This window comes from Vigna angularis, chromosome 7 (genome assembly GCF_016808095.1).
Source record: "Vigna angularis cultivar LongXiaoDou No.4 chromosome 7, ASM1680809v1, whole genome shotgun sequence".
NCBI classification, from domain to species: domain Eukaryota; kingdom Viridiplantae; phylum Streptophyta; class Magnoliopsida; order Fabales; family Fabaceae; genus Vigna; species Vigna angularis.
Genome location: NC_068976.1, coordinates 19,330,005 through 19,470,428, shown reverse-complemented (window position 1 = coordinate 19,470,428; position 140,424 = coordinate 19,330,005). Strand labels below are relative to the sequence as shown.

The 140,424-nt window shown below is 34.7% G+C and overlaps 17 protein-coding genes across 28 annotated transcripts; 6 read left to right on the top strand and 11 right to left on the bottom strand.

Moving 5' to 3' along the window:
* Nucleotides 1–193: 193 nt before the first annotated feature.
* Nucleotides 194–3,307, bottom strand: LOC108337505 (receptor-like protein 53). Of its 4 annotated transcripts, none has more exons than XM_052880395.1 (2): nt 2,608–3,307; nt 194–2,535 (listed from the first exon to the last, which is right to left on the bottom strand). In XM_052880395.1, exons 1-2 carry the CDS (start codon nt 3,206–3,208, stop codon nt 308–310), a joined length of 2,829 nt encoding a protein of 942 aa, XP_052736355.1. In that variant the 5' UTR covers nt 3,209–3,307; the 3' UTR covers nt 194–307. The 4 variants fall into 4 exon arrangements, with proteins under 4 accessions (XP_052736355.1, XP_052736356.1, XP_017429540.2 ...); XM_052880396.1 differs by having other exon boundaries at nt 194–2,680; nt 2,806–2,937; XM_017574051.2 differs by having other exon boundaries at nt 194–2,680; nt 2,755–2,886.
* Nucleotides 3,308–14,738: 11,431 nt separating this feature from the next.
* Nucleotides 14,739–18,469, bottom strand: LOC108336494 (receptor-like protein 6). The gene has a single exon (XM_017572976.2). The coding sequence runs from the start codon at nt 18,053–18,055 to the stop codon at nt 15,143–15,145; it is 2,913 nt and encodes a 970-aa protein (XP_017428465.2). The 5' UTR covers nt 18,056–18,469; the 3' UTR covers nt 14,739–15,142.
* A 3,014-nt stretch (nt 18,470–21,483) lies between these two features.
* On the bottom strand, nt 21,484–27,864 carry LOC108338181 (ABC transporter C family member 3). The gene is made up of 10 exons (XM_017574928.2): nt 25,046–27,864; nt 24,815–24,901; nt 24,084–24,734; nt 23,814–23,978; nt 23,335–23,629; nt 23,010–23,224; nt 22,488–22,793; nt 22,342–22,405; nt 22,019–22,258; nt 21,484–21,930 (listed from the first exon to the last, which is right to left on the bottom strand). Exons 1-10 carry the CDS (start codon nt 27,416–27,418, stop codon nt 21,806–21,808), a joined length of 4,521 nt encoding a protein of 1,506 aa, XP_017430417.1. The 5' UTR covers nt 27,419–27,864; the 3' UTR covers nt 21,484–21,805.
* A 9,840-nt stretch (nt 27,865–37,704) lies between these two features.
* Nucleotides 37,705–42,237, bottom strand: LOC108336493 (ABC transporter C family member 3). The gene is made up of 10 exons (XM_017572975.2): nt 41,383–42,237; nt 41,120–41,206; nt 40,389–41,036; nt 40,057–40,221; nt 39,574–39,868; nt 39,250–39,464; nt 38,738–39,043; nt 38,571–38,634; nt 38,248–38,487; nt 37,705–38,159 (listed from the first exon to the last, which is right to left on the bottom strand). The coding sequence occupies exons 1-10, from the start codon at nt 42,055–42,057 to the stop codon at nt 38,035–38,037; spliced, it is 2,820 nt and encodes a 939-aa protein (XP_017428464.1). The 5' UTR covers nt 42,058–42,237; the 3' UTR covers nt 37,705–38,034.
* A 4,854-nt stretch (nt 42,238–47,091) lies between these two features.
* On the top strand, nt 47,092–53,397 carry LOC108336447 (uncharacterized). The gene is made up of 8 exons (XM_017572902.2): nt 47,092–47,180; nt 47,260–48,302; nt 49,301–49,450; nt 50,853–50,925; nt 52,037–52,280; nt 52,368–52,580; nt 52,666–52,932; nt 53,014–53,397. The coding sequence occupies exons 2-8, from the start codon at nt 47,372–47,374 to the stop codon at nt 53,161–53,163; spliced, it is 2,028 nt and encodes a 675-aa protein (XP_017428391.1). The 5' UTR covers nt 47,092–47,180; nt 47,260–47,371; the 3' UTR covers nt 53,164–53,397.
* A 1,141-nt stretch (nt 53,398–54,538) lies between these two features.
* LOC108338714 (uncharacterized) lies at nt 54,539–60,951 on the top strand. Of its 3 annotated transcripts, none has more exons than XM_052880393.1 (8): nt 54,539–54,654; nt 54,745–55,753; nt 56,757–56,999; nt 58,412–58,484; nt 59,553–59,829; nt 59,917–60,129; nt 60,216–60,482; nt 60,564–60,951. In XM_052880393.1, the coding sequence occupies exons 2-8, from the start codon at nt 54,838–54,840 to the stop codon at nt 60,672–60,674; spliced, it is 2,100 nt and encodes a 699-aa protein (XP_052736353.1). In that variant the 5' UTR covers nt 54,539–54,654; nt 54,745–54,837; the 3' UTR covers nt 60,675–60,951. The 3 variants fall into 3 exon arrangements, with proteins under 3 accessions (XP_052736353.1, XP_052736354.1, XP_017431257.1); XM_052880394.1 differs by having other exon boundaries at nt 54,540–54,654; nt 54,749–55,753; XM_017575768.2 differs by having other exon boundaries at nt 54,540–54,654; nt 54,723–55,753.
* A 1,072-nt stretch (nt 60,952–62,023) lies between these two features.
* On the top strand, nt 62,024–68,433 carry LOC128193370 (uncharacterized). Of its 3 annotated transcripts, none has more exons than XM_052880392.1 (6): nt 62,024–62,148; nt 62,244–62,718; nt 63,724–63,957; nt 65,911–65,983; nt 67,058–67,172; nt 67,254–68,433. In XM_052880392.1, exons 2-6 carry the CDS (start codon nt 62,487–62,489, stop codon nt 68,301–68,303), a joined length of 1,704 nt encoding a protein of 567 aa, XP_052736352.1. In that variant the 5' UTR covers nt 62,024–62,148; nt 62,244–62,486; the 3' UTR covers nt 68,304–68,433. The 3 variants fall into 3 exon arrangements, with proteins under 3 accessions (XP_052736352.1, XP_052736351.1, XP_052736350.1); XM_052880391.1 differs by having other exon boundaries at nt 62,025–62,148; nt 62,218–62,718; XM_052880390.1 differs by having other exon boundaries at nt 62,033–62,148; nt 62,240–62,718.
* Nucleotides 68,434–69,676: 1,243 nt separating this feature from the next.
* On the top strand, nt 69,677–76,261 carry LOC108336475 (uncharacterized). Of its 3 annotated transcripts, none has more exons than XM_017572951.2 (7): nt 69,677–69,757; nt 69,849–70,876; nt 71,912–72,145; nt 74,151–74,425; nt 74,499–75,158; nt 75,241–75,816; nt 75,894–76,261. In XM_017572951.2, exons 2-7 carry the CDS (start codon nt 69,943–69,945, stop codon nt 76,071–76,073), a joined length of 2,859 nt encoding a protein of 952 aa, XP_017428440.1. In that variant the 5' UTR covers nt 69,677–69,757; nt 69,849–69,942; the 3' UTR covers nt 76,074–76,261. The 3 variants fall into 3 exon arrangements, with proteins under 3 accessions (XP_017428440.1, XP_017428443.1, XP_017428444.1); XM_017572954.2 differs by having other exon boundaries at nt 69,827–70,876; nt 75,241–75,810; XM_017572955.2 differs by having other exon boundaries at nt 69,827–70,876.
* Nucleotides 76,262–79,940: 3,679 nt separating this feature from the next.
* Nucleotides 79,941–84,503, top strand: LOC108337652 (uncharacterized). The gene is made up of 7 exons (XM_052880388.1): nt 79,941–80,048; nt 80,142–81,034; nt 81,984–82,220; nt 83,009–83,265; nt 83,341–83,544; nt 83,625–83,861; nt 83,952–84,503. The coding sequence occupies exons 2-7, from the start codon at nt 80,179–80,181 to the stop codon at nt 84,303–84,305; spliced, it is 2,145 nt and encodes a 714-aa protein (XP_052736348.1). The 5' UTR covers nt 79,941–80,048; nt 80,142–80,178; the 3' UTR covers nt 84,306–84,503.
* A 2,259-nt stretch (nt 84,504–86,762) lies between these two features.
* Nucleotides 86,763–89,677, bottom strand: LOC108337792 (nucleoporin alm1). Of its 2 annotated transcripts, XM_017574387.2 has the most exons (4): nt 88,569–89,677; nt 88,033–88,291; nt 87,903–87,929; nt 86,763–87,137 (listed from the first exon to the last, which is right to left on the bottom strand). In XM_017574387.2, exons 1-3 carry the CDS (start codon nt 89,500–89,502, stop codon nt 87,908–87,910), a joined length of 1,215 nt encoding a protein of 404 aa, XP_017429876.1. In that variant the 5' UTR covers nt 89,503–89,677; the 3' UTR covers nt 86,763–87,137; nt 87,903–87,907. The 2 variants fall into 2 exon arrangements, with proteins under 2 accessions (XP_017429876.1, XP_017429875.1); XM_017574386.2 differs by lacking the exon at nt 86,763–87,137 and having other exon boundaries at nt 87,722–87,929.
* Nucleotides 89,678–91,887: 2,210 nt separating this feature from the next.
* On the bottom strand, nt 91,888–93,972 carry LOC108337801 (salviol synthase). The gene is made up of 2 exons (XM_017574399.2): nt 92,835–93,972; nt 91,888–92,610 (listed from the first exon to the last, which is right to left on the bottom strand). Exons 1-2 carry the CDS (start codon nt 93,732–93,734, stop codon nt 91,987–91,989), a joined length of 1,524 nt encoding a protein of 507 aa, XP_017429888.1. The 5' UTR covers nt 93,735–93,972; the 3' UTR covers nt 91,888–91,986.
* Nucleotides 93,973–96,254: 2,282 nt separating this feature from the next.
* On the bottom strand, nt 96,255–100,397 carry LOC108336249 (pentatricopeptide repeat-containing protein At3g06920). Its single transcript, XM_017572633.2, has 3 exons — nt 100,211–100,397; nt 97,226–100,104; nt 96,255–96,693 (listed from the first exon to the last, which is right to left on the bottom strand). Exons 1-2 carry the CDS (start codon nt 100,233–100,235, stop codon nt 97,412–97,414), a joined length of 2,718 nt encoding a protein of 905 aa, XP_017428122.1. The 5' UTR covers nt 100,236–100,397; the 3' UTR covers nt 96,255–96,693; nt 97,226–97,411.
* Nucleotides 100,398–102,382: 1,985 nt separating this feature from the next.
* LOC108336311 (proteasome subunit beta type-7-B) lies at nt 102,383–105,884 on the bottom strand. 2 transcript variants are annotated; one of them, XM_017572724.2, is made up of 9 exons: nt 105,730–105,884; nt 105,414–105,574; nt 104,545–104,686; nt 104,306–104,402; nt 104,156–104,225; nt 103,952–104,056; nt 103,399–103,497; nt 103,218–103,305; nt 102,383–102,574 (listed from the first exon to the last, which is right to left on the bottom strand). In XM_017572724.2, the coding sequence occupies exons 2-9, from the start codon at nt 105,552–105,554 to the stop codon at nt 102,501–102,503; spliced, it is 816 nt and encodes a 271-aa protein (XP_017428213.1). In that variant the 5' UTR covers nt 105,555–105,574; nt 105,730–105,884; the 3' UTR covers nt 102,383–102,500. The 2 variants fall into 2 exon arrangements, with proteins under 2 accessions (XP_017428213.1, XP_017428214.1); XM_017572725.2 differs by having other exon boundaries at nt 105,414–105,606; nt 105,730–105,846.
* A 633-nt stretch (nt 105,885–106,517) lies between these two features.
* On the bottom strand, nt 106,518–108,023 carry LOC108337337 (serine acetyltransferase 1, chloroplastic). Its single transcript, XM_017573839.2, has one exon. It carries the CDS (start codon nt 107,826–107,828, stop codon nt 106,770–106,772), a length of 1,059 nt encoding a protein of 352 aa, XP_017429328.1. The 5' UTR covers nt 107,829–108,023; the 3' UTR covers nt 106,518–106,769.
* A 3,631-nt stretch (nt 108,024–111,654) lies between these two features.
* On the top strand, nt 111,655–113,969 carry LOC108337886 (pectinesterase QRT1). The gene is made up of 5 exons (XM_017574482.2): nt 111,655–112,010; nt 112,497–112,728; nt 112,982–113,179; nt 113,269–113,504; nt 113,750–113,969. Exons 1-5 carry the CDS (start codon nt 111,730–111,732, stop codon nt 113,895–113,897), a joined length of 1,095 nt encoding a protein of 364 aa, XP_017429971.1. The 5' UTR covers nt 111,655–111,729; the 3' UTR covers nt 113,898–113,969.
* Nucleotides 113,970–130,224: 16,255 nt separating this feature from the next.
* LOC108336492 (uncharacterized) lies at nt 130,225–132,051 on the bottom strand. The gene is made up of 2 exons (XM_052880668.1): nt 131,229–132,051; nt 130,225–131,159 (listed from the first exon to the last, which is right to left on the bottom strand). Exons 1-2 carry the CDS (start codon nt 132,049–132,051, stop codon nt 130,225–130,227), a joined length of 1,758 nt encoding a protein of 585 aa, XP_052736628.1.
* Nucleotides 132,052–132,692: 641 nt separating this feature from the next.
* LOC128197843 (uncharacterized) lies at nt 132,693–135,945 on the bottom strand. Its single transcript, XM_052880667.1, has 2 exons — nt 135,330–135,945; nt 132,693–132,784 (listed from the first exon to the last, which is right to left on the bottom strand). Exons 1-2 carry the CDS (start codon nt 135,943–135,945, stop codon nt 132,693–132,695), a joined length of 708 nt encoding a protein of 235 aa, XP_052736627.1.
* Between the last annotated feature and the right edge of the window lie 4,479 nt (nt 135,946–140,424).

Below are 140,424 nucleotides of genomic sequence, written 5' to 3'. Positions count from 1 at the left end.
GGTGGTTGACCATCCGGTCTAATGCATGGTCGTCCATAAAAAAATCACATTTCATGTAATCCTCCAGATTTTCATCATTATCTAGAAACTTTTCTGTTTCAATTTCGATCAGTGATCACCGGATTTCTCAAAACTGGACTTGGTAGATTTATAAACATTGAAATACTGGCACACATTAACCACACTTAAGACATGGAAAAGAAAACATCACATTTGCTTAAGACATGGAAAAGAAAACATCACATTTGCATGAGCTGATTCATTTTTTTGTCCTCAACACAGTGTTCAATTTCAGCTTCTAATCAAGTTAACCCCCAAACATTCTCACAAGCAATTTAGGCTTTCCAATGAAAAATACCAGACTTCCAATCCCCACTCCAAATACCGTTCCACACCCATATCCTATAGCCACTGGTTTCCAATCAAATCCAAATTTCTCTTCTTTCCACAAGCTTTGTGAGGGTGGAGGATGTTCATCATCGTTCTGGCTGCATTTCATCGACAATGGATCTCCACATAAGCCCAAGTTTCCCTTATAGGAATCATTCGAAAAAGAACCAAATTGCTTTCCCATGGGTATTTCTCCCACAAGATGATTATAGGAAAGATTCAGGACTTCAAGAAAGTTCATATTCAAGAATTCTGTAGGAATACTACCAGTGAGCATATTTGAAGAGAGATCCAAAGACTCCAATACTGTCAAATTTCCCATGGATTGGGGAATTGTACCACAGAGTTTGTTGTGGGAGAGGTTGAGTGCTCTGAGTACTTGAAGCTCTCCAATTACATTTGGAATCTCTCCTTCAAATTTGTTTCCTGATAAATCAATGCTCGCAAAGTTTATTGGAATTCTTTTGAATAGCAAAATCGTGCCTTTTGTTGTTACAGTGACAGGTGAAATTCTGTATAGCCATTGCATGTATAGTTGTCGATTGCCAAACACCTCATATTGAACAACATTTTTCATGGATTCAAAACTTTGTATGAAGTCTTCCGGAATTGTGCCGCTGAAGTTGTTGGATGAGATATCAAAAATATTTAAACTGGGAAATCCATACTTGGTCTTGAATTTGGAAATTAGACCGTGCAACTTGTTATCCCGCAAGACCAATACTTTCAAATTTGGTAGAGTTTGAAGCCAATGGGGAAATGTATCTTCCAGTTGATTGTTGCCAAGATTTATAACCGCCAGTTGCATGCAGTTGGACAAAGATTCTGGCAAAAGACCTTCCAATCGGTTGTCATTGAGTCGCAGACTAATGAGTCTGTTCTTTGCAAAGGTATTTGGTAAAGTTCCATTAAGTCTGTTACTTTCTAGACTCAAAACGGAAAGGAACGGTAAACTCCCAAGGCATTGTGGAATGCTGCCTGTCAACTTGTTGTTGGACAAATCGAGAACCCGAAGGTTACTTGCATTACAAATTGACAAAGAGATACCACCAGTGAGTAAATTGAAACTTACATCAAGATGGCTGAGTTGGTAGTTCCTAGAGAATTGGTTCACTCCTGTTGTCAAAAAGTTTCGGTCTAGGAGTACATAAAATAAAGAATCCATTTCATGCAACCAATTGGGCACTTTTCCGTTCAACTTGTTGTCGGACAATAGGAGAGTTTGCAAAACTGGGATTTTTCTGGATAATTTTGGAAATTCGGTTAAACCCATAGAAGACAAGTCCAACTCAAGTAAGCGGGGGAAACTATAATTGACGCTTGATTCAAAGTTTAATGATAATTGGCCTAAATTTGAAAGTTCAAGAATATACAGGTTTTGGAACTTCGAGAAGAGAGAAAAATTGACAGAACCACTGAAGTTGTTCGATGACAGCTGTAAGTGAGTAAGGTTGACAAGGTTAAAAACTGATTCTGAAATATTGCCTTGTAGCTTGTTGCCATCCAAAAACAGATCCCGCAAGGAATACGACGAAATTGCAGGTATACGCCCCGTGAACTGATTTCTCGATAGACGTAAATGCTCCAACGATGGCAAAGAGAAACACCAAGAAGGAATTGTACCATTTATCAAGTTGTCGTTCAATATTAACCATGTTAGATCTGAAAATCCAGTTATTTTGTTGGGCAGAGGTCCCTCTAATTTGTTATCTGCTATATCCAAGTAAATGAGGTGTTGAAGATTTGAAAATGTTGATGGCAGTTCACCTTGGATATTGTTACTATTCAAATCCAATTTCTGGAACCTGTTTGACTGATGAAACACATTTGGTATTTTACCACTGAGAAGATTGGAATGGAGAAGCAGAGAATTTAGACGTGGAAGGGTTAAGAGAGAGGGTGGAATTGAACCGTTGAAGTGGTTGCTTGAGAGGTCGAATAAAGTAAGATGTGTAAGGTTAGAGAAAGAATCAGGGATTGGCCCATCGAGTTCACAAAATGAGATTTCTAAGACATTCAAAGAAGCGGAAGCACAACTCAGATCCGGAAGTTGGCCATGAAGGTAAAAATTATCTGATAAATATAGGTGTTGCAGATTTGGCAAACAAAGAATGTCATCGGTCAACTTTCCCTTTAGCCCTGTTTCTGTAAGACTTAGAGTGATCAAGGAGGAAGACAAATTGAGTGACCTCATTGAAGTTGATGACAAATCAGTACCTTTCAAATATAGCACCCTTAAATCGGTTGCATTTTGGAGCATCCTCTTCCATGTGCCTTCTTCCCATCTTAACTGAAACGCATCATCAATAGAGAGATCAAGTGATTGTAATTTGGAAAGATGTGAGATTTCAGGAGGAATTTCACCTTCAAAGTTTGAACAAGACAAGTTGAGGTGTGTGAGGCTTCCAAACTCACCTATGGTGGATGGAATTTGAGATTTGGAGAAGTCATTGAAAGCAAGGTTGAGTGATTGCATATGAGAAAGGCTGAAAAGGGTACTGTTTGCATTGATTTTACCCTGAAGCCCACCACATGCGAGGTCTAAGGCTGTCACATAACCAAAAATGGGGTGACAGGTCACTCCATACCAAGAGCAGCAATCTGTTCCATTTTCCCATGTTGCAATTGTTGGATAAACCCGATGACAATAATAATCATTGTAATAATAATTATTATTATTAGTAACATCAATGGTTAAGGAGGCCTTGAAGTGAAGCAATGCAAGGTTGTCATGGGGGTGACACCAGGAATGGGAGAATGAAACATGAAAGAGCAGAAGCACAGGAAACAGCCACCCCATTCCCGTGGATGACTTCATTCTAGCTTTTGTGCAGTTTACTTTGGTCACACAGACTTAGTATAAGGAAATACACTTGGAAAGATAAGAAACTCAAGATGAATATTTATAGCCAAATTAAAAAGTTGAGACATGTTTTTTGTGGGTAAAATTAAGCTTTGATTGTGGTTCTAGACTCCTAGCTTGTAAACCTTTAGTGAAGGGATCAATGACAAGAAATTTTATTTTCTGCTACAGCTTTGACAGTGAACCACTTTGGACATATCTGCATATACGTCATTCATCCTATTAAATTCTTCAGGAACAATTCTAATGGAATGAATTTCTAACCCTTCTGTTCAGCTATTTAGAAGTCTTTATCATTAGAATTCTTCCACATATACATACAAAGATGGATGACTTGGGTTTCTATTTCGCTTCATGACATCCAAATTCATTTCCCATCATATTCGTTGTAACGGTCGTGATTTGCTAATCAACGAAGTAAATATAAGATGCTGATAAGCACGTGAATGGTCTGAGAAGTTTAGAGTTTCTTTATGTTTAATTATTATGTGAAACAAATAGTATGAAATTTCTGCCCTATCTATTACGCATCATTCCCAGTACTGCCACTCACATTGACTTGGAAGTCATTGTGCTTCACAGGTAAAGTAAGCAATGACTTTAGCATTGAGGTTCAGAAAAATCAATAACAATATGTCCCACAATCATTGCTTCAAAAAATAGATGCCACTTTCCAAATGATGTACATACAAATTTGGCAAACCAACGATTCTTGAAAAACAGTGTTAAAAAATATATGAAAAAAAAAAAGATACTGCCTTGTGCCAGATGATTCAACCAAATTAGAAACTAAAAACACAATTATGAATAAAATGATTTAATTTAAGCATTTGTTCCTTGCCATAACATTGAAGAAAAACCTTAACCTCAGAAAATGAACAGTTATGAAAGAGTATTGATGAAAATAAAAGAAGAATCATCCCTGAGATGAAGGAACTAAGATTTAGCATCTGATAAAAGTTAGATTTCACAAAGCATCCATAAAGAAGCAAAAGAAATATATAGAGTATGATAAAAGAAGATTAATCTTTGAATATTTTTTCAGCGTAGCTTCTTCCTTTTGGCCAAGCAATTTCAGCATCCCCATTGAAAGGTGATGAAGAATTCTTCCTACAGGATACAACACCAGGGATAAAGGCATTAGGATCAATATCAATGTTCGTTACAAAAAGAAATTGAAGAAGAATATCATGAAATTTGAATTACACGTGAAAAAAAAAAACAAATGACTAATGATCAGCATTGTTTATGCTATCATATTTTATAAATAATGAATGGGCATGGAATTTACAACTTAACATAAAACGAGCCACCTCTGTGGCATTATGAACATCTATTCTTTTTTGGAGTGATCTCAGAGAGAAGAAAAAATGGAAACCTTGTTTGATTACAGAGACAAAAGAAAAATCAGATATGAGAAAAAAAAACTATATGAATACAATAAACACACCATATGAATTTTTCCGTGATCAATTTGGTAGAATAGATCTGATTGAGAAGATAATTTATACTTCTATATTAAATCCTACAACAATAAAAATTAACACATTAAGATAAGGTATATCTTATATCCTACATCCTATAATGTTGTCTAAACTTCTGATATTTGATAGCCTTTTAAATGTATAAATTCAAATAATAGATCATATCACTCCCCTTTTCTGTCTTACTCAAAAGTTAGCTTAAGCACCTTTTTCACAAATTGGTGATAAAGATAGCAAGTTTTACATGACAAATTCTTGATGGTGTTGTTAAATTGATGACAAAATCACGAACACTATTTTCCGAGACTTGTAATTTCACTGTCAGTTCCCACTACATCAATTAAGGAGTTTGCAAGTGTAATGGGGCGGCATGTTGATATACTGAAAGGTTCAATGTTTCAAATGAATAATAATCAAGTGGCCTAGTGAAGACGAATTTTTTATGATCAAAACAATACATAAACCATTTAAGCATGTTTTGACGTACTCGGGTACATTTTTTTTAACATTTGAGCAATATAATCAAAACATATTGCTGCGCTAAAACCTGTTTCACCAAACATAGCAGTTGCAGCTTCAGTGTCAGTGCAGTTGCCCCGATATTGACCACCCGGCATACAGCAAATAGCATGAGATACATTATATACACCGTGGTTGAAAAATATTTGATATTTTCAATAATAAGCCAAAAGAAAAGACAATACGTTGTGCCAATAAGTGTTGTTGTAAGGAATTGAGTAACATCACTTCGGAGTAGTCTAAAAGACACTCCTTTTCAGCCAACTCACGAACTATAGACATTGTCATCAACAAATATTAGGATTTAAGGTTCAAGCTTTAATCAACTAAAATAATCATAGGGAATAGCAAATCTGATGTGCTAAATCTGGAAGCATACTAAAGGACCCAAAAACATATTTGAAAGGAAAAGGAAATATAGAGATTGATTCTTAAATCAGTAACACTTAATTTTCTTTGGTCAACTTGGCAATATAGTTATTTAGTAGGTCTAACTAAGCAATGTCATAATAGGAATACACTTAGGAGTTTGTAACAGTGCTAAGAATTTAGGGATTTAATTTATCACTCTTCAAACATTGCTTCAAACAACAAAAATGAGTTGTCAATAAAACCACTGCAAGTAATAAACGAAATAACTACAGACACACAACAGCTACTATAATATCAATATTGATTGGTAGGAATTCAGCAAGAGATCCATTCTTGAAATAGTAAGGAACAAATGGAATGTAAGGCAGGGTTTAGATTTCGAAAATGTCAGAGAGAAGACAGAGCAAATGGAATTCAGGGGTAGAGAAGATTCATCCCAGAAGCAGGTGCAGTTCAAGGGTTTGAAAGTCCTATAACAGACTAAAAAATAACGTCTTCTATTTAGATTATTTTTTCGAGCTTTTTCTAATGCAAAATTATCTATTAAATTATGATAATTAAAATAATTTAATACTTCTTTTTTAATGGATAATGGCTAATTCGTCTAATCTTTCTTGAGATATTGTTGCCACAATGAATTTTGGGAACCCATACAACTTGACAATGTTCTGAATGAATGCTTTTGCTACTGACTTGCTATTAAAACTAGATTTTAATGTAACAAAATGAGCAAACTTTTGTTGGGAAACAGCGGTATTTGTTCCCTCCTCTGTGAACCCCAAAATGGGCACTGTGCGGAAGCGTAAAAATTAAAAGCGTAGGAAAAGAGAAAATTAACACTGGAAATTTTAACGTGGAAAATCCTCTCGGAAAAAACCACGGGACCTAGTCCAGAAAAATATCTCCACTATGAAAGTAGGATTACAGTGTTTCTCTCACTCTCTGAGGATCTCTCAATTAATCTCACCATCTCGGATGGTATACAAAATTCTCACTTTTCACTCACACTCACAATAACAGACTCTCTCTGTATAAATCTCTCACACAGAAGAACTCTCTATTTCTTCACCGAATTTTTTCTTCACGGTGGATGATGAATTCTGCAGTGTGGCTTCTCCTTCTCTGTTTTTCTTGCATATGCATGTTGCTTGGCTTCCAATTTATGAAGGAAGAAAGATGCAAGAAAACAAAAATGGTTGGTGTAGTGGAGCACTTCATTTCCGTGAAACAAGGAGGAATGAGACTCATTTTCTCCCACTTTCGGTGGAGGAGAAAAACATTGACCCCTAAAGTATGGTGGATGGGTCCCAATCTTTGTTTTATTCCAACAAAACTCCCCCATAAAACAAACAAATGGGGCTTCCATCCCGTCTTCGTATCTTGACTTAGTTGGAAGGTACCACGACACCAGCACCTTGACAACAATCTTCAACCTTCTTGGTTGGTACTGACTTAGTCATCATGTCAGACCAATTCAAGTCTGTATGGATTTTCTCTATCTTCAATTTCTTCTCATCCAGCGCTTCTCGTATCCAATGATACCGCACGTCGATATGCTTCGAGCGTGAATGGAACATGGGGTTCTTGGTTAGATGGATGGTACTTTGATTATCACAGTTCACCACATAATCGTCTTGATTATGTCCTAATTCACTTAGGAAATTCTTCATCCATAGCATCTCTTTAGAGGCTTCAGTCACCGCTACATACTCTGCTTCAGCAGTAGACAATGTCACACATTTCTGTAGTTTTGACTGCCAAGAAACAGCTCCCCCTGCAAAAGTAATCAGATAACCTGATGTTGACTTCCTTGAATCGACATCTCCAGCCATGTCTGAGTCTGAATATCCGATTAGCTTTAGATTTCCATTGCCAAAACACAAGCTTCTTTTGGCAGATCCTCTTAGATACCTCAGTATCCACTTAACAGCTTCCCAATGCTCCTTTCCTGGATTTGACAGGAATCTGCTCACAACTCCTACAGCATAGCCAATATCTGGCCTTGTACAAACCATTGCATACATAAGGCTACCCACGGCAGAAGAGTAGGGTACCTTGTTCATTTCTTCCTTTTCTTCTTCATTCTTTGGACATTGCGACTTGCTAAGTTTGAAATGTCCAGCAATTGGAACACGAGCAGATTTGGCATTGTGCATGTTGAACCTTTTGAGAATCTTCTCAATATAATCTTCTTGAGATACCCATAACATTCTTCTAGAACGATCTCTAGAGATTTTCATTCCAAGTATCTTATTTACTGCACCCAGGTTTTTCATGGCAAAAGACTTGCTCAATGCCTTCTTGAGAGCAGCTATTTTAATTTTGTCCTTCCCTACAATCAACATATCATTAACATACAAGAGAAGTATGATGGACTCACCATTTTCATAATGCTTCACAAACACGCAATGGTCTGCGGAGGTCTTCTTGAAATTATGTTGGATCATGAAGGAATCAAATTTCTTGTACCATTGTCTTGGAGCTTGCTTCAGACCATAGAGGCTTTTCTTCAGACGACACACCAAGTGTTCTTTGCCTGGTTCTTCAAAACCCTCTGGTTGCTTCATGTAAATTTCTTCCTCTAGGTCTCCATGTAAGAATGCTGTCTTGACGTCCAGTTGTTCAATCTCCAGGTCTAGTGTTGCTGCCAGACCGAGAATTGCTCTAATGGATGTCATCTTCACTACTGGTGAAAATATTTCGTCAAAATCTATTCCTTTCTTCTGGTTGCACCCCTTCACGACAATTCGTGCTTTGTACCTTGGGCTTGGGTTGTTCTCTTCATTCTTGAGCTTGAACACCCATTTGTTCTGCAATGCTCTTCTTTCTTTTGGTAATTCTACCAAATCATAAGTTTGATTTTCCTTTAAGGATTGCATCTCCTCTTCCATGGCTTGCAACCATTTGCCTTTGTCTTCCGTCTCCATTGCTTCTACAAAGCTTTGAGGTTCACCTTCATCAGTAAAATTAACATATTCATCTGAAAAATACCTTCTTGACGGTTGCTTCTGCCTTGTTGATCGTCTCAATTGGGGTTCTTGCGGAGCATCCTCAATTGGTTGATCTTCTTCCGTCAGATTAGGTTGATCAGGTTCTTCAGCCATTTCATCAAGTTGTAACTCCTGAACTGTCTCAGCTTGTCGAGTCTCTCCCCCTAAGTTGTTCATGACAATAGGGCTTTGATCTCTTATCAGCTTAAGTGTTGGTTTCTCCACTTTCTTGATGTCTTGGATTGTCTGATCTTCAAAGAACACCACATCTCTGCTTCGAACAATCTTTCTGTTTGCAGGATCCCATAATCTGAAACCTAATTCATCTCTTGGAGAACCAAGGTATATGCACTCTTTCGCCTTAGCATCGAGCTTTGCTCTTTCATCTTTCGGAATGTGAACTGATGCCTTACATCCGAAGACTTTCAAGTTGCGATATGAGGCCTTTTTACCGGACCATACTTCTTCTGGTATCTTACCGTTTAATGGTCTTGAAGGTGATAAGTTGATCAAATCAGCTGCTGTCACCACTGCCTCCCCCCAGAATGACTTGGGAAGTTTTGCGTGAGACAACATGCTCCTGACCTTCTCGGCAATCGTTCTGTTGAATCTTTCAGCTACTCCATTCATCTGAGGTGTCTTGGGAGGTACTTTCTCATGTTTGATCCCATGAGTCTTGCAATAGTGCTCAAACGGACCTCTGTACTCTCCACCATTATCACTTCTCAAACATTTCAACTTTCTACCAGTTTCACGTTCAACTGAGGCGTGAAACTCCTTGAAGATTCGTAGAACTTCATCTTTTCTCTTCAATGGATAGACCCACAATTTTCTGGAGTGGTCATCAATGAAGGTAACAAAATATTGAGCACCACCAAGGGACTTTTCAGATGTTGAGCAAACATCTGAGTGTACAAGATCCAAAATATGCTCTTTCCTTCTTCCATTTTCAGATCTACGGAAGGACACTCTACGCTGCTTACCTGCTAGGCAGTCTTCACATAATTCAAGTGGTTGTCCTTTTATACTCTGGAGATGATCTTTCGCAAGGATCTCTAATCCCTTCTCGCTCATGTGGCCCAGTCTTTTGTGCCATAACTCCTTACTTTCTTCTTGAGCAACATTTGTCTCTTCTTTGCATATCTTTCCTTGCATGACATACAAAGAGCCTTCCTTTTTGCCACGAGCAACAATCATGCTTCCTCGGCTAAGTTTCCATTTTCCATATCCAAACTGGTTGTTCATTCCAGCATCATCTAGCTTACCGACTGAGATAAGGTTTAGACGCATCTCTGGTACATGTCTTACCTCCTTCAGCACAAGTTTGTTTCCATTTTCTATCGTCAAAGTAACTTCTCCTATGCCCACAATTTTGCTTGTGACATGATTTCCCATCTTCACTGTTCCAAAATCTCCTTTTTGATACGATGAGAAGAATCCCTCATGAGGAGTAACATGGAAAGATGCTTCGGTATCTACTATCCAAGTGCAGTCATCAAAAACAATATTTAGATAGTTTACCTCAGTGATAAGGAACACATTCTCATCATTTGATACCACCGCTGTTGTAGTCTTTTCCTCCAACTTCTTTTTGGGATCTACCACATCAGGGTGTACAGTTCCATTCTTCTGATCTCTCTTCAGGAATCTACATTCTGGCTTCTTGTGACCATCTTTTCCACAATAAAAGCATGTCAGACCTTTGGAACGAGACTTGAATCTTCCTCGTGACTTTTCACGTTTTCCTTTGCTTCTGTTTTCACTCCTTCCTCTATTCTCAACAACATTGGCTTCTGAGTGACTACTCGATCCCCTTTCTTTCCTTCTGGATTCTTCATTCAGTAAACTGTCTGTGATGTTATCCAGACTGAGCTTTCCATCTGGTGCTGAGTTACTGAGAGTGACCACCAACGTGTCCCAACTCTCCGGTAGAGAACTAAGGAGTAGAAGAGCTTGTAGCTCGTCATCAATCTTCATATCCGCCTTCATTAATTGATTCACAATACCTTTGAAGGTGTTGAGGTGCTCGATCATATTCTGGTCGTCAGTGTACTCCAACTTTACGAGTCGTCTGACTAGGTGAGCTTTGTTCCTGGGAGTCTTCTTTTGAATCATTGATTCAAGCTTTGTCCATAACTCATACGCATTGGTATAAGTCGATACATGCTCAAAGAGACTTCTGTCGATGTATTTCCGAATCATAGCCACTGTTTTACGATTCAGAATCTCCCAGTCTTTTTCGGTCTTCCCTTCCGGAATTTCCAGATTTGTGATCGGCTCATACAAATCCTTGCATTATAGATGATCTTCCATCATCGGCTTCCAGTAGGAATAATTATCTGCAGTTAGCTTGAACATGTCTCCTTCCATCTTGAGTTTTACAGGATTCTGACTTTTTCGAACCGGTAGCTCTGATACCACTGTTGGGAAACAGCGGTATTTGTTCCCTCCTCTGTGAACCCCAAAATGGGCACTGTGCGGAAGCGTAAAAATTAAAAGCGTAGGAAAAGAGAAAATTAACACTGGAAATTTTAACGTGGAAAATCCTCTCGGAAAAAACCACGGGACCTAGTCCAGAAAAATATCTCCACTATGAAAGTAGGATTACAGTGTTTCTCTCACTCTCTGAGGATCTCTCAATTAATCTCACCCTCTCGGATGGTATACAAAATTCTCACTTTTCACTCACACTCACAATAACAGACTCTCTCTGTATAAATCTCTCACACAGAAGAACTCTCTATTTCTTCACCGAATTTTTTCTTCACGGTGGATGATGAATTCTGCAGTGTGGCTTCTCCTTCTCTGTTTTTCTTGCATATGCATGTTGCTTGGCTTCCAATTTATGAAGGAAGAAAGATGCAAGAAAACAAAAATGGTTGGTGTAGTGGAGCACTTCATTTCCGTGAAACAAGGAGGAATGAGACTCATTTTCTCCCACTTTCGGTGGAGGAGAAAAACATTGACCCCTAAAGTATGGTGGATGGGTCCCAATCTTTGTTTTATTCCAACAACTTTGATAATCTGTTAATTACCATCATGATATTAGAGTATCCATGAGATAAGGATAGAGAAGTGATGAAATCCATTGCTATATTATTTGCTGCTAAGAAAAAAGCATATGTTAACGAATAATTAACAAGAATGCCAATCCTTCGAACAAAACAAATATTGCTTATAAAAAACAATCAATTTGTAATTGCATATGGTTTGATATGCATGCAATAAGAAAATAAATGAAATATTATTATAAAAGGCAATTTAACTTTAAATTTGAAGGTTAAACGTAGAGAGAACACAAACTTGCTAGATTTATAAACTTTGAAATATTATTAAGACAAGGAAAAGAAAACAACATATTATATTAAGTATCCCATTTGCATGAGCTGATTTATTCTTTGACGTGTATTCAACGCAGTGTTCCTTTTCAGCATGTAATCAAATTAACCCCCAAACATTCTCACAAGCGATTTTGGTTTTCCCATGAAAAACATAAAACTACTGTAAGAAATCGAGCTGGGAGGTATAATACCAATTATCTATTATCTGGGAAAATATACTTCATTATGTATATATATAAATTTTCTGGACAAACTATCCAGAACACACAAATACAAACACAACACTTTAATCTCTCACACTCACAACTCAAACAAACACATACACTTCTCTGTCTCTTTCACGGTACACATGCTCACACACTTTCTCTTGCATACAATACACAAACATGGAGACTCTCTCCTTTCTCACTGCCCATTCTCCCACGGTGCACACACTACAAGTGTGTCACACGACCACACCTTCCTCTGTATTTTCTTTCTTCTCGGTGGTGGGTATTTTACAACCACTTCTTCAATCACTTTTATAAGTGAGTTACACACAAAAATCCAAATAGTGGTTAGTGAAGTGGATGGCTACTTTCGGTGTAGTGTGATAGTTACAATCATCACAAACAAACAAATAAAACCGTGTGGACCCTTTTAAAGTTTACCCAACAAAACTCCCCCGTAAACTTTAAATTGGTCTTCTTGCACTGTATCCCATCATCTCGATTTTTTTTTTCTCCCAGATCTTCTGCTCTCTGTTCTCGACCTCTTCTCCCTGGATCGTCTAGGTCTTGAGTGTTCCGAATTCCTCCTCTTCAAATCAAACTTTTCCCGAAGCATTCGATCTAGTGGCTCAAATCTCCGCTGCCGGTGCGCCTCTAGAACTCGATCAACCTCTTTACCCAAGAGCTTTGATAGGTCCTTCCACTCCTCGATGACGCACACAAAACTTTCGAAATCATCCGTTCATGATTTCAAACTCTTCTCCACAACTCGGCTGGCAGGCAGCGACTCTCCATTTCTGCCGAGTTGATCTGCCACTTTGTCCTTCAAATTTTCAAACTTCGTCTTGCCTAACACAGTTGTCCCCTGCATGCGTCTATTGAAGATGCCTCCTTTGCTATCTTCTCACCGCTGGACTCCTTCTCACAGGCGTCCTTTTCACCTCAACAATATGGGTCACAGATTTGCTCTTCTTTCTCTGTGGGTTCTCGTTTCCCACAATCCACAACATCCCAAACACCGGGATCCAACAAAAGCTTTCATCTGCAGACTCCAATCACCATAGTTGACACACTCTGTCAACTGAACTAGGGACACTGTTAACAAGATTAGTCATCTCTTACTCTTTCTCTCTCTTTCTTTCGAATACTCAAACTCTCTCTCTTTTTCACTATCCTTTTTTCTCGGACACTCAAAGTTCTCCCAATTAAATCAGCTACATTTTTTAACAAAAAATTGAAGTCCCTGCACCTCTCGGCTCCTCCTTCCCGTGTGCACACCACTCTCCTCAAATGAAATCAGCGCCTCCACTTCTTCCGGCCTTCACAGTTCGCTTCACTTCTCCGTGAAGCAGCTCACACTCCTCAACATGCTTTTCCAACGTGTGTGGCCTCTACTTCCTCATTTAATCTCCTCTTCATTCTCAAGCAATTGGTTGCAGCAACGTGCTCACCCTTCAGCAATGGGACCCGTGCCTCATTCTTCTTGAAAGCAAATCATGTTCTTTCACCGTAATAATAAAAAATGTATAAGGTGGTCTTTTCAAATGCTAGACTTCACGTGACCACTCTTCATTCTTTAATGAAAGAATTCTCCAAACATCAATAGTGCTTTGCTTTCCATATCTGTTGTCCACCTCTTTGTCCTTTTCCTCCAAAGTGGGCCACTTTTTTTTTTATTACTTAAAGCACATATCTCCTCTAAAGTGAATTCTTTTTTTTTTATTTTTTATTTTTTTTTTCTTCCCCAAGGTCACGTCTGGACAAGGCACACCTCCATATTAATTTCCACTTGCTTCCAAAAACCATGGACCCACCTTTTTTGGACATGAGCAGTGTGCTCTCCTTCAATTTCCTCTGTTGCCCTCCAACGCTTCTCTTCAATCATCATTTGGCTCCGCCCATGCTTCCTGGATGCGTCACTTCCTCCTCAAGCTTTGCACATATATTCTCTCCAAGCTGCTCCTGCTTCCACTGTTGCTGGATATGCAACCTCTGGACCGTATCAACTGCCCCCTGCTTGACGCTGCTTCCTTCTTTTCCCTGCTGTCTGGTGGCTGCTGGAGCACGCTTTCTCTCTTCCTCCACACACTCACAATACCACTCTCTCCCTCTTGGTGGCTGCTCCAATACGTTCCAGCCCCCTCTCTTTGCACACCAACACACCAACTCTCTTGGCTGCTGGACTTCATGTGCGGAAGACGCCATCAACACGTTAGCCTCCAACGTCGCTGTCGCCCGCTCCAGCCCCGTAACCAGCTTGCTCGCCTTCTCCATCTTCGACACCAACTCCTGCGGAAACGCCTTCGCCACTTCCAGCGTCTCCTCCGGCTCCTGCGGGAGACACTCCAGCTCCCTCTCCTCTTCAGTGGCGGCTCTCCCTCATACTCCTTCCATCTCCACGGGTCTCTACCCCTTTCTTTGCTGGTAGCTGGACCAAGCTGAAGTTGGGCTGTCCGTGAGCTACTCAAGCTTCTGCTGGACCGCCCTTGCTGGACCTGCTGCTCTTCCATCCATAGCTCTGATACCAATTTGTAAGAAATCGAGCTGGGAGGTATAATACCAATTATCTATTATCTGGGAAAATATACTTCATTATGTATATATATAAATTTTCTGGACAAACTATCCAGAACACACAAATACAAACACAACACTTTAATCTCTCACACTCACAACTCAAACAAACACATACACTTCTCTGTCTCTTTCACGGTACACATGCTCACACACTTTCTCTTGCATACAATACACAAACATGGAGACTCTCTCCTTTCTCACTGCCCATTCTCCCACGGTGCACACACTACAAGTGTGTCACACGACCACACCTTCCTCTGTATTTTCTTTCTTCTCGGTGGTGGGTATTTTACAACCACTTCTTCAATCACTTTTATAAGTGAGTTACACACAAAAATCCAAATAGTGGTTAGTGAAGTGGATGGCTACTTTCGGTGTAGTGTGATAGTTACAATCATCACAAACAAACAAATAAAACCGTGTGGACCCTTTTAAAGTTTACCCAACAACTACCAATCCCCACTCCAAATAACGTTCCACACCCATATCCTATAGCCACTGGTTCCCAATCAAATCCAAATTTCTCTTCTCTCCACAAGCTTTGTGAGGGTGGAGGATGTTCATCATGCTTCTGGCTGCATTTCATCGACATTGGATATCCACATAAGCCCAAGTTTCCCTTATAGGAATCATTCGAAAAAGAACCAAACTGTTTTCCTATGGGTATTTCTCCCACAAGATGATTATAGGAAAGATTCAGTACTTCAAGAAAGTTCATATTCAGGAATTCTGTAGGAATACTACCAGTGAGCATATTTGAAGAGAGATCCAAAGACTCCAATATTGTCAAATTTCCCATGGATTTGGGAATAGTACCACAGAGTCTGTTGTGGGAGAGGTTGAGTCCTCTGAGTGCTTGAAGCTCTCCAATTACATTTGGAATCTGTCCTTCAAATTTGTTTCCTGATAAATCAATGTCAACAAAGTTTATTGGAATTCTTTCGAATAGCAAAATCGTGTCTTTTGTTGTTACAGTCGTAGGTGAATAAATTATTCCAATACTGTATTCCCATTGCATGTATAGCCCTCGATTGCCAAACACCTCATCTTGAACAACATTTTTCATGGATTCAAAACTTTGTATGAAGTCTTCCGGAATTGTGCCACTGAAGTTGTTGGATGAGATATCAAAAATATTTAAACTGGGAAATCCATACTTGGTCTTGAATTTGGAAATAGAACCGTGCAACTTGTTATCCCGCAAAACCAATACTTTCAAATTTGGTAGAGTTTGAAGCCAATGGGGAAATGTATCTTCCAGTTGATTGTTGCCAAGATTTAAAACCCCCAGTTCCATGCAGTTGGACAAAGATTCTGGCAAAAGACCTTCAAATCGGTTGTCATTGAGTTGCAGACTAATGAGCCTATTCTTTGCAAAGGTATTTGGTAAAGTTCCATTAAGTTTGTTCTTTTCTAGACTCAAAACGGAAAGGAACGGTGAACTCACAAGGCATTCTGGAATGGTGCCTGTTAACTTGTTTTTGGACAACACGAGAAGCTCAAGGGAACTTGCATTACAAATTGACGAAGAAATACCACCAGTGAGTAAATTAAAACTTAGATCAAGATATCTGAGTTGGTAGCTCCTAGAGAATTGGTCAACTGGTGTTGTCAAAAAGTTTCGGGCTAAGCTTACAGCAAGTAGAGAATCTATTTCATGCAACCAATTGGGCACTTTTCCAATCAACTTGTTGTTGGACAGATAGAGATATTTCAAAACTGGGACTTTTCTTGATAATTTTGGAAATTCGGTTAAACCCATAAAAGACAAGTCCAACTCCTGTAAGCGGGGGAAACTATAATTGACGCTTGATTCAAAGTTTAATGATAATTGGCCTAAATTTGAAAGGCCAAGAGCATACAGGTTTTGAAACTTCGAGAAGAGAGAAAAATTGACAGAACCACTGAAGTTGTTTGATGACAAAGATAAGTAAGTAAGGTTGACAAGGTTGAAAATGGATTCGGAAATATTGCCCTGTAGCTTGTTGCCATCCAAAATCAGAGCACGCAAGGAATACGACGAGATTGCAGGTATACGCCCCGTGAACTGATTTCCCGATAGATATAAATACTCCAACGATGGCAAAGAGAAACACCAATAAGGAATTGTGCCATTTAGAAAGTTGTCAACCAATACTAACCATATTAGATTTGAAAACCCAGTTATTTTGTTAGGCAGAGGTCCCTCTAATTTGTTGTGTGATATATCCAAGTAAATGAGGTGTTGAAGATTTGAAAATGTTGACGGCAGTTTACCTTGGATATTGTTACTACTCAAATCTAATTTTTGGAACCTGTTTGACTGATGAAACACATTTGGTATTCTACCACTGAGAAGATTGGAATAGAGAAGCAGAGAATTTAGACGTGGAAGGGTTAAGAGAGAGGGTGGAATTGAAGCGTTGAAGTAGTTGTATGAGAGGTCGAATAAAGTAAGATGTGTAAGGTTAGAGAAAGAATCAGGGATTGGCCCATCGAGTTCACAGCTTGAGATTTTTAAGACATTCAGAGACGCTGAAGCACAACTCAGATCCGGAAGTTGGCCATGAAGGTCAAAATTACCTGATAGAGATAGGTGTTGCAGATTTGGCAAACAAAGAATGTCATCTGACAACTCTCCCTTTAGCCCAGTTCCTCTAAGATTTAGAGTGATCAAAGAGGAAGACAAATTGAGTGAACTCATTGAAGTTGATGACAAATCAGTGTGATCCAAAACTAGTACCCTTAAATCGGTTGCATTTCGGAGCATCCTCTTCCATGTGATTTCTTCCCACTTTAACTGAGACCGATTATATAGTGGAAGAGAGAGATCAAGTGATTGCAAATTGGAAAGATGTGAGATTTGGGGAGGAATTTCACCTTCAAAGTTTGTGAAAGACAAGTTGAGGTGTGTAAGGCTCACAAGCTCGCCTATGGTAGATGGAATTTGAGAGTTGGAGAAGTCATTGAAAGCAAGATTGAGTGATTGCATTTGAGAAAGACTGAAAAGGGTACTGTTTGCATTGATTTTACCCTGAATCGCACCACACGCGAGTTCTAAGGCTGTCACATGACCAGAAATGGGGTGACAGGTCACTCCAGACCAAGAGCAGCAATCTGTTCCATTTTCCCATGTTGTTATGGTTGGATAAACCTGATGACAGTAATCAACATAATAATTATTATAGCTATACGTAAAATTAAGGGTTAAGGAGGCTTTGAAGTGAAGCAATGCAAGGTTGTCATGGGGGTGACACCAGGAATGGGAGAATGAAAAATGAAAGAGCAGAAACACAGGAAACAACCACCCCATTCCCATGGATGATTTCATTCTAACTTTTGTGCAGTTTACTGTGGTCACACAGACTTAGTATGAAGGAAATATACTTGGAAAGATAAGAAATTCAAGATGAATATTTATAGCCAAATTAAAAAGTTGAAACAAGTTTTTTTTTGTGGGTAAAATTAAGCTTTGATAATGTAAACCTTTAGTGAAGAATCAATCACAAAAAGTTTTATTTTCTGCTACAGCTATGATAGTGTACCACTTTGGACATATCTGCATATACGCCATTCTAATGGATTGAAATCTCTAACCCTTCTGTTCAGCCAATTAGAAATCACTGTCATTGAAAGTCTTCCACATATACAAACAAAGATGCATGACTTGCTTTCTATTTCGCTTCATGAAATCCTAATTCATTTCACATCATATTCGTTGTAATGGTAGAACAATTGGCTACGCCATCTTGTCATGATTTGCTAATCAACGGAATATATATAACATGCTGATATGCACATGAATGGCTTGAGAGTTTCGGAGTTTCTGTATCTTTAAGTATTATGTCAAACTAATAATATGAAATTTCTAACCCCATCCATTACGTATCATTCCCAGTCCTGCCACTCACATTGACTTGGAAGTCATTGTGGGTCAAAAGACGACACCGATAGCTATGCTCTGTTATTATTCATCAATGAAATTTAGACTTTTTATTTCTGCAATTTTTATCTTTTTTTTTTAATATATATATATATATATATATATATATATATATATATATATATATATGAGAACTAAAAAATACAATAATTTTTTTCTTATCTAGTAAAACAATTTAGAGATTTTTTATTTACCATTTTTACATATCACCAAATACACATACATGCACATAAATTAATTACAAAAAGAATAAAAATATTGATATAAGTGAAAAAATGTAAAAATGTTCAGCAGAATTTTAGAAATAATAGTTAAAGAAAAACAAAATATTTTAATTTTTAATATTTAGAGAGTAACAGAGCAGTATTAAAGCTGTTCCCACCGTGGAATTGACCTGAAAGTAAATGCTTTAAAAATTGGACTTTTTTTTTTTATTTTTCATTTTAAAACTTATGTTGTGTATTTATCTTAGGGTTAAGTATGTTTTTAGTCCTTAAACTATTGGTCGTTTCTGGTTTTAGTCCCTCTTTCAAAATAAGGTACAATTTGGTTCTCATTCTTTTCGAAACTTTGATTTTAGTCCTCAAAAACTAACGTTGTTAAAAATGTGCTGATTTTAGTCCTCGAAAACTAACTTTGATTTTTGCTTTGATAACGTGACATTATGCATTTAATTGAATTTAATTGAATGGTTGATGTGTTTTAAAATCATCATATCTTCGTGGCTACAATGCTTCTTCTTCCTCCAATCAATGATGCAGACTCCTCCCGTGGACGCACAAGGATTCCGCCGTTTATGCGCTTCACACTGCGTGCTTCACACTACGCTTTCTATCTAGAAAATCCAAGAAAGACAAAAAGTCTAAACCAAAGAATGATGTGCACAACCAGGTGACCCCTCTTCCTGAGCTAATTGCCGAGCCAACAAATGCAAGATCAATGTCCTTTGTTGGAACACACGAGTACTTGGCCCCAGAGATCATCAAGGGTGAAGGGCATGGAAGTGTTGTGGACTGGTGGACATTTGGGATATTCCTGTATGAGCTTCTGTTTGGTAGAACACCATTCAAAGGTCCTGCAAAGCGTGCAACTCTATTCAATGTAATTGGTGAGTCTCTAAGATTTCCAGAATCTCCAACTGTTAGCTTTGCTGCTAGAGATTTGATCAGAGGGTTGCTTGTGAAGGAGCCCTAGCATCGTCTCGCCTATAAACGTGGCGCCACAGATTAAAAAGAAAAACTTTGAGAGAAATTTCAGGGTTTTTTATCATAAAGAAATCTGAAGTTTTTCCCTTTGCCTGGCAAGTTGAGCTAAAATTGTGAAATTTCAGTCTTGATCTAACTGCCATTTTCGCGCCTATGTAGTTTCCAAATCCATTCAATTCCAATTTCAATTTTTCTCAAAAAGATAACAATGTTTTTTATGTGTCGTGAATTTTGGGTTTTGTTGTTTTGATATCAAAATGGTTTTTGTTGCAGTGTGGTGTCATTGCAGAATGGAAAACAATGGAAAAGGATTGGAAAAGTTGGAAGATGAAGTAGAAGAGGAAAAAACAAAGAAAGATTGCAGCTTTTGAGCATTGGAAGAGATGGGAGAGAGAGAAAGTGGTGAGACAGAAGAAGAAGTTGATTTGAGATGTGACGTGAACAATTTTAAAACACATCAGCCATTCAATTTTAATGAACAATGTCACGCCATCAAAATATAAAATACAGTTCAGCTAAACTTAACGCCGTCTGAAAGCATTTAACGGTTAGGGTAAAATTGGCTCATTTTTACAAAAAATATGACCCAATTGAGACCGAAAAAAAAAAACGATGACCCATTTGAGATTTCCATATAAATACGAGGACCAACCGAGGGTTTAAACCAAAAATCTATTATCTTCAATTGCCCTACTTACATGTGGAAAATCAATAAACAATCAACAAAAAGATCCATTTACTTTATTTCTATTAGATTAAATCAAGGTTATCAAAATTTAAAAATTTACGTAAACTCATTTAAATGAAAAAAAATTATATAAATAATATCTGAATTTAAATAAGTTTATAAAATTATATCTTAATTTAAATAAGTCTATAAAATTATATCTTAATTTAAATAAGTCTATAAAATTATATAATTTTAAATAAATAAAATTTATAGTTATATTATTCATAAAAATAAATATTATAAAATATAAATACATGAATTATTATCATTAATTTTGATGTATTTCATTAAATATATAACTTTTAAGTTTGTAAAATCGCTTCAAAGATCCTACCGATTAATTACTTAGAAATGCCCAATTTATCTTAATATTGATACGCATGTTCATCATAATATTATCTTCAATTTTGATGTTTAACAACATAAATCAGCTAAAGGTCAATATGTTCTACAAATGCCAAAACTTAGGAGGTTAAAAAGGAAGACATCTCTTCCGTTCTGTTGCTTCATGATGAATCAAAAGAACGAAAATTCTGTTCATGGAGTTATTAATCATACAGAGTCTTTCCTCTGTTTTAACTTTCAACCCATTCCTGTTGTCTACTGTTATTCCTTTTTTGTGGTGGAAAATGTATAAGTCTGGAATTAATTTTCCCATTATTCCTATATTACAATGGCATGATGTTGGCGCTATATCACACTTCCCAATTACAGAATGCCAAAAATAAGGAACAAAATAACATAATAATGGGTGTGGCACAAGTTTAAGGGTAGATTTAGTAGATATCAAGAAAACTAAAGAAAATGAAAAATGTAATAAATACATCCAATTCAATGTACAGTAATTACAGTGCACTTGCAGGGTTAGAATTGCATTGAAATTACTTGTCTAAAACCTTTCGTATATATGTATCAAAATTATTCTTGATCCAATGATCAAAATATATTATGGTTGTGTACACAGATTCCAGATATGATTTCAGGAAAATAATGTACCACAAAATCTTATTATACAATTACCAAATATCATGCTAACATCAATTTATATGATGCATTTAGAATCCGTTTGTAACTTAATATGCATCATTCTACTAGTTGCGTGCAAGTACCAGTCTGGTACATTTTCCACAAACAAACCACAAGTCATGTAATCCCCCAGACTTTCATCATTATCTGGAAACTTTTTCTGCGTTTCAATGTCAATCAGTGATCATCGGATTTCCCAAAACTGGACTTGGACCTCATGGTATACTCAGCAACAAGCTGAGCAAAAGATGATGACTTGTTCTCTAGCAACCTTGTGGGGGAGTCATACTCCTCAATAAGTCCTGCACCAATGTCTAGCCAGATCAGAAAATGAAACATAAAGGTGCAGAGAATATCAATGCTATATGAAGAACGAGAGCATTTCCTAACCTTGACTAAGAAGCAGAACCATATCACTGTCAAGAACTGAAGTTATTCGGTGTGCAATGGTAATAACTGTGGAGTCAGCGAAATGTTGCCTGAGAGTTTGCTGAATCAAATTATCCGTAGCTGTGTCGACTGATGCAGTGGCTTCATCAAGAACCAAAACCTTGCTTTTCTTAAGCAGCACCCTACCAAGGCAGACCAACTGTCTCTGACCCATACTCCAATTCTCACCATTCTCACTAACTACAACATCAACTTCAACGTTAGCAATAAGTTTAATATTAGATTTAGTATACATTTATTTTCAAGAACGTTTCCAGACTAACCTTTGGAGTCAAGCTTTCCTTCTTTCTTTCTAACTTCGTCTCCAAGTTGACATTTATCCAAGGCCTGTTTAAAAAGAATGTTAACGAGTGAGCACAATACAAATTGTGAAGAACGCTTACAAGTATAATCTTTTATATAAACCCACCTCCCAAATTTGATCATCAGTGTATTCTTCAAGGGGGTCCAGATTATTTCTTATTGTCCCTTCAAACATTGTAGGATCCTGAGGAATAATGCTTAGTCTAGACCTCAAATCATGAAGTCCAATTGAAGAGATGTTGATGTTGTCGATCATAATTTGCCCTGCAGCAGGGTCAACAACTCGGAAAAGCGTTTGTATGAGAGTGGATTTACCACTTCCTGTTCTCCCAACAATGCCAGTTTTCAGTCCTCCATGAAATTTGCACGTAAGGCCACACAACACAAGTGGAAGATGTGGAGCATAGCGAACCTTTTCAGAATGGGCAAAACATCACTTTAAACATAGCACAAAACACCGTGTACAATTTATGTTATGAAATATGTTGGCATAATTTTTTTTGTTTCAGAAGCTAACTTCTAACCATTTAATAAAAGAAAAATTTGGGAAGAATTTCATGAATCAAAGGACCACAAAATGAAAGTAAAAAAAAGTACAAAAGTATAAATATATAATAGCTCAATCTACCTTCAAATCTTGTATATCAACCTCGCCATTTGAGGGCCAGGAAGGATCTGGGCGATTTTCATCTATAACAAGGGGAGGCTCACTAGGAATACAAGTGTACTGAAGTATTCTTTCCACTGATATAATTTTATTCTCCATATTGCAGAGATTCCATATCATCCAAGCTTGTATCTCGTTCAAATTTAGTCCATACGTAACAGCTAAACCAGCAAGGCCTTCAAAATCACATAAATCGCATAAAAGGGAGAAAATTATTGTCAGTTCCATATTACATTAGCAGAGTAAATTTTGATTTGTAACGAGTTACCAGATTGGAATAACACACCTGGATCTATGAATCCCACTGGAATAGATATTAAGAATATTAAGGAAAAGACAAAAGTGATAAGAGACAACATGTCTAAGCGGAAGCACAACCATTCCATGGCACCAGCAATGTTGAACTTTGGCCGAGAATACCCATCACTCAGTTTCATATTTGTTTCCTGAAATCTCGACTGCTGATCAAAGCTTCTAATGGTTGAAGTACCAGAAATTGTTTCAGAAAAGTGTTGAATTATTGGTGCTTTGCAGACTCCAACTAAACGTGCTAGTTCTCGAGCTGATGGAATATAATATTGCTGCAGAATTTCAAATTTTAAGATCTTAGCAATCATCATAAAATATTGTATAATGGAGCAAATTCTGAAAAAAAAAACTTGGTACGTAATCTTTGCAGGTAAATAAACTATTATCAAAAACAACGAAACAGTGCAAGAAATATATGCCACCTTATTATCAAAGTCTACAGGCTCAGATTAATACCTGATACCAGATGCTGACTGTGATTACAGGAATAAAGACAAGGAAAACTTGCCATGCAGCCTGGGACATCACTGCTATAATTCCCAAAAGTTGGATCATAATGAAGGCAAATGATGCAATTTGATAAGGAATGTCTGTATCCAATGCACTCTGATCTGTAGAAGCCTGCAAGAAAAAAGTACGAAGGACAAGTGACACAGTATTATACACACAAAAATTCTTATCTTTAAAAATCATGAGAAAAATGGGGAAAAAATGAGGTATACTTACTCTATTAAGGATTCGTCCACTTGGAGTGGAATCGAAAAATGACATTGGAGCACGGAAAATACAATAGTGCATTTTGTTGAAGAGAATAGTAGCTGTCTTATAACCAGCTGTAACAAGAAGCATTGCCCTGGCAAGGATGCAGAAAGAACTTCCAATGGCCAAACTAACATAAACCGCAATAAGAGTTGTTCCATCAACAGGTGGCTCAACATCTGTTGAGATGGGAGTCGCCCAAGCCATCCAATAATTGCTTCCGATTTGAAGACCTTGAAAAAGAATCTGAGCCAACAATATGAATGGCACAAGAGCTCCTCCATATGCTGTCGTGATACATTTCCAGTATACTGAAAACTCAACTTTACCTTTCTCCCTTTCTTCTTCCTGAACAAGTTGGCCTTTAGGTTCATCACTTTTGTTGTCTGTTTCACCATTTTGTTCATTTTTGCTTGCCTCCTCTTTATAACCATGCATTTCAGAGACATCTAAATCTTGTTCCAAGGTGCTTATTTCATTAGATACTGTTGCTCCATCTAATGAATCTAGAGTAGACAAAGCTTTTTTGTGTGCACCAACAAGTTCCATAAAATCAGCTCCACTATCAAGCAGATCAGTATACTTTCCACATTGAGTAATTTTCCCGTTTTTCATGACCTAGCATGGATAACACGAAAGATTAAAAAAAACAAAGATATTTCTACACTAATAACAGTTAAATTATGAGGACTACTCACCAATATAAGATCAGCAGCAGGTAAGAACTCTACTTGATGTGTGACATAAATCACTGTCTTTGAACGTAAAAGGCCCAACAAGCACTCCTATCATAGAGAAAATAGAAAGGTTAAATATTGGCGGAACAAAAAAAGAGTTAAATATCAAGGATTATTTGTACTTTGCAGTGTGAAAATATAGTAGCTCAGGTTATATCACACATAATAAACAAAATGATGAAACCAGGTTACCTTAAAGAGGTGAGAGCCCGTGTGAGCATCCACTGCACTAAAAGGATCATCAAGTAGATATATATCAGCATCTTGGTAAAGTGCACGTGCAATTTGTATTCTTTGTTTTTGCCCACCACTCAAATTTATTCCACGCTCTCCAATGATTGTCTGATCACCAAATGACAAAATCTCCAGATCCTTCTTCAGGGAACACGCTTCAAGTACCATCTCGTACTTTTCCCTATCCATTTGTTTACCAAACAATATATTATCCTCAATCTTACCACTTTGTATCCATGGAGATTGAGCAACATAGGCCTTTGTTCCACAAACCTTAAGGATGCCTGATATCTTAGGTACTTCTCCCAATACACAAGAAAGTAAAGTAGATTTGCCTGATCCAACAGTACCACAAACTGCAACCCTCATCCCATGAAAAACTTTAAGGTTTATATCTTGCAATGTTGGGTTGGGGGAAGATAACTCCCAAGAAAAGTTTCCATCAACTACTTCAATTGCTGTATCAGAACTACCCGGGGGAAGCTTCTCTACAACATCAGAGGGTAAGTCATCCAGACGAAGGAATGATGCAATCCTATCAAGAGACACTTTAGTTTGTGCTATCATCGAAATGGTATCTGGAAGGTTATAAATGGGCTCTTGAAGAATCCGGAATGTCGCTAGTGCAGACAATATCTTCCCTGACTCGAGGGGAATCCCTACAATCATACAAGTACCAAAAGTAACCACGGCTACAAATGTGGGGGCACCCCAAAACACAAACGTGGTCATGGCTGCAGTATAGACAAACTTTTTTAACCAGCCCTGTTCAGTTTTCCTGAGCTCAGTTATTTTTGATAGAAACTTCATTTCCCATCCTTGTAGTTTGAGAATCTTCATATTCCTTAAAATCTCGGACGTGGCCTTCATTCTTGTATCTTTCAACTCCATCAACTTCTTCTGAAACTTCTCTTGCAATGATCCCAAGGGAACATTTGCAAGCATAATAACGATAGTTGCTGCAAAAGCAGCAAGTGAAGCCAGCCCAAGATTTTTATACAAAATCAACAAGGCCAATGTAACTTGCAAAGCCACCATCCACAAATCATGCATATACCAACTGAAGACACCAACTCTTTCAGCATCAACGGTCATGATATTGATTATTTCTCCAGATGTCTGACCCTGCTTTGACTGACAAGAAAGGGTCAGAGCCTTGTTATAGATCATTGTCACAAGCAGTGCACGAATTCGAAGTCCAATTTGCTGCAACCTAAAGAACCAATGCCTTTGGGACAGAGACTCTACAATCTTAGCAAGGAAAAAGGAACAAACCAAAACATAGCCCTGGTTTTCATATAGCCGTCGTCCATCAAGATACTGAACAAAACTGTCAATAAGATAAGGACCAACATAAGAAGCCAAAGTGTTTGTTGTTACAAGAAAACCTGTGAAAAGAATCTCCTTCCACGCTGACATCACTAACGCCTTCACCAACTTAAGTGTGGTGACATTATTTATTGTGCCACAATTAGCCTCAAGATTATCTCTGAAACTTGGAAAAGCACCAACAATACTGTCTGTGCTGTCTAGTTGAGGAACATCCTCAAGGTCCAGGGCCTTCTTATTGCCAACAGCTATAAGAGGACCCACCCAAGAGAATGTAAGAAGGCTCAAAATGCCAGCATATGAGAAAGGGGTAACGGTGTCTCCACCCTTGGTCTCATTCGATCTCAAGACATCAGCGTCATTTGTGCCACCATTCAAAAGAGGTTCCTGAATACCGTTATTTTCTTTTTCTCGAACCAGGCCTTTGTTTTTCACAAAATACCCGACGTAACAGAATAACAGACCAAAACAAGTGGAAACCACATCAGAAACCAAGTACTGAGCTGGAAAAGCAACGCGTCTCTCTGATATAACAACAATGTCCACCACAGAGCAATAGCAAGAAACAAAGAGGTACAAGACGCACCAAGCTCTGAAGAGGAATGAGAACATTCTTTCGCCAGAACTGAAGAACCCATTGTGCAAGCAAACACAAACAACACCCCACGCAACTGTTTTAAGCACCAAATCCAAAAGGGTCACGAGCTCTTCTTCAGACCAGCCGCTAGAGTACCAGTAGAAGTAATTAAACAAACAGAGGAGAAAATTGAAAACAGAAACACCGAGAGCACAAAACACAGTCGTTTTGAAGAGGGTGTTCTCGTGCTTCTCCTTAGACTCATCCCTGACACGTGTCGTGAATTTCTTCCAAACAAATGACAATGGAACCGCGACGAGCAACAGAAGGTGGAGGAAGCCGGACAAGCCGTGAAGGAAAACGGGTTGGAGGAGAACATCGTTGGAAAAGTGTATGTGGGAAAGGGGCAATGAAAGTGACAACATGGCTGTTAGAACGAGCAATGAAAAACAAAATTTGCTGGTTTTTTGCAGAACTCGAAAATGGGGTGTTTGCTTGGTAGAAATGAGACAGTGTAAGATGGTGCAGAAGATGGAGTCTTTGAGGTTTATAAAGAGTAGAAAATCATGTGCATAAAAGTGATGTCAGAAAGGAGAGAGAAAGAGTCAAAAGAAAACTGAGTTCCTTGGAAAACTGGTAACTTGGTGGCCAAGACTCGTGTTTGGTAGACTGAGGAATTTGAGAAATTGTATAAGAGACAAAAGGGTGGAGTTTTCCAGGAAAAAGGACGGAGCTTTGAAAAGAAATTGGAGTTGAACGAGACACTACTGTGTGGATAGAGAGAGAGAGTGTTAGGGTTGTTTAAGCTGAAATTGTGAATGGCAGAGAATGGTCTTAGCATGTGTGTGATACAGTAATTATATGAATCAAAGTGCTGGATTGAAGTGCAGATCCGCAGATAGAGTTCAAGAATATCTCTTGGAATCAATGGAATTGATTGCTTTCTCTTATGTGTCACATACTTTCTTTTTTTTATCTTTTAAGTATTTGAATTTAATTAATATATGTCAGGTCTAAATATTTTATTGTGACATTTAATGATAAACTGTGTCATTATTTATTTTATTAATTTATAAGTTAGCTTGAGTAATATAAAAATGCTTGGGAAATATTTTTTAGTAGTTATTTTATTTATTTAATTTTCTTTCTAACCATTCCTTGTATTTTATTATTGCTTTTAATTTTTTATTTGTCGTTACTTATTTCAATTTTATAAATATAATAAATTATGATACTACTTTTAAATTTGTTTTTTATGCACTCTATATTAAGAAAGAGTTAACATTCCAATTAAAATAATAATTTTTTATTAGATGATGATGTGTGAAAATTATAAATGATTAAAGTGTTGAAACAAATTTAATGTAACTATAATTTTAATTGAAAAATTAAAGAATTTAAATTTTTAAAAATGAAATAAAACTTAAATTTTTTTAATATTTATCAAATTTAATTAATTTAAATAAAATAGTTTGTCTAAATAAAATATATATAAATTTAAAAGTAAATAAAAATACTAGAAAAGTTAAGTTAGTAAAATTTTATTTATTCAAAAGAATCTAAAATTTTATATAATATGTTTTCTTTTTTAAAAACAGAAATTTCATCTATATAATAAAATTTTTGTGATTTAGTTTTCTGTTATTTTGTTACGGGTGTATAAAATGTTGAACTGAATTGTTAAAACCGTAAGAAATCAAAAGAGTAGTGTTTTTTTTAGCTGAAGTGAACTCAAAATTAGTTCAAACAAACTTAAGGTTTTGTTTTTTGTTTTTAAGAAAGTAATTTGTTTTGAATTAAACCGAATTGAAAATTAGTTTACAAAATGAATTGAAAATTAGTTTATAAATTCAACTAAATTATTTTTTATCTTGTTAAATTATTTTGAATTAAATTATATCGAATTAATATTTAATAGTCAAATTCGAGTGATTTAATTAAATTTAGTCATATTTTAGTTAAGATTAACTAAGTCAAATTTAAACGAATTTTGACAAGACTAATTAGGTCAAACTCAATCAAAATTTAACTGTAGTTGACTAGTGAAATTTGTTTGGGACTCACTTTGTCGAATTTAACCAAATTTTTGTCAAGACTGAATCAATCAAATTTTAGTTGTGACTAACTTTCCTGAATTTGTCCAAATTTCTTTTATGACTAACTTAGCCAAATTCAATCAAATATTAGACGAGGCTGAATTAGGCCAACTCAATCGAATTCGACCAAATTTTGGTTGTGACTAACTCAATCAAAATCAATAAGTTTTGATTAGGACTAAATTGATTTAATTAGGTTGAAACCAATTAAGTCAAACTCAAACAAATTTTAATTAAAATTGATTTAGTCAAATTCGATCGAATTTTAACGAGGTATGATTCGACTAAATACAATCAAATTTGATTATGACAAACACAATTAAATTTAACCAGATTTTAATTATAATTGAATTGAACCAAATTTCAATCGTAATCTAGTTTGATCTATATCGACTATCCATCTTCAATTGGAACTTACCGTCTCTACTTTCATTAAGATATATTTCAACAAAGTAGTTTTAAATTAATAAATAATTATCTGAACTCCATCTTTAAAAATTAAGTTTCTTAAATATAAATTAAAATATATAAGTTCAATTTAGATAATTAGATATTTTTGGTATAATACCGTAAAGTTATTTAACTGTACATTTCAATTTTGTCAATTTTGTCCATCTACATTTTATATCCGTCCCCTAGTTTATTACTTAGTCAATACCTACAAGAATTGTATCATCTATAAATTATTTTATTAATTATTTTTGTCCTACAAACTTTCACTTTTTTTAACGGAGCGATATAACTTGAGATATAATTATAATTTATGTGTTTCTATGTCGCTCTTATCACTCATTATCTTTAAGAGAACGTTTAACTATTATAAAAATTAGTTTTTAATTCTAACAGATTAGTACATGTTTATTATTAAGAGCCAAATAAGTAAGTTATTATTTTTTAACTAATCTATAAAAATTAACCAATTTATTTACCAATTGTTTAAGTTCTTTATTGAGTTAACAATGTGTTATAGACGAGGAAGTACTATGTACCACGAAAAATAAACATTCATTTTTTTTATACAATAAAACTATAAATTAACAAAGAGTTTTAAATATATAAATATGTTATAATTAAAATCTGTAATGTTTTTATATAATTTTACGGTAGATTTATGATAAAAAAATTATATCACATGTTATTTATTTTAAATTGATGATTAGTACTCTCGTATATTAATACTTATACTTAACTTTTTTTAATTTCTTGAAAGTTGTTTTACGAAGAAGTTTTCTCAGGGATCTTAATTAAATAACAGAGTTGTCTCGTACATATGAAAATTGGAAATGTTTATATTTTTATAGAAATATATTTTTTAAACAATTATATTTTTATCAGTATTGATTTCCACTTCCAATTTGCTTTATATATATATATATATATATATGGGGTTTGCTAACGCACGTACGCCTGTTTTTCAGTTGGTATGTTTTAGCAATGTGTACCAGGTTTTAGTAGACAAAAATATCCTTATATATCATGGATTCTAAGGGTATTTTAATAATTTTCATTTTCAATACTAAAAAAAAAGAAACCCCCAAATCCTTACTCACCTCTCTCATTCCTCTCAACCCTTTCTCTTTCATCTTTTTCACTTCAACATTTTCTATGTCATCCCTACTGTAGTTCCAATTGAAAAAAATCAGAAACATTTGCTTTTAAACAATTTGCCTTTGTAAAGAGTTAAGTCAAGCAAAGGTTCATTCAACATCTCTTCAATTTCACCATCTTCACTAACCTCTCTAATTTCATCATCTGCTAAATCATCATCTCTAAAAAAATTCTCCAGACCAATTACCAATTCTTTTGGATGTCATTATGCTTGTGAAAATTAGATAAAATTATATACGACAAAAATTAGAAAATGAAAACTCGTTATAAAGTCATTTTTTTGTAAGAAATTGTTTAACAATGAGTGTTTCTGATTTTTTACAAGGCCAATTACCAATTCCTTTGATCTCATTATGCTTGTGAAAATTAGATAAAATTAGATAAGACAAAAATTATAAAATAGAAACTCATTATAAAATCATTTTTTGTAAGAAATTGTTTAACAACGAGTATTTCTGATTTTTTTCCAGGCCAATTACCAATTCCTTTATGCTTGTGAAAATTGGATAAAATTAGATAAGATAAAAATTATAAGATGAAAACTCATTATAAAATCATTTTTTTGTAAGATTGTTGTTTTTGATTTTTTCAATTGGGGCTACAGTAGGGATGACAGAGAAAAGATTGGAGTGAGAAAGATGAAAGAGAAAAAGTTGAATAAATATATTTTTCACACACACACACACACATATATATATATATATATATATATATATATATATATATATATATATATATATATATATATATATATATATATATATATATATATATATATATATGGGTTTGCTAACGCGCGTACGCTTGTTTTTCAGTTGGTACGTTTTAGCAATGTGTACCGGGTTTTAGTAGACAAAAATATCCTTATATATCATGGATTCTAAGTTTTAAGGTTAAGGATATTTTAATAATTTTCATTCTCAAAACTCAAAAAAAAAAAAAAAAAAACCCCAAACCCTTACTCATCTCTCATTCCTCTCAACCCTTTCTCTTTCATCTTTTTCACTCCAATCTTTTCTCTGTCATCCTTACTGTAGTCTCAATTGAAAAAATCAAAAATTTTTAAACAAATTTATAAGTTAATTATCAATTAAATAAAAAAATTATATTATATTATACTAAAAATAGTCTCTAATAAATTTTAGTATTTTTAATTAATTTTTATAATTTTTTTGGTTTATAAAATATTTAAATTTATTATATTTTTTAATTAATTGTATTTAATTTTTTAATTGATTCTTCATATATTAAAAAATATTATAGTTTGATTAACATAAAATAATATTATGATTAATATAAAATGATAAAATCATTCTGTTATTTTCACTAAAATAGTTAAACAACGATAGCAATTTCTTCCATCCCAAGTCTCTTAATCGTGTGACGTAATAACATGATTATGTAAAAAAAATATAATAATCTCATTACATACCAAGTTTTTAATAAAATAATGAAAAAATAATTATTTTACATTGATCATAATATCATTTTTATATTAAAAACAAATTTTCCATTTTTTAATAAAAAAACAATCAAATATATGATAAGACAATATAATTATCACATCATAATATTAAAAAAATAGATGATAAAAATTTAATAAGAAAAACATAACATTTTTGAATCCTAACAAATTTAATAGAGAATCAATTAAACATATTCAATTTACTAAATTACTAAAGTCTTAAAATTTAATTAAACTTACTATAATATATATATATATATATATATATATATATATATATAATATTATTCTGGAATTTAGTTTATTAAATTTGAAGAGATAAACCCGTTAAAATCCATCATAAAAGTTAAAACAACATAATAAAATTTAATATTCAAAACTTTATTTATTATCTAAGAAATACAGACAGCTACTTTCCTTCGCGGAAATAGTTGCAAAACTGACTTATTTTTGTATTCATGACGTAGTAGAAGGTGACGTTCAATTGCATTACATCTAAAATTCCAACTTTCCAATAAAACATCTTTTATATTGAACATCAGTGATGTTTAATATTTAATGTTATATCATCTATACTATTATAGATTCTTTTCAATTTTACATTTTAATAACTATTTTATAAATTTAAAAATTAACCATAATAAATAAATTTATTTTTTAATTATATCATTTTAATAATTACCTTTTCGAATTCAAATAATTATCTATAATAAAAAACTTTTTATATATAACAAAAAAATATACATATTAACTTTTTAAAATTATTTTTAATAAAATATATCTTATAATTTAATATGTTTTTTATAGTAAAAAAATATTTTCACTAATATCCACTATAGACAATCATGTTCCTAAGAAAAAAAAATCACATCGTTATACTTTTTTCCATAAAATTTCTAGTCAACAACTAAATATTAGATATTTAACTATTTTAAATTTAGAAATTAAAATTATAAATATGTGACAAAATTCTTTCTCTCTTCTTTTTATCCCATCGCTATTTAACACAATATTTAAAAGTTTTAAATTCTTAAATATTTTAAAAATATCATATTTTTTTCTTTTTTCCACCAACTTTTCTTTGTCTTTTCTTGTTGAATTTATATTATATTGGGACCACTGCATTTATAATGGCTGACTTTTATTTCATAAATGCTGACAAGAGAAGACATAATAAAGTACACAATAAGATATACATCACATTCAGAGGGATTCATGTCCACCACTTCTTTATTACAATGAAAAGTTACTTTCAAGAAAGTGTAATTTATTTTCATTTATTTTTAAAATATACTTTTTGCTATTTGTATTCTTTAATTAAGTGATGTAATATTTAAACTTAATGATACGTATAGAATAAATAATGTTAGAAAAAAATAAATATAAAGTTATTTGTCACACTTAGAAAATCTCTAAAATTTCTTTGTTCATTTTACTTTGTATCTTATTTAAGAATTGATGTTAATATTAAATAATGCAATTAAAATTTTAAATTTCATAAAAGATGTTATTAAACTTTCTAATATATATTCTATACCTATAATCCTTCCCAAGCTAACAACAATTATAACCTATACAGAAATTTGAATGGATCGATATTCTTAGTTTTGAATGAAACATTATTTGATGGAGTTGTATTATGAGTTTTATTGATAACCTAAATGGCTAGATGATATTTCCATTGATAGAAGCTTCATTAAATTTATAATCACATGAGAATGATGAAATGATGAAAAAGGAAAATAAGAAAGATGTTAAGTTGAAATGCATGTGACAAAAAGCTGAGGAAAAAAAGATTGATAGAAAATCAAGGGTAAGAAAATGGATGCCAGAATGGTATAATAATACTCAAAATAATTTAGGTATTTTTTATATCTATTATTTTCCAACACAACATCGCATAATTTATAATGTCATTAATTTTTTAGTGCATTTCTTGCACCTTTATAGAGGTGAATATATTTTTCTAAGTGAATTATTAATGATATTTTTATATTATCTCCCACATTCTTATTTTTATAGTTGCATTCTTGTAATAATATTAAAAATATATAATCATAAAAAAATTATTTTTCAATCATGAATTTAAAATGGTTAGAATTTATGTGGAATATGAAGTTCCCTATGCCTAATAGTCTTATAATGATTAACTGAGATTAATAGTAATTTAAGTACTTTTTTTCTTTCTTAACTCTAAATATTTTTAAAAATAAAATCGTAATAAATTTATGAATAATTGACTATATATAAGTATTATTTCAATAAATTGATATAAAAAACATGTATAATCTAAAATTCTCTACAGAGAATGAAACAATTATTACCATGAAAGCCGATTCCAAATCAGCAGCAATGTCATAATATTGAGGAAACATATTCTAACATCCCAAAATACACTAACGCCATATAATAGAATTAATTACATTTAATGATAAACAAATCAGTATTGAATTAACGAAAGCAAGGGTTTAGGCTGAACGACCTTACAAGAAGTTAATTACAAAACCACACTCGACCTTAGCGCCCCCGACTAACCCATTTACAAAGCAAAGCTACAAACCGAACGTCTACTGTTCGGACTTCACCTCAACTTCCACCAGATTCGCATCCTCCAAACCTTCTTCTTCTAGTGTTTCCTCAAGTAACGCCTCCCCATCTGCTCACATCCACACGGATGATCATCGCATAGACAGGACGGACATACAATGACGATCGACAACGCAAGGAAAAGAACACAGGGTAAGCTTATTGAATTTAAATCAAGTAAAATCATTCATTTCATAATACATCAAACATATCAAATATTTCACAACATATAATTAAATCAATCCCTTAACTCAAATCAATTCCTGATACTAGACTGACCGTCCGGACTGTATGAATCTGTGTAGCTACAGGCGTCCTTGCACCCGAGTGATGTAGTAACTGTATTACACTCGACAGCTGCCACTCGAGGTTAGTCCGTTTCTTACGTCACCCATGTTAACTTATGGACTAAGGACCTCCTGCCATTCCCACACATGAACTACTCTCCTCTACGTGAAGATGAGTATCACAGAATATCAGGATGGACCAAGCCAGCATTAGCATGCCCACAGTCATACTTTACAAAATTCCATATTCAACCATGAGTCGTTCCTCCCTGGAACGCTCGTCCAAAATTCACAATCGTTTATTCATCTCATATAATGTTCATCATTTATAATCTTTCACTTTTATTTTCATTTTTGTCTTTCAGTCCAAGTACATAAAATCACGATCTCCTTATAACGAGAACAATTGTGAGGGACGAGACCGAAGAATTTGCCCCGTTCCAAAATAAAGTAATACCGACTACAAGATAGATGGACGACCTATATTACGAGGTGGCTCGACACGGTCGGTCGACCCAGATGGACGACCTACATTAAGAAGGGTGCTCGACACAGATGGACAACCTGTATTAAGAAGGGTGCTCAACACAATCGGTGTGCACAGATGAATGATCTGTATTAACAAGGGTGCTCGACACTGTCTGTCGACACAAATGGATGATTTGTATTATCAAGGGTACTCGACATTGTCGGTGGACACAGATGGATGATCTGTATTATCAAGGGTACTCGACATTGTCGGTCGACACAGATGGATGATCTGTATTATCAAGGGTACTCGACACTGTCGGTCGACACAGATGGATGATCTGTATTAACAAAGGTGTTCGACACTGTCTGTCGACACAAATGGATGATCTGTATTATCAAGGGTACTCGACACTGTCGGTCGACACAGATGGATGATCTGTATTAACAAAGGTGTTCGACACTGTTCATCATGAGCTCTAAGTATAAGACCGACACAACTCATCCTCAACCAGAATTCTTCCCAAATGAAAGAGTTCAACTATTTCAAAGGAGTTACTGAAAATACCGATCGGTCAACGACCGTTTCGATAACGAACGTCCATTATCATAGAATTTCATATTTAAATTCAACTTACGGTAAACACATTTTTCAGTATAAACTTTCATACATTAAACTACTCATAACATAGCACAATCCATACTTTTCATACATTATCTCATCATCAAAATCATATAGTAAAATCTGATACCATAGATCATTCTCAATAAAATTCACAGAACATGCATCCGACACAGTATAACTCACAGAACAGTCATGCATCATAGTATAACTCAAGAATTAAATTTTATAAGCTTCCCTTACCTGGATAGCAGTGTACGCCCCCAAAATGCAAGGGTTTTGTTCGTCCTCTAACAGCGTTCTACCCTCAGGTTTCGCTCAACAACTTTCTCTTAATCTAAAACACCAGAAATCAGAAACAACTCAGACCTATAACCCATGCATGCAACCAGAACTTGGTTTCGCATGAAACTAAATGGTCGAACGGTTAGAGACGAGAACTTACCAGCTTAGATCCCAATTCTGTTCGGTCCAGAATGACGCTCACGTCTCAGAGAACGTTTCTACGGTTTAGAAAAGTGATCGGAGAAGAAGGTGATGAGTTATAGTAGAGAGAAGGTGGACTGGTTCTAGAGAGAAGGTGGAGAAGAAGAAAGGTCAGAGTTTTGGTAAGGAAGAAAGTGATTGCAGAGAGTAGAGTAGACTTTTCTGAGATTCAAATTTTGCTCCACAGTCGAGGACGAACGTCCCCTCTTCAGCCGACACCTATTTTCCACTAATTGGTTTCTGACTCCCCTCGGTATGACACCTGGCGTCCGTTGTTGAAGTGTCTCATTCTCCCGCTGTCACGCGTACTCCAGTGTACGTTATTTTCCAGGGTCTTGCACATATATATATATATATATATATATATATATATATATATATATATATATATATATATATATATATATATATATATATCTTCTTCAAAATTCTTATCTGTATTTTTAGGATGTTTTTCTTTAAGATATCTATCACGACTATGTGTAATTAGAATCCTATTAACTTTATTTTCTTCCCTCTTTATCTCCGTCTGGTTTATTTATACATGCAAAAGAAGAACTGAAATATTATAAGTACATTAATGGTTTATTTTTAACTAATTCATTTCAAAATATGTTCTTGAGGTACTCATGTGGGAAGATGTAAACTTTGAGGAACTAATGGTAAAATATTTGCAGCATCAATATAACAATGTTTTAAAATGACTAAAGTTGTTAGATAATGATCTTGTGATGCGTGTACCTTTGACTGAGGGACTAAACTAAGGATTTACTCGAACAACATGAACAAGAACATGTTTTCAAACATTGTATTTGTTAGCCTATTCATTATAATACTGTAATGCATTAAAACAAGCAAAAAATCTACTATCATAAGCAACAATCGAATCAGTAAAAGCTATGGAAACAAAAATTTGTTGAATCACTCTAACACAAGGTGAAGCTTTTGTTAAGAATTAACATCTGCAAAGTCATTTCAATGGAGTAATAATCTTTCTAAGTTCATCATCTCATGTTTTGCCACTCATGTGAGATTGTATTATAAAAATGAGTAAAGGTTATTCCTTTTATAAAAAGATTACGTATAACTAAATTTGTCAATTAAGCATACACTGAACAAGAGCATTTTTCCCAGAGAGTGATTGGTAAGAATATCTATTCTCCAACAGGTAGATTCTGTCTTTGGTCTACACATACCAGGAATGCACCAAAATCAATTTGATTTTCTATTTCACTATGTATAAATATTTCCTGTTAATAATTTCTTCATTCACCTGTGTAAAGAGACTAGGGCATTACCCTCCACATTACAAACCTATTTTGTGAAATACGTTTATCTTGGAAAAAAACACAAAATCAATGTTATCGCCCAGATTTTCGTCATTGTCAAGAAAAAATTATGTTTCTGTATGCTTCAATTTCAATCAGTGATCATCAGATTCCTCAAAACTGAACTTGGACCTCGTGGTATACTCAGCAACAAGTTGAGCAAAAGATGAAGACTTATTCTCTAGCAATTTTGTTGGGGTGTCATACTCCTCAATAAGTCCTGCACCAATGTCTAGCCAAATCAGAAAATGAAACATCAAGGTGCACAGAATATCAATGCTATATGAAGAATGAGAGCATTTCTTAACCTTGACTAAGAAGCAGAACCATATCACTGTCAAGAACTGAAGTTATTCGGTGTGCAATGGTAATAACTGTGGAGTCAGCGAAATGTTGCCTGAGAGTTTGCTGAATCAAATTATCCGTTGCTGTATCGACTGATGCAGTGGCTTCATCAAGAACCAAAACCTTGCTTTTCTTAAGCAGCACCCTGCCAAGGCAGACCAACTGTCTCTGACCCATACTCCAATTCTCACCATTCGCACTAACTACAACATCAACTTGAACATTAGCAATAAGTTCAAGATTAGATTTCCTACACAGTTATGATCAACAAGGTTCCAAGACAAACCTTTGGAGTCAAGCTTTCCTTCTTTCTTTCTAACTTCATCTCCAAGTTGACTCTTATCCAAGGCCTATTTAAAAAGAATGTTAACGAGCGCAATACTATCTTTCAAGAAAAATTACAAGTATAATCTTTTGAACAGAACATAGTGTCCCCATATAAAACCAACCCACCTCCCAAATCTCTTCATCAGTGTGTTCTTCCAGGGGGTCCATATTATTTCTTACTGTCCCTTCAAACATTGTTGGATCCTGAGGAATAATGCTTAGTCTAGACCTCAAATCATGAAGTCCAATGGAACAGATGTTGATGTTGTCAATCATAACTTTTCCAACAGCAGGCTCAATAATTCGGAAAAGCGTTTGTATAAGTGTGGATTTACCACTTCCTGTTCTCCCAACAATACCAGTTTTCAGTCCTCCATGAAATTTGCACGTAAGACCACACAACACAAGTGGAAGATGTGGAGCATGGCGAACCTTCACAATGGGCAACACATTATTTTAAACATAGCACAAAACACCATGTATAAATTACGTTATGAAATATGTCGCCATGATTTTCTAGTTTGAGAAACTAACTTCTAATAATTTAAGAACAGAAAACTTTACACGCATATCTTAAATGGAATGGCCTCAGAATAAAAGAAATCAAAAGAAACCAAGAATGTAATAGCTTGAAGTACCTTCAAATTTTGTATATCAACCTCGCCATTTGAGGGCCAAGAAGAATCTGGCTGATTTTCATCTATAACAAGGGGAGGCTCACTAGGAATACAAGTATACTGAAGTATTCTCTCTACTGATATAATTTTGCTCTCCATTTTGCATAGATTCCATATCATCAAAGCTTGTATATTGTTCAAATTTAGCCCATATGTAACCGCTAAACCAGCAAGGCCTTCAAAGTCACAAAATTCATAAAAAAGGAAAACAATCATGTTCAATTCCACATTACATTAGCATACTAAACTTTGATTTGTAACAGATACCAGACTGGAATGACGCACCTGGATCTATGAATCCCGGTGGAACTGATATTATGAATATTAAGGAAAAGGCAAATATAATAGAAGACAGCATATCTAAGCGGAAGCACAACCATTCCATGGCACCGGCAATGTTGAACTTTGGCCGAGAATACCCATCACTCAGTGTCATATTTGTTTCCTGAAATCTTGACTGCTGATCAAAGCTTCTAATGGTTGAAGTACCAGAAATTGTTTCAGAAAAGTGTTGTATGAGTGGGGATTTGAAGACTCCAACTAAACGTGATAGTTCTCTGGCTGATGGAATATAATATTGCTGCAGAATTACAAGTTTGACAGATCTTAGTAAACATCTTAAAATATCGTGTATTGAAGTCAATCTCGTAGAATAAAATTGATACATAATCCATGCAGGTAAAGCCATTGCCAAACAAGAATGAAAGTAATGAAAGAAATGTATGCCACCTTATTATAAAAGTCTACATTACGCTGTCAAATTAATACCTGATAGCAAATGCTGACTATAATCACAGGTATAAAGACAACGAAAACCTGCCATGCGGCCTGAGACATCACTGCTATAATTCCTAGAAGTTGGATCATAATGAAGGAAAATGATGCAATTTGACGAGGAATGTTTGTATCCAATGAATTTTGATCAGTTGAAACCTGGAAGAGAACAGGAGGAGAGACAAGTGACACAATATTAAATAATGAGTAGTTGAAAACAAACAACAAAATAAGGTTACCACTAATCTAGAGGAAAAATGTTATTTATGACAGAAATAGTATCTCTTAAAGTAAGGACAAAAATGAAAAGAATGAGGTTTACATACTCTGTTAAGGATTCGCCCACTTGGAGTGGAATCAAAAAATGACATTGGAGCACGGAAAATGCAATAGTGCATTTTAGTGAAGAGTATGGTAGCTGTTTTATAACCAGTTGTGACAAGAAGCATTGATCTGGCAAGGATGCATGATGAACTTCCAATAGCCAAACTAACATAAACTACTATAAGAGTTATTCCTTCAACAGGTGGTTCCACATTTGTTGAGACGGGAGTCGCCCAAGCCATCCAATAATTGCTGCCAACTTGAAGAACTTGAAAAAGAATCTGAGCTAACAATATAAATGGTACAAGAGCTCCTCCATATGCTGTTGTGATACATTTCCAATAAACTGAAAAGCTAACTTTACCTTTCACCCTTTCTTCTTTCTGAATAAACTGACCTTTTTGTTCACTTTCGTTTGTTTTGCCATTTTGTCTATCTTTACTTGCCTCCTCTTCTTTAGAACCTTGCGTGCCAAAGACATTTACATCTTGTTCCAAGGTGCTTATTTCATTAGATACATTTTCTCCATCCAATGAATCTAGAGTAGACAGAGCTTTTTTGTGTGCACCAACAAGTTCCATAAAATCAGTTCCATAACTAAGCAAATCAGTATACTTTCCACATTGAGTAATTTTCCCATCTTTCATAACCTAACGACAAAGATAACATGACGGATTTAAAAACAAAGCTATATTTTACATTCATGGTTAATAATTTATGAGAAACCACTCACCAATATATGGTCAGCAGCAGGTAAGAACTCGACTTGATGAGTGACATAAACCACTGTTTTTGAACTTAAAAGGCCTAACAAGCATTCCTTGAATACAAAAAATGGAAAAGTTCACTTACGAAATAATACAAGAGCCATGCAGTTGGAAGAATAAAATTTTATAAGAGTTAAATCAATGATGATTTGCATTCTGCCATGTGCATACAATTATAGTAGTTCAGGTTATATTGCACATAATGAACAAAATAATGAAACCAAGTTACCTTGAAGAGGTGAGAGCCCGTGTGAGCATCCACAGCACTGAAAGGATCATCAAATAGATATATATCAGCATCTTGGTAAAGTGCACGTGCGATTTGTATTCTTTGTTTTTGTCCACCACTCAAATTTATTCCACGCTCTCCTATGATTGTCTGATCACCAAATGGCAAAATCTCCAGATCCTTCTTCAGGGAACACGCTTCAAGTACCTTCTCGTATTTTTCCCTATCCATTTGTTTACCAAACAATATATTATCCTCAACCTTGCCACTTTGTATCCATGGACATTGAGTAACATAGGCCTTTGTTCCACAAACCTTAAGGATGCCTGATATTTTAGGTACTTCTCCCAATACACAAGAAAGTAAAGTAGATTTGCCTGATCCAACAGTGCCACAAACTGCAACCTTCATCCCATTAAAAACTTTAAGATTTATATTTTGCAGTGTTGGGTTAGATAATTCCCAAGAAAAGTTTCCATCAACTAGTTCAATTGCTGTATCAGAACTTCCCCGGGGAAGCTTCTCTACAACATCAGAGGGTAAGTCATGTTTCGAAGAGGATGTTGTCGTGTTTCTCCTCCGAATCATCCCTGATACGTGTTGTGAGTTTCTTCCAAACCCATGACAGTGAAACCGCGATGAGCAACAGAAGGTGGAAGAATCCGGATAAGCCATGAAGGAAAACGGGTTGGAGGAGAACACTGTTGGAAAGGGGTAAGGAAAAAGACAACATGGTACTTAAAATGAAGATGAAAAACAAAATTTGCTGAATGTTCTGAACATGAAAATGTGGTCTGTGCTTGAAAAAAATGGGAGTTCAAAGTGTTTGAGGTTATAAAGAGTGGAAATTGAGTGCAGAAAAGTGTAGTGAAAAATTTAAGAGTGGAAGGGTCAACAGAAAAATGGGGTTCGTTGGGAAGATGGTAACTTGGTGGGCAAGGCTCAAGTTTAGTTGAAGGGACAAAGTAGTAAAAGAGACAAAAGGGTGGCATTCCCAGAAAAAGGAGTAAGCTTGAAAAAAAAATACTATTAAAATGAAACATAGTCTCTCCTTTTCTTTTTCTTTTCTTTTTTTATTGTTGTCAGCAGGTGACGTTAAACATGTATTTCTTTAACTTAACTCTCTATTATTTTCCTAAAATTACTAATATTCAAATGAAATATTAAAGGTTTAATATAAATTAAGACTGGTTTAATATGAATTACACGACTTGGTGTTGATTTTGTCGCAACCGGAATTGCGACGGGACGACGATCCGAAAAAATATAAATAATGTTACAAAGTTTTGAAAAAAGAGATTTGGAGTCGCCACCATAGTTTATTCTGAAAAACTACGGAAAAACCATAAAATGATAAGGCAATGGTCTACGAACATGAGATTCGAAGTTCGGGAGTCGGTTACGTGTAGGGAAGGTATTAGCACCCTACAACGCCTGCCTGAAGGCAGTACCTTTAATTAAACGTGCAAAGTCGATGTGGTTTTTAAAATGATTATTATTCCCCGAAAATAAAATTACAAGACAATGCAAAGAAAAAAAAATATTTTTTATTTTTTAGGAAGCCCGACAAGGATTGACCTTGTTCCTACGTATTCTCATGTGAGAAATCAGGGGTACATAGTTCTTTTAAAAAACTGCTTGAGAAAATTGTTTGACAGATTTGTTTTGAAATTGTTTGAAAATTTGTTTAATTGATTATGGATAAATTTGGATTTTTGGGAGAGTGAGCCTGACAAGGTCTGGCCTTGCTCATACGTATCTCCACTTTTGATGGAGAATCAAGGATCACGTAGTTCTAGCTAGCAATATTGATTGTTGTTTGAAAATGTGGATGTTTTTAGTTTTTGAAGATTTTTATATTTTTTGGTATTTTTTGATGTAATATTTAGATTTTTTTTGCGTAATGAGCACTAGGCTGATGCGTACGATCGCACGAGCACTCACACGGCTTTTTCTTTGTTTTTTATTGTTTTGTGTAATGAGTACTAGGCTGATGCGTACGATCGCACGAGTACTCATACGGCTTTTTTTTTATTTTTTATTGTTTTGCGTAATGAGTACTAGGCTGATGCGTACGATCGCACGAGCACTCATACGGCTTTTTTTGTTTTTTTTATATTTTGGGTAACGAGTACTAGGCTGATGCGTACGATCGCACGAGTACTCATACCGATATTTATTATTACATGTTTTTTAAAGTTTTATATTTTTTTATTTTTTTATTAAGAAAGAGAGGTGAGTTGAAATATCTATGACGTAAAAATATCAAAAAGCATAGGATAAAATTGTGGTAGAAAATAGGATAAATTTATAAACTAAAAAATGATCAAAATGAATATAAGTAGAATGAAAAGAAAATGTGTACCTTGTTAAAGATTTGAAAGATGAAGTAAGACTTTGCTTGTAATAAGTTGTGAGAAGAGGTAGATTGATGGTGAAGAAGATGAATTTGTAGTAGAAATGTGGTATGAGATTTTATATGTATAGAGAGATAGTAAAATGTGAGAGAAAAATGAAGTAGAGTTTTAGGATGAAGAGGTTTAGTGTGTGAGAGAAAGAAGATGGATATTATGTAACTTTTTTTTTGTGTGAAGTGAAGAGAATGTAGGTATTTATAGAGTTAAGGATGAAGAAAGTTGATGAATAAAAATAATATAATAAGTTGGTGGAAAATTTAGATGAAATAAAATATAATAAAAAAAGATGAATAGAAAAAGTTAATGTGGAAAATAAGTGAAAGAAATAATATAAAAAGTTTGTGGAAAAATTAGGTGAAATAAAATATAGTGAATAGTAAAAGTTAATGTGGAAAATAAGTGAAAGAAATAATATAAAAAGTTGGTGGAGAAATTAGGTATGGAAATTAAGTGAAAGAAATAATATAAAAAGGTGGTGGAGAAATTAGGTATGGAAATTAAGTGAAAGAAATAATATAAAAAGTTGGTGGAGAAAGTAGGTAAAATAAAATATAGTGAATAGTAAAAGTTAATGTGGAAAATAAGTGAAAGAAATAATATAAAAAGTTGGTGGAGAAATTAGGTATGGAAATTAAGTGAAAGAAATAATATAAAAAGGTGGTGGAGAAATTAGGTATGGAAATTAAGTGAAAGAAATAATATAAAAAGTTGGTGGAGAAAGTAGGTAAAATAAAATATAGTGAATAGTAAAAGTTAATGTGGAAAATAAGTGAAAGAAATAATATAAAAAGTGGGTGGAAAAATAAGGTGGAGAAAAATGGATAATAAAAAATGTTGATGGAGAAGATATAATTAAAAAATGTAAGTGGAATAATTAGAAAAGTTGATATATAAAATTAATATGGAAATGATGTGGAAAAAGTAAATGAAAAAGGTAGATGATGTGGAGGATGAGGTGGATGGTGATGTGGAGAATGGGGTGTGATAAGAAAAGATGGGTGGTGAGGAAGTAAAAAAAGTGAGATTATTTTGGGCCATTGGATTAAGTGTTTGAAAGAAAATTTAGGGGTGCAAAAAGTAAAATAAATAGTTTTTTCATTTTGGTTTATTTTTGATTATTTTTTTATTATTATTTTTTTTGTGATAAATTATATTTATCCGGACGAAATTGGGTGTTGACAGATTCCTATCACTCAATAGGAGTCTATAAACATGTATAATTGTATATTCTCTAGAATCGTTATTTTACTTGTAAATTCTACATAGAAACATATATTATATCTTACATATTAACATTCGGTTTCCATTTACCATTTTTATTATATGAATGGTAAATTTTTATATAAAAGCATGTATATTTAAATATGACTGTTTAAATGTGATTTTTAATGTTTTTACACTGGTAATAAAATATTTAAATATGATTCGTGATATTGAGGTTTTCGTATAAAAAATACGTTTAAAACTAGTTTGGAAATATTTTCTCTGCAAAATGATGTTTTGTATAACGGTGTTAAAAAAATATAAATAAACACATAATATATATTCAGATTTACTTTGGTAAAGATGTTTAGACTGAAAAAAAAACATTTCAGCACTGAAAAAATGTTTTCGAAATTTATATTGTACAATTATACCCTCACAATAATTCTGATATCTAATGTTTGAGGTTATAAGTTTTTTCTTTTATGTAAATGTAAGATTTGTTACAAAGTACAAAGAAATAAATACCAAATTGATCAATTGAACAAGTCTCATTTCCCCAAATCACATAATTTTATTTATTAGTGTGTCTAGTATAGCTAAGCGTCAGACTTATTGTGTCCGAGAGCATTTTAGCTTCAGGTCGCTAAGCACTGTATTTTGGGAATGCCTTGGCACTAGGCGGCAGTAAGACATGTTGAGAGCAACTTTTGTATTGCAAGTTTGGAGTATTTTAGCTTCAGAACATTGAGTAACAGAAAGTACCATTGAGTGCAAACTTTTACAAGCAAAATGATGTTGAATGTCAATATTGTCGCTGAGCGTCACTCTTTGGAAAGGTTTGACGTTGAGCGCCATATATGAGTGTCAGTTTGTATGATTGAATTTGTTTTTTTCTTTGGTTTGTTTGAGAAAAACATGTAATGGAAATGATATATGTTTATAATATTATTTATTATTAATTGAGGTGATGATATGATTGTGGACATTATGGTGATGGTGTTGAAAAAAATTCAAAGACAATTTTTCTATGGAGGGGAGAAAATGACACGAGATTTTAGCCAATAGACCCTTTTGTCATCAGTGTAAAGAGAGTTAACTTTGTGAGTAGTAGGGTGATAATCTTTTTGTTTATTACTCTACAAAACATGAAAAGAAGGGAGTTAACTCAAGGTGATAATATTTTTGTTTATTACTCTACCGAGCATAAAAACTACTACAGGTATAAAATTACTAGAAAATCCAATATCAAATAAATGTATCCGAATAATTGAGTCTGATTGTTTTTGTGAATATATATGATTTATTGTATTTTATACCTGTTGAGTTTATAATTGATATAATTTACATATTTTAGAACAATGACTTTCTTTTTATGTTTTATTTGTTTATTTTGTGATGAGCTTATTTGTGTAAGGATAAGAGAGATAAATGTTAATGCATATTTGGAAGAAAACAACGATGATATGAAATAGTCTTCGTCTAGTAGTTATTTGATATAAAAATATTCAAAAATTATAAGTTATGCTTAATTATTTATTATTATAGTTATTTATTTTTTAAAATAATTATATTATTAATCTTATAATATTTTATTTTATCAGGTATTAAAAATCAGACGTTACATCAAATATTTAATCAATATAAATTCAATCAAAAATATGTTAGCTTTCCATGTCTCTCTTATATCAAATAATTTACTCGTTATGTAAAATTGTTCTTTAATAAGATAGCTTAAAAGAAATACTTCTCCCATCCTCTAATGACGATAGTTTACTAAACAGATTTATTATTTCCACACAGAGTAACTCATTTATGAGTAAATTAAAAAGAAAATAAAAACAATGAATGTCAATAATTTTTTAATTATAATCATAGGAGAATAGAAAAGAGTAAATAAACGAAAACGCCGATAATTTATTTTTTTTAAATTATAATTATTGCAGGATAGAAAAAGCCTGCCACAAAATAAAAAGTATTTAATAATATTTAATTTTGTGAAATTTACACTTGTCACATACTACAAATTCACCTGATGAAATCGTTCTTTTCGTATTCGGTCTTTTATTCAATAGTCGTTCCCGCCCTTTTTCACTTCATCATCTTCTTGCCTATTCCTTGCAGGCTAACAAAGATTTGCTGTTTCTAATCAAAACCAGCACTATCAAAACACAGCAGGTACTCTTTCCGTAGCTCAAATTCCATTTCCTTTATTCTTTCATTTTTTTTTATCTGAAAACAATTTCTCTTTCCGTAGCTCAAATTCCATTTCTACTTAGCAAGTTTACTTGCATCAGAGGTAGCTGTAGCAGCACCTTCTTACTTCGCTAGTATCTCCACAAAAAAAGCTTGCATTTTTTGGATCTCTTATGACATTTGAACCCAAAACCGAACCTGGGTCCTTGCGCAGGTCCATCCCGATCGCCAATGAAAAAGAATACGGTGAAATGAGTATATCGGACCTAGTTACTGTGCTGCGTACTGCGTATAAAACTGAGGATTTTGATAAAATTGAGCAAGAGTTGGTAAAGAGGGAAGCAAAACTTAGGGCGGAAATTGGGCCACTCAGGGAGAAGGTTGAGCTGGAGAGGCTAGAGAGAATTGAAGTCGAAGAGAGACTGAAAATCAGAGAGGAGCAATGTGAAAAGGGGAAGAGAGCCCAGGATAATTATGAGCAGTTGTTGAAGGAAGTGAAAACAGGTGGCTTGGTTGAAAAACATGCTATTGAGGAGTTAAGGAAAAAGAACGTTGCTTTAGAAAGTGAAGTTTATGAGCTGAAGGAGTCCAGGAAAAAAATGCTAGATGATGTCCAATCCATGGATGAAATAAAGGATAAGATCCGTGTGTTGAAAGAGGAGAAGGTTGGGGACAAAAATGCTCTTGCTGTCCTTATCATGAAGAACATTGAATTGGAGGAAGCAGTTAAGAAGAATTTGACTGTCATAGAGGGGTTGAAGAATGAAAATGGTAAACTGACAGACGAGAAGCACGAACTTAAGACATTATTTGAATATTTGGAGAAGAGATATAGTAGACTCCGTGTCAGTGATGTGAAGTTGGAAGAGAGTACTATGCCTTTGATGAGTGAAGATGCCTCTGATTATGGGAACACTGAAGTGGAGCCTAATCTTGGAGTTTCTTTCGCTGTCAAAGATGAAAAGAATGTTAGTGACCACGAGCTTGAAAATGACGCTGGGGAGCCTGTTCCTGTACAAAGGGATGAAGATACTCATTACTCTGTTGATACTGGCACTTGTCAGTCTCCCAAAAAAGGAAACAAGGAGGATGCTGTAGGTGCAGGTATGGAAATGAAAATTCTGTTCTCCTTTTCATCTCTTACATCTATAATACAGATTTACATTTTTATAATTTCCTTTAAAAATATTTAATTGGATTACACTGAATTGATTAATATACCTCAGTCATATTTCTTTATACGCTGAACCATGAGATTTATTGAGAGAAGGAAATGGCTATTGGCGGAAACCATGGTTTAGTAAATTAATTGAAATGGTGTGGTGAAGCAAGCAATTCTTGCTCAAACTGTATTAATTGAAGACTGAACCAGATTACATTAAAATACTCAAAACAGTTTGCAACTATTAGTAGACAAAATTTAAGAACACACACTCCTCACTTCATTCAATCTTGTTGTTGAAGTAAGAATATCATTAATAAGTTCATCCAAGTTTACACAATGAGTTTATTACTTTTGAAGCATAGACTAAGACGTCCACTTGCAAATGCAATGTAAGGCAGTTAGCAAGTGGTCCACATGGTAGGTCAGACCATTCATTGGACCCCCACACAGTCAATTACCCCTGTTTCCAGCATAAGGTATTTTACGTTCTTATCCTCAAGCCAAACACAGCATTCTTCCCGTTATCTTCCTCAGATGTTCAACCCATGGCTTGATTTGTTGTAGAATCCTGGTCATCTATAATATTTGAGGGTCCTACTTTTAAACTTCAAGTCATCTCTTCTTCTTCCTTTCTCCTGATAATCTTTTCTTTCAATAAGAACAAAAGAAATAGCAAACAGAAGCATGCAAAGAAGGTAACTCATTTTGTTTATCCATATAAAAAAAATACATGTATCTGCTCTGAATTTGATCAAAGTATACGTAGTTAATTACTTGAAGAGCCGGAGGCTGTATTTTTCAAGAAATGCTGAGACAACAACCAATTTTTTACTTGTATTTCAGAATCTACTACTCTTCATTCTCCTAACATTTGCCAGAAGTATATAATGTTAACAAAATACTGTTAACTTTTAACACATATTCTTTGTACATGCAGGGGTAAAATTCAAATTAGAAAAGGAGATCGTGGACGTAAGTGATGATGAAGATGATGATGATAAGTACACATCACAAGGATGGCAGGGAGAGAAAGCTACTTCTCAAATAATTGAAGAAAATGAACATCCAAATCTCCCTGCAAAGAGAAGTAAGTTCTCTAATCAATATTATTTGAAAAGTTTAGATTAGTTCTTAGTTTAAACATATCAGCGTGTAGGAATTGTATATCTAGCTATGGTAGTCACACTTTAAATCTTTCTGAATGATTATGACACAGGCACGTAGTATGACTTTGCTCAATGACTGTTATTTGTTGGAAAATCTGAAGTGGAGAGTTCTCTCCTAATCAAATTTTTATCTTTTTTTGTTTTCATCTTCAAAGCTCAGATTTGAGACTTTGTTTGAAGGATACAAGTTCAATGTAACTCAGACCAATATGTAAAATTTTAGTAAAAAATTTATTTCATTATCCTAAATCTCCCTCTATTTCACTTCTTTTTCCTCTATTAGCATTTGTTTATTTCTTTCTCATCTTATTCTGTTAGTGTTTGAAGCTGTAGGTAAAATTAATTATATATTCTTCCTCTGCTAAGGTATTTTTCTCTTTCTTTCATTTAGTGCAAATATAATTCTTTTTTTTCTCAACATATTCTTGGTTGATTTAAATTACAGTTAATATTCTTAAATGTTTGGCATGTTATATATGTTACTGCTTATATAGTTGTTGTGACTTTGGATTGGCCGTTAGATTGAATTTGATTTCTCTAGTGAATTTACTAACACATCTATCAACTATAGAAACTTAGGAACTACTAGAACCGAGAGAAAGAGAGTGTGTGTGTGTGTATGCAATGACCAATCCTGTAGGAACTTAGGAACTGCTAGAGCCAAGAGAGTAGAGTATCCTAACATTAAAAATCCAACTATCATAATCATCAGTTGATTTGGCATTTGCAAATAACTTGTCAGGGTAACACTTGCGCATTAGTTTTGTCAGCTGCTGTCACCATACCTGGTAATCCTTTTTTCTGAGGCATACTGGTATATGAATGTCAAAAGTTAATTTATAACAGCAGTAAGCATATGATCTTCACAACAAAAAGGATAATAAAATACAAGTAAAAAGGATAATAAGATAAAGTCAATGCATGTATACCTCCCTGATGTTCCTCAACAAGGTCAGGATCAGCTTTCAACACACGTAGGGGAGTATTTGGAATGATCAATTCACCATCTTCACTCTCTTTAACCCCCTTCTGAACCCTGGATCATTTTGATTGTAACTTTCTTTTCTCTATGGTGTGGCTCCCAAGAATGAATTTTAAAAAAGAACAACGTATCTTATTCTCTCTCATAAAAAAACCATAATCTGTTTAAAGTGGCATTTGACACTTATAATCATTTCAACTCACCAGTCTAGATCAATCAATTGAAAACACAATTTTGTTACTTGTGGATGGATATCTTGTGTCTAAAGAAGATATTTTAATTAATAATTTCGTTACTTTTAATTTCACTATGGTTTATATTAATTATTCTTTGATGTTTAGCGCTGTTGGCAACTCCCACACCAGGCAATCCTTTGGTTTCCTCACCATCATTGTCTCTCTCATGCCAATCTAGGTAGATCCTCAAACTCTCTCTCTCTCTGTTATTTAAGAAATTGTTTGATTGAATGTTATGGTGAAATGTTCATTTTAAATTATAAGACTGAGAGTGTGAACTCACCCTTGCATTTTGGTGTGTTTTAAGATTTTGGTTATGGCAAATACAGATGTTATGTTACTGAATTTTAGGCAGATTTTTGTGAAAGGTGGTTGTCACATAGGGGATCACATTTGATCTCTGAGAGTAATATGTGTTTGTTTGTTGAAGCAACTATCCCATTCAAAGTTCCAAGTGCAAGCAACTGACTAAGAATTGGAAAGCATGATTTAGCTTTAAGTAAATACATTATAAGTAAATGAAACTAGTATTAAAAACTCAGTTAGTTCAAACTCAAACTATCGTAAAAAAGACCTAAGGTAAAAATAGTCATTTTAGGTTACATAAAAATTTCTAAAATTGTAAAAAGGGTTAACTGTAGCTTTAGATAACATTTTACATAGGGTAGATTTTGGTATAGAATCTTTTTTCCATAGCTTTATATCACCAAACTCTAGTTGTTCGTTAAATCTATTGACCATCAGAGTTACACAACACATTTTAGATTAGTGCGTTCATTTTTACCAAAAATTAGTTCATTTCAAGATCTAAGCTTAGATTATTACTCAATAAATTTTGACGTGAAACTACTTTCTTTAGTCCTATTTTTTGGCATATAAAATTCAGATTGAAGACTTGGAAGGTTTGTTTCACTAAATTTTAGATTTATCTTTCAAAACTACTCACTTTTTAGGTCCATTCAACCCAAAACTTGAAAGGAATGGCATTTTCAAAAGATTTGAGATTTTCAAGAAAACCAAAATTCACAACTTTGTTTTAATGTTTTCTAAATCTGTTGAGTTTCCCTGAAATGATGAGGCCTAAATCTAGACGAAGACAATGTAAAAGGTAGTCATGCTGAGCATGATGAAGACATGTTAGAGAATATTTCAATTTAAGTCATGTTTGTTTGTCCAACACATATATGTTTCATTTAAATATGTACTTAACTGTATTATACGAATTCGTGTCACGAAAATTTACATGCGTAGTACAAGTACTTGACTAGCCCACCTGCTTCTTCTCACAGTGCTACTAAGGTTTTAGCTAAGAAGGTTAGAGGCAGCACACGTTTGAGGACCTTGACAAGACGCATCGGTGAAAAGAGGCTTCAAGTCTACATTGATGAAGCTACAGGGAGGCCATCAGGTCCGAACCGTGAGACATTTACTAGCTATTTAGGTGCATTGGCACGTGAGAAGGTATCGATTTTGCATCCTTCATGGGATCAGGTGAAGGAATCAACAAAGAAGTTGCTTTGGGAGGATATTTTGGTAAGCAATCTTGATTTAAGTTGTTTATACTCTATATGCATTTATTCTTATTTAGTATATTAAATAGGAATTGATTTATATATGTAGGCACACTTTGAGATAGTACCATCTGAAGCTGTCAGGGGAAAGACATTATCTTCAATTGCAAACCTGTGGAGACACTTTAAAACCCATCTCACCACGCGATGGGCTTTGAATGAGGACAAAATTAACCAAGGAATGACTCCATGCAGTATGTATGGTATCAATGAGGATACATGGAAGCAGTTTGTAGAGATTCGGTCTACTGCATCTTGGGAGGTAAATTCAAATTTATTATTTTGTTAAATGTAATTGTAGCAATTAGTTATTAGTATTAACTATAATGGTGTATAATTGAATACAGAAAAAGAGAAAAAAAGCTCAAGAATTCCAAAAGAAGAACGATACTCCTCACCGGTTATCTCGAGGGGGTTATCAGGTATTGGAGGAGAAATTAATGGCTGAAAAGATCAAATTAAGGGAAGAGCAGACATTAGAATGTGATATTGAGCCTCGGACAAACACTAGTCCCCCTTCTCCTCCTTCACGTCATGTTAAATGGAAGAGGGCTCGAATGACATCATCAGGCCAATTCACATCAGAATCAGCACTTCAAATTGCTAAGCGCATTGTAAGTCTTCTACTCTTAAACTTTCTTCTTATTGCTAAAAGTACATTCTATAGTTATTTATGACAAACTGGTCGATTACAGGATTCCCTGGAGATGCAGTCCAAACAGGGTATGTTTCATCCCTCCGGGCGTCAAGATATACTTGCTATTGCTATTGGACGTCCAGAACATCCTGGTTGTGTTCGTGGAGCTGGTAAAGGTGTGGGAATACGACAGTATTTTGGACATTGAACAAGGAATGTTTTTGTCTCAATCTTTTTCATGCTCCTTTTCATAGATACAGTGAGATGTTTTCCTATTTAAAATGATGAATGAGAACATGTCAATAAACATAGATTATAGGGATGCTTTGGAATTTTTTATGGGGGAAGTATTTGAAAATTTCAATCATGCAAGGGGAATGTAAATTTATAGAACTTGGAAATGTTTAAGACATGTATAGCTGTTTTGAAGAATTATAATGTTTCTTTAGTATATGTTGTGTTCATGTGTTTTTGTGATACAATCATTGTGCTGAATTTTCTGTTTTATAGGCAGCTTACTCCTGAAGTAGGTGGATAATTATTCAAATCCGTTTAGTTTAATTTTCAATTGTTGCTTACTTAATAAATATAAGTTGTCAGATTTGTTTCAATATTAAGAATGCATAGATATATTACACGAAAAATGACAGCGCTTTTTATACTCTTATTTAAGAAAAATTGAAGTTTCAGTAATGATTGTTTTTTTCCTATTTCAAAATGTTAAAAGTTTTCTTAGTTTATTATTGTAGAATTAATCTATTAAATAATGGTGGCTATTCATTATTAATAAATGAAATCATATGTAAATTTGAGTTAAAAAATAATTCATACGTGAAATTAAGATAATAAATAAAATGATAAATTCTCTTATCCATCTTTTATATAATAAGAATGTAGTTTAAATAATAAAATTATTTTAGTTTGTGGAAAATAAACTAGTTTAGCTAAAAAACTGGAACATATAGTTAACAAAATCAATAATTCGATTAATTCAGTTAAACTTGTTGCTGAAGTTTATTTTCTAGTTGGGTTTGGATAAACTATTTTTCAATTTACTTGATTTTTTTTATATATTTTAAGTTCAATTCATTAATATCTAGATATTGAAACAAATCTTTTTATATATTTGTAAAAATTTTAAAATTGATATTTTAGAAGTTATGATGATTATATCTTTGTAAACATTTAGAAATTGATATTTTATAAACAATAGTGATTTAAAATAAATAAGATTTGATTATTTTAAAATTTTAAAAAATTAATAAATAATTTTATTATAAATAAGTTTTACTATTTTAAAATAAATATATATATATATATATATATATATATATATATATATATATATATATATGTAGAAATCAATTTTTTAGAATTTTTTAAATTTTTTTAAGAGTTTTTTTTTTCCTCAAATCTTCTTATTGAAGAACATGGATTCTTGCCAATATTTTTTTTTAATTAAAAATTTTGTAGGATAGAAGAAGCCTGTCACAAATTAAGAAGTATTTAATTAATACTTAATTTTGTGAAATATATACTCAAGTTTGTGAAATACTACAAATTCATTTTCTTTTCGTAGTCAGTCTTTTATTCAATACGTGGTTACCGCCCTTTTTCACTTCATCTTCTTGCTTATTCCTTGCAGGCTAACAAAGATTTGCTGTTTCTAATCAAAACCAGCACCATCAAAACACAGCAGGTACGTTTCAAATGACATTTCCTTTATTCTTTCATTTTTTTATCTGAAAACAAATTCTCTTTCCGTAGCTCAAATTCCATTTCTTCGTAGCAAGTTTACTTGCACCGGAGGAGGTAGCGTAGTAGCACTTTCTTCCTTCGGTAGTTTCCCCCACAAAAAAAAGTTGCGTCTTTTGGATCTCTCATGGCATTTCAACCCAAAACCAAACCTAGGTCCTTGCCTAGGTCCATTCCGACCGCCAATAAAAAAGAATACGGTGAAATGAGCATATCCGACCTAGTTACTGTGCTTCGTACTGCGTATAAAACTGAGGATTTTGATAAAATTGAGCAAGAGTTGGTAAAGAGGGAAGCAAAACTTAGGGCGGAAATTGGGCCACTCAGGGAGAAGATTGAGCTGGAGAGGCTCGAGAGAATTGAAGTCGAAGAGAGACTGAAAATCAGAGAGGAGCAATATAAAAAGGGGAAGAGAGCCCAGAATAATTATGAGCAATTGTTGAAGGAAGTGAAAACAGGTGGCTTGGTTGAAAAACATGCTATTGAGGAGTTAAGGAAAAAGAACGTTGCTTTACAACGTGAAGTGTACGAGCTGAAGGAGTTCAGGAAGAAAATGCTAGATGATGTCAAATCTATGAATGAACTAAGGGACAAGATCCGTGTGTTGAAGGGGGAGAAGGTTGGGGACAAGAATGCTCTTGATGTCCTTATCATGAAGAACATTGAATTGGAGGAAGCAGTTAAGAAGAATTTGACTGTCATAGAGGGGTTGAAGAATGAAAATGGTAAACTGACAGAGACATTATTTGAATCTTTGGAGAGGAGATATAAGAAACTCCGTGTCAGTGATGTGAAGTTGGAAGAGAGTACTATGCCTTTGATGAGTGAAGATCCCTCTAATTGTGGGAACACTGAAGTGGAGCCCAGTCTTGGAGCTTCTTTCGCTGTCAAAGATGAAAAGGATGTTAGTGACCACGAGCTTGAAAATGACACTGGAGAGCCTATTTATTTACAAAGGGATGAAGATACTCATTATTCTGTTGATACTGGCACTTGTCAGTCTCCCAAAAAAGGGAACAAGGAGGATGCTGTAGGTGCATTAGGTATGAAAATGGAAATTCTGTTCTCTTTTTCATCTCTTACATCTATTTTACATATTTACATTTTATAATTTCCTTTAAAAATATTTAATTGGATTACACTGAATTGATTAATATACTTTAGTCATATTTCTTTATGCCCTGAACCATGAGATTTATTGAAAGAAGGAAATGGCTATTGGTGGAAATCATGTTTTAGTAAATTAATTGAAATGGTGTGGTGAGGCAAGCAATTCTTGCTCAAACTAGATTAATTAAAGACTGAACCAGATTACATTAAAGTACTCAAAACAGTTTGCAACTATTAGTAGACAAAATTTAAGAACACACACTCCTCACTTCATTCAATCTTGTTGTTGAAGTAAGAATATCATTAATAAGTCATCCAAGTTTACACACTGAATTTATTACTTTAGTATAGACTAAGATGTCCACTTGCAAATGCAATGTAAGGCAGTTAGCAAGTGGTCCTCATGGTAGGTCAGACCATTCATTGGACCCCCACACAGACAAATTACCCCTGTTTCCAGCCTAAGGTATTTTACATTCTTATCCTCAAGCCAAACACATCATTGTTGCCGTTGTCTTCCTCAGATGTTCAACCCATGGCTTGATTTTGTTGTAGAATCCTGGTCATCTATAATATTTGAGGGTCCTAATTTTAAACTGCAAGTCATCTCTTTTGTGGTTTCTTCCTTTCTCCTGAAAATGTTTTCTTTCAATACGAACAAAAGAAAGAGCAAACATAAGTATGCAAAGAAGGTAACTCATTTTGTTTATCCATACAAAAAAAATTTACATGTATCTGCTCTGAATTTGATCAAAGTATACGTAGTTAATTACTTGAAGAGCTGGAGGCTGTATTTTTCAAGAAATGCTGAGACAACAACCAATTTTTTACTTGTATTCCAGAATCTACTACTCTTCATTCTCCTAGCTTTAGCCTGAAGTGTATAATGTTAACAAAATAATGTTAAGTTTTAACACATATTTTTTGTACATGCAGGGGTAACATTCAAATTGGAAAAGGAGATCGTGGACCTAAGTGATGATGAAGATGATGATGATAAGTACACATCACAAGGATTGCATGGAGAGAAAGCTATTTCTCAAATAATTGAAGAAAATGAATATCCACAATGGGTTGAAATTATCAAAAGAAAACGTGCTTCTGATATTCAGGCTTCTACTTCCACATCTACATCCTCTGCTGATTTATTTGAAAATGCAAATCTCCCCGTAAAGAAAAGTAAGTTCTCTAATCAATATTATATGTGAAGGTTTAGATTAGTTCTTAGTTTAAACATATGAGCGTGTTGGAATTGTATATCTAGCTATGGTAGTCACACTTTAAATCTTTCTGAATGATTATGACATTGGCACGAAGTATGACTTTGCTCAATGACTGTTGTTTGTTGGAAAATCTGAGTAGAGTTCTCTCCTAATCAAATTTTTATCTTTTTTTGTTTTCATCTTCAAAGCTCAGATTTGAGACATTGTTTGAAGAATACAAGTTCAGTGTAACTCAGACCAACATGTTGTAAAATTTTAGTAAAAATTTTATTCCATTATCCTAAATCTCCCTCTATTTCACTTCTTTTTCCTCTATTAGGATTTGTTTATTTCTTTCTCATCTTATTGTGTTAGTGTTTGAAGATGTAGGTAAGATTAATTGTATATTTTTTCTCTGCTAAGGTATTTTTCTCTTTCTTTCATTTCGTGCAAATATAATTCTTTATTTTCTCAGCATATTCTTGGTTGATTTAAATTACAGTTAACATTGGTAAATGTTTGGCATGTTATATATGTTACTGCTTATATAGTTGTTGTGACTTTGGATTGCCGTTAGATTGAATTTGAATTCTCTAGTGAATTTACTAACACATATATCAACTATAGAAACTTAGGAACTGCTAGAACGGAGAGAAAGTGAGTGTGTGTATGCAATGATCAACCCTGTAGGAACTTAGGAACTGCTAGAGCCAAGAGAGTAGAGTATCCTAACATTAAAAATCCAACTATCATAATCATCAGTTGAATTAGCATTTGCAAATAACTTGTCAGGGTAACACTTGTGCATTAGTTTTGTCAGCTGCTCTCACCATGCCGGGTAATCCTTTTTTCCAAGGCAGACTGGTACATGAATGTCAATAGTTGATATATAACAGCAGTAAGCATACATATGATCTTCAAAACAAAAAGGATAGTAAAATACAAGTAAAAAGAATAATAAGATAAAGTCAATGTATGTATACCTCCCTGATGTTCCTTAACAAGGTCAGGATCAGCTTTCAACACAGTTAGGGGAGTATTTGGAACGATCAATTCACCATCTTCATTCTCTTTAACCCCCTTCTGAACCCTGGATCCTTTTGATTGTAACTTTCTTTTCTCTATGGTGTGGCACCCAAGAATGAATTTTAAAAAAGAAAAACTAAAAATAAGAACAACGTATCTTATTCTCTCTCATAGAAAAACCTTAATCTGTTTAAAGTGGCATTTGGGACTGATAATCATTTCAACTCACCAGTCTAGATCAATCAATTTAAAACACAATTTCATTACTTGTGGATATTTTGTGTCTGAAGAACATATTTTAATTAATAATTTCGTTACTTTTAATTTCACTATGGTGTATATTAATTATTCTTCTATGTTTAGCGCCGATGGCAACTCCCACACCAGGCACTCCTTTGCTTTCCTCACCATCGTTGTCTCTCTCATGGCAATCTAGGTAGGTCCTCAAAGTCTCTCTCTCTCTTTGTTATTTAAGAAATTGTTTGATTGAATGTTATGGTGAAATGTTCATTTTAAATTATAAGACTGAGAGTGTGAACTCACCCTTGCCATTTTGGTGTGTTTAAGATTTTGGTTATGGACAAATACAGATGTTATGTTTCCGAATATTAGGCAGATTTTTGTGAAAGGTGGTTGTCACATAGGGGATCACATTTGATCCTGAGAGTAATACGTGTTTGTTGAAGCAACTATTCCATTCAAAGTTCCAAGTGCAAGCAACTGACTAAGAATTGGAAAGCGTGATTTAGCTTTAAGTAAATACATTATAAGTAAATGAAACTAGTATTAAAAATTCAGTTAGTTCAAACTCAAACTATCGTAAAAAAGACCCAAGGTAAAAATAGTCATTTTAGATTACATAAAAATTACTAAAATTGTAAAACGGGTTAACTTTTGCTCTCGATAACATTTTAAATAGGGGAGATTTTGGTATAGAATCTTCTTTCCTTAGCTTTATATCACGAAACTCTAGTTGTTCGTTAAATCTATTGACCATCAGAGTTGCACAACACATTTTATATTAGTGGGTTCATTTTTACCAAAAATTAATTCATTTCAAGATCTAAAAGCTTAGATTATGACTCAATAAATTTTGACGTGAAAATTCTTTCTTGAATCCTATTTTTAGGCATATAAAATTCGGTCTGAAGACTAGGAAGGTTTGTTTTACTAAATTTTAGATTTATCTTTCAAAACTACTCACTTTTTAGGTCCTTTCAACCCAAAACTTGAAAGGAATGCCATTTTCAAAGGATTTGAATTTTCAAGAAAACCAAAATACTTGTTTTAATGTTTTCTAAATCTGTTTTGAGTTTCCCTGAGATGATGAGGCCTAAATCTAGACGAAGACAATGTAAATGGTAGTCATACTGAGCATGATGAAGACATGTTAGAGAATATTTCAATCTAAGTCATGTTTGTTTGTACAACACATACGCATATAAGTTTATTTAAATATGTACTTATGCGAATTCTGTCTCGAAAATTTAAATGCATAGTACAGGTACTTGACTAGCCCACCAGCTTCTTTTCACAATGCTACAAAGGTTTTAGTTAAGAAGCTTAGAGGCAGCACACGTTTGAGGACCTTGACAAGACGCATCAATGAAAAGAGGCTTCAAGTCTACATTGATGCAGCTACAGGGAGGCCATCAGGTCCGAACCGGGTGACATTCACTAGCTATTTAGGTGCATTGGCACGTGAGAAGGTGTCGATTTTGCATCCTTCATGGGATCAGGTGAATGAATCAACAAAGAAATTGCTTTGGGAGGATATTTTGGTAAGCAATCTTGATTTAAGTTGTTGGTACTATATAAGCATTTATTCTTATTTAGTATATTCAATAGGAATTGATTTATGTCTGTAGGCACACTTTGATATAGTACCATCTGAAGCTGTCAGGGGGAAGACATTATCTTCAATTGCAAGCATGTGGAGACACTTTAAAACCTACCTCACTACGCGATGGGCTTTGAATGAGGACAAAATTAACCGAGGAATGACTCCATGCAATATGTATGGTATCAATGAGGATACATGGAGGCAGTTTGTACAGATTCGGTCTACTGCATCTTGGGAGGTAAATTCAAATTTATTATTTTGTTACATGTAATTGTAGCCAATTAGTTAATAGTATTAACTCTAATGGTGTATAACTGAATACAGAAAAAGAGAAAAAAACCTCAAGAAGTCCAAACGAAGAACGATACTCCTCACCGGTTTTCTCGAGGGGGTTATCAGGTATTGGAGGAGAAATTGATGGCTGAAAAGATCAAATTAAGGGAAGAGCATACATCAGAATGTGATATTGAGCCTCGGACAAACACTAGTCCCCCTTCTCCTCCTTCACGTCATGTTAAATGGAAGAGGGCTCGAATGACATCATCAGGCCAATTCACATCAGAATCAGCACTTCAAATTGCTAAGCGCATTGTAAGTCTTCTACTCTTAAACTTTCTTCTTATTGCTAAAAGTACATTCTATAGTTATTTATGATAAACTTGTTGATTACAGGATTCCCTGGAGATGCAGTCCAAACAGGGTATGTTTCATCCCTCAGGGCATCAAGATATACTTACTACTGCCATTGGATTTCAAGAACACCTTTACCAGTACATCTGGTAAAGGTGTGGGAATACGACTGTATTTTGGACATTGAACAAGGAATGTTTTTGTCTGAATCCTTTTCATGCTCCTTTTCATAGATACAGTGAGATGTTTTCCTATGTAAAATGATGAATGAGAACATGTCACTAAACATAGATTACAGGGATGCTCTGGAATTTTTTGTGGGGAGTATTTAAAAATTTCAATCATACAAGGGGAATGTAAATTTATAGAACTTGGAAATGTTTAAGACATGTATATAGCTATTTTGAAGCATTATAATGTTTCTCTAGTATATGTTGTGTTCATGTGTTTTTGTGATACAATCATCATGCTGAATTTTCTGTTTTTTAAACAGGTTACTCCTGAAGTAGGTGGATAATTATTCAAATCCGTTTAGTTGAATTTTTAATTGTTGCTTACTTAATAAATATAAGTTGTCAGATTTGTTTCAAGAATGCATAGATATATTACACGAAAAATGACAGCACTTTCTGTTTTCTTATTTAAGAAAATTTGAAGTTTCAGTAATGATTTGTTTTTCCCCCGTTTTAAAATGTTAACATTTTTCTTAGTTTATTATTATAGAATTAATCTATAAAATATTGGTGGCTATTCATTATTAATAAATCAAATCATATGTAAATTTGAGTTAAAAACTAATTTATATATGAATTTAAGATAATAAATAAAATGATGAATTCTCTTATCCATCTTTTATATAATAAGAATGTAGTTTAGATAATAAAATTATTTTAGTTTCTGGAAAATAAATTAGTTTAGCTAAAAAAGTGGAACATATAGTTAAATAAATCAATAATTCGATTAATTTAGTTAAACTTGTTGCTGAAGTATACTTTCTAGTTGGGTTTGGATAAACTACTTTTCAATTTACTTGATTTTTTTATATATATTTTAAGTTCAATTCATTAATTTCTAGTAGGATATTGAAACAAATATTTTTATATATTTGTAAAAATTTTAAAATTGATATTTTAGAAGTTATAAAGATTATATCTTTGTAAACATTTAGAAATTAATATTTTTGAAATAATAGTGATTTAAAATAAATAATATTTTATTATTTTAAAATAAAAAAAGTTAATATAATTAATTTTATTATAAATAAGTTTAATTATTTTAAAATAATGTAGAAATCAATTTTTTAGAAATTTTTTTTATTTTTTTAAGAGTTTTTTTTCTAAATTCTTCTTATTGAAGAACATGGGTTCTTGCCAATATTCTTTTTAATTACAAATTTTGTAGCATAAAAGAAGCCTGTCACAAATTAAGAAGTATTTAATTAATATTTAATTTTCTGAAATATATACTCAATTTTGTGAAATACTACAAATTCACTTTCTTTTCGTAGTCAGTCTTTTATTCAATACGTGGTTACCGCCCTTTTTCACTTCATCTTCTTGCTTATTCCTTGCAGGTTAACAAAGATTTGCTGCTTCTAATCAAAACCAGCACCATCAAAACACAGCAGGTACGTTTCAAATGAAATTTCCTTTATTCTTTCATTTTTTTTATCTGAAAACAAATTCTCTTTCCGTAGCTCAAATTCCATTTCTTCGTAGCAAGTTTACTTGCACCAGAGGAGGAGGCAGCGTAGTAGCACTTTCTTCCTTCGGTAGTTTCTCCCACAAAAAAAGATTGCGTCTTTTGGATCTTATGGCATTTTAACCCAAAACCAAACCTAGGTCCTTGATTGTCATAGAGGGGTTGAAGAATGAAAATGGTAAACTGACAGAGACATTATTTGAATCTTTGGAGAGGAGATATAATAAACTCCCTGTCAGTGATGTGAAATTGGAAGAGAGTACTATGCCTTTGATGAGTGAAGATCCCTCTAATTGTGGGAACACTGAAGTGGAGCCTAATCTTGGAGTTTCTTTCGCTGTCAAAGATGAAAAGGATGTTAGTGACCACGAGCTTGAAAATGACACTTGGGAGCCTGTTTCTTTACAAAGGGATGAAGATACTCATTACTCTGTTGATACTGGCACTTGTCAGTCTCCCAAAAAAGGGAACAAGGAGGATGCTGTAGGTGCATTAGGTATGGAAATGGAAATTCTGTTCTCTTTTTCATCTCTTACATCTATTATACATATTTACATTTTATAATTTTCTTTAAAAATATTTAATATGATTACACTGAATTGATTGATATACTTTAGTCATATTTCTTATGCCCTGAACCATGAGATTTATTGAAGGAAATGGCTATTGGTGGAAATCATGTTTTAGTAAATTAATTGAAATGGTGTGGTGAGGCAAGCAATTCTTGCTCAAACTGGATTAATTGAAGACTGAACCATATTACATTCAAATACTCTAAATCATCACAGTTTGCAACAATTAGTAGACAAAATTTAACAACACACACTCCTCACTTCATCCAATCTTGTTGTTGAAGTAAGAATATCATTAATAAGTTCATCCAAGTTTACACAATGAATTTATTACTTTTGAAGCATAGACTAAGATGTCCACTTGCAAATGCAAGGTAAGGCGGTGAGAAAGTGATCCACATGGTAGGTGAGACCATTCATTGGCCCCAACACAGACAAATTACCCCTGTTTCCAGCCTAAGGTATTTTACATTCTTATCCTCAAGCCAAACACATCGTTGTTGCCGTTGTCTTCCTCAGATGTTCAACCCATGGCTTGATTTGTTGTAGAATCCTGGTCATCTATAATATTTGAGGGTCCTAATTTTAAACTGCAAGTAATCTCTTTTGTGTTTTCTTCCTTTCTCCTGAAAATGTTTTCTTTCAATAAGAACAAAAGAAAGAGCAAACAGAAGTATGCAAAGAAGGTAACTCATTTTGTTTATCCATACAAAAAAAATTACATGTATCTGCTCTGAATTTGATCAAAGTATACGTAGTTAATTACTTGAAGAGCTAGAGGCTGTATTTTTCAAGAAATGCCGAGAAAACAACCAATTTTTTACTTGTATTCCAGAATCTACTACTCTTCAATGTCCTAGCTTTTGCCTGAAGTATATAATGTTAACAAAATAATGTTAAGTTTTAACACATATTCTTTGTACATGCAGGGGTAAAATTCAAATTGGAAAAGAAGATCGTGGACCTAAGTGATGATGAAGATAAGTACACATCACACGGATTGCATGGAGAGAAAGCTATTTCTCAAATAATTGAAGAAAATGAATATCCACAATTGGTTGAAATTATCAAAAGAAAACGTGCTTCTGATATTGAGGCTTCTACTTCCACATCTACATCCTCTACTGATTTATTTGAAAAAGAAAATCTCCCCGTAAAGAAAAGTAAGTTCTCTAATCAATATTATATGTGAATGTTTAGATTAGTTCTTAGTTTAAACTAATGAGCGTGTTGGAAACGTATATCTAGCTATGGTAGTCACACTTTAAATCTTTCTGAATGATTATGACATTGGCACGAAGTATGACTTTGCTCAATGACTGTTATTTGTTGGAAAATATGAAGTAGAGTTTTCTCCTAATCAAATTTTTATCTTTTTTTGTTTTCATCTTCAATGCTCAGATTTGAGACTTTGTTTGAAGAATACAAGTTCAGTGTAACTCAGACCAACATGTTGTAAAATTTTAGTAAAAAATTTATTCCAGTATCATAAATCTCCCTCTATTTCACTTCTTTTTCCTCTATTAGGATTTGTTTATTTCTTTCTCATCTTATTCTGTTAGTTTTGAAGATGTAGCTAAGATTAATTGTATATTCTTCCTCTGCTAAGGTATTTTTCTCTTTCTTTCATTTAGTGAAAAAATAATTCTTTTTTTTTCAACATATTCTTGGTTGATTTAAATTACAGTTAATATTCTTAAATGTTTGGTATGTTATATATGTTACTGCTTATATAGTTGTTGTGACTTTGGATTGCCGTTAGATTGAATTTGAATTCTCTAGTGAATTTACTGACACATATGTTGTTACTTACCTGAGTACGTAAACTAGGCAAATACAACCTTTTCACACTCTCATACACGTAATAGAACAATAAACGAATGACAAATGATGGATGAATCTCTTTTATTGATGGTAATATCTTGGTAAACACAAGTAAATATTAACTGGGAGCATAACCTCCTTCAGTCAACCAATAATTGGGAGCATAACCTCAATAATTGGGAGCATAACCTCTGTCAATTATCCTGGAGCATAACCTCCTTTACAAAACTCAATTATCAAAAATATATCTTTAACCCTAGACTGTAACTTTATTTATACTAATTATTTCCCGCACATCTCTTATTAAATATTTTCCTAGAATACATCTGCATTTAATATAAATATCCCTATATTTAATATAAATATCTCTCCGTATATTATCCTAGCATATATCCTTAATTATAAATATCTTATATTGAATATTTCCCTAAATATATATTTATTTACTCTAATTAACTTATACTAAATATTCTCTCTACTCATATACTTTCCAACCCTTATTATTACCTCTACCTTATACCGTAACATATATGAACTATAGAAACTTAGGAACTGCTAGAACCGAGAGAAAGAGAGTGTGTGTATGCAATGATCAACCCTGTAGGAACTTAGGAACTGCTAGAGCCAAGAGAGTAGAGTATCCTAACATTAAAAATCCAACTATCATAATCATCAGTTGAATTAGCATTTGCAAATAACTTGTCAGGGTAACACTTGTGCATTAGTTTTGTCAGCTGCTCTCACCAGGCCGGGTAATCCTTTTTTCTTAGGCATACTGGTACATGAATGTCAATAGTTGATATATAACAGCAGTAAGCATACATATGATCTTCACAACAAAAAGGATAGTAAAAAGAATAATAAGATAAAGTCAATGTACGTATACCTCCCTGATGTTCCTTAACAAGGTCAGGATCAGCTTATAACACAGTTAGGGGAGTATTTGGAATGATCAATTCACCATCTTCATTCTCTTTAACCCCCTTCTGAACCCTGGATCCTTTTGATTGTAACTTTCTTTTCTCTATGGTGTGGCACCCAAGAATGAATTTTAAAACAGAAAAAATAAAAATAAGAACAACGTATCTTATTCTCTCTCATAGAAAAACCTTAATCTGTTTAAAGTGGCATTTGGGACTGATAATCATTTCAACTCACCAGTCTAGATCAATCAATTTAAAACACAATTTCATTACTTGTGGATATTTTTTGTCTAAAGAATATATTTTAATTAATAATTTCGTTACTTTTAATTTCACTGTGGTGTATATTAATTATTCTTCTATGTTTAGCGCCGTTGGCAACTCCCACACCAGTCACTCCTTTGGTTTCCTCACCATCGTTGTCTCTCTCATGGCAATCTAGGTAGGTCCTCAAAGTCTCTCTCTCTCTTTGTTATTTAAGAAATTGTTTGATTGAATGTTATGGTGAAATGTTCATTTTAAGTTATAAGACTGAGAGTGTGAACTCACCCTTGCCATTTTGGTGTGTTTAAGATTTTGGTTATGGACAAATACAGATGTTATGTTGCCGAATTTTAGGCAGATTTTTGTGAAAGGTGGTTGTCACATAGGGGATCACATTTGATACCTGAGAGTAATATGTGTTTGTTGAAGCAACTATCCCATTCAAAGTTCCAAGTGCAAGAAACTGACTAAGAATTGGAAAGCATGATTTAGCTTTAAGTAAATACATTATAAGTAAATGAAACTAGTATTAAAAATTCAGTTAGTACAAACTCAAACTATCATAAAAATGACCAAAGGTAAAAATAGTCATTTTAGGTTACATAAAAATTACTAAAATTGTAAAAAGGGTTAACTTTTGCTCTCAATAACATTTTACATAGGGGAGATTTTGGTATAGAATCTTTTTTCCATAGCTTTATATCACCAAACTCTTGTTGTTCGTTAAATCTATTGACTATCAGAGTTACACAACACATTTTAGTTCAGTGGGTTCATTTTTACCAAAAATTTGTTCATTTCAAGTTCTAAAAGCTTAGATTATGACTCAATAAATTTTGACGTGAAACTTCTTTCTTTAGTCCTATTTTAAGGCATATAAAATTCGTTTTGAAGACTTGGAAGGTGTCTTTCACTAAATTTTATATTTATCTTTCAAAACTACTCACTTTTTAGGTCCTTTCAACCCAAAACTTGAAAGGAATGCCATTTTCAAAAGATCTGAGATTTTCAAGAAAACCAAAATTCACAACTTTGTTTTAATGTTTTCTAAATCTGTTTTGTGTTTCCCTGAGATGATGAGGCCTAAATCTAGACAAAGACAATGTAAATGGTAGTCATACTGAGCATGATGAAGACATGAGAATATTTCAATCTAAGTCATGTTTGTTTGTCCAACACATACACATATATAAGTTTATTTAAATATGTGCTTATGCAAATTCTGTCTCGAAAATTTAAATGTGTAGTACAGGTACTTGACTAGTCCCCCTTCTCCTCCTTCATGTCATGTTAAATGGAAGAGGGCTCGAATGACATCATCAGGCCAGTTCTCATCAGAATCAGCACTTCAAATTGCTAAGCGCATTGTAAGTCTTCTACTCTCAAACTTTCTTCTTATTGCTAAAAGTACATTCTATAGCTTTTTATGACAAACTGGTTGATTACAGGATTCCCTGGAGATGCAGTCCAAACAGGGTATGTTTCATTCCGATGCAGATTTCGACGGCCCGTCAGGCAGAAAGAAAGGCCCCGGTGAGACCTCCCAAGGAGACCCTACCATCGACCTATCTATTGTCGTCTCCGGTCGTTCGGATCAGCCACCAAGGCAAGAACCCACAGCTCACGAGCTCGTTCCCATCTTGACAAAACGATTAGTTTTGGATGGCAATCCTACTTATTTACGCAAGCTTGTGGACCGAGGAGAAATCGGCTACCGGCGAGTTGGCGCAGGCAAAGCTCTTACGGCGCGTTCGTTTAACGTTAACGTTCGTTATTTTCGTGACTCTATCAAAGATGTCATGACCAAAGTGCTTACCGTTCGCTATGAAAATCTTGGCGACATGCGACCTACTGATATCACCGCGGAGATTACAACTTACGTCCCGCATATTGCTGACATTTGCATGACGGCTCTCTACGCAAAACTACGTAGCATTAATCTTGCATATGGACAACATGCAACCAGGTACACTACTGCCCCTAGTTACACTAAGGACATTGAACTCCCTCTGCCTTTGGCTCTTGCTATACAGGAATTTGGCTCTTTCCAATCTCATTCTCTGGAATCCAACCTCATCATGATACCAACCTACCCAGAAGGAACTCAACATGAAGGTCGTTCCGCTGCTGCTTACCCCTTCGCTGAATATTTGACTTACGTACCGACCCTCGCACGTCTTGGGATTCCCCTGAAGTCCGTTGACGCCGGAGTTAAAACAGGCTCCGCTTGGTGGACCTTTAAACTGGAAGTTATTTTCGGATCTGCTGATTTAATCTGCACCCTACCTCGCAGCCACTACTCCGACATGAGCGCACAGCTTAGAATGCTGTTTATCGCTGGAGATGAGACGCATCCACCTGAGGATATCGTCAGTCTCCCTGCCACTTATAACAACTTCGGCACTCTTGCAAGTCTTATCACTAAGCAGTACAACAGCCGCACGTTCCTTGCAATTATCCATGGACCTAAAGAAGAATGGGATTATGGCACTGTCTAATTTCAAGTTTATTGTAATTCGAACAATATTGGTTCTTTTGCAGCAAACTTTACTGCGCACTCTTTTGTGCATCTTGTATTTTGAATACTTTTGTGGGTGTTTTTTAAAAAGTACTTCGGACATTGAACAAGGACTGTTTTTGTCTGAATCTTTTTCATAGATAGAGTGAGATGTTTTCCTATTTAAAATGATGAATGAGAACATGTCACTAAACAGAGTACTGGGATGCTCTGGAATTTTTTGTGGGAAGTATTTGAATATTTCAATCGTGCAAGGGGAATATAAATTTATAGAACTTGGAAATGTTCAAGACATGTATAGCTGTTTTGAAGAATTATAATATGTTTCTTTACTATATCTTGTGTTCATGTAATTTTGTGATACAATCATTGTGCTGAATTTTCTGTTTCTTAGGCAGGTTACTCCTGAAGTAGGTGGATAATTATTCAAATCCGTTTAGTTGAATTTTCAATTGTCGCTTAATAAATATAAGTTGTCGGATTTGTTTCCATATTAAGATTGCATAGATATATATTACACGAAAAATGACAGCACTTTCTATTTTCTTATTTAGGAAAAATTGAAGTTTCAGTAATGATTTTTTTTTCCTATTTTAAAATGTTAAAATTTTTCTTAGTTTATTATTATAGATTAATCTATAAAATATTGGTGGCTATTCATTATTTATAAATGAAATCATATGTAAATTTGAGTTAAAAAATTTTTCATATATAAATTTCAGATAATAAGTACAATGGCTAGTTCCCTTATTAATCTTTTATATAATAAGAATGTAGTTTAAATAGCTGAGAAAATGGTATATATAGTTAACTGAATCAATAGTTCGATTTAGTTAAACTTGTTTGAAGTATACTTTTTAGTTTGGTTTCGGTAAACTATTTTTCAATTTACTTGATTTTTTTTATATATTTAAAAGTATAATTCAGTAATTTCTAGTAAGATATTCAAACAATTTTATTTTTATAAAGATTTAGAAATTGATATTTTAGAAATAACAATAATATAAAAATAATTAGACTAAATTATTTTTAAATTAAACTTTTTTAATATAAATAATTTTATTATGAGTAAGTTTAATTATTTTAAAATATATTTTTTTATAAAAACTAATATTTTTCAAAAAAATTTACTTTTTTTAAGAGTATTTTTTTCCCTTATTGAATAACCTATATATGAGCATCGATTCTTGCCAATTTTTTTCTTTTAAATTAAAATTATTGTAGGTTATAAGAAGCCTGTCACAAAATAAAATGTATTTAATTAATATTTAATTTTGTGAAATATATACTCAACTTTGTCAAATACTACAAAATCACCTCTTGAAATCTTTTTTTTTTCGTATTCAGTCGTTCCCGCCCCTTTTCATTTCATCTTCTTCCTTCTTTTCGTATTCAGTGCTTCTAATCAAAACCAGTGCCATCAAAACACAGCAGGTACGTTTCAAATGATATTTCCTTTATTCTTTCATTTCTTTTAATCTGAAAAAAAATCTTTTTCCGTAGCTCAAATTCTATTTCTTCGTAGCAAGTTTACTTGCACAAGAGGAGGTAGCAGCACCTTTTTCCTTCGTTAGTTTCCCCACAAAAAAAAAAAAAAGCTTGTGTCTTTTCCATCTCTTATGACATTTCAACCCAAAACGGACCCTGGGTCTTTGCCTAGGTCCATTCCGACCGCCACTGAAAAAGAATACGGTGAAATGAGCATATCCGAGCTAGTTGATGTGCTGCGTATTGCGTATAAAATTGAGGATTTTGATAAAATTGAGGAAGAGTTGGTAAAGAGGGAAGCAAAACTTAGGGCGGAAATTGGATCACTCGGGGAGAAGTTTGAGCTGGAGAGGCTCAAGAGAATTGAAGTCGAAGAGAGACTGAAAATCAGAGAGGAGCAATATAAAAAGGGGAAGAGAGCCCAGGATAATTATGAGCAGTTGTTGAAGGAAGTGAAAACAGATCGCTTGGCTGAAAAACATGCTATTGAGGAGTTCATCAAAAAGAACGTTGCTTTAGAAGGTGAAGTGTATGAGCTGAAGGAGTTCAGGAAAAAAATGCTAGATGAGGTCAAATCTATGGATGAACTAAGGGACAAGATCCGTGTATGGAAGGAGGAGAAGGTTGGGGACAAGAATGCTCTTGATGTCTTTATCATGAAGAACATTGAATTGCAGGAAGCAGTTAAGAAGAATTTGACTATGATAGAGGGGTTGAAGAATGAAAATGGTAAACTGACAGATGAGAAGCACGAACTTAAGACATTATTTGAATCTTTGCAGAGGAGATATAGTAAACTCCCTGTCAGTGATGTGAAATTGGAAGAGAGTACTATGCCTTTGATGAGTGAAGATGCCTTTGATTGTGGGAACACTGAAGTGGAGCCCAATCTTGGAGTTTCTTTCGCTGTCAAAGATGAAAAGGATGTTAGTGACAACGAGCTTGAAAATGACACTGGGGAGCCTGTTCCTTTACAAAGGGATGAAGATACTCATTACTCTGTTGATACTGGCACTGGTCAGTCTCCCAACAAAGGGAACAAGGAGGATGCTATAGGAGCATTAGGTATGGAAATGAAAATTCTGCCCTCTTTTTCGTCTCTTACATCTGTAATACAGATTTACATTTTTATAATTATGTTTAATTGGATTACACTGAATTGATTAATATACTTCAGTCATATTTCTTTATACCCTGAACCATGAGATTTATTGAGAGAAGGAAATAGCTATTGGCGGAAATCGTGTTTTAGTAAATTAATTGAAGTGATGTGGTGAGGCAAACAGTTCTTGCTCAAACTGGATTAATTGAAGACTGAACCAGATTACATTCAAATACTCAAAAAATCATCACAGTTTGCAACTATTAGTAGACAAATTTAAGAACATACAGTCCTCACATCATCTAGTCTTGTTGTTGAAGTAACAATATCATAACTAAGTTCACCACAAGATTGACGTTTGATGGCCCAAGTTTGCACAATGAATTTATTACTTTTGGAGAGAAGACTAAGGTGTCCACTTGCAAGTGCAAGGTAAGGCAGTTAGCTAGTGATCCAAATGGTAGGTCAGACCATTCATTGGACCCCCACACAGACAGCTTTATAGCGCCAAATTACCCCTGTTTCCAGCCTAAGGTATTTTATGTTCTTATCCTCAAACCAAACACAACATTGTTCCCGTTGTCTTCCTCAGATGTTCAACCCATGGCTTGATTTGTTGTAGAATCCTGGTCATCTATAGTATTTGAGAATCCTAATTTTAAACTACAAGTCATCTCTTTTGAGTTTTCTTCCTTTCTCCTGATAATGTTTTCTCTCAATAACAAAAGAAAGAGCAAACAGAAGCATGCAAAGAAGGTAACTCATTTTGCTTATCCATACAAAAAAAATACATGTATCTGCTTTGAATTTGATCAAAGTATACGTAGTTAATTACTTGAAGAGCCGGAGGCTGTATTTTTCTAGAAATGCTGAGTCAACAACAAATTTTTTCCTTGTATTCCAGAATCTACTACTCTTCATTCTCCTAGCTTTTGCCTGAAGTATATAATGTTAACAAAGTAATGTTTTGTTTAATCACATATTCTTTGTACATGCAGGGGTCAAATTCAAAGTGGAAAAGGATATCATGGACCTAAGTGAGGATGATGATAAGTACACATCACAAGGATTTCATGGAGAGAAAGCTATTCCTCAAATAATTGAAGAAAATGAACATCCACAAAGGGTTGAAATTATCAAAAGAAAACGTGCTTCTGATATTCAGGCTTCTACTTCCACGTCTACATCCTTTGCTGATTTATTTGAAACAGAAAATCTCCCTGTAAAGAGAAGTAAGTTCTCTAATCAATATTATACGGGAAAGTTTAGATCAGTTCTTAGTTTAAACATATCAATGCGTTGGAATTGTATATCTAGCTATGGTAGTCACACTTTAAATCTTTCTAAATGATTATGAAATTGGAACGAAGTGACTTTGCTCAATGACTATTATTTGTTGGAAAATCTGAAGTAGAGTTCTGTCCTAATCCAATTTTTATCTTTTTTTTGTTTTCATCTTCAAAGCTCAGATTTGAGACTTTGTTTGAAGGATACAAGTTCAGTGTAACTCAGACCAACATGTTGTAAAATTTTAGTAAAAAGTTTATTCCATTATCATATATCTCCCTCTATTTCACTTCTTTTTCCTCTATTAGGATTTGTTTATTTCTTTCTCATCTTATTCTGTTAGTGTTTGAAGATGTAGGTAAGATTAATTGTATATTTTTCCTCTGTTAAGGTATTTTTCTCTTTCTTTCATTTAGTGCAAAAATAATTCTTTTTTTCTCAACATATTCTTGGTTGATTTAAATTACAGTTAATATTCTTAAATGTTTGGCATGTTATATATGTTACTGCTTATATAGTTGTTGCGACTTTGGATTGGCCGTTAGATTGAATTTGATTTCTCTAGTGATTTTACTAACACATCTATCAACTATAGAAACTTAGGAACTACTACAACCGAGAGAAAGAGAGAGTGTGTGTGTGTATGCAATGACCAACCCTGTAGGAACTTAGGAACTGCTAGAGCCAAGAGAGTAGAGTATCCTAACATTAAAAATCCAACTATCATAATCATCAGTTGATTTAGCATTTGCAAAAAACTTGTCAGGGTAACACTTGCGCGTTAGTTTTGTCAGCTGCTGTCACCATACCTGCTAATCCTTTTTTCTAAGGCATACTGGTATATCATATATGAATGTCAAAAGTCAATATATAACAGCAGTAAGCATATGATCTTCACAACAAAAAGGATAATAAAATACAAGTAAAAAGGATAATAAGATAAAGTCAATGTATGTATACCTCCCTGATGTTCCTCAACAAGGTCAGGATCAGCTTTCAACACACGTAGGGGAGTATTTGGAATGATCAATTCACCATCTTCACTGTCTTTAACCCCCTTCTGAACCCCGGATCCTTTTGATTGTTAACTTTCTTTTCTCTATGGTGTGGCACCCAAGAATGAATTTTAAAAAATAAAAAATAAAAAAACAAGAACAACTTATATTGTTCTCTCTCATAGAAAAACCTTAGATTTTTTTTCATTGATGACACAAAAAGCGTTTTTAATTTCAGAAATGGCACACTGTATTATGTTTACAAATATAGCGCGGTTTTTATTATGTTCAGAACTCGGTTTCCTGAAAACCGAATTCTTAGTGTCATGAGGTGTTTTTAATAAAAGCAAAACTTGGAATTCGTTTGGCAGAGACAAATTCTGAATGGATTTTGGCTTTTAACCTAGGTAATTTTTTTTTTCACTTTTTACTTTAAAACCCTCTTCACTTTTTCTCTCGTTGTTCTTTCTCTAACCTAGTCATTGCCCCCTCTCCTTTGTTCTTCTTCTCATCTCCATTCTTGTTCTTTTCTTCGTGCCACTCCACCACCACAAGTTTCATAGGACCACATACCACCACAACACCCTTTGCATCACAAACACTCTTTCAAAGAAGGAAGGAAAGCTAAGGTACTTGTTTACGTTTTTGTTTTTGTTTACATTTGCATAGTTATAGACTTTGAATGATGTTTGTTTGGCCTATGCATTGATATGAAAAACTGGTTGGGCTTCAATGGGTTTTGAAAACCATTGAGGCCTTTAGGGTAACGATTTTCAAAACTCGTTGAATAAATTTGAAATAATTTTTAATTTTAAATTTGTATTAGTTTATGATATTATTTATTTATTTTGTTGTTTTTGAAGATTATGTTCATGAAGATTATTTTATTTCAAATATTTATTTTAAATTTGTATTAATTTTTATTTTGTTTTTGAAAATTATTGTGTTTTTATAGATATGGCTAGAACACAAGGTGCATCATCTTATCAAGGAAAAAATTCTTGTCAAGGGGAAAATAGAAGACTTACTGCATCAGCTAGGAGAAGACAGGAAGAAGCTGATATTCATGAGGAGAAACATAATGTTATTGAAGAGCAACATCATGTTCAGGAGCGGGAGGATGTGAATGTTGGTGAAAAGGAAGTTTGTGGATTTCCTGGAGGTCCACATGATACATCTCTGCTCACTCACTATGCGCGACATGTTGCACATGCGTTGTGGCAGGACGAGGTTAATACAATATTTGAATTTAAATTGGTAATGGGTTGTTTAAATAAATTTTATATTAATTGTTTTTGTATAGGATCGAGGGGAGATCAAGCTGATCTCCCATGGTAAGAAATTAAATAGATTTGGAGCATGTCACGAGGCAATTGAAGAAATTGTGTTGAATTCTGGATTATTGCCTCTTTGTGGTATTTCGTACGACTATGTTGACAAGGGTTTGTTGTTGGCGTTTGCTGAGAGATGGCATTTGGAGACAAACACTTTCCATTTGCCAGTGGGTGAGATGAGCATTACACTCGATGACGTATCGTCGCTCCTTCACCTGTCTATAGAGGGAGAATTTTGTCCAGTCAAGGACTTAGAATGGGAAGAAGCTCAGTCTGCTCTCATGGACCTTTTGGGTGTGGACTACGAGAGGGCGGGAACTGAGATGACAGAAGCCCGTGGTCCGAAAGTGAGGCTTAGCTGGTTAAGAGGTGTTTATACTGAGTGTTGTGAGCAGCAACGATGGGACTGTGCCGCACGAGCATTCTTGTTACATCTAGTTGGATGCAGTATTTTTCCAAATAAGAGTGGCACATTGATTCATGTGTCATACTTGATGTTGTTCAGAGAGTTGGATAGATGTGGCAGATACGCCTGGGGCGTTGCTGCGCTTGCTTACCTGTATGAGCAGCTCGGAGATGTCAGCCTTGCTACGACAAGACAAATGGCTGGATATATGACTCTTTTACAGGTAGACATATATTTTGCAGTTTGATTTCTTTTAAGTTTTTCGTTGTTGTGCAAGGTGTAATTTTTTTATTTTTTTTTTGCAGAGTTGGATTTATGAGCATTTCCCTTATATGGGAAGGAGGCGTGTGCTGTCATCTTATATTGAAGACAAACCTCGTGCAACACGATGGGAGATCTGGAGACATGGGTGTAGCCTAGTAGAGGCGAGAGCACATTTGGATAGACTAACATATGATGGGGTGATCTGGTCCCCATATGAGTCTCATCGAGGTAATCGTCCGTTTTTGGTCATTGCTTTATTTTCTGGGTGGATTAGACTTGGTGACATGGTTCAACGACATCTGCCTGAACGCGTATTGAGGCAGTTTGAGTTTGAGCAGCCCATCCCACGGACACCAGATGCTATTACAAAGGTTGACATTGAGACCATTGATGGTATTTGGGTGCACTTTAGACCGCAAGTTATATCCCATGTCAGACCGACGTCATCTCCATATGATTGTGTTGAGGGATACCTGCAGTGGTTTAGACGAGTATCCCATCCGTACATGATTCCTGGTGCTGACTTGGATCGAATGACTCTTGCACCCCGACTTCGACGACATATTCCAGATGATGTGTCAGTTCGTCGTAAATCACCTTCCGAATTTGAGGTGTTAGTATGTATTACTTCATTATTTATGTGTTAAAGTTTATTTAACGATGATTATTAATTTTGTTATCATTGTGAATGCAGGGTAATTTGAGACGCATAGTCACAATCTTACAAACAATGATTTCTTATTGTGACGTAAGTGAGGGTACTATAGCATATGATCGTACTAACGAGGCATTACAACTCGCTCATGCCTTAGTTAAAGAACAAAAGGGCAACAACAAAGGAGGTAGACATGTACGGAGCAGACAATCATCTTGATGTGGATAACAATTTTTATTTCTATGCTTTTGGTTGATTATGACTTATGTAATATTTTGATTTGTGACACTTGATTTAGCTAATTAAACAATTTGGTCCATTTTTCCATGCTTACCATAATAATGGAAAGGATGTGAGTTTTTATATGCTTGAGGGTTGATCAGTGTGCATTTTTACCTACTTAAAATATTAATGGAGAGGATGTGAGTTGTTATATGTATGAGAGTTTACTGCTTTGAAATGAATTAAAGTCAATGATATTGAATGTTCAAATGAATATTTGTTAAGATTAGACAAATTTTAGGGGTAAACCAACTTTACATAATTAGTTGTAATAGTTATGAAGTCTATAAATGTTGGCATTGTACTTGTACGTAGTTTCTTTTTTGTTAATTTCATTGTTGTTTTATAATTTTGTATTTACATAATTTTTAATAACGAAATTGAAAATAAAAAACCAAATAGAAAATATGTTTATTGAATGCAACCATTTACACATGACATAATTCAAAATGGAATTAAAAAAAAACAAATTACATTACTAAAGGCGAAAATTTTACGCATAACATGGTGACCTAATTGAAAATGGTATTAAATAAAACAAATTACAATTTTGGTGTCCTAAATCTTATACATAACATAGTTTACAATTGAAAATGGAATTCATGAAAAAAAAATTCAATATTTGTGTCCTAAATCTTACACATAACATAATTGATATAATTGAAAATGAAATTAAATAAAAAAAATTACAATACTCATAACCTAAATCTTATATCCCTTTGGAATCGACATAACTCCAAGGTTTCATATCTTCTCATTCTTCGTTAGGTGTTGGTGGACATATGTCTATTGTTTGGATGAACAATTCGATATACTTCCAAGTGTGAGGACGATACATAGATGAATATATACGTTGAACTTTTTCCCACCTGTTGATCATTTGTGTGATGTCATTATTCGATTTGATTTGAACTGTGCCATGGATGAGTTTCTTATTAACTACTCTCGATGGGAAAAGGTGGACAATTTGAGTTACTATTTTGCGGTCCCCACAATGTATTATTTTATTTTAGTTATTCTTTTTAGAAGGTTATTGAAGGTGTAATTGTGCGGGATTGACATGGTCACATGGTTGTCTTGATCTGAAGTATAGATCGTAACCATATGGACTATTTGTGATGTTACCCTTTTTAGAGGTCTGCCATAATAAACTATTGTTGGTGAATACGAGATACAATTTGGGGTAGTGGAAGAGGATGATGGAATTTGGTTTCGAAGAGAAAATATTTCTTCAGTGGATCTTGTGAATGTAACAAACAACTCAGTTAACGTGTTAATAGGAAAACTAAACTTACAAATAATCATTTGTGCAACATCACCATCAATTGATATTTCAGAAACATCATACACAATGGATCCTTCTTTATTCAATATGCAAATAATCATTTGTGCAACGTCACCATCAATTGATATTTCAAGAGCATCATACACAATGAATCCTTCTTCATTCAATCTGGGTCTTCTAAAGTAGAACTTGTTGATAGATTTCGTGTTTTGTAATTTGAGAATTGTGCACACTTTTTGCTTTAGGAGGTCTAATATGCAATTGTATGGAATGCGAAATAATTTTGGATTTTGACAATGGAACTGCACACCATCTTCAGACTCAATCATTTCACCATTTGAAAATAAGGTAGCGAGGTAGGAATTTGAATTGTCTTCTTCATTCATGTCAAACTTTTCCATCTGAAAGAAGTGTACGTGTTGTTGTGTTCGGAGTGGTTGCAATTGGCGGGTGTATTATGGAATAAAAGATTGTGATGTATTTCCATTAAGGTCTTATTATTTATAGTGGAAGTTCAATGTGGTCTTTCTGGTTCAGTGCATGTGAGAGAATTAAATGTGTTAGGTTGTAGTACATGTCATATTAAGGTCTGTTGACATTGAAGATGAGTTTTGGCACCGTTACCCAATAAAGATGTTAGGTTTTTTCTTTGTGGCATAATGCATGGGAGATGATTCATTTATTGATTAAAACATATTGTAGTACATGTCAGATTAAAGTCTAGTGACATTGTAAATCAGTTTTGACACGCTTACCCAATAAAGGTGTTATGTCTTTTCTTTATGGCAGAATGCATGTGAGAGAATTCATTTATTGATTAAACCATATTGTAGTACTTGTCAGATTAAAGTCTAGTGACATTAAAAATGAGTTTTGGCACGTTTACTCAATAAAGATGTTAGGTCTTTTTTTTTTTTGTGGCAACATGTATGTGAGAAAATTAATTTATTGATTAAAACATATTGTAGTAAATGTCATATTAAAGTCTAGTTACATTGAAGATAGGTTTCGACACGCTTATCTAATAAAAGTGTTAGGTATTTTCTTCAAAGTATTATTAAAATATGTTAAGTCTTGCAATGTGATGTAATTTTTATCCTTGATGCACCAGAATGAGTTAGGACAACATTAAAAGTGTATTAGGTGTTCAAAAAATTAGTAAAAACCAATACCGACATTATTATTTAAGGGTCTCAATTAAGGTTGGTGGTCACTTTTGCTATGTAAAGGTGTGGGAATACCACAGTATTTAAAATTTTCTGTGGGAAGTATTTGAAAATTTCAATCAATCATACAAGGGGAATGTAAAATTATAGAACTTGGAAATGTTTTAAGACATGTATAGCTGTTTTGAAGCATTATAATATGTTTCTTTAGTATATGTTGTGTTCATGTGTTTTTGTGATACAATCATTGTGCTGAATTTTCTGTTTTATAGGCAGGTTACTCCTGAAGTAGGTGGATAATTATTCAAATCCGTTTAGTTTAATTTTCAATTGTTGCTTACTTAATAAATATAAGTTGTCAGATTTGTTTCAATATTAAGAATGCATAGATATGTTACACGAAAAATGACAGCACTTTCTGTTTTCTTATTTAAGAAAAATTGAAGTTTCAGTAATGATTTATTTTTTCCCATTTTTAAATGTTAAAACTTTTCTTAGTTTATTATTATAGAATTAATCTATAAAATATTGGTGGCTATTCATTATTAATAAATGAAATCATATGTAAATTTGAGTTAAAAAATAATTCATATATAAATTTAAGATAATAAGTACAAAATGATAAGTTCTCTTATTCATCTTTTATATAATAATAATAATAATAATAATAATAATAATAATAATAATGTAGTTTAAATAATAAAATTATTTCAGTTTCTGAAAAATATATTAGTTTAGCGGAAAAAATGGTACATATAGGTAACTAAATAATTCGATTAATTTACTTAAACTTGTTTGAAGTATACTTTTTGTTTTCGTTTGGATAAACTATTTTTTAATTTACTTGATTTTTTTTTATATATTTTAGGTTGAATTCATTAATTTCTTGTAGGATATTGAAATAAATATTTTTATATCTTTGTAAAAATTTAAAAAATGATATTGATTATATTTTTGTAAAAATTTAGAAATTGATATTTTATGAATGATAGTGATTTAAAATGAATAAGATTTGATTGCTTTAAAATTAAAAAATTTAATATAAATAAATTTATTATAAATAATTTTTATTATTTTAAAATAAATATATCATTTATATAGAAACCATTATTTTGAAATTCTTTTATTTTTTTTAAGACTTTTTTTTCTCAATTCTTCTTATTGAAATACCTATATCTGAGGATAGATTCTTGCCAATATTCTTTTTTTTTTAATTATAATTATTGTAGGATAGAAGAAGCCTGTCAAAAATTAAAATGTATTTAATTAATATTTAATTTTGTGAAATATATACTCAACTTTGTCAACTACTACAAATTCACTTGTTGAAAACTTTTCGTATTCAGTCTTTTATTCAATACGTCGTTCCCGCCCTTTTTCACTTCATCTTCTTGTTTATTTTTCTTGGCTAACTAAGATCTGTTGTTTCTAATCAAAACCAGCACCATCAAAACACAACAGGTACGTTTCAAATGACATTTTCTTTATTCTTTAATTTTTTTATCTGAAAACAAATTATCTTTCCGTAGCTCAAATTCCATTTCTTCGTAGCAGTTTACTTGCACCAGAAATCTGGGTCCTTTACGGTGAAATGAGCATATCCGAGTTAGTTACTGTGCTGCGTACTGCGTATAAAATTGAGGATTTTGACAAAATTGAGCAAGAGTTGGTAAAGAGGGAAGCAAAATTTAGGGCGGAAATTGGGCCACTCAGGGAGAAGATTGAGTTGGAGAGGCTCAAGAGGATTGAAGTCGAAGAGAGACTGAAAATCAGAGAGGAGCAATGTGAAAAGGGGAAGAGAGCCCAGGATAATTATGAGCAGTTGTTGAAGGAAGTGAAAACAGGTGGCTTGGTTGAAAAACATGCTATTGAGGAGTTAAGGAAAAAGAACGTTGCTTTAGAACGTGAAGTGTATGAGCTGAAGGAGTTCGAGAAAAAAATGTTAGATGATGTCAATTCTGTGGATGAACTAAGGGACAAGATCCGTGTGTTGAAGGAGGAGAAGGTTGGGGACAAGAATGCTCTTGATGTCCTTATCACGAAGAACATTGAATTGGAGGAAGCGGTTAAGAAGAATTTGACTGTCATAGAAGGGTTGAAGAATGAAAATGGTAAATTGACATACGAAAAGCAGGAACTTAAGACATTATTTGAATCTTTGGAGAGAAGATATAGTAAACTCCGTGTCAGTGATGTGAAATTGGAAGAGAGTACTATGCCTTTGATGAGTGAAGATCCCTCTGATTGTAGGAACACTGAAGTGGAGCCCAATCTTGGAGTTTTTTTCGCTGTCAAAGTTGAAAAGGATGTTAGTGACCACGACCTTGAAAATGACACAGGGAAGCATGTTTCCTTACAAAGGAATGAAGATACTCATTACTCTGTTGATACTGGCACTGGTCAGTCTCCTAAAAAAGGGAACCAGGAGGATGCTGTAAGCGCATTAGGTATGGAAATGGAAATTCTGTTCTCTTTTTCATCTCTTACATCTATTATATATTTACATTATTATAATTTCCTTTGAATTGATTAATATACTGTAGTCATATTTCTTTATACCCTGAACCATGATATTTATTGAGAGAAGGAAATGGCTATTGGCGAAAACCATCTTTTAGTAAATTAATTGAAATGGTGTGGTAAGGCAAGCAATTCTTGCTCAAACTGGATTAATTGAAGCCTAAACCAGAATACATTCAAATACTCAAAAAATCATCGCAGTTTGCAACTATTAGTAGACAAAATTTAAAGAACATACAGTTCTCACATCATCCAGTCTTGTTGTTGAAGTAACAATATCATAAATAAGTTCACCAGAGGCTTAATGGCCCAAGTTTACACTTGCAAGTGCAAGATAAGGCAGTTAGCAAGTGATCCAAATGGTAGGTCAGACCATTCATTGGACCCCCACGTAGACAAATTACCCCTGTTTCCAGCCTAAGGTATTTTACGTTCTTATCCTCAAGGCAAACACAGCATTGTTCCCGTTGTCTTCCTCAGATGTTTAACCCATGGTTTGATTTGTTGGTCATCTATAATATTTGAGGGTCCTAATTTTAAACTGCAAGTCATCTCTTGTGTTTTTTTCCTTTCTCCTGATAATTTTTTCTTTCAATAAGAACAAAAGAAAGAGCAAACAAAAGCATGCAAAGAAGGTAACTCATTTTTTTTTATCCATAGAAAAAAATTACATGTATCTGCTCTGAATTTGATCAAAGTATACTTAGTTAATTACTTGAAGAGCCGGAGACTGTATTTTGCAAGAAATGATGAGACAACATCCAATTTTTTTTCTTGTATTCCAGAATCTACTACTTTATTCTCCTAGGTTTTGCCTGAAGTATGTAATGTTAACAAAATAATGTTAAGTTTCAACACATATCTTTGTACATGCAGGGGTAAAATTCAAATTGGAAAAGGAGATCGTGGACCTAAGTGATGATGATGATGATAAGTATACATCACAAGGATTGCAAGGAGAGAAAGCTATTTCTCATTTAATTGAAGAAAATGAACATCCACAAAGAGTTGAAACGATCAAAAGAAAACGTGCTTGTTATATTCAGACTTCTATTTCCACATATACATCCTCTGCTGATTTATTTGAAAAAGAAAATCTCCCTGTAAAGAGATGTAAGTTCTCTAATCAATATTATATGTGAAAGTTTAGATTAGTTCTTTATTTAAAAATCTCAACGTGTTGGAATTGTATATGGTAGTCACACTTTATATCTTTCTTAGTTATGGCATTGGCTTTCAAATCTGAAGTAGAATTTTCCCTCATAATCAAATTTTTATCTTTTTTTGGTTTTCATCTTCAAAGCTCAGATTTGAGACTGTTTGAAGGATACAAGTTCAGTGTAACTCAGACCAACATGTTGAAAAATTTATTCCATTATCCTATATCTCTCTATTTCACTTCTTTTTCCTCTATTAGGATTTGTTTATGTCTTTCTCATCTTATTTTGTTAGTGTTTGAAGGTGTAGGTAAAATTAATTGTATATTCTTCCTCTGTTAAGGTATTTTTCTCTTTCTTACATTTAGTGCCGAAATAATTCTTTTTATCTCAACATATTCGTGGTTGATTTAAATTACAGTTAATATTCATGAATGTTTGGCATGTTATATATGTTACTGCTTATATAATTGTTGTGACTTTGGATTGCCCGATAGATTGAATTTGAATCCTCTAGTAAATTTACTAATTCTCATCGATCAACTGTAGAAACTTAGGAACTTCCAGAACCAAGAGAGTAGAATATCATTAAGGAAAATAACATTAAGGATTTGAAAATGTTGTTGGAAGAGGGCGTTGAGGTCTTTGATTTGCCACTTCTACAATTTCTTTATTTTGTTTGTTCTTACTTTATAGAAATACTTTGTTTTGTTCATGTATGATTTAATAACGTTGTGTTTTCAGGTATGACAAGCTCCAAATTAGGAAAGAATGAACATGGTAGATCTGTGACTCGGTTGTCAGATGTTACATCCCGTCGGATTGCCATGGAGAGGTTGATGGTGGAGATCGATCCTCGATCGGGTAGACCTAATGGCCCACATGCAGAAAAGTTTCGAAGCTATTTAGGCATGTTGGCCAAAACACATGTCTCCATTGTCATTGCCTCTTGGGATGACGTACCGAAGATGGAGAAGAATCTCCTATGGCAGGATATTCTAGTATGTTTACTTAAAAAAAATACACTGTTTAAGATGTTTTACTTCAATCATTAACATCTTTTTTGTTTTCAACAGCAAAATTTTGACATTCCTAATAATGAAAAGATAAGGAAGAAAGTCTTATCCCACATTGCAATCAGATGGAGGGATTTTAAAACTAGATTAACACGTCTATACGTGTTCGGAGATAGACAACATGACACTCCTTGTGTAAAGTATAAAATAACTGAGGAGGAGTGGGTGCAGTTTAGAACATCTAGAGAGTCTGGGGACTGGCAGGTTTGTTTCTTAATATTTTGTTATAGTCATACAAAACATTCATTTCTGATTTAAACTTTTGAATTTCTATGGTTTGATAGGAAAAAAGGATTGCTGCCCAACAAAGACAGAAACTTAATGATGCACCACACGTACTCTCACGTGGTGGTTATGCATTATTAGAGAAAAAGATGAGAAAGTCTCAAGCAGAGACTTTAGGACTTGAGTCCCCTGACCTAGCACCTCCACCTGCTAGGTATGAGATGTGGAAGGCTGCACGGACTAAGTCCAATGGTCAAATGACATCACAATCAGCTCAACAGATATCACAAAGAATTGTAAGTAAAAACCCTTAACCAAAAATCATAATTCTTATGAATTTTATGTAATAAACTTTTTTATGTATCAAACCTCATTATGATATGCAGGATAAGTTGGTTGAACAACAAACTCAGGGTTCACATGCTAGCCAAGGTAGGAATGACATTCTCACAATGGCCATTGGAAAGTTAGACCACCCAGGTTGTGTACGTGCTGTTGGAGGAACTGTTGGCATAAAAGACTACTTTGTACCTAAACAAAGAAGTACAGAATCCTTAAGTCAGGAGGCATTGAGGAAGTTGGAGCTCCAAATGGAAGAAAAACTAAATGAACGCATGACTGTTATGGAGCAACGCTTTATGGAACAACAAGAAATACAAAAGGTACTTGAAGAAAAACTTCAATCCATGACCTATCAAAAGGACAATCCCTCATTGAAGATCCAACAAGATGTCATATGAGTACAAAAGACTCATGCTCTGCTGTAGATTATACTGACTACACTTGTCAGTATGATCTATTGGTTGATGGAGATTCCCTGTGCGCGTAGTGATTGTGAGAACGACAGGTTGTAGGAGGTCAGATTATTTATGGTCTTTCTCTCTGTTACAGTAGGATATTGATATAACTTCTTTATCTTCACCACTTGTTTTATTTTATTTTCATTTTTTCAATATATATTTTGTTAATGAAATATTAAAATTTATTGAAATGCTAATTTCATGTTTAGTTCCAAAAAAAGATAATATAAATACCATAATGTAGAAATAGTTATCTATAAGTAAGCAATTTAGTTCAATTTTATTGTTAAAATTAAGTAAACTATTAACAATCCTATTTGATTCTTGTGTGGGTGTGATGGAATTTGAAAAATCAATAAATTAATTACTCTTAAACACTTAAAGTAGCAAACATATAGAAGAAATGCAAAAAAACGAGTTTTTGAGAACATTTGAAGGTGGAACATTTCAATTAATTGGAAAAACCCTTTCATACTCATTTAATATTAATAATAATAACAATAATAATAATATTAATTTATTGTCAAAAGAATACAAATGTTTTGTTTGAAGTCTTTATTTTTTATTTTTTGAATTATTTTCTTTGAGTTTCTTTCCTTATTTATAATGTGATGATATAATCTAGGACACGCCCATAAAATATTTAATTCAATGATGATAAAAAGTTTTATATGAATGTATGATTATCAAAAACTAAAAAGAAAAGTAATATATTTACCGAAATTAAAATAAAAACAATCTTTTTTGTTTTGTTTTATTCCAAAAAGGTGGTTGGTTAAGAGTTAATTATAAGAAATATTGTTGATAACTAGTGACCTTTTTATATTTTATGACTTATTTCTCTTTCCAAAGTACGAAGATTTTTTTTTTGGTTCTGTATAAATTGTAAAAATGTTGATTGTTTAAGTAGTGGAAAAATGTTTATACATATTTTAGAAATTAATTTTTTTTTTCATGAAAAGAAAGTTCTTTTATGATCAAAACTTGTTATTTTTATTCAGACAAAAATTATACACTTTAACTTAGATTTTTCTTTTTCTAACGTGACTTATTTTATAAACCTTTTCACCACTAAATTTTTATAATAAAAACTGATATTTAAAACAATTTTTGAAATTGAATAAAAGAAATATAATTCATTATTGTGAAATTTTAATAATACAAACATTATTCCATTTGAATAAGATGATAAAAACAAATATGTGTTTAAGATGTTGGGGGTGGGAAAGTAAATTGGTCCAACACATTTAAGATCCGGCCCACGAAATGTGTTAAAATTAAGGTTGTCTTAGTAATTTGATTACTGATTTTCAAATTTCAACAAGCACACAAGTATCTGATTGGACTGTTAATAGTTTACTTAATGTTAACAACAGATTGAACTAAACTGTTTACAAATTTAGATAATTATTTTTATACTAAAAAATTTAAACTAAATTATTATAGTTACTACTGTTTTTTTTTTTAATTGAAACTCGATCGGAAACTAATACTTCAATGTATAAGATTTTTTAACAAAATTGTTATTGTAACTAAACTATTCATTTTTGAAACTAAACATGAAATTAATATTTCAATAAATGTTTATATTTCCTTAACCAGATATATGTTGAAAAGATAAAAAAATAAAGAAGTTGTATCATCATCAGCCCATTAGATATTAATGAATCAAACTTAATTAAAATATATCAAAACAAAGTAAATTAAATTATTAGTTTACCCAAAATAAATTAATCTGAAAATTAATTCAAATAAGTTTAATTCAAACTTGCATATGATTTCATTTATTATTAATGATTAGTCACCCAAATTTAATAGTTAAATTATAATAAACTAATAAAAATATCAAAGTCTTGATATGAAAAAGAAACAAATCATCAATGAAAGTTGTATTTTTAACATAAAAACAGAAGTTTTCCGAATTGGCAATATATATATTTAATAAATAAATCACCATAGAAAACTCAACTACAATAATTGATAACTTCAAGACCAGACAGCTAATAATTATGTAAATACATTTTTTTTAACCCTCAAAATAGGTCAAGTAGTGCATAAAAAAAATACTTTAAAAACTGAACTAAAACTCATTAAATTTTAACAAAAAAACTAGTTTATTTTTATTTATAGTTTAGCACCATTGGCTACCTCTTTTCTAGTTTAGGTCAGCTTCTATTGAACACGCCTAGTGGCTAATGTCAGTTTGTTTCTCCCTTACACAACAATGTCATCTGCAAATTAAGATTTCCAGATTCAAATCTTTCACATACCAGTTTCAACAGTAATCAGTAGAAACTATTCAAAGTTGAAACACATTACAAATTTATTATATAATTAGGAAAGGATGCAACTTTCTCTATACATGTATCATGTTATGCATCCCTCTCTATACTTGAACAGATAAAGAGGCCCTTGGCTATGGAAATCATATTCCAATAAGATAAACAAAATAAGCTAAACTGTCAGGCACATTAGTTACATTCTCTAAAAAGTATCTGCAGTTTTAAAGTAGCACAAATTTTAATACAAAGGTGTCACCATCATGAAATCCTGTAAAAGCCTTCACCTATTAAGAATCACATTCTAACCACAAATTATTCCATCCTTTCATATCAGCATGCTCAATGGCTAACATGACAGCAATCAACAATGTAATGCATCCTTGCTTTTATGTTGATCTTTATCATCATCTTTAAGATTAACAACAATCCCTTCTCAATAGTCCAGAATATAGAGCAATCATATCTCACTGGTTTTCAGCTATAACTTTATCTGTGAACAAACTATATATACTAGTTATTCAAGATGAAGTGTAAAAGAATATTATATAACTAATTATGAAGGGTTGATAAGTTCCTTTAATTTACAGAGTTCCCAAACTCTCATTACATATCCATCCAATTAAAAACATATCCATTTTAGTCTGTGTTCACATATCAAAACCATGGGTCATTGAAATTTGGGTTATTTGACATATTGTTTCAGTACATCAGAATTTTTCCAAGGACTCAAATAAAAAATGTCATAGAATTGTAAGTGATTAAGATAATGAACGAGAAACCAATAACTTGTGTTATTTGTTAACCATTATCAGAAAATAAAAATAGAATTGTTCATTTCACAATACTTTTTAACACCGCAAAGGGTAGGGGAAAGCCAAAATGCTCTTTTTTGAATAATGTAAATAGAGATATGAAAAGGATGACGTGAAATAATGATTAGTTAGATAGAAGAAAACGTGAAAGGGAATATGTTGGCCCCATTGATGCAGATAGTTTACCATTCTTTCATACAAAAAGTGTATTTAATAAATACAAACTTTCTAACCAAAATGTTGGTTTGAGTTACACTGAACTTATATCCTTGCAACAAAATGTAGAATTTCAGCTTTCATTAGTCTGATTCTTTAGTAAAGATCAGTCATTTTTTACATAAAAAGTGTGACTATCATAGTTACATATATAATCCCTAGAAACCAGTATTTTTAAACTAAGAACTAATTTAAGATTTCACGTATAAGATTGGCTAGAGAAGCACCTGCTCTAGATTCTGCGGAGGAAGTGGCTGCAAGACAAACAAAAGGCTGAGTTAGTTGTTTTCAATATAACCAAACAAATGGGTATATATGACTAGTGAGGATATTTACGTAGGCCAGTGTCCCACTTACTCTGGCAAATGGTATGTATCAGAACTGGCCGGAGAAGTTTTAACTCTCTTTAGAGGGGGATGATCCATTTCATATAAATCACCACTGGAGGTAGATCTAGAAGATGTCTGAATATCAGAAGCACGTTTTCTTGTGAACGTTTCAACCCTTTGTGGATGTTCATTTTCTTGAGCAATAGCCTTTTCTCTATGCAATCCTTGATTTGGACAACCATTATCATCATCGTCATCATCATCAGATATGGCTATGATCTCATTTTCTAATTCGATTTTTACCCATGCAGGCACAAGAAATATATGTTAAAACTTGTTTAACAGTATACTCCAGGCAAAAGCAGGACACTAAAAAGCAGTACATTCTGTAATACAAATAAAAATGTATACTTCTTGAAAAATCCAGCCAATGGCTCAGGGCTCTTCAAGTAATTAAAAATGTATACTTCTACCAAATTCAATATTTTTAAAGGATATTTATGAATGTAAATCTGCAATTATAGATACAAGAGATGCAAACAGAACAGAATTTCATTTCCATACCTGATGCAACATCCTTGTACCCTTTTTTGACATACTGATGAGTTTCTTTAGTCTTTGGGAAAGGAACAGGCTCCCCAGTATCATTTTCAAGCTCGTAGTCATCGAAAACCTCTTCAGCTTTGACAGCAAAAGAAACTCCAGTATTAGGTTCTTGTTCAGTGTTCCCACAATCAGAGGCACCTTCACTCAGCAAAAGCTTTACATCATTTTCTAACTTCACAACACTTGCACTGAGTTCACCATATTTCCTCTCCAAAGACTCAAATGCTGTCTTACGTTCGAGCTTCTCATCTGTCAATTTATCATTTTCAGTCCTCAGCCTCTCTATGTCAGCCAAATTCTTCTTAATTTCTTCCTTCAATTCAGTGTTCTTCATGTTGAGAACATCAAGAGCACTCTTGTTCTCAGCCTTCCCTTCCTCCAACTTGGTCCTTAGTTCAGTCACATACTTGACATCTTCTACCATTTTTTTCTTCAACTCACAAACTTCACTTTCTAAAGTAACGTTCCTTTTCCTTAACTCATCCATATCCAACCCACTTTGTTCCATTCTCTTTTCTAAAGTAACGTTCCTTTTCCTTAACTCATCCATATCCAACCCACTCTGTTTCATTCTCTTCAACAACAGCTCATAATTCTCCTGGGCTTGCTTCCCCTTTTTACATTGCTCCTCTCTGATTTTCAATCTTTTTTCTATTTCAATACTATTGAGCCTCTCCAAGTCAAGCTTTTCTCGGAGTGACCCAATATCTACCTTCACTTTGTCTTCTCTATACTTCAATTCTTCTTCTATTTTATCAAAGTCTTCAACTTGATACACCACACGCAGAAGTGACACAAGCTCCGAAATACTCATTTCGCTGTAATGCTTTTGAGAAGTAGTAGAAATGGAGCTCTGCAAAGACCCAGGTTCGGTTTTGGGTTGAAGTGCCATGAGAAGTCCAAAAGACGCCGACTTTTTTCTGTGGGTGAACCGAGCGAAAGAAGAAGAAGCCGCTACCTCTGATGCAAGCAACGGAATTTGAGCAAATGAAGAAAGAAGAAGAAGGAAGAAAGAAAGTGTGTTTGGAAACGTATGAAAGAAGATGAAATGAAAAAGGTGAACAGGGAAATGGAACGACAAATATGAACTCATACACCTTTTCACTTTTAATAATCTTTTACGGGTCAACAAAAAGATACCCAACCGTTTTCCTTTCTTCGCATCAACTCATGCATTTATAATGTAATTTGACTAATTTATATTCCTCCACAAAAAAAGTGTTTATCTGTGAAAAGTGAAAACATATTTTTAAATATTGAATGAAGATTATATATATGTATTTGAAATTTTTATGTTTTTTAGTTTGGCAGTAAAATAGGAAATATTGAAAGAAAAAAAAAAGTACAAACTCTCATAATTCACAGGTTATATGATTTTTTTTTCTTCTTAAAAGAAATAACGTTAAAAAATGTGTTAGTTATTCTTATATTTTCTTTGAGTTTTATCATTGAGAAATACTTTAAAAGATAGAAGAGGTAAAATTTTAATTAAATAAAAATAGCATTGTTGTATCGAATTAATTGTTTTTCTTCAAGTAAAATAACTTAAAAAGATATGTAACGTGAATTAACGAATGATGACCATTTAATTTAAGGGAGGTAAATAAATGATAAAAAACAAAACAGAAAAAAATAAAATATTACTAAGAGTAAGTACTGGATAATTAAAAACGCAAAATAGTTGACAAATTGTGTGTTTTTTATTCTACCAAATTTGTATTAATTAAGTATCTCTTAATTTCTCCTTTTAACCATACAAATCAGTTTTTCTATCACAGAATAATTACAATTTCAATTTCTACGAAATTCAAATAAGTGAAAGGGTACTGAATTAAACTATTTTAAGTTTTTTCTTTATTTTCTTTTCCGATGGAAATAAAAAGAAAAAAATAGAAAAAAACAATATACCTGCTCACATAGACTATAAGTTATAACCCTTTATATAGCTTTTATCACTATCATGTTAAAATATTGAATATCATATTAGTTAATATTGTATGATATATCTTTAGTTATAAACATAATTAATTATATTACTTTAATATTTTAAGTAATAGTTTAATAAATCTAACATATTTAATTATTATATATATATATAACCCAACTTACTAACATCTCCTACACACAACATAGAAAGCATGCAGAAGTGGTTGCATTGAAAATAGACGCACAAGAAATTTATGTTGGGGTAATCTGAACAATCATATTGTCCAATATTTGTTATTGTAATTATTGTATAATCGAGAGGTAACTTATTTAAGCTCTTCTCTTACGTTAATCTTTTATATAATTAAGTGAAATTAACGCATATTGATTTCTTTATTCCCAATCTACGTTCAAATTGAATAATATATTTTTACGAGTCAAAGTAATGCATTTATATAAAGATCGAAATTATTTTAGTAAGAAAAGTGACAACCGCACTGTTGGAATAAAACAAATATTAGGACCCATTCGACTATGAAATACTGGAGCCATTGTTCCCTGTCAGCAAAATAATGCACCAAAATGTCTTCCACTTTGCTTGCTTTTCCGTAAATTACCACCTCAACCACTATTTTGTTTGTTTTGGCTTTCTGACTTCCATAAATTGAGAAGCAAAGTAGTGAAGCCACACACCAACAAAAAGAAAAGAAACAGAGAAGGAGAAGCCACACTGCAGAATCCATCATCCACCGTGAAGAAAAATTTGGTGAAGAAAGAGAGAGAAGAAAAAGCCACGGTGAGGAAGAGAAAATTAGAGAGAGTCTATTATGTGAATGTGTGACATAGAGAGAATTTTGTATACCATCCGAGAGGATGAGATTAATTGAGAGATCCTCAGAAAGTGAGAAAATTACTGTAATCCTACATAGTGGAGATAATTTTCTGGATTCGATCCCGTGGTTTTTTTCGAGAGGATTTTCCATGTTAAAATTTTCAGTGTTAATTTTCTCTTTTTCTACGCTTTTATTTCTACGCTTCCGCATAGTGCTTATTTTGGAGTTCATAGAGGAGGGAACAAACCCCGCTGTTTCTCAACATGCACAACTTTTTAATAAACCTCAAGATAAATAGACAGATAACAAGTATGTTATACACATTTCATCTTTAATAATTATCACTTATTCTTTTTAAAGTGAAAACAACATTAATAATAGTAATTATTTTTGAAAGAATGACTGAGGAATTTAAAGAATAAACCATTATATAAAATTTGAATGTATAATATAGTGTAATGCAGAAGAAGAAAGAGTTAAAATATAAGTTTGTCTGATGTAAAGTGATTAAGATGTGTGATGAAATATTGCAAGTATGAAGATGTTATTAGATGGTTTTGGAACAGTACATGTACAATAGATAACTGAAAGTATGCAACAAACAGAGTGTTCATAACTTAGTTTTTTGCTGAGTGGTGAGAGATAGGAATCAACACCAAATCATGTTTCCTTTTAAGTGCCAACCCAAAGGATTCAGTCATATCAAGGTCTTGAGGCCTATTGATCACTTGAGGCAGCTTCCAATCAAAATGGAAAAGCAAATTTGCAAGTGAAAATTCAACATTGACAATGCCAAGATTGATTCCAGGGCATATCCTCCTTCCAGCTCCAAATGGAATGAACTGAAACTCACCACCTTTGTAATCAATCGAGCTTTCAAGGAACCTTTCAGGATAAAATTTCTCAGCTTCATTCCAGTGATTAGGATCCCTCCCAATGGCCCATGCATTGACAATCACTTTGCTTTTGGCTGGTATTTCATACCCATTGATCTCACATTTCTCACTGCATTCCCTTGGAAGCAGCAATGGAGCAGGTGGATGCAGACGCAATGTTTCTTTGATAACAGCTCTCAAGTACTTCAGCTCATAAATATCTGTTTCATCCACATACCCTTTTCCATCAAAGATTCTTCTTACCTCACTTTGTACTTTCTCCATCTCCTCAGGGTTCTTCATCAGCTCTGACATTACCCAATCCATAATTGTTGATGAAGTGTCGCTTCCAGCACTGAATATGTCCTGAAACAAATATGTTGTGTTACCCTTCTAACAAGTTTAATGATCACCAAAAGTTCATCACAGTCTAATCTATCAGTTTAGCTTAGCTTAAATCACTGTCATATCCGAAAACTTGGACTGTATCATACAATCATCAACTAAACCAGAAAAAAAGAAATCATATGTACAAAATATATGACTTTATATATTGGGAAACTTTTCATAGAGTGTTAACAGAAACATACCAAAAGGGTTGCTTTGACAACAGTGTCTGATAGGGGGTGTTCGAGATCACCATTTTTCTGTAGCCTTAAAAGAACATCAACTAGATCTTCCCTATGTTCTTCACCAAAAGCCCCCAAAGTTTTGTCTCTGTGATCTCTAACAATGTTCTGAAGTACTCTATCCATTCCTTGATGAATCTTCTCAACTCTAGTCCTAATCCCAGTAATAACTTGAAGAAGTCCAATAGAAGGATACAGATCAGAGACAGAAAACCCTCCAACTGTCTCATCGACACCCTTCATATGTTCCTCATAAGCCTCTTGGTCTTCAGATTTTTTACCAAAAAGAATCCGAGATATAAGTCCGTATGACAAAGAATTGATCTTCTCAGTGAGATTAACTGGCGACCCTTCACTCAAAGATATCTCCTTGACAAAATTTGACAACTCTTGTAGCCTGATGGATCTGAAGGATTCAACACGCTTTTGTGTTAGCAGTTCCATGGTGCAAATCTTTCTCATCTGCCTCCAATAAGATCCATAGGGGCTGAAGCTCATGCTCTTAGAGCCATAATTGATAACATCAGCAGCAAGCACACGAGGCCTGTTTGCAAAGATGATATCATGCGTGTTCATCACTTCTTTGGCCATTTCTGCTGAAGATACAACTATGCAGCAAAGTTCACCAAGCTGCATATACATGAGAGGACCATGTTGACGTGCCAATGTTGCTAAGGACGTATGAGTCTGACTTCCAATTTGGTGTATGTTCCCTATGAGGGGTAGCTTCCTTGGCCCTGGTGGCAACAACTTAGAGTTTGAGTTCCTGGTTTTTGATCTCCAAAATATGTTGATTAACATGAACAGTAAGATGAAGAAAGGAAGGATTGTAGATAAGGAAATGTGAAGCTCCAACCCCATGCTAGCGAGTTGGCTCTCAGATTATTCAACCAATGGTTTTCTGAATCAAGATTTATGATCAGGAGAAGAGAAGCAAAAGCTTGAAAAAAACTATGATTTGGTTGGGAACACGTTGAGTATTTAACCAGAAATTCCAAGCATGGTGCTTCATTGGCTAATGACAAAAAACCAGATTGCTGCTGATTAGAAAGAAGGAAACTGATAAGATAAACGGACACCACAAAATTTCAAAAACTGCTGCAAGTACGACTTTTTCCCATACTGAATTTCAAAGGATTTCTATTTATCAGTAAACAGATGAACATTGACTTATGTTAATAAGGTTACCTCAACCTAAAGTAATAGATTTTTTTAAAATTTAAATGTGTAATTTGTGAAGTTTAAAGATTAAAATAATAGTAGTAGATGAAGTTTAAGACTAAATGGCCTATATGATTAAACTCAGGGAATGAGATAGCCTAAATATGAATTTTATTATCCCACCCATCACATAGATGTGAATTTTATTTATTCAATTAATAAATGATAGTTCTTAAAAGGTAAAATTAATATGAAAATACATCATATGATTAAAAAAATTAATATTTAATTAACAATACTTACTTTTGAAGATAGTAGTAAGTTTGATCCGTTACATAAACAATCTTTGATTACTTTTTTTTTAAAAAAAAATGTCTTATCCTTAATAAGTCAACCTCTCTCGAAGAATCAATATTATACCAAGAAATTGGAAAAATATGATTTTGTTTATGAACTTATGAAATATATTCACCAAGTTGTAATCAATGACGCAAGAACGAAAAATGAAAACTCAAAATGCACGAAAGAGTTTATTAATATATATAGTAATCAATAATGTTGTAGTTTGTAAAAAATCATGGAGAAAAAATATTATAATATTCATCTATAGCCATTACTTTTGTTATATTGGCATTATTTTCGTAAAATAAAATAGTTATAGCCATTTGTGTTGCTTTGCACACGTTTTATTTTCCTTAAATGAGTCCTATAGGATGAACAACATTAAAAAAACAGATTATAATTTTATGAAAGTTATTAAAAATTACGATGTAATAAAATGCTAAAACATATACTTGCTTTGTTGACGTTTCGATGGATCAGTAGTTCATCATAATTTTAAATTACTGTAAAAAATAGCTTAATTAAAACTTAATATTTTGTTAATAAAAAAGTAAAGTATAATTTATATGTTAAAATATAAATAAATGTTAACTATAAAATTTCTTTAGCTCAAATTTTAACCAAACGATGTATAGAGTTTGTAAAAATTGTGAGAGCTGTCTGATTAATCACATAATCCTTATAGTTTTATAGTTATTTAAATTAAATAATCCATTTAATATATTATATTTACATATTTAAAAAGAGAAATATATACAAAATTTAAATAAAAATTTAATAGAAGATTATTTTATTAATATTTAAATATTTCATATATACTTTTTCATGTGCTAGTCAATGTTATATCCACTTATAGATTGAATTGAAACAAGAGACTTAGTTTTGCCAATTGAATTTTTTTTTAAAAAAAATGTGAATAGTTGAAATTAGAGCATCGTAGCCATACATATGGAAATCTTAAAAATGCAACTAAACTTAAAAGTATATTATTGCTGAATTTTTGTTGTTTTAAACATATACATTTTTTATTATCGAGCATAAAAGAAAAAAAAAAGACTTACAACATTACTTTATTTTCATTTTTTTCCTTTGCGCTCATGTTCGTATCTCTAGCTTTGTATTTAGTTTCTGGATTAGGATATTGGGAAGAACACTGAAAGAAGTGTAAAAAGGATGAAAAACAAAATCCAAATAGTTGCAGGGATAATGAAAAAAACATTATGGTAGAAAAATTAGAGTGATTATCTTTTATTTCTAAGCCATGTAAGTATTTAATTTATAAAAATATATCATTTAAGAATTAAAAATAATGCTTATGTTTATTTGGGTTCAAATGCTACATAAATTTATTTTATAGAAAACAGCTGCTCAAAAATTTTCAATCATACTATAATCCTGTAATTATTGAACGATGATGAGAATAAAACATTTTTTACTTTATAAAGCATGCTAGTATCATATAATAAACTTCAAAAACAATGTCATGCCGAATTTAAAGAAAAAAATTACTATTATTTAAAATATTAAAATTATATAAAGAGGTATGTATTTTTATTCAAAACATTTTAAATTACAAAAAAGGGTCAAATCAAATGTTATTCTTCAGAGAGAAAAACACATTAAGTTTTTCTAGTGTGATACTAACTAATATAAAAGAAATAGAAAATAATGTATAAACTATTAAAATTTAGTAAGAAAAGTGAAATTAAATATATTAAAAGTATAAATGGTTAAAATTGAAAAAAAAAACTAAACTTAAACATAAAAGAAATCCACTAATAAAGAGAGAAAAAACGAAAAATCAAATGAAACCATCTCATCTCAACCCTAAATTCTAAACAATCATAGATAAGAACATGGTAGTGAAATAGCTCAGGATTAGATCCATAAGCACAGCTTTCTCTTTCATCTTTTTTTTTTTCATTCTCACATTCTTATTTCACCCTTTCTTTCACATCACAGTTTTTATTACATTTTCTCTTTCTACCTTTACACCCTATTTTTTGAGGTGTACATTTATTGGCACCCAGCTCCAAATGTCATTACAACAACTTATCACAACATTGAAATAAATCTCAAATGATTATAAATATATTTTTCATGAAGCTCCAATTACTTTTGTAAGAAAATTTAAAGAGTATGAATTCAAGAGGAGGTGACAGATGAGTGAGACTGGTAAAAAAATGGCCTCCAACTTCCAACTAACCCAGTATAGATAGAACCTGTAGACACTCCATTGCCAGTCAAATTTGAGTTAATATCCTTCCAACAATGGGAAAAAGTTACAGGAGAGAGATATCAATTTGGAACTTTCCCCCTGCAATAAAATTTATAACACATTAAGAATATACCTTGTAGTAAATCATGATTATGTTTTAAAAAGAAATAATAATGAAAGCTCAGAATCCATGGTTTAGAACATTTAACTGTATCCCTTAGTTTACAACATTTATACCCGCACCTCAAACAAGCATCAAAAGCATTAGTTAACAAGGTGATTTGAGAATATGGACATAGCATATCGACCACTGCATGATTATTGTATTGTTTTTAAACATAAAATATATTGCTGAAACATCTATAAGAATCTAAACAATACATTATGCAATATTACAATCTTCCAAACAGATTACAACATGTGGCACATATGTAATCACACAAACAAATGAAGTTATAGACATTCGTTCCAAGAAAAATCATTAAACATGAATATCCGTGTGAATCTGAAACTCATACTAAATATTGGTAAAAGTTAGATTGATGTGTAGCATAAAACAATCAAAACTCATTTACATGAAGCAGTCGGATACTTTGGAATTTGAATAACTATTGAAATTAGTAAGAATTACCTTTTTGAGGCTAGGACCATATACTTTTTCAAAAGAACTGAGGACACAATTTTTGCTGTCTCAGAATTTGCTTAATCAGTGGGAAAAGGGTTATCAACGCAAGCACTTTCTGAGAATACCACCACTTAATTCGGTGTAGAAGCCAGACTTCCGTTCCAGTACCAGTACAATATACACAACCTTTTCTCAAGACAATCTTGTTGCATGTTGAGACTTTGCCATTTCCCTTAAGACAGCACCAACAATCGCTGCCTGCTCAAGGCAATCCACCTTATGCAAAGCATCTAAAAGAACAACACATGTTTTACTATATATACGACATCCTTTAAGTCGAGTTTCCTCAAAAAGTGTATATGCATCCATTGCCTTATTGGCATTGCTTAATCCTTCAATCATAGCATTATAGCAAGCTGAATCAGGTATGCCCCCACTTGACTTAAATCTCACAAAGAGGTCTTTTGCCTCTAGAACGTTCCCAACCCTTGCTAGTCCCGAAATCATGGTGGTGTATGTGATAGTATTGGGTTTTAACCCTTGTTTCTGCATTTCTTGCCAAAACACAAAGGCCTTGTTAAATTTTCTAACCTTACAGAGACCATTTATCATAATGCTGTAAGTTACTTCATTTGGAGGGCATTTCAAGTTTTTCATGTTCTGGAAGCACACAAGAGATTCATCAATTTCCTCAGCTTTCACTAATGCATCAAGTAAGCAGTTCCATGTGTACGTGTTTGGATTCAGACCTTTCTGCATCAACTCCTCCAAAATCAGATATGCTTCGTCAATTCTTCCAACTTTCCCAAACCCATCAACAAGACTACTATAGACCACTACATTCAAATCAACACCTTTTGATTTTGCTTCTTCAAATAACATATATGCTTCATCAAGTCTGTCAATTTTTGCAAGTCCATCAATGACAGAACCATAAGTTACAACTGTTGGTTGGAGACCCTTTGCCTTCATTTCCTCCAGTAACTGGTAAGCTTTGTTGACCTTTCCAGACTTGCAAAATCCATCAATAACAATGTTGTAAGCACGGGTGTCCAAATGTAGTCCTTGCTCCTTCATCTCATAAAACAACTTGTATGTTTCGTTTGAAAATCCTGCTTTCACAAGACCATGAATTAAAATTGAGTAGCTCGGAACATTAGGAGTTAAACCCCGAGCCTTTATTTCTTCAAATAAAGCCCTCCCTTTCTCAATTTCACCAGCTTTGAAAACACAATCCATGTAATTATTAAGGAGCATCAAATCAGGAGAACAGCCCCTATGCATCATCTCTTTATAGATTTTGTGACCATCCTCCTTCCTACCACACTTGAAGAAATTCCTAATAAGAGATGTATACGCCACAGCATCTGGAGTCTGATCAGAATCCAACATCTTTTCATAAAGCAAATAGGCATCATTCACCCTGCCATGTCTGCCTAGGCCATCAATAAGTGAACAAAAAGTTACTGCGTCAGGGCTGCAAACTTTATGGTCCAATTCTAAAAATAAGGAACAAGCTTCATCAAGTTTTTGAGCTTTACATAGTCGATCAATCATAATATTTACAGTCCTGATATTAGGGAATAAGCCAGCCTCTTTCATGGAATCCCGAACTTTCAGAGCAGCTTCATGATCCCCTCCCTTACAAAGCATGTCAACTAAAATATTGTAGGTTGCAAGATTTGGTGCTGCATCTATTTTCATTTCTTCAAAGACTCTAAATGCTTCCTTAACTTCTCCCTTCCTTCCAAGACAAGTCAGAATGCAATTATAGGCAATTACACTCGGTATACATCCTTTTATCTTTTGCCTCTCAAGTAAGCTGTATGCTTTATCAAATTTCCCAACTGAACCATAACCCATTATCATCGTATTATAAGCGTAAACACAAGGGACACTCCTGTTTCTATCAAGTTCTTCAAACAACTCTACAGCTTCATCCAACCTCTCAGCCTTGCAAAGAACCCCTATCATGCTAGTATATGTCACGTCATCAGGTATCAACCCTTGTGATTTCATTTCATGAAAGAATTTCCAGGCCATATCCAACTTACCAACTTTTCCAAAACAGTCAATGCATACATTATAGAGAACAATATCAGCATTAAAGGAGTTACTCTTCATCTCATCCAGCAAGGATAGAGCAGCATCAATGCGGCCATCCCTGGCAAATGCACGAATAAGTGTGGTAAACAAATGTACGCTTACCTCATAACCTATTTCCTGCATTTGATGCAAGAGGGTGAGCATGAGATCAGCTTCATGAGCCGCAGAAAGAGCACCAATCAGTGTAGTATAAGCCGAACATGCAGGGCGAAACTTGAACTTCCTCATAGTTTCAATAACACCAAAAGCTTCTCTTAGCTTCCGACACTTGATAAAACTAGAAACCAACTCGATACAAGTATAATCTGAGGGTCCAAATCCAGCTTGACCCATTTCTTCAAGAATCTGTTGCAAGTAGTCCAAATTTCTTGTCCTTGCCATGAGCATGAGAAGTGCGTTGTACACTTCAGGGCAACGCAGCCGTTCAGTCTTTCTCTCCGCCCACCTAAAATACTGCAATGCCACCTTCACATGCTTCAACCTCCTTATTACTCCAACTACCAATTCTGGTTGAGGCATGTCATCAAACGTGTTGAGGGCGTCCTCAAGGGCAGGTCCCCAAGGACCAGTGTCCAAGACCCGGCATACATCATGCACCGTCTTTCTCATGCCCTCCGATTTCAATGCATCGTCTTGGGAATGGGAGGTATCATGCATAAAGGAATTAACTTTAGCTTTCCCATACAGTTCAGACGAAGACCCATTTGAAAAGGAGGATGAAAACTTGCAAGACAAAGGGTCTATTTTCCCACATTTAAGAGCAAACCGAAACTTTAGAACTGCAACCAAAAAATAAAAAACAGATTACAAAAGGCAACCGTGAAACGGATATACATATGATACTAAGAACGCAATTATTTAAGGGGAAGAAACAAAAAAGACGACCTTGGGCCCTTGAGAGAATCTTCATGAGCTCACACACTTCAAATCTGAAATGATTGATACGATCAAAGCAATTGGAGAGAAACAGGGTAGACCATGAACACCTGTATATTAGTTGTAGAGTTGAAAGTGAACAAACAAACGAGTCATACGAACCAGTTCTTGTTTGTATTGTAACGTGCTTTTTCTTTTCTTTTCTCTCCTGCTAAAATTAACTGATTCTGAGTTATAGTAAAAAATATTAAAATGACTCTTTTCTTCCTTATAAATCTTTTTCCTACACATATTAATGCCGTATTTAATTTCAGAAACACAGCTTATATGCATAGGTTGAAAATTATATCGATTTCAACCGTAAATTATTATATAATAAATTTATTAATTTTACAATGAATATTTTTAATTGTTTGCTCATAGTAATTTTAGGTAATTGATAGAATAAAATTATTTTATATTTACAGTGCATGATTTGTGTTCATAACACAAGTGATAATATTAGTAAATTATAGTTTAAATTAATATTAATTTTTTTTAATTAAATATTCAACTGAAATATATTCGTTTCTTAATTAATCCTCAAGTTATAATGGTATGAGGTTTGGAAATATTTATTAATTATCATTGATATAATGTGGATTATTGTTTACAAATTCAAAACACAATTTTGATTTATATTTAATTTGACATATAACCTTAACAGAAGCATTGATTTCGCAGTTCACTACGTGATGCGCTAAAGTGAGTTCTAATTTTTATTTACAAAATTTTAGTCTTTCTATTTTTTAAAGTTGTGATTTTACTGTTTATATTATCCAATATATCCAAACAAATGTTAACTTTCATGTTATAAAGAGAAGTGTAGACAAATATAACATTTACACCACCTACGTATTTATTAGTACAACAAAACTATTACATATAATTTCTTTTCCATTAATACTATTATTTTAATACTAATATTGTTTGCAAAACTTAATGTTGTCTAAATAATTTTTAAAAAATAATAATATATTTTAAATGGATAATCCAAAAATTAATATTAAATCGAGTTACAACGTTACTAGTATTATGAATTGTATCATTCAAATTATCTTAATGTTATCAGATGTGTATGTCAATATTAGACACAATATTTTAACATTTGAGTTAGTATAAAAAAAATTGCATTGCTTTTGTTTACACCGTAGGAAACCAAAAGAAATATAGAAAAAAAAAGTTTTAATAAATAGTTTAACTTAAAAAGTTGCCTTATTCATTGTTTCATAAGCAAACTGGGCTATTGAACTTAATTTAATATATTAATTATTATATGAAATTAGCATATGATAATAATATGTTGAAATTAATACATATACTAACAGGTAGATAAATATAATATCCTTACCTTTCACAATCCAAGTTTAGACGAAAGCCAACAACCTTAGAAATGTTTACCATATCAAGTGCCTTTTAACAGAAAAAATCCCATAATTCAAACCCAAGCCATGTGGAGCTGAAAGATGAGACCAATGATCTCTTTACTACTATGTTATTCACACTACACTGTTAAAAAAAGAAAAAGACAATAATATGTTAATATAGAATTTTTGACAATATTTTGATCCAATAGATATCATTTTTTTATTAGATTTAAAATATGTCAATACAATAACACGTAAATAATGAACTAATAAAAAAAATAACATATATATTGTATCAAAATATTATTAAAAAATTTGTGTAAGATATCGTTTTTCTAAAAAAAAAATAGTAACTTATCGACTCATTCTTTCACCAAAACAACACAAATTATCTTCAAAGAATTTAACGAGGATGACGACACTGGAAATTAATTAAATAACTACACTGGTATACATTGAATGGAATTTATTTGATGGCCAAGATCAATCAATCATGTCTTGTGGTATAAGTTTGCTAACAAAGTTAATCTCGTTAGACAGTTATTTACAAAAGATTGATTCCTTATGGTATAAGTTTACTAACAAAGTTAATCTCGTTAGACACCGTTTGGCATATAAAAAAACGTGAAAAATAAAAAAGAAACATTTTTCATCATTTAAGTTGTATAGACCTATTCGGTGCTTATTTGCTTCTATTTGAAGTTTTGTTAATGAGCATTTTCTCGCGACAATCTAACCAACTGGAGATTTGACCAAATAACTTGCAACAATCTAATTAAAATTCAAATAACTTTTGGTAATAAAAGAAAAAGTTCTGACAGTACAATAATTAAATATCACAGCCATTGACTAAGTTTTCATACTCAAACACCAACTATTTTTTGGGAAGATCGCTACTCTTCCATAGCATCCCCTTCAATCACTTCAACCTTCTCCTTCAACGGGGTAATTTTTGTTAAGAGGACCTCTGCAATGAAGAATTTATATTTAGTGCACTACAGGAATATATTCCATATTTTCTAATCTAATTGAAGAAAAAATGAAGCAGAATAAGGATGTGCAGTCAGACAAAGAAAACTCAGGCCATTCATTGTTTTACTATCTTCTCAAACCCTCAGAAGCTATCCTAACTGATTCCATTCTCTGCTACTTTTCTAACACATACACATACTGGTTGTCAAACTGTAAATGCTCATAATCCTTAACCATCGCATTTTTCCCTTGCCCTCCACATATGGCCTTAGTATCTGTTACCATTCCGTCCTAACATATATCCAGCTATTAGGTACCTTACATTCATTAATTCGAAAAACATGTACATCAAATTCACAATTCCGTCTATTTAAAGAAATAGCAACAGAAGATGCTGTTCACATAATGTTAACTCATCAGTTCAAGAAGATGGTTCAAATTGGACTTACAAGGCGGCAAAATGCAAATTACTAGAATTTGAAAGGAAATTGTAAAACTTCAGCTATTATCTAAGTTATAATACTTCATAACACTATATTCCCAAAATACAATTTTCACATGGTGAGAGACAATGTCATACTAGACTACAAACCATTGACAGTTTACACAATACTATGCAAAACCATAGAGTTACAAACCTGTCTTTTTGGGGAACTCAAAGCCTTTTGGATTGACATAGGTACGTGGATTTGGTAGAAGGTGGTTCCTGAGATATTCCTTCTGTCCCTGTGAAGCATTAGTGAAGAAATTGCATAGAAATTTAAGTTAGATGGCTCTCCTCAAAGAACAAACTGCAGAATTGGGCATGATGGCACTAACCTTAGTTATCACACAAACATCAACGTTACTTCCACTTCCCAAGTCATTAAAAATACCAGCACAAATTGCCTCAACAACTATCTTTATGCCTTCATCCCTCTACACCACATCAAAAAGTTCATATCAAATTAAAATTTCTACTAGGTTTCAGCATTTTGACATTATAATTTAAAAACATAACCAGTATCAATTATCGATTATAATAAATACAAGAGCAATTTCACATTTAGAATTGAAATTGACATATTTGCTTCATATCACTCCATTGAAATGATTATAAATTAAACAACTTCTTGACAGAACGCAATCAAACCAGTGTTACCAATGGCAGAAGGCCAGAACTCCCACATACAAACATGTTATTGTGGTCTAAGGAGCTGTCATAGCAGACCTCCCTTCACAAATTGCCTATGGCAGTTGGAAAAAATATCCATCTCACTATTCCACCGTGGCACCACCACCTAACGAAAATATACCAAATGCACTCCTCTAACAAAAGGTGTTGTTCCAAAAAATACTACAGCAAATTATGTTCCTTGATATGCTTACTTACACTCAAACTTTCCTTGTACTTGGATTCAAATACAGACATTGCAGCAAGTGAACCTGATCCCATTGTTGCAAATGGGAGAGTGTCAGTAGACCCATGAGGATAAATCTGTAAAACAAGTCATCAAAGGTAATGAGAAGTTGAACTATAGGTATTCAAAACAAGGAAACTTGAGTATAACAGAAAATTTTTAAGCAATGAACTAACTGTATGCAAATGAGGTCCAGTGATATCAACCCCACCAAGCACTAAAGCAGCTGAGACATGACCTTGATAACTGCACAATGGTTTAAATGAGTCAGATCCAGTGGCTGATAGAGAGAAAATTTACCTGGTGAACAAGTTCTGAAACTCAACTTGAATAGGTGTTTTTTAAGAAGGGTCAGAGCCGTAACAACTCGTGATTCTCGACCAGTGTGATAACGATGTAGTTGCAGCTGTGAGCTAACCATGTCTACAGTAAATAACAAACTTCTCATTTTCAACTGTTCTACTATACTAATAACATCAAGCAAAAACTAAAGATGATCCATATGCAACTACCCCTAAGGCATAACGCAAAAAATGTGTAAGAAAGATGGATTTAAAACAAATACCTGTTACAGCCTCTGTATCAGCAGCGGTGCCTGCTCCACAGCAATATATGTTGGGTGCCATATAATGAATTTTCTCACAGTTTTTATCAGCAACTATAGGACCTTCAGTTGCTCTAGTATCAGCTCCAAGAATGACTCCATCCTGGGGCAAATTTATTACATGGGAAATTCAACTTTGGATTATAATATACAAATTAAACATTAAAATACAAACATGCAATCAACATATGAAGTCCCAAAACACTGTTTGGATTAAATGACATAGTCATGAACATTCATTATTATAAGCACAAATACCAAATGGTACAATTCCCAGTCAGTGGACCGTTACACAAGAAAGTAGTCTTTACCCTGTAGAAGGAGAAACTCAATTTCAAATTTATAATACGAAATGTTCATATTAAACCTAGGCTATAACACTAAAATCACAGCCTCATAGATTGTACCTCAGCTAGGTGGAACAATTTTGACAAGAAAAGCTATAGTAACCCACTCAACACCCACCTTTGAGTTCAATATAATTAGCTGTTCTTAAAGTAGCCACTTATATGTTACAAATTTCGTAAATCAATGCAGGAGCCTTATGATATTACTTCTTGCCAACTGTTTCTAAATGCCACGCAAACCAACCAGCGAAAATCATCCATATACCCAAGAACAATGATTCCACATCCTGGACCGGTGAATCTATAGAAACCCACTCGCAATCTCAGTTTATAAAGTCACAATAAATAAAGAAGCAAAGAAAAAAGTGAACACAAACCCTTCCGGAGAACAAGTAAACCTAAAAAAACAAATAAAACACAGCGACGAAGAAATGCATCACAACAGTAGCACGACACCAGACAGAAGAGTGAATGATTCCAAACCTGAAAAACTAAACCGACAATAGTGGTCCCAGTTTTCAAGAAGGTTGGGGCCTTGAGACCCTTGCTTTCAAGCATTGCATTTCTTCGGCATAGATCAAAGCTGAAGCCACCCTTGGGAGGAAGATCCAATGACGGAGACATGTTCCAAATGCGAATCGATCCTGCAGGACCAAGTCAGCAGAACATGAAGTAACTGTTCCCAATTCAGCAAAAAAAGAAGATAAAAACGCGCGTTCTGGAAACCTAGGTCTTTGAATTGAGAAGAGAGAAAGAGAAAAGAGAAACGAAAAACAAAGTAAGATGAAACGATACTCACAATAAGGAACTGCACAGGTTTTTCAGATGAACGGTGAATATCAGAAGAAGCTCTTCTTCCGCCGTATGGAAATTTATGAAGGAGTCCAGTGTCTACCAAGGCAGTTCTTAGTTTGGGTCCATCATGCTCCCTTTTCATCTGCACCGTCAGATTTAATCTGAAACGATCAATGGCTGAGATGAATCTAGCTAACTTGTACAATGGGTTACTCGACAGCTTGATATTATTTTTTATCGTTAATTCTACTCTTACTTCTTTATATTATTTTTCATTTTTCATGTGTAGATTAGTAATATATATATATAAAAATATTATTATAATACAATTTTATTGTTTATCTTTATTAAGTATAATACAATTTTGATGGTTTTTTAAATAAATATTTATATTTTTTTAATTTATTATCATAAAAGCAATTTTATTATTATAATTATATAAAGATATTTCATTTACTATAATATAATAATTTAATAATATTATGAGTAAATTTTAGTTATTATTATTTTAATCATTATTCTTTCTTCAATTTGTGAATTATAAAGAATCTCATAACATTAGGTAACAATTGTTCTTTTAGCTGTAACTGAAATAAGAAAAGACTATCCATTTATCTTAACCATTTTGCATTCCCCAAAAAACTTGTAGTTATACTTCATCTTATTACTTCAGAGTAGCAAGCAAGAGGCTAGAATGTACAACAACCATGTGTTACTTGTCCAATACATATGCTGTTGCATGCATCAAATCCTTTTACCAGACTTAGTAAATGCCAATAGTATAAAGGAAAATGAAAACAATAGTAGTGAAATTCACATATACTGATAACACAAGCATACATACATACATGAGTATAACTGTTGAGCATACACAACATCCTGTAATCAAGGCAACTCTCATTGTTATTTTCGTTCCTATTATTATCAGTAGGAGAACATGAATTCTCTCTTAACAAACAAGAGCCACCCCAATCAATCATAATCATTTCTAAACTCAAAATTCCAAAGCATGCTTGAGGAATACACTACATTACACTTCAAGGTCTAAACACAATAATCATAGAAGTCAGAAATATGTGAAGTATGGTCCATGGTTAAGCTGGGAATCTTATCCAACTTAACAGGGTTGTTCTTTCCTCCTACCAGCTTAGCAGGGTTACCAACAACTGTAGTCCTAGGAGGAACATCCTTAATGACAACTGAACCAGCACCGATCTTTGCCCCTTCACCAACCTTAATATTCCCCAAAATACAAGTTCCAGCACCTATCAGAACCCCATCACCAATTTTTGGGTGCCTGTCTCCACAAACCTTACCAGTCCCTCCCAATGTCACACTATGCAGAATTGACACATTGTTCCCTATCACAGCCGTCTCTCCCACCACAATCCCAGTTGCATGATCCAGCAAAATCCCACTTCCAATCTTTGCCCCCGGATGAATATCCACCGCAAAAACCTCAGAAACCCGGTTCTGAATCATGACAGCAAGAACCTTCCTCCTCTGCAGCCACAGTTTGTGAGCCACCCTGTGAGCTTGACATGCCAGAAAGCCTTTGAAATTCAAGAAGCAGTGCACGAGGTTCAGGCATGCCGGGTCTCTCTCCTTAACTGCAATCAGATCACTCTTCACAGCAGCCATGATGGCTTCATCAGTTTCCAAAACCGTGACAAAAAGATCAGAAAGGGTGCTGCAAGGAAGAGATGCATTGCTGAGTTTGACGGCAAGGTGATTGGCCAACGCCGTTTCTAATGATTTGTGAGAGAGAATGGAAGTGTTGTAGTAACCTGACAAGATGGGTTCCACAGTGACATCAAATCTTGCTTCATCCTTCATTTTCATCCAGACATCGCGGTCAGCAACTTCGACATGTTCAATTTGTTCTACAGAGGAACCACTGTGCAAGGTGCTGGCTTTGTGTCTGCAAAAGGGTGAGGAGGGGTTGAAACTGGGTTTGAAGCTTTTGGGGTAACCCCACCAACGATGATGGGTTTGGAACACTTGTTTTGGTGATGGAGTGAAAAGGGTGGAATGGAAATGGCTAACAAAAAAGAGGGACACTTGTTTTGGTGTTGAACTCAGAAGGGAGTGCCTTCTCAACATGATTTTGAGGCAAAATTGAATGGTTTGATGGAAAATGTTATGTGATTGTGATCTGTGACTTGAAGCAAAAGCTTTAAGGTTCAGAAGAGCAGATTCCACATCCCAATTTCACTGAATGATGAACTTTGAAGAGAGAGACATAACAAAAGAATAAGTACTTGAATCATTGGTGGATTTGTCAAACATAGATTTTAGTGTTCTTCAGTGTAATAATAATACCCTTTGGATGCACCACACATTCAAAAAAGTTTATGTTTTTTAATTTAATAAACCAATATCTTTTATGTTATAATAATCAACCAATCAATTTAAATAATTCATTTATCGACTTACTCTAAAAAAATAAATCTAGCTACATGTGAATGTAATTTGGTTTAATATTAAATATAGCAAAATATTTAACTCTGAATTGTGTGTGGCAATATCTATTTTATATCATATATCAAGTCTTTATGCTTTTTTTAAGTTGTTTTTGAATGACATGACAAAACTAAACTGTTTGTGAAAAATGGAGAATCTTTCGGGTATGGTGGATAAAAAAATATTTTTAAAAAGTTGCATATTTTAAAGCTATTTTTGCATTATTGGCATTGTACAGTGAAGGGATTATAAAATTAAAATTTCTTTTGGACCGAACATGGAAGAGAAGACATAATTGTCTTGATCCTTGGCGGCTGGTTTCACATATAGAAGTTTGATTGTACTTTTATTTCTCATATTTTAATTTATTCAAGATTTTAACTCCTGTCATGTTTTTTTATTTGGTTTACTCTTAGTTCTTAAAATTAAGTTTTTCAAAGTATTTTATAGTTCATTACTGAAGATATAGCATAAATATGACATTGATAAAGAATAATAATTAATGCATATTAATTAAAAATGTATTAGTCATTTTGTTGTTTGTTTAAATATTATATTTATTTGTCTGGAAAAACTTATTCTAGTTATAAACCATTGCGATAACATTTATTATTATATATAATTTATTATTTAAATATTTTTTTTCAGTTTTCCCAAATACACTCTTTAGAATTCAAGTTATGTTGTCAGTAATTTGCATAATTTTATTTTATCCATTATTTTATATTTTCCCTTTATGGGCCAAACTTATAATGTCCCACTTGGTGGATCCAGGTCCAAATAAATCTGGCCCAACCGAGCATAACACTACAAAATAAATAAGAGAATTGTTTCATGCACCCATCAAAATTCTTCCTGTACCCCATAATATAAGGAAGGGTTAAATATGTTTTTATCCCTAAATTATAGGTCGTTTTTGGTTTTCGTTCCTCTTTTAAAATAAGGTACAATTTGGTCCTCATTCTTTTCGAAACTTTAGTTTTAGTCATCGAAACTTTGGTTTTATTCCTCGAAAACTAACCTCGAAAACTACCAAATTTTTAATAGTGTTAGCTTTCGATGACTAAAACCAAAGTTTCGAAAAGAATTATGACCAAATTGTACCTTATTTTGAAAAAGAGACGAAAACCAAAAACGACGAATAGTTTAGGGACTAAAAACATATTGGGAGTTGCTCCCTCCACCCCCACACATCTCTTCCTCCACCTCCCCAATTTTCTAAAATGCCAATTATATCCTTCTAAAATGACAATTATATCCTCAAAAGTTAAAATGGAGTAAAAAATATACAGCATTATACAATGCAGCAGAAAGCCTCTGTATAATAGACTCCAGTTTAGAATAAACGCTACAAGTAACCCATTAAAACAGATGGCCATGAATGCTATAGTCTTAAGAGAATATAACAATGCGACCTTTTTTTTCCATTTCTAGCATTTACCCTTCACCCAGTCACAGAACCAAGGATATGTAGAAGGATATATAGCAAATGATGGTAGATTGCGTAACTAAAATAACGCTTGCTATCTACAATAGAATATTTACCATCATCTTCATATTTCTGTAAAACCATAGACGTTTCAATCAAAGAACAGTGACAGATATTTTCCAATGGGAGAGAAGAAACAGATAGTAGAATGAAATAACACACTTCCATGGTTCACAACGACGCTTTCTGGAATAGTTTGGCACACCAAAAAAAGCACAAATCAATTCTAGTTTTAGACAGATGTTCATAACCACAATTGCGACTACCATATTGCAGTTTTAGAAGTCTCCACAACCACAATTGCCGTTGCATCATCCTTCCCTTGTCCAAAATTTCTATAACCACAACTAAAATTTTAAAACATAGCGGACCGCCAAGCAATTTGAAGAAATGGTTTCCAATATGTGCAAGAGAACTTAAAGTTTTGTAAAGTTACAAGTATTTCCTAATACTCAAACACTTTTCCTCTACCAGTAATGATGATGGTATAACATAAAATGAATGAAAAAGAAAAAGAATAAACAATGAAAATCACGAAGTACCATGTCATTAGCAGCAAGTGTGCTGCCATTGTGGGCAGCAAACCTCCAAGTCAGTGTGGTCGCCAGCTTCGCTTCTCGCAGACACTCCCAAACAGATCAATCCAGGACACCGCTCCTCTACAATCAGTTCTGGAGAGTCTGACAGAACATGAAATCCTCCCTCAAACGGATGTCGACATCCGTTTCGCCTTAAACGGATGTTGATATCCGTTGAAGGATGTCATCCGTCCAGAGGCAGCATTGCTTTTTCGTTTCGTTTTTATTTTATGGCTCATGCAAGGATTATAGGCTTGGATATTAAAAGGATTATTGGAAGTATGGGAAGGGTTTAGGGTTTAGGATTATAGGAAGGATTATGACTACGTACCTGGAGAGGAACCACGACAAGGACACTACACCATAAACGCACTGCACCACCTACTGTACCGAGAACAAGAGGAAGATTGCTTGATAATTCTTTTCACGATCACCAAGCTTTGCAGAAAAATATTTTACTCATACAAGGAACTACGTAGGTTATCAGTGAAATATGTTATAAATGAATAAAATTAAAAAACAATAATTTTAAAAATAAAATTTTACTGAGGGGCAAAATAATAAAGGAAAGGTGGAGGAAGGGGCAAAAAAGTAAAGGGGAGGTGGAGGAAAAGATATGTGGGGGTGGAGGGAGCAACTCCCAAACATATTTAATCCTGAAAATATTCAATTATCATTCACAATTGCACCACATAATAACCGTCACCACTGCCGCCGTGATTGCAGAGGAAGAAGAGAAAAAAACTGCTAAAAGAACTTATTCTGAAAGTTTTTTTAAAAACTTTCAATGTGTTCCGGAAAGCTCTTTCCATAACACATGTAAGAGTGTTTTGGAAAGCTCTTAAGACCAATAATGAAATAGTCGGTTTCTTAAATTTTTTACTAAGAAATTGAGTCATTCTCTTTAAACTTCAAACTGACAATAACTCAGATATACTATAATTGACATAACGATATTTGGTATTGGAAGATAGTTATGAGAATTGGTTTTTCCCTATCTTTCACTGTAGCCACAGACGCATTGAACATTGCGTGCACTGTAATGCAATCCAATTCAATATACAATAAATTGAAGTATGAAACCAAATCGTGAAGTGAATAAACAGGTTAATTTGGTGGTTGGTCCCCATAACCTAATAGTGTCCACCGTAACCATCTATATGAATGTATGCATGCATGTTGACCAAATCAACTTCACACAAATTAATACACAGAAATTATTTCAATAAAAATATTCCATCCAGTGTTCGTACAAACTCTTCTGGTTGCTGATGAGTTCTTTATAAACTTAAACCAGACCAACAAAATCACTCCTTTGAGGTTCATTTCATGCATGATTCTCTTCATCAATTTCTTCATTCTCATTCTTAGTGTTATCAATTCTCTCACTCCCTAGAATTCAAATCCTTCCATATTATTTCCTTTATCACATTATTAAGTTATTAGAGTGTGTTGTTTAGTAGTTGGAGGAGGAATGAGTAAGATAAGGTTGATGTTATTATCATCAGGTTTGGTTTTCTTGGTGTTGCTGTTGAAGTGTGTTGGTGATACTGATAGCGATCATGCTGGAAACGTGATTACGTGGGATGATTTCATGGTGGATGAAAAGGATACAACATCCAACGTTGGTGGTCGAGTTATTGTGGTCGATCAAAATGGTAACGGAGATTCAACCACGGTTCAAGCAGCTGTAGATATGGTTCCGCAAAACAACACACAGAGGGTCAAGATATTCATTTATCCTGGAATTTATAGGTTTGTGACAACAGTTCAACTTTTTGTACTCATTTTCATCATATAGCTAAGATTTTCTGTAACTTTTCTCATGCCTCTTAAGATCCTATGAGTTCTTTACTGTTTCATTATATTTTTAGATGAACTCTTGAAAATTTAAGTGTGTCTAAATTCATATTTGATAGAAATGAAAAAGTAAAACACCTTATAAAAAGAAAAGATTCGTTAATACATTATTTTAAAATTTTTGGTGATCTCATTGGTATTATATCTTCCGATAAACCTTTTTTTCGATAGACCCAACAATGATATCAGAGGGGAGGTTTTGGGTGACTTTGTTGATGATCGTTTGCATATTTTTACTTTTAAATGTAAAGCAAAGTTCATGTCTTTGTTTCTAAAAAGAGTTATTGGACTTACCCAAGATCTTCATTTAGTGATTGTTATGTTATGATAATGAAATGTGCAGTAATGAATGTTTTGGTGGCACGCAATTAACTTATGCAGAGAAAGAGTGCATGTGCCGAAAAGCAAGCCGTTCATTTCATTAATAGGTAAACCTAACATAACTATGAATGCAAATATAGCGGCTATAGGTAATGGCATTGGCATAGTTATTATCACAAACAGTACAAAGGCATCAGACAAAGACTCCAACGGCCAAGAAATGGGCACAATTAGTACAGCAACTGTATGGGTACAATCTGATTTTTTCTGCGCAACAGCTCTTACAATTCAGGTAATTAATTAAGAACTAACTACATCTTACAAATGGATTCTTTTCTTCTTGGAAAACTTAATTGCTGCAATTCGAACTGAAGTAAGCATGATTATTCAATCGTAATAGATATCAGAACTAAAAGTATGATAGAGTTAGCTATTTTTTCAGAAGAATCATGTTACTAAACAATGTCTGATTAAACAGACTTAATTAAGTTAGATTTAAAGTTGATTTCTTAAAGGTTATTTATTTTGTTCTACCTGTTTTGCAGAATTTGGTAGATAAAGAAGCAGATAAACGTCAAGCAGTAGCATTGCGTGTAGACGGTGATAAAGCTGTATTCTATGGAGTTAGGCTTGTGGGGGAGCAAGACACCCTCCTTGATAACACAGGAATCCATTATTTCTATCGAAGTTACATTCAAGGATCTGTTGATTTTATATTTGGCAATGCTAAATCGTTGTTTCATGTAAATAACTTCCCCCATTTTTATGGTTTACTTCCTTCTTCACAAACAGTTTATGCAAAATCATTTTTCTGACACTTGGGTGGAAGCAGGAGTGTGTTGTATACTCTGTAGCTGAGTTTTGGGGAGCAATTGCAGCTCATCACAGAGACTCAGAAGATGAAGATACAGGCTTTTCATTTGTTAATTGCACAATCAAAGGAAGTGGTAGTGTGTTTCTTGGGAGAGCATGGGGGAACTATGCAACAACAATCTATTCAAACTGTGACATGGATGATGTTATTAATCCCTTGGGATGGAGCGATTGGGGTGATTCATCAAGACAAGGGTATATAATTTCAGCTCACATTTAGATCATCTCAATTGTTATATTATATCACAAGAAAATGCTGTTAGAAATCTTCAAGAGTTTGAAGATCACTCCCAATTTCATACTGTGAAAAATTACAGACGCTTCAAAACTTGGAAATGCTCATAACAAATCATGATGTGAAGAAGAAAAATAGCATTTGAAAATCACTGAAAAACCAGAACAATATTTTGAAATTGTTTTCTTTTTTCTGGTTTTGACAGGACTGCAATGTTTGGGGAGTATGAGTGTTCAGGAAAAGGATCAAACAGAAGTGAGAGGGTGGAATGGTCAAAAGCTCTAAGCAGAGAAGAAGCTGAGCCTTTTCAGAGCAGAGACTACATATATGGAGATGGATGGCTTAGACTATAGAAGCCTCTTTGTTTTGTTTTTTTTTTCCAGTAATTCTTTTTTAAAATTTACTAAAGTAGGTAATTTTTAAAATAATTGTGGATATGGATAAGTTATATTATCTTTACACGATTTTATATGAAAAATTTGTGTTAAAATAACATAATTTTAGTCAAGAACATTTTTAAGTTGAATATGACTTCAGTTCAATATATTTCTTAAACTGTGTCAATATGATTTAACTTTAATTTATTTTTAATATAAGTCATGTCACAGTAACTTAATTTCATCTTAAAATGTTCTAAATTAAATTATGTATCTTGACACAAACTTTTCTTAATGAAATTATGTTTGTTCTTATGTGTAATATTATTTACCTGTGATGACGATAAATCTCAGAAAAGTAAAAGATAACATATAATATAAAGAGGAAGAACGTTGAGTCGAAGGTGTTGATATTGAGAAATTTATCTTATTATGTATATGTCAGTAGTTTTTATTTTGAATAGATATTATATATTTAAGCTTTTAGTTATAAAAGAAGGACTTCTTTATTTAATATTATGAATATATCTTGTAAATTTTGCTATGTAATTTTCACTAGTAAAATTTGGATTGCTATTTTAGATATGTTACTGGGAAAAAATGATGACGTGTCAAAGTTATTTTTTATTCAAACAGTAAATTTGTTTCTATTTTCCTAATTTTTTTCCTATTAGTATAATACTTGCAAAAGAACATCATTAGAAAATAAATATCTTTTAGAAACTAATTTTGTCAGGTTTAAAAAAGACTTGGAAGATTTGGAAATCTAACTTCTTTTTAGTTAAAATAAAAGTTTGGAGAAAAATAATTTTGATATAATAATGCAAAATATTCCATTAATTCCTTACACCAAAAATAGTGTTCTCATTAAGTTACTTTTATCAAGTAATTAGGTTTAATTTATAATTAATATAAAATTGAACAATAGCAATAGAATAATCAAATAATTTATATTTTGATATATTTTAAAAATAGATTTTAGATTAATTTTAATGTATATAGACGAGGCATCAAAGGATTTTATGTTAACATACAGTATTTATAATTACATAAAGGGAAGTTTAATTCAACTGTCAGTTTTAGGAAAAAAAAAATATTTGAAAGGTATTGAGTAATATAATAACAAAAAGATATTTCTTTCTCATATCTATATTTTTTAAGTGATTTTTTTTTAAAATTAATCGTTTCTTTAAGTTTGGTAATCTTTTTAAATTAAATAAATAAAAATAATATATAAAATAAATAAAAACTATCTATAATTAAATTTGAATATTATTTATATTTATTTTTATCATTATAAAGTTCATACAGACGTAACTTAACTCTTTTCCTGTCCATTTGTTTCACTCTATCTGTTGTGTAATTTTAGGAATAATTATCTTTTGAAATATTATATTGATATTGCCGTAAATATGTTTAGTGGATGTCAGATAATTTTGAAAACTTAAAGTTAATTTATTTAATATTAAAACTGTAACATCCCAAAATTATACAGTCATCAACTATATACTTAGAATAATTACACGTATCAATAATCCAAAACAGTTTTAAAAGTAAAGGAAACGGATTAAACAAATGGCCGAACGGCCTTTCATATATAAATTAACGAGCGTTTACAAAAAGGCAAGGACGAACGGTGTACAAAATAATGACCGCACGTCCAACTATTTACAATCAAAAGAGCGCTCGCTCACAGCCGCTCGCTACTCTAAATACACTAACTAGAATCGAACGCTCACTGTTCGGCCTTCACTTCAACTTCGACGAGGTTGGCTTCCTCCAAATTTTCTTCTTCCAGCGCTTCTTCAAGTAACGCCTCACCATCTGCTCACATCCACACGGATGATCATTGCATAGACAAGACGGAGGTTCAAGTACGAACGACAACACAATAAATAACACAGGGTAAGCTTATTGAATTTAATTCAGGCCAATGCATACATTTCATATATACTAAATACAGCAAGTAAGTTCACAACATATTCATTCAATTCATACGTAAATGTCATTTAAAAATCCTGATACTAGACGACCGTCTGGACTGTATGAATTCTGTGTAGCTACGACGTCCATGCACCCAGGTGTGATAGCTGGAATACTCGTCAGCAGCCACCTGAGGTTAGTCCGTTCTGTCCAAGTTACAGTTATGGACTAAGACCTCCTGCCATTCCCACGCATGACATACTCCTCTCTACTTGAGAACGAGTACTCACGGAATATCAGGATGACCCGCCAGCTAAGCTTGCCACATTCATACTTCACAAATCTCAATTTCCAACCAAGAGTCGTTCCACCCTGGAACGCTCGTTCAAAATCAAAAATCACAATTTCAGTTCTCATAGTGGTCGCACATCTTAATTTATCTTCTTGAATACATTTTCATTCTATGTTCCACTTTCATAAAAAGACGAATGTTCACTCTTCTTCATAATGAGGACGAACGTCGAGGGCGAGACCAAGAAAGAATTATTGAATTAGTTAAATGAACTAACTCTAGTACAATCGGAAAAATACTTAGAATCAATTAAGTTTAATGACTCTGGAACGAATCCAATGGATAGATACCTCACCAGTTGGTTGAATAAAATAAACCGAACACAATTTAATTTAGGGGACGAACCGCCAGTAATTGACCGAGCGCGAAAGTAGACGTTTAATAATTAATTTGGACGAATGTCACCGAATAATTGGACGAACGTCACTAAATAAATTGGACGAACGCTATTCAAATTTTAGGACAAACGCATATGGAAATTCAGGACGAGCGCTATCCTCGCTCATTATAATTTACGGAAAATGGACGAGCGTTCGGTCTGAGACCGAGCGCCACTTAGGACGAACGCTCATTTCAATGTCGAGCGCTATTAAGAACGAACGTTCAGTGTAAGACCGAGCGCTACTTAAGACGAACGCTCAAATAGCATTTCAAAGGAAGACGCTCGCTCTACGACACAACCTTTTTCCGTATGAAGGAATCTCACTCTAAGTCATTTTTAAAAGGAACCGAACAGTATATGACCGTACGATGACGAACGTTCATTTTCATATGATTTTCATATTTACATTACACATACAGTAACCATATTTTCCAGTATACTTACATTCATTTAATCATATCATAACATATCTCATACTTCTCAAGCGTTGAATTAAAAATCATATCCAATCATCCAATACCAAGATCATACGACATACAACTTTACAGATTCATTCATATACTCAAGCATAAAATTCTCAGTACATACATGCATCACTTTTTCATATATTATCTCATAATCATAATCATATTTTCAAACTTCACACACGCACATGCAGTACAGAGATCACATGAATTAAATCTAATAAGCTTCCCTTACCCGGATTGCAGTGAACGTCCTAAACTGAGTGGATCTTGATTCGTCTAACCGAGACTCTTTCAACGTTTCACTTACGCTTTCCAACTAAACTAATCAAAGAAAAATGGAAGGACTTAGTCCACGCCATTGCATGCAACGGGATAGGGTTTGCAGGAACTTCCAGAAACGAGCGTCCAAAGAAAACTTACCAGAACTGTAAGTTGTTCGGTTCAATCTGGAGCTCTTGGTGCAGTGATCGTCCTCACGGCTCTGAAACGTGATCGGAGTGCAGAATGATGAGTTACAGAAGAGAGAAGAAGAAAGGTTTTAGAGAGAAGATGGAGAATTTAGGAGATCAGAAATTTGGGGAAGAAGATGAAGCGTTCAGAGGAATGGGAAGAGTTTTTCAGAGAAATTAATTTTCTCTTCCCACGTAGGACGAACGTCCATTCGCGTGCTGCCACTTGGATCCCACTAACTATTTAGAACGTTCCAAAGTGACACTTGTCAGCATGCATGCAATGTGAGCGTGAGTGCGTTTTAATGGAAGGGTGTGCGTGTCACGGTGCATTAATGGAAGCACAGTGGTGACTCATCAGTGTAATTATTGGGGCGTGACAATCCCCCTAACTAAAAAAAAATTTTCGTCCTCGAAAATGGAAGACTTACCAGGAAATAGATGAGGGTATAAGTCCTTCATGGCATCTTCAACTTCCCACGTAGAATCGCCAGTCTTGTCGTCCCACACCACTTTCACCAAACGAACGTCCTTCCCTTTGTATAACTTAGTGCGTTCGTCTTCAATGCGAATCGGCTTCATTTCTAGTGTTCGGTCTTGTCGAAGACGAACGTCCTCCAGCTCCAAAATGTGCGAGGGATCAGCTACGTACTTCCGGAGTTGAGAAACGTGGAACACCGGATGAAGGTTGGACAATTGAGGAGGTAAAGCCATTTCGTATGCAACTGGTCCAATCTTCCTTGTGATCTGGTACGGCCCCACGAACTTGGGAGATAATTTCTTTGATCGTAACGCCCTGCCCACTCCAGTAGTTGGATTAATCCTTAGAAAAACGTGATCTCCAGCTTTGAACTCCAAGGGTCGTCTCCTCTTATCTGCGTATGACTTCTGCCTGCTTCTGGATGCCTTCAGTCTCTCTTGAATTAATTTCACCTTGTCAGTCGTTTGTTGCACGAGCTCCGGTCCCGTCAATATGTTTTCTCCTTCTTGAAACCAGCAAAGTGGCGTGCGACATTTGCGTCCGTATAGTGCTTCGAAAGGAGCCATCCCAATGCTGGACTGGAAGCTGTTGTTGTAGGTGAACTCTATTAACGGCAGTACATCATCCCAAACGCCCATGTGATCGAGTACGCACGTCCTCAACAAGTCCTCGAGCGTCTGGATTGTTCTCTCGGATTGACCGTCCGTCTGAGGATGGTACGCTGAACTCATTTGGAGTTTGCTGCCCAGCTCGCTTTGCAACGATTGCCAAAACCGAGAGGTGAATCTTGTGTCTCGGTCAGAGATGATGCTGGACGACACTCCATGTAGACGAACAATCTCTTTGATGTAGAGCTTGGCCAAGTTGATCATGGACGTCTTCAAGTTGACAACTAGGAAGTGAGCACTCTTTGTTAGACGATCCACTACTACCCAAATAGAATCGTGATTCTTGACCGTGCGAGGCAAGTGAGTCACGAAGTCCATTGAAATGCTGTCCCACTTCCATTCAGGAATATCCAAAGGTTGTAGTAAGCCGCCCGGTCTCTGATACTCCGCTTTAGCACGTTGACAGGTTAAACATGATGCCACAAATCGTGCGACATCACTCTTCATTCCTGGTCACCAGAACGAACGTCGAAGGTCTTGATACATCTTAGTCATCCCAAGGTGTATGCTAAGACGACTATGATGTCCTTCCTCCAAGATAATCCTCTTCAGCTCACCATCATTAGGAATGCACGTCCGACCCATGTAACGTAACATGCCGTCCGTTCCAGTGTTGAAATGTTTGGCCTGATCCGTACCGAGCGCGCTTAAAATCTTCACTAGCTCTTCATCCTCTCGTTGTTTCATCCAGATTCGGTCGAACACATCACTCGTTATCCTCAAGGTGCAGCATTTAATACTGTTCGGCTCCAACTCGAACTGCAACCTTAGGTCTCGGAAACTCTCTGATACGACTGTCGCGGTCATACAAATTTGATTGCAAATAATGAATGTAGTATAACTAGGAAATGACTCCTAGGTCGTCTCTCAAGGACCAATTTTTGTGTCAGTTCAGTCTCAGATTTTTTTACACGAAGTGGGGGGGGTTTGTGAATATTTTTAGATGCGGAAAAATAAATTAAAACTGGAATTTAAACACAACTGAATTTAAAAACACTGAAATAAATTTTATAGTGTTTAAAAACTGAACGATAAAAGACGGTAAAAACAGAATAGTAAATATTCAAAAACGGTAAAATTAAATGCAGAAATAAAAACATCAGTGAAAATACATTGACAGAAAATAAACCGTAAAAATAACGTTTGAAAATAAACTGAATTGTAAAATACATTGACAGAATTTAACGGTGCAGAAAAATATTAAAGGGTAAAATAAAGAGACAATAAAATAAAATCAGTTGACTGAAAATAAAATTTATCAAAGACTCAATATTTAAATTAAAATTATGACAGTGAAGATAAACAATAAAACGAGTAAATTGTTCCAAACATTGTGACATTACAGAAATAAAATTCTAACATCCTAATACTGCAAAAGATGAAAAGTGCTGAAAGTAAACAGTGAGCGAGCTATTGGAAGAGGGAAAGAGGCAGAGCCTCTTCCAGGCCGTCTCCTACTCTACTGGAACAACTGAGATTCCTACACTACCGAGGCCTCCTCTTCTCTTCACGGTACCCCTTTTAAAGCAAAATCCCCGACGTTTTGTGCTCAATGGATGATGCAAAATGAAACCATGGGCCCTCCACTATTTAGTGTTGTGATGTCTGCTTCATTCTCTTAAGCCAAATAATTCAATCCCCTCAACAATACAAATCATGCTGGGCCCTTCTTCAATATTAATTAATTAATATGAAGTTGGACATTCATTGCTTGACATGCAACCGCTGCTCCCGTGCACACTGCTTCTACCATAGTTGCTCCAGCTCCAAGCTGCCGTAGCTTTTCCATTCTTCCAGTTTACTTCCAGCAGCCACCGTGGACTTCCATGCCTCTTCTTCTTCATTCTTCCAAGTGCTTGCGAACATTGGTGGCTGCTCCAACTCTAGTCTCCATGCTTATCCTCTTGAGCTTGGTCACGTGCAGCTTCACTTCCTTCAATTAAAACCAATCAGCCCTTTAATTTGCTGGACGTGCACTTCCAAATGGGACCGTGAGGCTTCCTTGGTTAAAGTGTTCCAGCAGGTTGCAGCTGCTCCATTTTCTCCCTAGCTTGCTCCAGCTGGACGTGAAATGTGCAGAACCGTGATGAAGAGCTGGATAAGCTTCACTGCTGGACCTAAAATCTCCAAACAATTCTCCTTGCTTGGACGTTGGTTGCTGGACCATGTGCAGCCTTGCTATTATCCATACGGACCATGACCGAGAGCCATGCTCTCCTTCTTCATTCCAAGACAAATGCTTCAATATGGTGTGCTTCTTCATCCAAGCCGTGATCAGCTGCTCTTGGACGTAAGCTTACTGTGTTGAGAAACCAGCTGTTGTCCAATGTTATTGTAGTAAGCTTTCCAATTTCTTGCTAACGTGCCAAAGCATGAGGGGGCCCTCAAATTTCCACCTCAACTTGTCCTCTTCTTCACTTGTGCCGAGACACTCTTCTGCTTTCACTGGAAATTTGCTTCAACCGTGGTGGCCCCTTCTTATTAATTCATATAATATGATGAATGGAGAAAACTGTGAGTGAATTTGCTGCAAGTTGTTTTCATTAATTAACAATCAAAAGCAAAGAATTTTGGAGGTCCTTGGATGTAAGCTTTCAAAGTGGTTTTGTCCTATGCCCATGTGCTTTGCTGCTGGACCCAACACGTCACAAGCACACTAGTAGAATGAAATTCTTTATAGCTTTCAACTATGCACACCATTTTCTCTTTCACGTAAGTTTTCAAAGTGGTGGTCCCTTTTGATCCCAATTATGTGTAATTGCGGAATGGTTTTCTAAAATGACTTTTCCATAGGCATAAGACATGTAACCATGAGCTAATGTGTGAAAGATGCCTTACTCCTTAGGTGGCATGCATGGGGCCGTGGACTTCCCTTCACAATGCTAATTCAGCACTTTCATTTTGGAGTTCTTCTTACGTGACCAATTGATTTACTTCTCAAATAAAATTCCAAGCAATGGCCGTGTGATGTGTATGTGTGTTGCAAGCTTGGCTCCTAAAAATTCAAAGAAAAATATTTCATCTCAAGTTTCACACAAATTAATTAATGCAACACAGGTTCGAGTAAATAACACAGTATGCAAATGAAATTTCTTCTAAATGTCCTAAAATATCTTCAGAATTTTCCCTTCAATTTATAATGCAAAATATCATCTCAGATAATTCAAATTAATTAAAATAAGAATTTCCGATCGAATTAAGCACAATTAAGAAAAATGGGAAAATACTGGACAATTAAGCACAATTCCCCGACTAATTCTAGCACAATAAGCTAAGTGTAGTAAGTAAAATATTGACTCATCACTCTCCACCAAACTTAACTCTTTAACCATCATCACCGAGACATGAACCGCCTTCCTACTTAGAGCATCCGCCACAACGTTCGCTTTACAAGGGTGATAAAGCAACTCGAACTCATAATCTTTTAGGAATTCAAGCCACCTCCGCTGCCTCATATTCAACTCCTTTTGATCAAAGAGGTACTTGAGGCTCTTGTGATCACTGAAAACCTGAAAGGTCGCTCCGTACAGATGATGTCTCCAAATTTTCAAAGCAAAAACGACCGCTGCCAGCTCTAGGTCGTGCATGGGGTAATTCTTCTCATGTATTTTCAACTGCCGTGAGGCGTACTGTTGAGACTTTGGCAAGTGTACCAAATCGTTCAAGTAATAAAACCGGTAAGACCGGATATCGTTTCCCAAGAGACTCGCGTCCTAGACAATCGTATAATATCTAACTAATTTAGACTAAAGAATGATTCCATGTTTTTGGGATTTTCATGCAATTAAATTAAAGATAAAACATAAAGGGTAAAAGTGATCTTTGATTATGCAAACACTTTGAAATGGAAAGATTAGAAATGCTATGGAATGATATTGTTGGGGGATGATTTCACCTACTTCACTCTTATGTATAGAAAATCACTTCCTCTTCATTAATTAGCCAATGTCAATCTTCTAATTTACTCAAACCCAATCCCTTGGTAGAGAGAGCCTAGACTTACTTCTTAAACTCCAATCCCTTGGAAAACCTAACAAGTTCATCCGCTTTAAGAATTGAGATTCAAGACAACCAAAGGTCCTAGTTCTATCCCTAGATACAATTTCCTTTAGGTGTTTAATCCAGTTCTAGATTCACCCAATATTTCCCAATATCAAGCAAACCCTAAAATCATGATATGGTTGAATTACTCATACAAGCTTTAAGTAGAGGAATTAAACACTAACAATCAATGAAAGAGGCATATAATCATTCAAAACAACTGTAATTACATAAGAGATCCGTGGTTACATCAATCCCCAACAAGAATGAAACTAGCTCTCCATGAATGGAGAGCTTGAGCTTACAACAATGGTGGAAATGGAAGAAGGAGGAGGACCCAAGGATGAAGAAGGGCTGTTCCCACAGCTCCTATCTCGCCTCTGGACGCTCCAATTGAGAGAATTTGTGTCTGGGATGCCAAAGATGTCAAAGCCCTTCTAATTTGGGGTTAAATAAACCCAATCTGCCAAATCAGCAGCAGGCGCGCTTGAGACCGCGCTCCAGCGCGCGAAAACAGGAAAAAGGGCGCTCCAGCGCCCTTTTGTAGGGGGCGCTCCAGCTAGCTCCAGTCCTGGTGCAGAGCCCGCTCCAGCGCCCATGGAAAAAGGGCGCTCCAGCTAACTTTTTCCAGATTCTGGTTCTTCATATTTTTGCTGTTTTTGCTGTTTTCTTGTTTTCTCTGGTTCCAGCACTCTTCATTTGATGCAGAGACTTCTTCCAACTAATTAACTTGTATAAATAAAGGGGTTAGTGATCAATTTATCTAATTAAAGCTTAAGATGAAACCACTTCTTAAACTAAATGAAAACTAGGATTTACAAGGTAAAAAGGATGAGAAAGAGTTGATATTTTCTCTAATTCAATACTGAATTCATAGTAAAATATGCCACTATCAACTCCCCCAAACTTAGAACCTTGCTTGTCCTCAAGCAAAAGGTATCTGACTGTCAAACAAAACATATTTTTCAAAGATAACATCTGGATTCATAATACATTGCTTAACTTGAAATAACTAGAAATGTGTATCATGTTAGTTTTCCACTATGATGCTCACAACACAATCAATCAATCAAATGCCATAGTTTATAAGAGATCAACAGTCATGGCAGGATGCTTTACTGAATTATGTAGAACCAATCCTCACTTAAGATAGTATTTCACTCTAATGCACTGGTGTATAAGGATGTGTGTCTATCACTCTACTATCAAATTGTCACACAAATCAACTTTGCCATTTGTTTCAACCAAATTAAACACATGCACAAGTAAGTCAACATCACAAGGACTTTCATTGGCTTGAATTGTGGCTGGGCTAAGAAGGAACATGGTTTTTCTGGATAACAAAGCACCTTGAGCTAAGAGATCAACCAATTACAATCATGAATAAAAGTTTTCTTTTGCTTCACTTAGATTACCACCAATGTCGAACTTACACCCAACTTTCTTTCATTCAGTTCTTTTTCTTTATCTTCTTCTTTCTTCCTTTTTGTTACTTTTGTAACTTTCAAATTTTTCTCAATTCATCCTTTCATAACAACTCCCCCAAACTTAAATCATTCTCCTGCAGTACATATGATTTCTCTATTTAGCTCAAGGTAAGGAAAATAGGGAAATTTCATTTGGGCTTTAAGGTTCAAAAAGAGTCATTTATCAATCAAGGTCGAAAGGTTTTGAATTGGTTTCTTTTGGCAATATGTGGAAGAAGTAGGAGAGCAAGATGGCCTTGATCATGTGCAACTAACAAGCAAATGGTTCAAATCAGAGAAACTCAGGCAAAGTCAATTGTGATCAAATATGATAGCATTCACAAGAAAATTCTAAGGCACAACATCTCACAAGGTCAACTCGAGGTTCCACAATAACATCAAGCAACTGCCATGAATAATGATCTCAGTTAAGCATACAGCATTCTCAGACTTTTTCATGAAGGAAGCAATACAATTTGAACTAAATTGACCCATCTCAAGCATCATTTCATATCAAACCATAAGCATTATGAATCAGCATAAGTCTAACAAGCCAGATAACTAAAACAACTTAACTAAAATTGAAAAACAAAAGCTAACTAGCAACCAAAGTAAAAGAAAGCAAAATAAAAGGTCCTGTGACTCATGATTTGTAGCTCATTGTCAGACTCCTTCATTTTCTGCACCACCTCCCCCAATAAATTGGGTTGGTCCCCAAGCCATGCTACTTGGGTCGCATATTCCTCTGTTGACATCTCTACTTTGTGGCGGCGTTTGTTTTTATTCTCTTGGAGTTGGATGAAGAAGTCATTTCTGCACAAAAGATTGAAAATAAAGTTTGCAAATGTGAGCTCACAATGTATGTATTTGTAACAAACAATCATTAGATCACATGATCATGAGTTCACAAGGTCAAACGCATACTAAATATGCAAGAAAAATCACGAAACACAGCCTGGAGCATGAAAAATTTGAAGCAGAAGAGAAAAATAGAGTTGCTGAAAAATCTGGTCTGGTTGGAAAAAGTTAGCTGGAGCGCCCCTAAGCAGAGGGCGCTGGAGCTAGCTATGGGTCAGAATGCCAGAAAACTGGATTTGTGCTGAGCGCGCTGGAGCGCCCCTGAGCAGAGGGCGCTGGAGCACCATACCAGATTGCAGATTTGCAGAATTTCACAACTACACCTACGATTTTTGGAATTTGGCACTTCTTGATGCTCAATTCAGCCCAGATTAACATGTTTTCACTATACAAACTTGATCAAATCCATAAGGATTGAAATTAAGTGCAAGAATGCCAATTTAGGTGCACACTTCCAAAGCTTTCTAATTCTACAACTCAAGACTTCAAATTTTACACTTTAAACATACCTAAACTCAACATAACCATTCAGAACATACACAATCACACTAGAACACATAAAAACAGATTGAACAATTCTAAAACACAACAATACACAATAAAACTCAACAATACACAAGTTAACCATTAACAACACAAAAACTACGATTGAAATTAACATGCTCCAAAATAACCAAATCAAAACAAAACATTCTAAAGCAAATTCGAACAATAAAAACACACTCAAATAACAAAATCACACATAGAGAAAGGGTTAGAAAGCTGGGTTGCCTCCCAGTAAGCGCTTGTTTAACGTCATTAGCTTGACACCATTAAGCTCAAGTTTGATTTTTGATGTTGGAATGCTTCTTCTTGTCATGACACCAACATCCTCTCAGCAATTTCCTAGTCACCAACTTGACTCTCCTAGAATATGGAGCCTCTATCTCAAGCACTCCATTTATCTTTATGTTCTTGATGACCCATAACCTATTCTTGAATCTCACTGGTTTTCCAGGTTTGGGCTCATCGCTTTCTATCACAGAATTTTGGTGGACTAGTTCTTCTTCTTTTTCTTCTTCCTCACCCTTTACTCTTGGGGATAAACAGCTGAAGCTCCTCTTGACCAACTTGGCAGCTTGCTCTGTTAGACTAGTAATTGATAAAATTTCATCAGTGGCTTCAATACTAGTCTCTTTTTCATGATTTTGCTGCTCAACTCCAAAGACGTTGAAAGTTACTTCCTCATCTTGGTTTTTCAATTTCACTGTTCCTTCTTCTACATGAATGACAACCTTAGCTGTCTTCATGAAAGGTCTTCCAAGTATGAGTGGTATCTCGACATCTTCTTCTATGTCCATAACTACAAAATCCACCGGGAATTGGAGTTTATCTATTTTGACCACCACATCTTCCACGACACCATACGGATACTTGATGGATCTATCCGCCAGCTGCAGCATCATTCTCGTAGGCTTGACTTCAAGACCACCAATCTTCTTAAGCATAGATAGGGGTATCAGATTGATACTAGCCCCCAAGTCAACGAGAGCTCTACCTATCTCATGGTTTCCAATAGTGCATGGAATGGTGAAACTCCCTGGATCTTTAAATTTTGGAGGAAGAGTCTTCTGCATGATGGCACTACAATTTCCCTGTACTTCAATTGTTTCCTCATCTAAATATTTCTTCTTGCTGAGGATTTGCTTCATGTATTTCGCATAAGCAGGAATTTGTTGCAGTGCTTCGGTCAATGGCATGGTGATCTCAAGTTGATCGAATATTTGCTTGAACCGAGCCAACTGTTTCTCCTTCCCTTTAGTAGATGGGATTTTTGGGTAAGGGGGGTGTTTCACTATTTCTTTCTCTTTTTGATTTTTCTCTTTTTCTTTCTTTTTATTCTCTTCTTCTCTTCCAACCATGTCTTCTTCTTCTTCATTTTCTTTCTGATATTCTTTTTCTGGCTTTTCTTCTTCTTCTTCTTTTCTTCCAACCTCTTTCGCACTTCTTGTGAATATTACATTACACTCCTCCTTCGGGTTGGCTTGAGTATTTGCAGTAAAATGTCCACCCTGTTGGTTTGCTAATTGCTTAGCCAATTGACCAACTTGCACTTCCAGGTTCTTTATGGATGCATCAGTGTTTTTCTGGTTTTGGATGGACTGCTGCATAAACATTTGCAAAGTATCTTCTAGCTTTGAAGTCCGATCATTTTGAGGTTGATAATGCTGAGCAGGTTGATACGGATTTTTACTGCTAGAAGCTTCTTGATATTGTCTCCACCCTTGCTTGGAAGGATTAGGGAAATGATTGTTGAAGAAGTGTTGCCGTCCTTGATTTCCCATATAATTGACTTCTTCAGGTTGGGATGTACTAGGACTTTGACAATGGCCGTTGGGGTGGTTATCTCCACAGAAATCACATCTCATTACTTGATGATGTGGTTGAGGTTGAGCTTGCATTGCTTGCAACTGCTGAGGTAGTTTGGCCATATGTTGAGTTAGGAGTTCCATCTGTTGGGCCAGAATTTTATTTTGTGCAAGTAAAGCATCCTGGGCACTCAGTTCATACACTCCTCTCCTCTGTGCTGGATTTCTCCCATGTTGGCTCCGCATGTCAGTGGAAGCCATATTTTCAATCACCGCAATGGCTTCATCAGCAGTTTTAAATAGTACTGAACCACCAAAAGATGCGTCTAGTATCATCTTAGTATGAGGTTGCAAACCATTACAGAAAGTTTGCACTTGCATTTCTAGACTGAATCCATGGCTGGGACACTTTCTCAGTAAGGATTTAAATCTTTCCCAGGTTTCACAAAGTGGTTCATCTACACCTTGTACGAAGGTAGCAATGGCAGCCTTCACCTCTGTGCTCTTTGATGGTGGAAAGAAGCGTGCTAGAAATTTGTATTCTACATCCTCCCAGCTCGTAAGACTTTGATTAGGCTGTGACTGAAGCCAAGCCTTTGCTTTGCCATTCAGTGAGAATGGGAAGAGTCTCATGTACAATGCTTCTTCATCCTCCCCTTGTACACCCATAGTGCCACACAACTCATAAAAGGTGACCAAATGTGCATGAGGGTCTTCATTGTCCAGGCCAGAAAATTGTTTTGAACTGATGAGCTGGAGTAGAGCAGGCTTCATTTCTGCCAGCTTGTCACTCATAGTGGGCCTCACAATGCTTGAGAAATTCCTCGGGCTTGTGTAGGTTATTGAGTCCCCCATGGTTCTCCTTGGAGGTGGTCCTGCGCCAGCCATCCCGTCCACAGAAGAAGAATCAAAAGACTCTATGTCTTGATTGTTGAAAGAAGATGAAGATTCAAGAGCAGCTTGTGTTGCTAGAGCTTTTCGTTTCCTAGTGTCACTATTGTTCCTTCTAGCTGCTTTCTCAATCTCAGGATCCGCAAGGAGTGGTTCAGATGACACAGTCCTCCTTGTACGGATGTTTCCCTGCATACACTAGAATCACCCAAGCTCGAAGCACAATTTAGCTCAGAAAAATATATAAATGATAAATACAATAAACAGAAAGTTATACACAAAAGATAAAGTCTAAATCGGTTAAAGATCACACAAAAGTCTAGTTTAACACGGGTCCCCGGCAGCGGCGCCAAAAACTTGTTGAGACTTTGGCAAGTGTACCAAATCGTTCAAGTAATAAAACCGGTAAGACCGGATATCGTTTCCCAAGAGACTCGTGTCCTAGACAATCGTATAATATCTAACTAATTTAGACTAAAGAATGATTCCATGTTTTTGGGATTTTCATGCAATTAAATTAAAGATAAAACATAAAGGGTAAAAGTGATCTTTGATTATGCAAACACTTTGAAATGGAAAGATTAGAAATGCTATGGAATGATATTGTTGGGGGATGATTTCACCTACTTCACTCTTATGTATAGAAAATCACTTCCTCTTCATTAATTAGCCAATGTCAATCTTCTAATTTACTCAAACCCAATCCCTTGGTAGAGAGAGCCTAGACTTACTTCTTAAACTCCAATCCCTTGGAAAACCTAACAAGTTCATCCGCTTTAAGAATTGAGATTCAAGACAACCAAAGGTCCTAGTTCTATCCCTAGATACAATTTCCTTTAGGTGTTTAATCCAGTTCTAGATTCACCCAATATTTCCCAATATCAAGCAAACCCTAAAATCATGATATGGTTGAATTACTCATACAAGCTTTAAGTAGAGGAATTAAACACTAACAATCAATGAAAGAGGCATATAATCATTCAAAACAACTGTAATTACATAAGAGATCCGTGGTTACATCAATCCCCAACAAGAATGAAACTAGCTCTCCATGAATGGAGAGCTTGAGCTTACAACAATGGTGGAAATGGAAGAAGGAGGAGGACCCAAGGATGAAGAAGGGCTGTTCCCACAGCTCCTGGCTCGCCTCTGGACGCTCCAATTGAGAGAATTTGTGTCTGGGATGCCAAAGATGTCAAAGCCCTTCTAATTTGGGGTTAAATAAACCCAATCTGCCAAATCAGCAGCAGGCGCGCTTGAGACCGCGCTCCAGCGCGCGAAAACAGGAAAAAGGGCGCTCCAGCGCCCTTTTGTAGGGGGCGCTCCAGCTAGCTCCAGTCCTGGTGCAGAGCCCGCTCCAGCGCCCATGGAAAAAGGGCGCTCCAGCTAACTTTTTCCAGATTCTGGTTCTTCATATTTTTGCTGTTTTTGCTGTTTTCTTGTTTTCTCTGGTTCCAGCACTCTTCATTTGATGCAGAGACTTCTTCCAACTAATTAACTTGTATAAATAAAGGGGTTAGTGATCAATTTATCTAATTAAAGCTTAAGATGAAACCACTTCTTAAACTAAATGAAAACTAGGATTTACAAGGTAAAAAGGATGAGAAAGAGTTGATATTTTCTCTAATTCAATACTGAATTCATAGTAAAATATGCCACTATCACGTACGCCACTGCCCTCTTCTCTTGCATAAGAACGCACCCCAAACTTTGGTGAGATGCGTCACAGTAAACTTCAAAAGGTTTGGCAGTGTCCGGAATTACTAATACTGGAGCGCTCGTCAGCTTCTGCTTCAACTCTTGGAAACTGGATTCACACCTATCGGTCCAAGCGAATGGGTGATCCTTCCTGGTCAGCTGGGTTAACGGTGCTACTATCTTAGAAAATCCTTCTATAAAACGCCTATAGTAGCCCGCGAGCCCTGCAAAACTTCTAACTTCTGTAACCGAGCGCGGACTCTCCCACTTCAAGATCGCTCATACCTTAGCCGGATCAACTGAAATTCCACCCGCGGATACAACGTGACCCAAGAACTGTACTTCCTTCATCCAGAATTCACATTTAGATAACTTGGCGTACAGCTCCTTTTCTCTCAACACTCCAAGTACCACCCTTAAGTGTTCCTCATGCTCTTCACAACTCTTGGAGTAGATGAGAATATCATCAATAAACACCACCACGAACTTGTCCAAATACGGCCTGAAGATGCGGTTCATATAGTCCATGAATACTGCTGGAGCGTTCGTCACACCGAACGGCATGACCACGTACTCGTAATGTCCATAACGTGAACGGAAGGCTATCTTCTGGATGTCTCCTTCCTTGACCCGAATCTGGTTATAGCCTGATCTCAAGTCTATCTTAGAGAAAACGCTCGCTCCATGCAACTGGTCCAGTAGATCGTCAATGCGAGGCAGTGGGTATTTATTCTTAATGGTTAGCTTATTTAATTGACGATAGTCAATGCATAACCGAGAGCTGCCATCCTTCTTCTTCACTAACAGCACAGGCGCTCCACAAGGTGACACGCTTGGACGGATGAACCTTTTGTCCATCAATTCTTCAATTTGCTTTTTAAGCTCAACCAATTCGGCAGGCGCCATTCTGTATGGTTGAACGGATATGGGAGCTGCGGTTGTCACCAAGTCAATGGTAAACTCGACCTCACGAACGGGAGGCAACCCAGGCACTTCATCCGGAAAGACGTCCGGGAATTCGTCCACAACCGTTCGTCCTCTAGTGTACTTATTGGACGAACGTCCAAAATTCTTATCCGCAACCTCTCTATCTTCATGAGTCATGATCAAGAAACAACTCGCGCCCTCCATAATGTCTTCCTTAACTTGACTGAGCGTCACACCTAACTCTTCTTCATATTCCTCAGGAAAAATCAACTCCTTAGCTCCACAATCTATGAGAATGCGATTGGTATTAAGCCAATCCATTCCCAGAATCACTTCTAAGTCTTTGAGAGGCAAACATATCAGGTTCACCTTATATCTACGCCCTTCTACCTCAATAGGACATCTAACGCACATGGTAGACGTCCTAACCTCTCCAGCTGCTGGTGTTGACACCACCAAATCAAACTGCATCTCACTCTCAGTTATTCCCAGCTTATCGACGCACGCCTTCGAGATGAAGGAGTGTGTCGCCCCCGAGTCAAACAATACACCACAATTCATTCCATACAACAAACATATGCCAGTGACGAGCGTACCTGAGCTCGCTGCTTCTGCACCAGTGATCGCATACACACGTCCGACAGCTTGGGCTCGTCCACCACCTCTAGTTTGATTTCTTCCAGTGTTGGGTGGCCTCATCACTACACGTCCACCCATATTGCATTCGTTCTCCAAGTGGCCATGTCTTCTGCAACGAGTGCAATATTTTACTCCCACCAATTGAGGACAAGCTGACTTGAAATGGGGTCCTCCACATTGAAAACATCTTACTGCCCCTGATTGTCCCGACTGTCCAGCGACTACCACTGCTTGCGATCCACTTGACTGTCCTGGACGCGCATATGGAGTAATATTCCGAGTCGTATTTGGTCTTGTTAATATCGGTCCCCTGGAAGTCTGTTGCTTCTTACGCTGCTCAGCTTCAGCCATGTTCTTCTCCAATACCTTTGCCCTTTCAACCATTGCAGGAAACGAACGGATACACAAGCTAGAGATTAACACCTTTAGATCGCTCCTCAAACCATTCTCAAATTTCCTACACTGCCATTCTGCACTGGTTGCCATGGTATTAAAACGAACCAAGTGCTTAAACTTGTTCGTATATTCAGAAACGGTCATCCCTCCTTGTGTCAACTGTAGAAACTCCACCTCTTTGGCGAAACGGACGCTATCTGGAAAGTATTCTTCATAGAATTTGCTCCTGAAAACTTCCCAAGTAATAGGACTGTGAGCGTCCGTTAATAAGGCCCTCACGCTCGCCCACTAGTGGCTCGCTTCTCCCGTTAGTAGGTATTCTGTGAAGGCTAAGCGATTCTCGTCTGGGCACATCTTAGCGTTGTAAATTCTCTCCATGTCACGCAGCCATTGGTCTGCCTCATCGGGAAGGCACGTCCCACTGAACTTGGCTGGACGGTGTTGGAGGAAACTTTCCAAACTCCACTCAGCATGTGGTGCAGTATTAGAAGAGGACGCCCCCGGCGCGCCTCTTGTTGCAGCAAGAATTTCCATCAGTTGCCGCTGTGTAGTCTCAGAGCTGGCACGAGCGGCATCCAGGCTCTGCATGGCGTTCTGATTTTGTTGCATCAACGTGGCATTCTGTTCCATTAAAGTAGTATTCTGATGTTGAAGGCGTTCAATAACTGTCTCCAACAACCTAGAATTGTTGGACGTATCAGGCTCGTTGGGTTGAGAGGGAGGAGGAAGTCTAGGCGCCATTGTTCTCTGGACCAGAGAAAACGAACGTTAGTCATGTCTAAGAGTTAAAACAATAACTCATCAAACACACAATAAGCACACAGCAAAAACGCAATGCACTCATAATCTACAGCGTTCTTAAGAGAACAAAACTGCTCTGATACCAATAATGTAACATCCCAAAATTATACAGTCATCAACTATATACTTAGAATAATTACACGTATCAATAATCCAAAACAGTTTTAAAAGTAAAGGAAACGGATTAAACAAATGGCCGAACGGCCTTTCATATATAAATTAACGAGCGTTTACAAAAAGGCAAGGACGAACGGTGTACAAAATAATGACCGCACGTCCAACTATTTACAATCAAAAGAGCGCTCGCTCACAGCCGCTCGCTACTCTAAATACACTAACTAGAATCGAACGCTCACTGTTCGGCCTTCACTTCAACTTCGACGAGGTTGGCTTCCTCCAAATTTTCTTCTTCCAGCGCTTCTTCAAGTAACGCCTCACCATCTGCTCACATCCACACGAATGATCATTGCATAGACAAGACGGAGGTTCAAGTACGAACGACAACACAATAAATAACACAGGGTAAGCTTATAGAATTTAATTCAGGCCAATGCATACATTTCATATATACTAAATACAGCAAGTAAGTTCACAACATATTCATTCAATTCATACGTAAATGTCATTTAAAAATCCTGATACTAGACGACCGTCCGGACTGTATGAATTCTGTGTAGCTACGACGTCCATGCACCCAGGTGTGATAGCTGGAATACTCGTCAGCAGCCACCTGAGGTTAGTCCGTTCTGTCCAAGTTACAGTTATGGACTAAGACCTCCTACCATTCCCACGCATGACATACTCCTCTCTACTTGAGAACGAGCACTCACGAAATATCAGGATGACCCGCCAGCTAAGCTTGCCACATTCATACTTCACAAATCTCAATTTCCAACCAAGAGTCGTTCCACCCTGGAACGCTCGTTCAAAATCAAAAATCACAATTTCAGTTCTCATAGTGGTCGCACATCTTAATTTATCTTCTTGAATACATTTTCATTCTATGTTCCACTTTCATAAAAAGACGAACGTTCACTCTTCTTCATAATGAGGACGAACGTCGAGGGCGAGACCAAGAAAGAATTATTGAATTAGTTAAATGAACTAACTCTAGTACAATCGGAAAAATACTTAGAATCATTTAAGTTTAATGACTCTGGAACGAATCCAATGGATAGATACCTCACCAGTTGGTTGAATAAAATAAACCGAACACAATTTAATTTAGGGGACGAACCGCCAGTAATTGACCGAGCGCGAAAGTAGACGTTTAATAATTAATTTGGACGAATGTCACCGAATAATTGGACGAACGTCACTAAATAAATTGGACGAACGCTATTCAAATTTTAGGACAAACGCATATGGAAATTCAGGACGAGCGTTATCCTCGCTCATTATAATTTACGGAAAATGGACGAGCGTTCGGTCTGAGACCGAGCGCCACTTAGGACGAACGCTCATTTCAATGTCGAGCGCTATTAAGAACGAACGTTCAGTGTAAGACCGAGCGCTACTTAAGACGAACGCTCAAATAGCATTTCAAAGGAAGACGCTCGCTCTACGACACAACCTTTTTCCGTATGAAGGAATCTCACTCTAAGTCATTTTTAAAAGGAACCGAACGGTATATGACCGTACGATGACGAACGTTCATTTTCATATGATTTTCATATTTACATTACACATACAGTAACCATATTTTCTAGTATACTTACATTCATTTAATCATATCATAACATATCTCATACTTCTCAAGCGTTGAATTAAAAATCATATCCAATCATCCAATACCAAGATCATACGACATACAACTTTACAGATTCATTCATATACTCAAGCATAAAATTCTCAATACATACATGCATCACTTTTTCATATATTATCTCAGAATCATAATCATATTTTCAAACTTCACACACGCACATGCAGTACAGAGATCACATGAATTAAATCTAATAAGCTTCCCTTACCCGGATTGCAGTGAACGTCCTAAACTGAGTGGATCTTGATTCGTCTAACCGAGACTCTTTCAACGTTTCACTTACGCTTTCCAACTAAACTAATCAAAGAAAAATGGAAGGACTTAGTCCACGCCATTGCATGCAACGGGATAGGGTTTGCAGGAACTTCCAGAAACGAGCGTCCAAAGAAAACTTACCAGAACTGTAAGTTGTTCGGTTCAATCTGGAGCTCTTGGTGCAGTGATCGTCCTCACGGCTCTGAAACGTGATCGGAGTGCAGAATGATGAGTTACAGAAGAGAGAAGAAGAAAGGTTTTAGAGAGAAGATGGAGAATTTAGGAGATCAGAAATTTGGGGAAGAAGATGAAGCGTTCAGAGGAATGGGAAGAGTTTTTCAGAGAAATTAATTTTCTCTTCCCACGTAGGACGAACGTCCATTCGCGTGCTGCCACTTGGATCCCACTAACTATTTAGAACGTTCCAAAGTGACACTTGTCAGCATGCATGCAATGTGAGCGTGAGTGCGTTTTAATGGAAGGGTGTGTGTGTCACGGTGCATTAATGGAAGCACAGTGGTGACTCATCAGTGTAATTATTGGGGCGTGACAATCCCCCTAACTAAAAAAAAATTTTCGTCCTCGAAAATGGAAGACTTACCAGGAAATAGATGAGGGTATAAGTCCTTCATGGCATCTTCAACTTCCCACGTAGAATCGCCAGTCTTGTCGTCCCACTCCACTTTCACCAAACGAACGTCCTTCCCTTTGTATAACTTAGTGCGTTCGTCTTCAATGCGAATCGGCTTCATTTCTAGTGTTCGGTCTTGTCGAAGACGAACGTCCTCCAGCTCCAAAATGTGCGAGGGATCAGCTACGTACTTCCGGAGTTGAGAAACGTGGAACACCGGATGAAGGTTGGACAATTGAGGAGGTAAAGCCATTTCGTATGCAACTGGTCCAATCTTCCTTGTGATCTGGTACGGCCCCACGAACTTGGGAGATAATTTCTTTGATCGTAACGCCCTGCCCACTCCAGTAGTTGGATTAATCCTTAGAAAAACGTGATCTCCAGCTTTGAACTCCAAGGGTCGTCTCCTCTTATCTGCGTATGACTTCTGCCTGCTTCTGGATGCCTTCAGTCTCTCTTGAATTAATTTCACCTTGTCAGTCGTTTGTTGCACGAGCTCCGGTCCCGTCAATATGTTTTCTCCTTCTTGAAACCAGCAAAGTGGCGTGCGACATTTGCGTCCGTATAGTGCTTCGAAAGGAGCCATCCCAATGCTGGACTGGAAGCTGTTGTTGTAGGTGAACTCTATTAACGGCAGTACATCATCCCAAACGCCCATGTGATCGAGTACGCACGTCCTCAACAAGTCCTCGAGCGTCTGGATTGTTCTCTCGGATTGACCGTCCGTCTGAGGATGGTACGCTGAACTCATTTGGAGTTTGCTGCCCAGCTCGCTTTGCAACGATTGCCAAAACCGAGAGGTGAATCTTGTGTCTCGGTCAGAGATGATGCTGGACGACACTCCATGTAGACGAACAATCTCTTTGATGTAGAGCTTGGCCAAGTTGATCATGGACGTCTTCAAGTTGACAACTAGGAAGTGAGCACTCTTTGTTAGACGATCCACTACTACCCAAATAGAATCGTGATTCTTGACCGTGCGAGGCAAGTGAGTCACGAAGTCCATTGAAATGCTGTCCCACTTCCATTCAGGAATATCCAAAGGTTGTAGTAAGCCGCCCGGTCTCTGATACTCCGCTTTAGCACGTTGACAGGTTAAACATGATGCCACAAATCGTGCGACATCACTCTTCATTCCTGGTCACCAGAACGAACGTCGAAGGTCTTGATACATCTTAGTCATCCCAAGGTGTATGCTAAGACGACTATGATGTCCTTCCTCCAAGATAATCCTCTTCAGCTCACCATCATTAGGAATGCACGTCCGACCCATGTAACGTAACATGCCGTCCGTTCCAGTGTTGAAATGTTTGGCCTGATCCGTACCGAGCGCGCTTAAAATCTTCACTAGCTCTTCATCCTCTCGTTGTTTCATCCAGATTCGGTCGAACACATCACTCGTTATCCTCAAGGTGCAGCATTTAATACTGTTCGGCTCCAACTCGAACTGCAACCTTAGGTCTCGGAAACTCTCTGATACGACTGTCGCAGTCATACAAATTTGATTGCAAATAATGAATGTAGTATAACTAGGAAATGACTCCTAGGTCGTCTCTCAAGGACCAATTTTTGTGTCAGTTCAGTCTCAGATTTTTTTACACGAAGTGGGGGGGGTTTGTGAATATTTTTAGATGCGGAAAAATAAATTAAAACTGGAATTTAAACACAACTGAATTTAAAAACACTGAAATAAATTTTATAGTGTTTAAAAACTGAACGATAAAAGACGGTAAAAACAGAATAGTAAATATTCAAAAACGGTAAAATTAAATGCAGAAATAAAAACATCAGTGAAAATACATTGACAGAAAATAAACCGTAAAAATAACGTTTGAAAATAAACTGAATTGTAAAATACATTGACAGAATTTAACGGTGCAGAAAAATATTAAAGGGTAAAATAAAGAGACAATAAAATAAAATCAGTTGACTGAAAATAAAATTTATCAAAGACTCAATATTTAAATTAAAATTATGACAGTGAAGATAAACAATAAAACGAGTAAATTGTTCCAAACATTGTGACATTACAGAAATAAAATTCTAACATCCTAATACTGCAAAAGATGAAAAGTGCTGAAAGTAAACAGTGAGCGAGCTATTGGAAGAGGGAAAGAGGCAGAGCCTCTTCCAGGCCGTCTCCTACTCTACTGGAACAACTGAGATTCCTACACTACCGAGGCCTCCTCTTCTCTTCACGGTACCCCTTTTAAAGCAAAATCCCCGACGTTTTGTGCTCAATGGATGATGCAAAATGAAACCATGGGCCCTCCACTATTTAGTGTTGTGATGTCTGCTTCATTCTCTTAAGCCAAATAATTCAATCCCCTCAACAATACAAATCATGCTGGGCCCTTCTTCAATATTAATTAATTAATATGAAGTTGGACATTCATTGCTTGACATGCAACCGCTGCTCCCGTGCACACTGCTTCTACCATAGTTGCTCCAGCTCCAAGCTGCCGTAGCTTTTCCATTCTTCCAGTTTACTTCCAGCAGCCACCGTGGACTTCCATGCCTCTTCTTCTTCATTCTTCCAAGTGCTTGCGAACATTGGTGGCTGCTCCAACTCTAGTCTCCATGCTTATCCTCTTGAGCTTGGTCACGTGCAGCTTCACTTCCTTCAATTAAAACCAATCAGCCCTTTAATTTGCTGGACGTGCACTTCCAAATGGGACCGTGAGGCTTCCTTGGTTAAAGTGTTCCAGCAGGTTGCAGCTGCTCCATTTTCTCCCTAGCTTGCTCCAGCTGGACGTGAAATGTGCAGAACCGTGATGAAGAGCTGGATAAGCTTCACTGCTGGACCTAAAATCTCCAAACAATTCTCCTTGCTTGGACGTTGGTTGCTGGACCATGTGCAGCCTTGCTATTATCCATACGGACCATGACCGAGAGCCATGCTCTCCTTCTTCATTCCAAGACAAATGCTTCAATATGGTGTGCTTCTTCATCCAAGCCGTGATCAGCTGCTCTTGGACGTAAGCTTACTGTGTTGAGAAACCAGCTGTTGTCCAATGTTATTGTAGTAAGCTTTCCAATTTCTTGCTAACGTGCCAAAGCATGAGGGGGCCCTCAAATTTCCACCTCAACTTGTCCTCTTCTTCACTTGTGCCGAGACACTCTTCTGCTTTCACTGGAAATTTGCTTCAACCGTGGTGGCCCCTTCTTATTAATTCATATAATATGATGAATGGAGAAAACTGTGAGTGAATTTGCTGCAAGTTGTTTTCATTAATTAACAATCAAAAGCAAAGAATTTTGGAGGTCCTTGGATGTAAGCTTTCAAAGTGGTTTTGTCCTATGCCCATGTGCTTTGCTGCTGGACCCAACACGTCACAAGCACACTAGTAGAATGAAATTCTTTATAGCTTTCAACTATGCACACCATTTTCTCTTTCACGTAAGTTTTCAAAGTGGTGGTCCCTTTTGATCCCAATTATGTGTAATTGCGGAATGGTTTTCTAAAATGACTTTTCCATAGGCATAAGACATGTAACCATGAGCTAATGTGTGAAAGATGCCTTACTCCTTAGGTGGCATGCATGGGGCCGTGGACTTCCCTTCACAATGCTAATTCAGCACTTTCATTTTGGAGTTCTTCTTACGTGACCAATTGATTTACTTCTCAAATAAAATTCCAAGCAATGGCCGTGTGATGTGTATGTGTGTTGCAAGCTTGGCTCCTAAAAATTCAAAGAAAAATATTTCATCTCAAGTTTCACACAAATTAATTAATGCAACACAGGTTCGAGTAAATAACACAGTATGCAAATGAAATTTCTTCTAAATGTCCTAAAATATCTTCAGAATTTTCCCTTCAATTTATAATGCAAAATATCATCTCAGATAATTCAAATTAATTAAAATAAGAATTTCCGATCGAATTAAGCACAATTAAGAAAAATGGGAAAATACTGGACAATTAAGCACAATTCCCCGACTAATTCTAGCACAATAAGCTAAGTGTAGTAAGTAAAATATTGACTCATCACTCTCCACCAAACTTAACTCTTTAACCATCATCACCGAGACATGAACCGCCTTCCTACTTAGAGCATCCGCCACAACGTTCGCTTTACAAGGGTGATAAAGCAACTCGAACTCATAATCTTTTAGGAATTCAAGCCACCTCCGCTGCCTCATATTCAACTCCTTTTGATCAAAGAGGTACTTGAGGCTCTTGTGATCACTGAAAACCTGAAAGGTCGCTCCGTACAGATGATGTCTCCAAATTTTCAAAGCAAAAACGACCGCTGCCAGCTCTAGGTCGTGCGTGGGGTAATTCTTCTCATGTATTTTCAACTGCCGTGAGGCGTACTGTTGAGACTTTGGCAAGTGTACCAAATCGTTCAAGTAATAAAACCGGTAAGACCGGATATCGTTTCCCAAGAGACTCGCGTCCTAGACAATCGTATAATATCTAACTAATTTAGACTAAAGAATGATTCCATGTTTTTGGGATTTTCATGCAATTAAATTAAAGATAAAACATAAAGGGTAAAAGTGATCTTTGATTATGCAAACACTTTGAAATGGAAAGATTAGAAATGCTATGGAATGATATTGTTGGGGGATGATTTCACCTACTTCACTCTTATGTATAGAAAATCACTTCCTCTTCATTAATTAGCCAATGTCAATCTTCTAATTTACTCAAACCCAATCCCTTGGTAGAGAGAGCCTAGACTTACTTCTTAAACTCCAATCCCTTGGAAAACCTAACAAGTTCATCCGCTTTAAGAATTGAGATTCAAGACAACCAAAGGTCCTAGTTCTATCCCTAGATACAATTTCCTTTAGGTGTTTAATCCAGTTCTAGATTCACCCAATATTTCCCAATATCAAGCAAACCCTAAAATCATGATATGGTTGAATTACTCATACAAGCTTTAAGTAGAGGAATTAAACACTAACAATCAATGAAAGAGGCATATAATCATTCAAAACAACTGTAATTACATAAGAGATCCGTGGTTACATCAATCCCCAACAAGAATGAAACTAGCTCTCCATGAATGGAGAGCTTGAGCTTACAACAATGGTGGAAATGGAAGAAGGAGGAGGA

Excerpts from the sequence above, each read along its gene's own strand:
- LOC108337505 (XM_017574050.2), bottom strand. The coding sequence starts at position 3,208 with ATGAAGTCATCCACGGGAATGGGGTGGCTGTTTCCTGTGCTTCTGCTC.
- LOC108336494 (XM_017572976.2), bottom strand. The coding sequence starts at position 18,055 with ATGAAATCATCCATGGGAATGGGGTGGTTGTTTCCTGTGTTTCTGCTC.
- LOC108338181 (XM_017574928.2), bottom strand. The coding sequence starts at position 27,418 with ATGTTGTCACTTTCATTGCCCCTTTCCCACATACACTTTTCCAACGAT. Across the intron at positions 24,735-24,814 it reads CTGCTGCTGATCTTATATTG|GTCATGAAAAACGGGAAAAT; the intron begins GTGAGTAGTCCT and ends TATCCATGCTAG. Across the intron at positions 23,225-23,334 it reads AGTGGGATTCATAGATCCAG|GCCTTGCTGGTTTAGCTGTT; the intron begins GTGTGTTATTCC and ends GTGATTTTGAAG.
- LOC108336493 (XM_017572975.2), bottom strand. The coding sequence starts at position 42,057 with ATGGCTTATCCGGATTCTTCCACCTTCTGTTGCTCATCGCGGTTTCAC. Across the intron at positions 41,037-41,119 it reads CTGCTGCTGACCATATATTG|GTTATGAAAGATGGGAAAAT; the intron begins GTGAGTGGTTTC and ends CTTTGTCGTTAG. Across the intron at positions 38,635-38,737 it reads CTGATGAAGAGATTTGGGAG|GCCTTGGATAAGAGTCAACT; the intron begins GTGGGTTGGTTT and ends CTTTTTAAATAG.
- LOC108336447 (XM_017572902.2), top strand. The coding sequence starts at position 47,372 with ATGACATTTGAACCCAAAACCGAACCTGGGTCCTTGCGCAGGTCCATC. Across the intron at positions 48,303-49,300 it reads GGAGGATGCTGTAGGTGCAG|GGGTAAAATTCAAATTAGAA; the intron begins GTATGGAAATGA and ends TTGTACATGCAG. Across the intron at positions 49,451-50,852 it reads AAATCTCCCTGCAAAGAGAA|CGCTGTTGGCAACTCCCACA; the intron begins GTAAGTTCTCTA and ends TTTGATGTTTAG.
- LOC108338714 (XM_052880393.1), top strand. The coding sequence starts at position 54,838 with ATGGCATTTCAACCCAAAACCAAACCTAGGTCCTTGCCTAGGTCCATT. Across the intron at positions 55,754-56,756 it reads GGATGCTGTAGGTGCATTAG|GGGTAACATTCAAATTGGAA; the intron begins GTATGAAAATGG and ends TTGTACATGCAG. Across the intron at positions 59,830-59,916 it reads TGCTTTGGGAGGATATTTTG|GCACACTTTGATATAGTACC; the intron begins GTAAGCAATCTT and ends TTATGTCTGTAG.
- LOC128193370 (XM_052880392.1), top strand. The coding sequence starts at position 62,487 with ATGCCTTTGATGAGTGAAGATCCCTCTAATTGTGGGAACACTGAAGTG. Across the intron at positions 62,719-63,723 it reads GGATGCTGTAGGTGCATTAG|GGGTAAAATTCAAATTGGAA; the intron begins GTATGGAAATGG and ends TTGTACATGCAG. Across the intron at positions 67,173-67,253 it reads TTCAAATTGCTAAGCGCATT|GATTCCCTGGAGATGCAGTC; the intron begins GTAAGTCTTCTA and ends GGTTGATTACAG.
- LOC108336475 (XM_017572951.2), top strand. The coding sequence starts at position 69,943 with ATGACATTTCAACCCAAAACGGACCCTGGGTCTTTGCCTAGGTCCATT. Across the intron at positions 72,146-74,150 it reads AAATCTCCCTGTAAAGAGAA|ATATGGCTAGAACACAAGGT; the intron begins GTAAGTTCTCTA and ends GTGTTTTTATAG. Across the intron at positions 75,817-75,893 it reads CTTCCGAATTTGAGGTGTTA|GGTAATTTGAGACGCATAGT; the intron begins GTATGTATTACT and ends TTGTGAATGCAG.
- LOC108337652 (XM_052880388.1), top strand. The coding sequence starts at position 80,179 with ATGAGCATATCCGAGTTAGTTACTGTGCTGCGTACTGCGTATAAAATT. Across the intron at positions 82,221-83,008 it reads AAATCTCCCTGTAAAGAGAT|GTATGACAAGCTCCAAATTA; the intron begins GTAAGTTCTCTA and ends TTGTGTTTTCAG. Across the intron at positions 83,862-83,951 it reads AACAGATATCACAAAGAATT|GATAAGTTGGTTGAACAACA; the intron begins GTAAGTAAAAAC and ends TATGATATGCAG.
- LOC108337792 (XM_017574387.2), bottom strand. The coding sequence starts at position 89,502 with ATGGCACTTCAACCCAAAACCGAACCTGGGTCTTTGCAGAGCTCCATT. Across the intron at positions 88,292-88,568 it reads GTACAAGGATGTTGCATCAG|AAAATGAGATCATAGCCATA; the intron begins GTATGGAAATGA and ends AAATCGAATTAG. Across the intron at positions 87,930-88,032 it reads GATACATACCATTTGCCAGA|CCACTTCCTCCGCAGAATCT; the intron begins GTAAGTGGGACA and ends TTTGTCTTGCAG.
- LOC108337801 (XM_017574399.2), bottom strand. The coding sequence starts at position 93,734 with ATGGGGTTGGAGCTTCACATTTCCTTATCTACAATCCTTCCTTTCTTC. Across the intron at positions 92,611-92,834 it reads TTGTCAAAGCAACCCTTTTG|GACATATTCAGTGCTGGAAG; the intron begins GTATGTTTCTGT and ends TATTTGTTTCAG.
- LOC108336249 (XM_017572633.2), bottom strand. The coding sequence starts at position 100,235 with ATGAAGATTCTCTCAAGGGCCCAAG. Across the intron at positions 100,105-100,210 it reads GATTCTCTCAAGGGCCCAAG|TTCTAAAGTTTCGGTTTGCT; the intron begins GTCGTCTTTTTT and ends TTTTGGTTGCAG.
- LOC108336311 (XM_017572724.2), bottom strand. The coding sequence starts at position 105,554 with ATGTCTCCGTCATTGGATCTTCCTCCCAAGGGTGGCTTCAGCTTTGAT. Across the intron at positions 104,687-105,413 it reads TTGTCGGTTTAGTTTTTCAG|GATGGAGTCATTCTTGGAGC; the intron begins GTTTGGAATCAT and ends AATTTGCCCCAG. Across the intron at positions 104,403-104,544 it reads TGATACAGAGGCTGTAACAG|ACATGGTTAGCTCACAGCTG; the intron begins GTATTTGTTTTA and ends TATTTACTGTAG.
- LOC108337337 (XM_017573839.2), bottom strand. The coding sequence starts at position 107,828 with ATGTTGAGAAGGCACTCCCTTCTGAGTTCAACACCAAAACAAGTGTCC.
- LOC108337886 (XM_017574482.2), top strand. The coding sequence starts at position 111,730 with ATGAGTAAGATAAGGTTGATGTTATTATCATCAGGTTTGGTTTTCTTG. Across the intron at positions 112,011-112,496 it reads ATTTATCCTGGAATTTATAG|AGAAAGAGTGCATGTGCCGA; the intron begins GTTTGTGACAAC and ends TAACTTATGCAG. Across the intron at positions 113,180-113,268 it reads ATGCTAAATCGTTGTTTCAT|GAGTGTGTTGTATACTCTGT; the intron begins GTAAATAACTTC and ends GGGTGGAAGCAG.
- LOC108336492 (XM_052880668.1), bottom strand. The coding sequence starts at position 132,051 with ATGACCGTTTCTGAATATACGAACAAGTTTAAGCACTTGGTTCGTTTT. Across the intron at positions 131,160-131,228 it reads ATATAAGGTGAACCTGATAT|ATTGTGGAGCTAAGGAGTTG; the intron begins GTTTGCCTCTCA and ends GCATTCTCATAG.
- LOC128197843 (XM_052880667.1), bottom strand. The coding sequence starts at position 135,945 with ATGGCTCCTTTCGAAGCACTATACGGACGCAAATGTCGCACGCCACTT. Across the intron at positions 132,785-135,329 it reads ATACCCTCATCTATTTCCTG|AGCAGTTTTGTTCTCTTAAG; the intron begins GTAAGTCTTCCA and ends TATTGGTATCAG.